General features: G+C 37.9%; 1 protein-coding gene across 5 annotated transcripts; it reads right to left on the minus strand.

Annotated features, from left to right (window-relative positions):
* Window positions 1–4,020: 4,020 nt before the first annotated feature.
* On the minus strand, window positions 4,021–109,695 carry LOC149813342 (mitogen-activated protein kinase kinase kinase YODA-like). Of its 5 annotated transcripts, XM_089991874.1 has the most exons (14): window positions 109,305–109,695; window positions 103,765–103,863; window positions 102,642–103,549; window positions 101,735–102,478; window positions 96,040–96,127; window positions 95,820–95,882; window positions 80,549–80,709; window positions 80,365–80,440; window positions 45,674–45,733; window positions 45,483–45,590; window positions 44,858–45,097; window positions 40,766–40,857; window positions 39,622–40,472; window positions 39,077–39,509 (listed from the first exon to the last, which is right to left on the minus strand). In XM_089991874.1, exons 3-13 carry the CDS (start codon window positions 103,220–103,222, stop codon window positions 39,947–39,949), a joined length of 2,739 nt encoding a protein of 912 aa, XP_089848000.1. In that variant the 5' UTR covers window positions 103,223–103,549; window positions 103,765–103,863; window positions 109,305–109,695; the 3' UTR covers window positions 39,077–39,509; window positions 39,622–39,946. The 5 variants fall into 5 exon arrangements, with proteins under 5 accessions (XP_089848002.1, XP_089848003.1, XP_089848004.1 ...); XM_089991876.1 differs by lacking the exons at window positions 39,077–39,509; window positions 39,622–40,472 and adding an exon at window positions 4,021–4,158; XM_089991877.1 differs by lacking the exons at window positions 39,077–39,509; window positions 39,622–40,472 and adding an exon at window positions 34,808–35,276.
* Window positions 109,696–114,882: the final 5,187 nt, after the last annotated feature.

Genomic DNA, 114,882 nt, shown 5'->3' on the forward strand with positions numbered 1-114,882 from the left:
ATGTGGAATTACTTCCACCAGAAATACATTGACTCTAGTCGTCCATCGACATTTCTAAAAGGGTCATGCACTTTTTCCTTGCATTATAGTTTGAATCCCGTAATAGGACAACACTTCTATGGCACTTAAGGTCAGTAATCCATGCCACATCTTCTAGGGTCATGGTGATCTCAAAAGAATTAATCTGAAATGTGTTTGTCTGATGATTCCACTTATTTACCAGGTGGGTCATGGTGTTCCAGCATGTTTCAAAATAATGTTGGTCCATAAGGCCGCCGAAGTGCATATTTTGTAATCGATCCTTCTGATATTCACTCAGTTGTCCATACCACGATAGAACTACAGGCCACTGACACCGCCCTCCGAGCTTTTCACCTGATGCTCTACTTCTCTTCTGACCTCCCTGTAACATAAAATAACATATTATTCATATCAATTATAAATTAGTCCTATTTGTACATCTACACATCGTTGTACACAGTAAATGCTATAAATAATAATCATTGCACACACGCTATCACAATAATCACTTTCATAGTATTCACTATCACAATAATCACTATGCATAGTAATACCTATCACAATAAATTGTTCACAGTAATCACTATCACATTAATCGCTATACATAGTAATCACTATCACAGTAGTACCTATCACAGTAAATTATGACAGACATGATCAATTTACGTACCTTGGTCATACTTTTCTCCTCTTTATGCCCTCCCTCTATCCTCTGCCTTTCTTATTGCTCCGCCGCCTCCCTATGCTTTTCTACTACTTCCTTTGCTCATTCACCTCCCTCCACTGCTTTTTAATTTCTTATTCCTTTCCCTTTTCTTCTCTTCCTCCTCCTGTATTTTTCTTTCCCTTTCTTTATCTTCCTCCTTCTGCTTCTTCCTTTCCCTTTCCTTCTTTTTCTCCTCCTGCTTTTCCTTTCCCTTTCCTTCTCTTCATCCTCTTACTTCTTCCTTTCTATTTCCTTATCTTTCTCGTCCTCCTTCTCCTTCCTTTGCCTTTCCTTCTCTTCCTCGTTCTCTATCTCTTTCCTTTGCCGTTCCTTCTCTTCCTCATCCTGACGCTTCTTCCTTTGCCTTGCCTCTTCCATTTTCATCATTTGCTTTTCCTTCTCTTCCTCCTCCTTCTTCTTTAATTGCCTTTCTCTCTCCTCCTCCTCCTTATTCTTTTTTTGCATTTCCCTCTCCTCTGCCTCCTTCATTTGACTTATCCTCCTTTGCTTTTCAAAATATTCATGCTTCATCATTTGCCTTTCCTTCTCTTCCTCCTCCTTCTTCTTCAATTGCCTTTCCTTCTCCTCCTCCTCCTTATTCTTTTTTTTCCTTTCCCTTTCCTCCTCCTCCTTCTTCATTTGCCTTTTCTTCCTTTGCTTTTCATTCTCCTCCTCCTTTTTCCTTTGTTTTTCCCTCTCCTTTGCCTTCTTCTTTTGCTTTTGCTTTTCATTCTCCTCCTCCTTCTTCCTTTTCTTTTCCTTCTCTTTGTCATCCTTCTTCTTCTTCATCTTTAGCTCTTCCTCATTCTTCCTTTTCTCTTCAGCCTCAATATATGATGGATAATCCTCCACATAATACAATTCCAACGCTTTGTCCCTATCTTTATCATTCTCAATCTTCATTATATTTTGGTACCTTTCATAACGCTCATATAGATGAGACTGACGGATAACTTCTCTAATAGTCATCCCATAGAACGATAAGAGGTTTCTTGTTTGATGAGCTTTAGACATTGCTAACCTGCACAACACATAAATTTAACCGCATCATTATATGTCACAACCGCCTCCCCAAGTATATAATAATATAAATTATCTCATTCGTTAAACAATCACCAACATTACAAATCATCACAATATTTGACTTCATAAGTAAACATCGTTGTAAGATTTAACAAACTTAAGTACAAATCGAGGTAACTTCGTAAATACACATCGCTAGTGCTTTAAATGTATAAATTGTTGCTGCTTCAAACTTACAAATCATTGTGTAAATTGCAACCTTCATAAGTACATATCGTTGTAACGTTTGGCTTCATACACAAACATTGTTGTACGATTTATTAAACTTAAGTACAAATTATGGTAGTTTCATTAAATCGTTATTGTTTCAAACGTATAATTCATTGCTACATCGAACGTATAAATCACTATTGATTTAAATATATAAATCATTCATGCTTCAAACATAAAAATCATTATAGAAATTTAACCTTCATAAGTACATATCGTTGAAATGTTTGGCCTTCATAAGAACAAATCATGCTAACTATTTTTTGATGCCCAAAAGGTGGATAGGTACAAATCGATTTGTTTCAGTATGAAAATAGATGTTATTTAGCATGAAAGCAATCACTAGTTGTAAGATTTAGCATTTAGATTTATAAATCGATTTATTTGTATAACAAAACCTTGGTAATCCGATAGTGGAGGAGAAACACCCAGAAGATAGATGCAGTCGATGGTGGCAACGATGCTACCACTGTGCAGACGACGACAAAGGATGCTTCGACGGCAGCAGACGATAGCAAATGGTACTTCGGTGGCAGCAGACAACGATAAAGGGTGCTCAGACGCAGACGACGACAAAGGATGCTCCGACGGCAACAGACGATGACAAAGGAGGGTCTGGTGGTAGTAGACGATGACAAAGAGTGCATCATCAAAGGGAGCTTCTGTTACAGCAGATTGTGTAAAAGTTTACTGCTTAGGGCGAAAATGGAACGTTTGGACTTTAAAGAGTTAACATCATTATCAAACCAGCGTTTCACTTTTCTAGATGGAGGAGCTCGAACCGTCATTTTCCTTTTTTGAATGGAGGACATTTTTGTCCTTTTATCGAACCATCGTTTCCTTTTTTTGAATGGAGGATAATTTTGTCCTTTTCTTGAACCGTCGTTTCATGGCAAGAATGGCTCGAACCGGCGTTTCACTTTTCTAGACGGAGGATCTCGCACCATTGTTTCAATTTTCTAGATGGAGGACATTTTTCACTATAAGAAATCTGCAGATTAGCGACGGGCGTAATCCATCGCTAATCCGTCACTAAAAAGTTTAGCGATGGACTAGCAATGAATTAACGACAGATAACTTTCATCATAATTTCCTAGTCGCTAATTAGTAATGGAACATATCTGTCGCTAGGGGTGGCAATTTCTGACACGACCCGCCAACCCGCCTCTTAGGCGGGTTCGGGTTGGGCTTAACCCAACCCGTTTAATAAACGGGTCGACCCGCGTAACCCGTTTATTAAACAGGTCGGGTTCGGGTTGGGGGTATGCCAACCCGCCAACCGGGCTGACCCGTTTAATAAACGGGTTAGGCGGGTGGGTCAACCCGCCAACCTGACCCGCCAACCTGAAAACCCGTTTACCCGACCCAACCCATTTATTAAATGGGTTGGCGGGTCGTGTCGGGTTACCCGTTTATTAAACGGGTCGGGTTCGTGTTTGCCACAGCTGACCCGTTTAATAAACGGGTCGGGTTCGGGTTGAGGTATGCTGACACGCCAACCCGACCCGCCAACCCGACCCGATTGCCACCCCTATCTGTCGCTACTTCCATCGCTAATTTGCGATGAATTAGCGACTGCCATGATCTGTCGTGAGGCCGTCACTAATCCGCAGAGATTTGGTTTTACGACAGATACATATCCATCGCTAATTCTGTCGCTATTATAGCGACGTATTACAATCCGTCCTAAAACATCGGCCGATTCAGTTTTGCGCTGAATAAATATCTATCCCTAATTTGTCGCTAAATTGGAGGCCAATACTAATTAGCGACGGATATTATCCATCGTTAATCTATCACAAAAAATAAAAAAAATTTGTTTGAAATATAAATATAGAGAAAATTTTTCTCGTTATACAATTTATATACCCTGTGTATAAAAAATAAAGTACACACAAAAAATACATATACAAAATAGCTGAAACAATTTATCGATCCACTATAATCCTCGCCAAGTTCTAATTATTTATATATGAACATTTACAAAGAGTTTCTTTTAAAACAACAAGAAGGTACAATAAATTCAACACATGAATCTAATCATCGCCAAGATTTTGAGCATCATCTTTTTCATTGTCTCGATCTGCCCCTTCATCTATGACTCTATCAACTTCTTTACGCTAATTAGCTCCAGCATCCTACAAGAGAAAAGAAAGGTTAGTATTGATAAACAAAATATAATGAAATAATTTATATGCAATGCACCTAATATAAGGCAATCAAAGTAACATGAATGAATTACACATAGACTAGCTAGCAATAAAGTGAATGGCGTTAACAAAATTCAGATATGTGTTCTAAGGCTGACAAAAAAAAAATCACAGTGACTCAATCATGCAGATATGTGTTCTAAGGTTGTCAAAAAAATATCATAGTGATTCAAGCATGCACATATGTGTTATAAGGCTGTCAAATAAATGTCTTCTGTATCACAATCATGCTTATATGTGTTCTAATATTGTCAAAAAACTCTCATAGTGATTCAATTATGCATATATGTGTTCTAAGGTTGGCAAAAACTTTCATAGTGATTCAAGCATGCATATATGTATTCTAAGGCAGTCAAATAATTTCATAGTGATGAAATCATGCTTATATATGTGTTATAAGGCAGTCAAAAAACTTTCATAGTGATGGAATCATGCTTATATGTGTTCTAATGTAGTAAAAAAACTTTAATAGTGATTCAATCATGCATATATGTGTTATAAGGCAGTCAAAAACTTTCATAGTAATGAAATCATGCTTATATGTGTTCTAATGTTGTCAAAAAACTCTCAGAGTGCTTCAAGCATGCATATTTGTGTTCTAAGGTTGTCAAAAACTTTCATAGTGATGAAATCATGCTTATATGTGTTCTAATGTTGTCAAAAAGCTCTCATAATGCTTCAAGCATGCATATATGTGTTCAAAGGTTGTCAAAACTTTCATAGTGATGGAATCATGTATATATGTGTTATAAGGTAGTCAAAAAACTTTCATAGTGATGAAATTATGCTTATATGTATTCTAATGTTATGAAAAAACTTTCATAGTGATTCAATCATACCTGACAGGCAGTTGTAGACGAAGTTTCCCTGTCCCCCCCAAAAAATACATAACTCATTATGGGCAACATCGAAAATTGCTTCATGTAAATAGTCACGCATTGTGTCCTTAACAAGCTGACGGATACCATCCCAAGAATTAGCCTGGTCAATTGAACACTTGGAGTTGATGCTGACGGAAGAACTCTGAGAGCCCTGGTTGGAGGAGGCAACGACTGGTGTGGTGTTCATATTACTCTCAAACTCGAACACACGACCCTTTTTGGGTTCACCGGTTGTAGTCACCCATGTTGCAGAATCAAAAGGCGGATGCTGAGTGGAGTCATCGCCATATCGCTCAATCATCTGTTGCTCGTATGACTCCTACAAAGTAATGATTATGGTATGGATTAATAATTAAGAATTATAATGTTCATGGTAACTTGTATATTACAATGTTTATTAATATAATAAATACATACTGTTATTGTTCTCACCATCTCTGATACAAACTCTCCTGTGCGCTTACGTTTATGTGTTTCAACAAACACATCCTTGTAAGGCACAATGCCTCCCTTTTCTGCTTCTTCTGAGGTTAAATGATAAAAAAATATTTAAAATAGGGTCAAGGATGGAAGAGTATGCAAAGTGGAGCAAAAGTGTTGATCAAGGGAGCCAAATGGAGTGGGAGGAGGGTCCGAGTCATTGAGGCATGATTTTGACCCATGGGCCTCCCACCAGCCTCTCGTCTCCTTTTTACCTGCATCACTCTCGTATGCGGTTGTATAAAAGCCGGAGGCACATCCCATTGTGTGATGTAGTCCGTAAATCCATTCAACCCCAAATTTCCTTCTCCAAATCTTTGGTTCAGATTCCAAGACATGTGCACACCTTGATTGAACAACATCAATGGAATCCCAACCGGCCAGATGAATTTAGACGGGAAGCTTCCTCGAATTTATGCTCAAAATCAGGTAGAACTCAACATCCAAAATGGGATTTTGCTAAGTTGGTTATGGTGTGCAGGCTATGTTCCTCGCGCCGCTCTAACCTTTGTTCTTCGCTGTGCAAGGCAAGCTCCTCACACATGACAAACTCAAGAGGCTAGGTCTGCTCATTACTAGCAGATGTATTTTCTGTCGGGAAAAGGAAGAATCAGCTAACCACATTTCCATTACTTGTAGCACCCCAAAGAGAGTATGGTCTCATGCAATGCGCCCTTTTTGCCAGAAACGCGCTCCATCAGTGGACATCCAAACAAGTTTGAGGAAATGGAGTCAACATAGTTTTAGCAGCAGGAAAATTTATGGTTGTTGGATGGTTGCCTTCCAGGTAGCCATATAGATACCAAACCTGCTTACCTAAAATTGTAAAGGAATGCTTGGAGGGTGGGAGAACAGGTTCTCAAAAAATTGAACCAGATGCAACACCCAATTGCACAGATTTGGACCCATATAAATCGCTCTGAAGCCCCCCCAAAGAATGGGAACCCTGTTTTTGTGACACGTGTCAGAGTTTCATGTTTGGTAAAACATGGGTTTTGGATTCGAGAAAGTTGAACAGATTTGGCACTTCATAAAGTCGCTTTGACGCTTATAGTCTTGCACGATTGGTGAGGAAACCAAGGACAGTATGGTTTTGACCTATCATGGGATTGGGTTCTCCCGCACCCATTATCCCAATGCCCAACACAAATGGGAGGGTGTTGCGTGTTCTCCCCCGAAGACGCAAGGCTTGCTACAGTGCATGTTCAAGGGTCTGAATGAGCACCACGTATATAAGCACATGGGGATCATATCCTCGTGTGTGTCGACATCACTTAGTGTCAGAGTTCTATGTGGTTGCAAAGACTTAGATACCCTTTCCTGCCATTCTTGCCATGAAACGACGGTTCGAGAAAAAGAAAAAAATGTCCTCCATCCAGAAAAGGGAGGATGATCTTAACTCTTCAAAAAGTCCAAACGTTATGTTTTCGTCCTAAGCAGTAAACTCCTATGCTGCCCGCGGATCACCCTTTGATGACGCACTATCTGTTGTAATAGGATTTCCCTTTGACGATGTAGCCTTTATCATCATTTGTTGCCGCCAAAGCACCCTTTGTCGTCGTCTGTTGCCGCCTGAGCACCCTTTGCCGTCGTCTTGAGTCCAGGTTCTCGCCTTGGTTTTTAGCTTGTGTTACAATACATTGCCGCATTCTCATTCCAGTCTCGTGTTACAAAACATACCCGAGTTTGTTCCTACCTCATGCAGATAACTATAAATCGATCGACTGGTTCAATCATTGGTGGGCGTCATAGGGGCATTTGTCGGCCATCTCTTTTTACAGTCTTCTTTTCTTCTTCGTTTTCATTAGGCAATATGAAAAAAAACGATGACACACAAACATTCCAACAAGTGCCATTAAGGCATCATGAGTATCTTTCCATGTCATCTTGCTATTGTTGAAGAACATATATCATTGTGAGTGTCATTAAGACATTGTTTTGTTATTGCAGGTGGATGTTGGCTTTTCGACAATTGGAAAATTAAAGATATTTGTAAGATGCTAGGACCTGCTGACAAGAATGCTTGTTTACAGATGCGAGAAAGGGCCTCTACCCCATTTGGTATTGTCCATTCACTCAATATATGCAATGTAGCACAAATTGAGGTTGTAATAACAAACTACCAATTTGTGAGATATTGTTTTATTCGTTAATATCGATTTATAAGCTATTATGTTGAATTTTTGTATCGATTTATAATATATTATGCGATATGTATATCGATTTGTAAGATATTATGTGTTTTGTAGTATCGATTTTTAAGCTATTATGCTGAATTGTCGTATCAATTTATAATATAGTATGCAATATGTATATTGATTTGTAAGACATTATGTGTTTTCAAGTATCCATTTGTAAGATATTTGTAGTATGATTTTAAAACATGTGTGTGTGGAGATACATTGTTGCACGCTTGTCTTGGTGATTTGCGTATTCAAATCGCTGCTCATTTATCGATTTTTATTAAAATCGCTTCACAGCGTCGTAGATATAATTAAATCGCGATCATGTTAATCTTTATCGTCAACACACAATTACGATAAATTATTTCTTTTATTGGCATGATAAATAACAACTCAATGCATAGTATAAGCAAATAATAAATCATTGTTGCTTCTATACTGTGATTCATTCGATCATTTCTTTGACTTGCTTAATTAATCGATATCCATTGTTATATGCATCTTGAGTAAATCGTAGTAAACGTATGCACTAGCTAACTCAAATTAATATCTTGCTTATGATAGTGGTGGGCTTATCATCTGGTTGCAGTAAAGATGATGTATTTCAATCATTGAAAAGTTATGGGAAAGTGAACATTTGTACTAATGATGCACCTGAAGAAGTAAACATGTGCACTAATGATGCACATGATAAGAAGGGTGCAGACATTGGATTCACTCTTGACTTGAATGTTCCAACAGAAGAAATGCAATTCGATAATGAGGTAGACGATCATGACAACACACTTGACAAAGATGCAGGCACTGAGAATGTACATGATAGTACACTTGACTCTATTCCCGTAGAAGGAATGCAGTTTAATAATGAGGATGCTGCATATAAATTTTACAATGATTATGCCTTAAAACTTGGCTTCAGTGTTAGAAGGTATTCTTGGTCAAAAAATGCACAGGGTGTCGTGGTGAGAAAGACATATGTTTGTTCTAAGGAAGGTTGAAAGAAGTCAAGTGAAAATCCAACAAGGAGCAAGCCAGATTCAAGATCTGGTTGTCCAGCGAGAATGGTGTTAAGAAGACTTCCGAATAGAAAATATGTAGTTCATACTTTAATCAGTGATCATAACCATGAATTAGTAGCTTCATTTATGACTCTTATGTTAAGGTCACGTCGTAAAGTAACTGAAACACATGCTGTAATTGTTGAAATAGCTTATAGCGTCGATATTGTACCAAGGAAGACATAAAATTTATGCACGCACATAGATGGTGGTCGCAAGAATGTGCCATTCACACCTATGGATCTAAGAAACCACTTGAGAAGCAAGATGACAAATAACATGAAGAATAGAGGAATATATTGTTTGGTTGATTACCTACAGAAGAAATTAAGCAATGACGCTGGTTTCTTTAGCTCAATACAACTGAATGAAGATGGATATGTTGTGAATATGTTTTGGGCAAATTCAAAGTCAAGAGTAGATTATGAATGCATCAATGATGTGTTTATTTTTTATACGATTATGAAGATTAATACTGAACAATGGCCATTTGCGTAGTTTGTCAGAGTAAACCATCACTCACAGAGTTGCATATTATGTTGTGCTTTTTTGTATGACCAGACCAAGGAAAGCTTTGAGTGGTTGTTCAAAGTATTTACACGGGCAATGAATGGGAAGTACCCTAAAGTTGTACTTATAGATGGTGATCACGCAATTGCAGCTGCAGTGTCTCATGTATGGCGAGATGCACATCATCGCCTATGCTTGTGGCATATCTTTCAAAATGCAACAAAGAACATAGGTCACGTATTTAATCAGAAGACAGAGTTTGACAAAAAGTTTACAAGGTGTGTACTTGACAGCGTAGACAAGGTCACCTTTATGTCTGATTGAGAGGAAATGATTCAGATGTACGACCTTGAAGACTGTTTGTGGTTACAAAATTTATATGAAAAAAGAAGTGGGCATTGACATATGGAGGACAATACAAAGAGCTGAATCTATGCATGTCACACTGAAGAAAACCATGTATTCATGTTTAACAATGTTTCGCTTCATGGAATAATATAAATTATTTGTAGACGGTCTTAGAGAGAATGAGCTTGAACAAGATGAAAAATGCTTCACTACATGCCCTATAACTTTAGGCATAAAAATATTGATGCGACTTGTAGATATGTATACACTAACTGTATTTGAATAAATTAAGGGGGAGGTTATATAGGTCATGAATTGCAACATAGAAGGATGTATGCAAACTGAGAATATGTACAAATACCATATTGTATGAAAGGGCGAAGAGCATCTGAAAAGGCAAGAAATGTATGTTACGTACAATATTAACAATAAAACAGTTGAATGTACGTGCAAAATGTATTAATTCAAATGTATTTTATGTCGTCATGCATTAAAGGCACTTAATCAAGAGAAAATACAAAAAATACTTGAGTCATATTTAATACGAAGATGGATGAGACAAGCAAAAATTGAACTGCTGGATACATATAATATCAGTTCATCTGGTGTTGATGAGAAGTGCCACATAGCCTCCCGTTACCAACAACCATGTAGGTCACTTATGCATGTTGTAGATTTGACATCGAAAAGTGAAGAAGCCTATGTATGTATGAGAAAAGTGTCAAGGGAGTTACTTGAAAATGTGCATTTAATTCACCATCAGTCTGTTGTAGCTCATGAAGACCAATCCAAGAAAATGAGAGCGAACAACAAAGGTAAAAATCATTCTTCCCTTGACCCGCATGAAAAGTTGCGTTGAAGCGTATATATCATCTTCAACAAGTGAGGAGTTAACGATGTAGATTATGATGAAAAAATTTACCTAGCGAAGGGTATCAAAAGGAAACCTTCCTCTGATCACAGTCGTCATAGGACAAAGGGTGCACTAGAATTGGTTGGCAAGAAAAGGTATAAGAAACAACCAACCCCTAAGCAAAAGCAACCAAGCCCTTCGTATGAACACGTATATAATACATTATATTGCTTCTCATATAAATTGCATTACGTGCAGCTTATCAATATCTAACCTGTGTAATTTTCAACATGCACCTTCTGCATCTGTACCTCTTGCTTACTGAAAACATTCGGTGATCCTAAAGGCTGAGAAAATGGGGCTTTATATGATGAAAATGTATGCTGTGAGTAAGGCCCCTTCTGTTGAGGTATCATGGAGATCGACTCGTCAGTAGAAATGATATGAGGTTCATGAGTCGATTCCTGAGTAGAGTGACACGCCTTCCCATACTGAAGGGATGTAACAGATTTGACTGGCTCATGATGTGAAGTAGGTTGCAAGTCAAATGACATGAAATTCTCTCCCTTTGAGATAACAGAATTACTAGATGGGTTCCCCTCGTTTTGCCTACTGAAGGTCTCAACCAACTGTCCCATTTGAGTCTCTAGCTTGGCTATTGACTGCGTATGGGAACTCAAAACTTGTAATATCCTATCTTGGAAGGATTGACTAGATGAAGGCTCATGAGGATGGGGTTGAGTATAAGCATGTTGGGTTGGGGGATGAACCTGTGGAAAAATGGGATGCGAGTAACCTTGTGAAGGGTTACTGGGTCTATACTGTGTCTGGGAGGGCTGATGGGATGAAAAAATAGATTGGTTTCGCCAACCTGGGTTATATGATGATGTAAACGAATCAGGCATGGGTCTAGCGAAACCTTGGGCAGCATTCACCTGCTCCTGAACGAATTCAGGATATAATGGCGCTGTCGGACAATCTGAAACACAGTGTGCAGGGCTAGCACATAGCTCACACACTCTTTCTACTGGACTTCTCGAAGAATTGGCTAGGAATTGATCTAACTTCCTAGTCAACTGGTCAACCTTGGTACGCAATTCTAATTCAGACCCAACTTCGGAAATCCCAACTTTCCTAGGACCACTAGACAGAGATGTAGTCCTATCGAGCCGTGAAGACAAGGTATGATGCATCGTGTTTTCACTTAAGGCCTCGAATAGAGACCATGCCTCGTCCTCACTCTTGAGCATAAAAGTGCCCCCACAAGACGAATCAACCATTTGACGGTGCTTTTCAGTAAGCCCGTCATAAAAATACTGCACCAACTGCCAACGAGGCACCTGGTGATGGGGACACTTGCGGAGAAGATCTTTTAATCTCTCCCAAGACTCGTGAAATTGTTCTCCCTCAATTTGAGAAAAACTGGTTATAGCTTTACGAAACTGGTTCGTCTTACCAATTGAGAAATATTTTTTTAAAAATTCTTTTTGCAATCCTTCCCAAGTAGTAATACAAACCGTCTCAAGAGATTTTAACCAGTGCTTGGCTTTATCTTTGAGAGAGAATGGAAACAAAGTTAACCGCATAGCATCATCTCCAAAGTTATTGATTCGCACAGTCGAGCAAATCTCAAGGAATTCGTCGAGATGACAATATGGGTCCTCATTGCTAAGGCCATAAAACGAAGGTAACATTTGAATCACACTGGCCTTAATCTCAAAATGGCTCGCTCCTACATCAGGTATCGTGATGCAGGAGGTGGGAGTATACGTATTTGGCATGAAGTACTCCCTCAAAGGACGGATCAAATGATGATCGTCAGTCATTGCGTACACCTTGGAGTAGACCGGTGTAGCACACGTCCTAACTTTGGGTTTTCTACCTAACTAACGCACTAAGCGGCCAAACCACGCAAACCACAAAGCGAGTGAACTAAAAACAACAAAAACTAAACAAACACCACGCAGTGACACATAACAGAGATTATGCAAAGAATTATGAAATCTATGTGTACGGTACCAATCGTACACAGTCACCTCTAAGGGGTTCCTAGTAGATGGGCTGTGCAGAAAAGTAAGCTCGTCTCTAAGATATGCACATACGTGGTTCTAAACCTAAATGCAAACAAACACTAGGCAATAAAGCGAATACTAATATTACGCTGTTCCCCGGCAACGGCGCCAAAAATTTGATGTCTTCTTTTAAATCGTTGTAATTTTGAAAAGATTTTTATATGAAAAACATGTGAAAACCAGACATCAAATAATAAAAACCGGTTCTCACTAGTGGATGAGACCGGGTCGAACTCAGAGAACGGGAATATTTTGTATTCAAGTACACAAATCTAAACTATTCTTTATTGCCGAATTATTGAAATGTAAAATGTTTAAGAAAAGTAAAAACAACTAGCTATTATAACAAATGAATACCCTTCGCAGAGGGCGTAAAGTGCAATATTTACAAACCCAATTAAATTCCTAATTATAAACTGAAAAGTAAAAATTCTTCTATTCTTGCACTTCGTGTGTCGTGTAATCACTTTCACTCCACTTCGGTGCGATCCTGCACAAGTCAAAATGACACGAGCAGTACAAGAGAAAGAAATAGAAAATATACTAAACAGAACATACTGATTAAATGCTAAAAAATATGAAAGAATTTTAAATGACAAGTAAAACTCTATTAATTTTGAATTATTTCAAGTCAATTAAGTAGTCTAATTGCAAGATGTTAAATCAAGCACATGCTAACAAATCAAATGCTACTAAACTAAATTGCCAAAACTAATATAATGATCTAATACTAAACACCTAAGTAACTATATGCTAACTATTTACAACTCACTAAGTTGATGGTAATTATTTCAAGTAACTAACAGCTTAACTAGTTACCTAACTAACATCTAAAATTATCACTCAAAACAATACAAATCAGTAAAAATCAGTAACCGTAGTAGTTAAAGATCAACAATCAATGAATTGCATTGACTCAATCAACTGAAAATCACACCAGAAATCCAATTTATTCCAGAAAATATTAACATTGATAGAAATATTAGCTCAGCACTTAACTGGATCCATGTATCTGGTTTAACTGATCCACAACATAATCGATAACCGAATGATCAAATTCTTTCCAAAAACTGATGAAAATCAATCAAATGCAATGATAATCCTTCACACAACCAACTTCTGTTGTGTAACACACCAGAATGCCATTACACTGTGACTATGAGGTGACGAACAACTTTGAGGTGCTACTCCGGCAGATTGGAGCAGATTCGGACCTCAATCACATGAATTTCGGCGGATGAAAAGTCATCTTCTGTGAACCAAATCAGACATTGTCTTTCACAGAAATGAATAGCCCGATGTTACCGATAATCAATCGATTGAAATCATCTATTCAATCCAGAAATCAAACAATCCAACCATTCCACGGTGAAACAGATTTTTACAGTGAAGAGAAAAAAATTCTGGCAATAGCAGAGTGGATTCCGGCAAGAAGAAGAGAACGATCAACTAGATCTGAACTCTCTTGATTAAGATATGATCAATTCTATTCCAATGGATGTACAGATATTGGGCCAAATGCTATTCTTATGAACATCTTCACGGTGGATTATAGGATCTTTCAGATGAAGAGGGATTTGAAGAGCGATTTTTATCAGCTAAAGGTGATTCCGGCGACTGTATTGATGCCAGCAATTGCAATGTGATTTACGGCAGGAGGACATCAGTGAGCATGATCTGCATTCCTATTCAGATTTGGATCCGCTAGATGCTATGCAGATCACGTAGCTTGAAGAACAACAAAAGCTAAAAAAATTTAAAATGCTAATGCTACAGAAAAATTGTTAATGAAATGAAACAAACAGAAACAAGAAACACAGTCCGATCAAATTCTGATTTAGAAACTATCATCAGATCGAATATTTATTCAAACAATGCATTGATGTTCTACAAAATTAATCAGACATGAATTCAAAATGCCTATCTATAAGCAGATTAAAGAAATTAGATGTAAATCAAACAACCAGAGAAAAGATTAAAAGAAGAAGAAAAGAAGAAGAAGAAGAAGAAGAAGAAGAAGAAGAAGAGGATAAGAAAAAGAAGAACTTAATACGTAACCTGGAAGGGTTAGAAGAGAGGTGGAATCCTCTCTCTTGCTTCAGCCTTTGTTGGAATTTCTCCACCGGAAAGAAGATGAGAAAAAGAAGGGAAAATAGGGAGATGAAGAAGAAGAGGTAAGAAGAGGTGGAGAGGAAGGGGAAGAAGAGAGGGCTTGGGCAAAAGAGAGAAGACAAGCCTCTCTTCCCCCTACGTATGATATTTATAATTTTGAACTTTTCTCCATAAGTCCCTCTTCTTTGTAAAATTACATTTCAAAAACCTCTCTTCAAAAAGTTATTTACAAAACAACTCAAAATAACTATGTTTTAGAAAATACAAAACTAAGTCTATTTTAACTCTAATTTTTTATGATTTTCAAAAACTAAACTACTACAATTATGTCAAATACTAAAATAGGCATTAAAATGTAAAATAAAACTATTTTTCATGCATTTTCTATTTTTAAATTATTTTAGCACATTTACTCGAAACTAACATAAAATTGGGTTTTTAAATCATTTTCTCATGAAATCATGCATATTTTTATATGAAAAATCCCTAAAATATATGCATGATCAGTTGTCTCATGTAGCCTTCACCTGTACAAATCGTTGTAGATACAAAACATTTTTTTCCTTTCAGTGCAATTTTTATTTATCAATGCTAAACATGTTATGACAATTTATAATAACGGGTTCTTACTAATATAGCATTTACCGACTTCCCCCATTTGGCAAATCGATAGTATTAAATCGCTAACGCTAATACGTTTGTGGTTGTAAACCACGCTGATGAGTTATATTTACTCCCTGTGCATGATCGCTTTTAAATTGCTTTAGCTTAATTTTTATACCATTAGTAAATCGCCTTTAGGGTGATTTATTTGGTAGATAAATCGTGGTACCATGTAGTGATCTATCACGATTTACCCAATGATGTCTATGTCGGCCAAAATTAGATGAAAATCACACTGTACATTATTACAATTTGTGGTAAAAGTTTAAGTATAAATCATTGTCTCATCTAGCCTTCACATATACACATCATTGTACATATACTATATTTGAATCATTGCGTAAAAAGTTCTGTAAATAAGCTGTATTAAAAGTAAAATTTGTTCTCTCATCTAGCATTCACATATTGTTTGTAAATGAATGTTGTTGTAAATCATGTCGATTTGTATTTATGAAGTTACTGCGACAATGATATGTCTTTATTTATCTTTGTGAACAATAGCGATATGTAATATCACGATTTACACATATCGGTTTGCAACTGTTACTAAAATATTGTGAACAAAATAGTGAAATCGATTTGCGACTGTTACTTAAATCGGTATCAAGTTGTAAATCGATTTGTATTTATGAAGTTGCCTCAATTTTTACTTTACTAAGTCTAAACATCATGTCGATTTATATACATGCACGTAAAACTCTAATATAGATCTGTGTAAAACACTATTCTATGTAAAACCCTACCCGACCTGTTGTCCAGGTCTAAAACCCTAATCTATTTAACCTCTCTTCCTCTTTTCTACGATAGTGCAACTCCTTCTTCTTCTTCTTTTTCCTCTGCATTCTTCTTCTTCTCTTTCTTCTTCCTCCTTGCATTTTTCTTTTTTCTTTGTTCTTCTGTGTTTCTTCTACCTGTGCTTGATAGATAGGGTTTGATGTTGATAACCTTGTTGTTTCACGTCGTGAGGAATGATCTGGATAATCTTTGATGATGATTATGGTGGTTATCTTCTGTGTATACATCAATATATTCATGACACATATGACTCTTGCGTATTTATTGTGAAGTATATCAAAGTTTACGCAAAATATAACGACCATAATCAACCTCAATTGTTGTCGCCATATCGTAGCAAGCACAAATATTCTGCATGATAGACAAGGGGTGTTGCTGATGACCATCTATTTGATCTCTATATGTTGGACCCTCTATCGTTCATAAACCGTCCTTCGTAGTTGGAAAAATATCTACCTAATCTTCGATATACTTCATGATAAATATGCTACAGCCATGCAAGCTCCATCCTGTCTGCCTGTAGAAATATATCGATGATGATGGGATCCCATACATTATGCAGCTCCATCTTCTCCGCCTGTTATGCCTTCGAAGCACATCATTATTTGGACGTGGGGATGATGTTGATGATGATGTCTATTTTCTTTGATGATGATGGTCATGTATTGTATCTAAAGCAAACCATTGGTCATGAAGTATTGTAACTAAATACTCATATTTTTTGTAAATAAATGTGGTTGTAAATCACGTTGATTTGTAGGTATGAAGTTATCACGACAACAATATGTCTTTGTGAATGAAATTGATTTGTATTTATGAAGTTACCTCGATTTGTATCTTTGAAGTTACCCTAATATAGATCTGTGTAAAACCCTAATATAGATCTGTGTAAAACCCTATTGTATGTAAAACCCTACCCGACCCTTTTATGAATTAGCATTGTATAAATCGTGATAGGACATATCGTTCATATTGACAAAGCTCGTAAAAGCAAATCGCGATAGGACAAATATTATTATATTATAAAACTTAACGAATTTTGGTTATAAGTCGATTTGTATTTATCAAGTTACCTCGATTTGTATAATTGAAGTTACCCTAATATAGATCTGTGTAAAACCCTAATATAGATATGTGTAAAACCCTAATATAGATCTGTGTAAAACCCTATTCTATGTAAAGCCCTAGCCGACCCTTTTATGAATCAACACTGTATAAATTGTGATAGGACATATCGTTCATATTGACAAAGCTCGTAAAAGCAAATCATGATAGGACAAATATTATTATATTATAAAACTTAACGAATTTTGGTTATAAGTCGATTTGTATTTATCAAGTTACCTAGATTTGTAGTTTACCAATAAACATCATGTCGATTTATTTTTTCTTTCTCTTTTTCGCCTTTTATCAGTCATTGTGTAAATCGCGATAAGACAAATCATTGTACATATATTATATTTGAATTGTTATACCACATAGTGTCCTATAACGATTTACACAATAACGTCTATGTCGTAGACAACGATTTGCCTTTGCTACAAATAACAGTCCAACTTATTGATGTGTTTAGTAAAATTGAATTTTTATTTCAACCCACAGTGTAAAACCCAAAAAAAAAACTTGGATTCGGGTCGAATCCAGACTTGACCCGGACCCAACCTGAGGCCACCGCCTCCCTCATGCCTTCTAAAGACAATGAGGCAGATGAGGGGTTTCAAATAGAAACCCCCTTTCCCCTCTCGCTCTCTCGTTTCTCTTTGTACTCCCTCTCCTCTTTCACTTCGCGCTGGCAACGTCACTGCCACCGACGACCTCCTCCGACAGCCCCAGGTAACCCTAACCCCTTTGTCTCCTCTTCTCTCTTCCCCCAACCCACTCTCCTCATGTTTGCCGAGTAGCGGCCATCGGCGAGACTCGCACGCTCGCGACCCTCCCTCCGGCAAGCTCCTCTCTGATGAGCTTCTTTTGGCAATCTACAGGTAGGCACCATCTTCTTATCTTGTCTTCTTCCCTTTTTTTCTCATTGAGTCAGCAGGGGAGGGGTCGAGCCCCCTCCTTGCTCCCTTTGATGGCAGGGGAGGGGTCAAGCCCCCTCCCTATGTTTCCTTTTGGCAGGGAAGGGGTCGAGCTCTCCCTGTGCTTCCTGCGGCAAAGGGAGGGGTCGAACCCCCCTCCATGCACCACCTTTAGCAAGGGAGGGGCCCAGCCTCCTCCTTGCTCCCTTTGACGGCAGAGAATGGTCGTCCGGTAGAGGTAAAACCCCCGCTGCCTATGAGAAGGGTCTTGGCAGGGGGTTTTGGGGCCCCTGCCTGCCCTTTTGTTTTCACCAAGGAGGATCAAGACCCCTCCTTGTCTCCTTTTTTATTGTGCAAGGGAGGGTTCGACCCTCCCTGCCTTTGTTTGTTTCAGGGAGAGGCTTGAGGGGTCGAGCCCCTCCCTTCTTGTTTATTGTGTCGGGAAGGGGTCGGCTCCCTCCCTGCTCTCCTGTTTCGCTGGAGAGTGGTTGAGACCCATTTCCTCCCTTGGTTTGGGAAGGGGAGGGATTGAGCCTCCTCTATGCACCCTCTTCTTTAGGGCAGGGGCATCGCCTCTGCCACCGTCAGTTTTCGATAGGTAGGAGTGAAGCTCTCTACCTTTGTACTGTCAGACAGGCAAGGGCAAAGCCCTTGCCTTTGTCAGGCAGAGGCACAATCCCTGCCTCTGTCCGAACAATCGATAGGCAAGGGTGCAACACCCTGCCTCCCTGTTCTTGTTGACAGCGGGTCAGTAGGAGCTCGCAGCCCCTGCCCCTGTTTCTTGCTCGTAAATAAGGTTCGTCGGGGGCACGTTGCTCTGCCTCTGCTTCTTTCACGTCAAGACAGCGACAATGCCCTTGTCTTCTCTACCTTTCTGATTGAGATAGCATGTTGATGTCTCACTTTTGCAGCTCGTACGATGGATCCCGCTCGTGTCCTACGACCAGAGTCGTCCATCGTTTACACCCGCAAACTCCAGTAATCTCACAACTCCCCAAGGTAGGGGAAGATTGCATGAAAGACTTGGATAATTGAATTGAGTTCAATTAATTAAAAATAACAACTGAATAAATATATATGCACATATATATTTATACGAGTACGTATTTAACTCGAGGATGTGGTTTCACGATCTTTTTCCTTTACTTTTTGTCATGTCTTTACTTTGCCATCGCGCTTTGTGCCCAGGCTTTTGCTTTTGCAAATGTTTCGTTATTGCCTTGCCATTGCAGATGACGCTCAAGTTTTCGCTCATTGCATGTTCTATAAAAGGCATCCTCATGGAGGATGCAAGAGGCATTTACCACTGTACCTCTTGCGACAAGAATTAGTCGGAAGCTTAACGATACATCTTCATCTAAGGAGAGAGATCCCTAGCAGGGATCCTGGCTTTTCGAGTGAGCACTCCTGCAAAGTAGACTTGAGAATTTAGGGAGCTGCGCAAAAGCATCAAAGACTACTCAAATCAAAGTATTTGGAAGGATATGATTGGCTGGTTTTGTTTATCTATTTGACATATCTCGGGTAACCCCAAATTGGGGCTTGAGCAAACTTCTTAGAGGGGGTTCTGTTGAGAAACCCGTATCCCGTTCATCAAGGCTGGTATTGAGTCATGCGAGGCATGTAGATACCACAATAGCTGATGAGATTCTAGAAAATCGCATGCCAAATGTTTGCACAAGTTGTTGGTTGATTCAAAAGATAAATAATATCAAAAGTAAAGTTTGAGAAACATTACATCTTTATGAAATGCTTTTGTTGAGGCTCCTATTGAGGAACTATACCCCTTTTATCCTAGAGTACTTGTGGTCATGCGTGCACTACACGCTAGTACTACGATGATCGAATAAGACAGTCGTGAACCTCGAACAGTGCTAAATGCACAATGCTGTAAACACATAAGAATGGGATCGCCTTCATAGGCAAGATGCTCGAGTGGATGAAAGACCAGAGCATATAGAATGGGTCATTAGTTAAGCAACGCCTAATGCACCCATTCACCCTTTGGTTTCTGTCAAGGGAGATGATGGATTTGTACAAAAACTCCAATGGATAGGTTGTTAACAACCACCCCATGGGCAAAGATCTGGCCTTCTCAGTCATTGGAGTTAGAGGAAGGGACTGTCAGACATCATCCTAGGTGGTATATTCCATGGACTTTTGCAGAAGTTGGATGTATCCGTTGCCAAGTAACTGCCTTTGGGAAATCCTCTCTCGGCTGAAAGTCGTCCTCTTAGGAGCGGACTCAACTAGCTATTCGGGTTATTGAAGATACATAGAATAACAGACGCCCGAACTAGTCTCAGTTGTTTCTACGATTCGTCTGTGCGTACCTGCAGGCCAATAATATCAAAACATAAGTTTGTTCACACTGGTTGATGGGTCATAAGACTTTCGTGTGTTTTGGGTACATATTTTTTGTCAAGTAAAAGTTTATTGATGAAATTATGTATGACTTTGGTGTCTTCGAGATTCTTATGATTATGATGCTTATGCAGGTAAATGACACGTCACGCCTACATAGTTGTATTGCAGAAGATTACATTATGATTGTTTGTGTGAATATATCATACATGTATAACATGATTGATAAGTAACATGAATATTTGATTAAAATGTCTTGAAGATATGTGCATGAGTTACACGCTAGAAAGGTCGAATGCGCTGTGCTTTGAGATAAGAATTGTGAATGCATATGATGATGCAATGATCTGAATATTTGCACATATAACTTGAATCCTATGTGAATTTATTGAACTACGTAGGAGTTACGTATGTTGAAGTTTAGTTGATTCATAATATATTATGTGTGTGCTCTCATGTGTATAGAACTCATGCTTTGTTTATGCAAGCTTTGAGGTCCTATTTGAGGAATTGTGGCAATAATGTGATGCGTGGTGTAATATGCTTCTGTAGGATGTGATTGAAATGTCACATGATAAGAAATGTTGAAAGCATGCGATAAATGTTCATGGTTCATGAAACCTTATTGAAGGAATGTGTGATCTTGTGATTTGATTTACCATGTAAAGTGATACGATGCATATTGCTAGTATACATGCTTGTACCCATATTGGTGGCTATTGACCCCAAGAGCGGTCAATTGTCTGGAGCAATCAATTGTATTGATGCATGTATCACTGAGTATGATATCTATTGAGGACCTGATCTCTAAAGGATTATCTGTGAGGGTGTATATGATCAAGATCAGGTGATCCGGCTAGAGTGGTAGATCTTTGTGAGGATGTACACTTTCAAAGAGTGGGTAGCCGCAAAGATGGCAAACTCCTATGAGGAAGTGTATGGTCCAAGACCAGGTATACTATCTAGGGCGGTAATTCCTTGTGAGGTTTTATATTTCCCAGACCAGGTGATCCGGCATTGATCTTGTTAATTATAATAGTGGCTATCGACCCTGAGAGCGATCATTTGTGTTGATGCGTGTATCACAATTTTTTTATTGAATATGGCATTTATTGAGGATTGGGTTCCCAAAGGATTCTCTGTGAGGGTATGTATGATCAAGATCTGGTAATCGGCTAGAGCGATAGAATCTCCGTGAGGAAGTACACTGTCCAAGAGTGGTAGCTGCAAAGACGGTGAAATTCTATGAGGAAGTGTATTGTCCAAGACCAGGTATACCATCTAGAGCGGTAATTCCTTGTGAGGTCGTACATTTCCCAAACCAGGCGATGTATTGTCCAAGACCAGGTATACCATCTAGAGCGGTAATTCCTTGTGAGGTCGTATATTTCCCAGACCAGGCGATCCGACGTGGAACTTGTGAATTTTGATTACCATAAAAAGTTATGATGAGCTGTGATGATCTTCTGAGATTGATCGAAATAGCCAGTTATGAATTTATAGATTTGGCTTTCTGTTTTAGCATGATTATATGTTGAACCCAGATGTGAGAATCATATCTTTATTGATTTTAGATCATGTTTTGGACCTTCTATGAAAGGGTGGGTTTTTCTGAGAAAGTATGATGCCTTAAGTGAGTCATAACAGGTGACAGTTGGCCACATAAGGCCTTGAGAGATGAGAATAAATTAAGGTTGTTCAGGATAAATAGTTTGTTAGAAATAGTGAGAGTGACAAACGATGACCTGATAATGATTAAATACAGAGACTCCATTCAAGGAACGAAAACAAGCTAGAGCAATGTTTCATTATGTCTCTCCATCCGTGTCGAATAAAGTAGAAGCTAGCATTCTTATAGTTTTCTGCTAAACCCTTTTTATGGCTCTGTATAAACTCTTATGAAGACAAAAGTTTAATCACACATATGTTTTGTTCAATCGAGTTTTGAACTGCTTACTTGCTTTAAACTGCTTACTTGCTTTGAACTGCTTACCTGTTTTGAACTGCTTACCTATTTAATTGTTGATCTGCTTTAAACTGCTTAGTATGCTGAATTAAATGCTCTTAATTCAGTTTCCCGTAGTCTTTCTTGTGCACCTACTAGTTTTTTGCGAAATTAACCCATTTTATGGGTACAGGTGATGATTAGGTACACCACGAGCGATGGCACGATGGCAAGATGACTTCAAGATTTCCTTTTCTTGCTCTTAGCTCGCATCCTGAACATTTTTGGGTTTTGTCTTGGATTTTCCTTTGGATATCCAAATTTTGTACTATTTGGAAACTTCTTTAAATGAAACTGACTTTTCCAAGTGTTTTGCAAGTATCATATGTAGTGAGTTTTGGTTCTTTTAGCTAATGTGCCCAAAGTTGTCAGCTTGCCTTTCTAAATTCAATAAAAGAATTATCTTTCGCTGATTACATAAACAAACTCTGAAAGGAAAGAAATTTTCTTCAAGTCTCTTGCCTGTTTTCTGAAAGATTCGCAAGTTTGAAATTTTGGGGCGTTACACAGAGAGATTTACATAATTTGTATACACAATCTTACAAAATTTGTATACAAAATTTGTATACAAAATTTGTATAAACAGTTTACAAAATCCAATGGCGTATGACAGTCGGCGGACAAAACTCTATTGAACAAAACAATGATAATATTAAGGTTAAAACATGAAGCAACAAGAGTAAATCAAAAAAGAAAATAAACATATAAGAGAACCAATATACCATGAAATAAGGGGTGACGATGCGTCTAGTATTGGTTGTTGTGTTGCTTTGAATATACATGACGAAATCATATATAGTTTGTTTGCAACAAATATGAACGTGTTAATATACAGACCCATGGCATACGTAAATATATAACTGATAGTGGTTTCATACGTACAAAATTACTGATAATGTTTTCTTCTGCAAATTCATCTTGCATCTGGTTGATGTTATCTTGGAACTCTTTGCTGAGTTTTCGGGCACCTTTTTTTGTTGATGTTCCACTGACATTAGCAGAATATTCAATAAATGATTTGTTGCATTATATTGCAATTCCTTTTTACAGTACACAAAACAAATTGAATATACGACATAAAAGATATAATTTTTGAAGAAACTCGTCATAAGGTTTAGAAAATATATTCATGATTTGCAATCGCTGGCCGTGTAGCTGTCGTCATCTCCTTCCTCGCCATCGATACCCCCTTTGTGATGAAGCATGTTATATGTTCGACCCACGAACAGGTCGTTTATAAAGAAAATATTGGTTCATCTATTCCTTACTGCCAAAGCAAAGCAAAGTGCCATCCTCCTCAACTTGTGCGACGTGTCATTCATTTATAAAGGAAACGTCGTTTCACATACTGCTCATTTTCAAAAATCGTGCGCAAATAAATTACATTACGTATTAATTAAAAGATGTTTCATTTGCCTTTTACAAAAAAGAATTATAACTGGTTGCAAGCCAATCGATATCAAGCAAAGATATGTCTTTGTTTGTCTTTGTGAATGAAATCGATTTGTATTTATGAAGTTACCTTGATTTGTATTGTTGAAGTTACCTCAATTTGTACTTTACTAACTTTAAACATTATGTCAATTTGTTTATTATTTTTCCTTTTCATCTTTTATGAATCAATCATTGTGTAATTCACGATAGGACATAGTGTTCACATAGACAAAGCTCGTAAAAGCAAATCGTGATAGGACAAATCTTTTCTGTTTTATATTCGTGGTTGTACAAATAATGATAGAACACTTCCTCTATAAAAAACAAATTGTTTTCTGTTATAGAAAGAATTATATAATTATAGAATATTACGTTACAACAAAGAATTATAATTGGTTGCAAGCCAATCGATATCAAGCAAATCGCGATAGCACGTATCATTATAGTGAAATTGATTTGCAGTTGTTACTTAAATCAGTATCAAGTTGTAAATCTATTTATATTTATGAAGTTACCTTGATTTGTACTTTACCTAGTCTAAACATCGTGTCGATGTTTATACACGTGCATAAAACCCTATTATATGTAAAACCCTAATATAGATATGTATAAAACCCTATTCTATTTAAAACCCTACCCGACCCGACCCTACTCGTTGTCCAAGTCTAAAACCCTAATCTATTTAACCACTCTTCTTCTTTAATGCGACATCGCAACTTCTTCCTCTTCTTCTTTTTTCTCCTTCGCCTTGATATTCCTTCTTCTTCTTCTTTGTATACTGAAGCAAGCACAAATATTCTGTATGATGGACAGAGGGTGATGCTGATGACCATCTATTTGACCTATTCCTACTCCCGGACCCTCAATCATTCGCAAACCATCCTTCGTAGTGAAAAAAATATATGTCTAATCTTTGATATACTTCATGACAAATATGCTACAGTCGTGCGAGCTTCATCTTATCTAGTTGTTGGGATCCATACCTTGTGCAGCTTTGTCAGCTTTGCCTTGAAGCTTTTTGCCCTAGCAAGTTTGATTTCATGCGCACCTGGATTGCATTCAAAGCACATCACTATTTGGACCTGGATTACATTCAAATACTCATTTTTTGTAAATGAATGTGGTTGTAAATCACGTCGATTTGTAGTTATGAAGTTACTGCAACAATGATATGTCTTTGTTTGTCTTTGTGAACGATGTCGATTTGTATTTATCAAGTTACCTTGATTTGTATTTATGAAGTTATTTTGATTTATAGTTTACTAAGTCTAAACATTGTGTTGATTTGTTTATTGTTTTTCTTTTTCACCTTTTATGAATCAGTCATTGTGTAAATCGTGATAGGACATATTGTTCACATAGACAAAGCACGTAAAAACAAATTATGATATGACAAATATTGTTATAGTATGAAACTCAAATCGATGTGGTTGTAAGTCGATTTGTATTTATCAAGTTACCTAGATTTGTACTTTAACAAATCGTTGTACATATACTATATTTGAATCGTTATACCAGATAGTGTACTTGAGCCATTTACACAATGATGTCTATGTCGGAGATAATAATTTGCCTTTGCTACAAATAACAGTCTAACTTATTGACATATTTATTAAAATTGAATTTTTATTTGAACTTAGAGAGATTTACATAATTTTCATGTTATATGTTCGACCCACGAACACATTATTTATAAAGGAAACAGTGGTTCGTCTGTTCCTTACTGACGAAGTGAAGCGACACTCTTCTAAACTTGTGCGACATGTCATTCATTTATAAAGAAAATGTCGTTTCACATACCGCTCATTTTTAAAAATCATGCGCAAACAAATTGCATTGCACATTAATTAAAAAACGTCATTTTATTTTCCTTTTACAAAAAAGAATTATAACTGGTAGCAAGCCAATCGGTATCAAGCAACAATATGTCTTTGCTTGTCTTTCTGAACGAAATTGATTTGTATTTATGAAGTTACATCAATTTGTATCGTTGAAGTTACCTCGATTTATACTTTACTAAATCTAAAGATTGTGTCAATTTGTTTATTATTTTTCTTTTTTGCCTTTTATGAATCAGTCATTTTATAAATTGTGATAGGACGTATCGTTCACATATACAAAGCTCATAAAGGTAAATCGCAATAGGATATTCAAATGGATTTGGTGTGATGGGATGTATTCGATTGTCAGGTGGGTTTAGGTGGGGGAGTGATTGGATTGGGTTGGTTGTGAGACTCATTTAGCTCTCATCAAATTCAAACTCAATCTAAATTGTTATATATATATGGATATATATATATACATATTTACATATATATATATATATATTAATTAAATTTATTTGGGTCTCAAATGAACCCAAAAGTTATTATATTTAAGTAGGATCCATTTGAAATTTAGATAGATCGAAAACTTATTATATTCTAGTGAAATTCACAGTACACTAAAAAGATTCATTTAGATCATAAGTGAATCCAAATCTTTTTTTCTTAAGTAGGATCCATTTGGGCCTCGAATTGAATTCAGATCCAAACAAATTCATTTTACCTTCATGAGAACCATTTAGGTCTCAGGTAGATCCAAACGCCTTATTTACTTATTGGAATCCAATTGGATCTCCAAATGGGTCCAAATGTTAATTTACATAATGGGATCTAATTGATTCTTCAAGTAGATTCAATATCTTATTTTCTTAGTAAGATCCAATTTGGTCTCTAAATGGATGTAAAATACTTTTTACATTAGATTAGATTTATTTGGGTCTTAAATGGATTCAAATCTCTTATAGGTCCAATCCAGACCCTGTTTTGAGTCTAAACTCTTTCCATATCTATGATGGTCATGTATTGTATCTAAGTCAAACCATTGGTTATGATGTATTGAAACTAAATACTCATATTTTTTGTAAATGAATGTGGTTGTAAATCACATCAATTTTGAAGTTACCGCGACAATGATATGTCTTTGTAAACGAAATCGATTTATATTTATGAAGTTACCTCGATTTGTATCGTTGAAGTTAACTCGATTTATACTTTACTAAGTCTAAACATCATCTTGAATTATTTATTATTTTTCTTTTCTGCCTTTTATAAATCAGTCATTGTGTAAATCGCGATAAAACATATCGTTCACTTAGGCAAAGCTCTTAAAGGCAAATCACAATAGGATATTCAAGCGTATTTGGTGGGATGGAATGTATTCGATTGTTGGATGAGTTTAGGTGGGGAGTGATTGGATTGGGTTGGTTGTGAGACCCATTTAGCTCTCATCAAATCCAAATACAATCCAAAATATTATATATATATAATATACACACATTTACATATATATTTTTTAATTAAATTTATTTGGATGTCAAATGAACCCAAATTCTAGTTATTTAAGAGGATCCATTTGGAATTTAGATAGATCCAAAACTTAAATCCTAAATCCCAAACCATAAACCATTAACCATTAACCATAAACCATAAACCATAAACCATAAACCATAAACCATAAACCATAAACCCCTAAAACCCTAAACACCAAACCCTAAACCCTAGACCCTAAATCCTAAACCCTAAATCCTAAATCCTAAATTCTAAAACCCTAGACTCTAGACCCTTAAAACTGTAAACCCTAAAACCCTAAAACCTAAACCCTAATCGTGATAGGACTTATTGTTCACATAGACAAAGCTCGTTAATGCAAATTGTAATAGGACAAATCATTTATGCTTTATATCTGTGATTGTACATATCGTGATAGAACACTTCTTATATAAAAAATAAATTTTGATCTCTTATAGAATTGGTTGCAAGCCAATCAGTATCAAGCAAATCGAGATAGCACGTAGCCTTTATATTATAAATCATTTCAGCCTTTTATCAAATTTTATGTAAATCGCGATAGGAAGACGGCTCGTAAAAGCAAATCATAATTTTTGCAGTACACAATGCTAAATGCTTCTTCGATTTTTTTATGAAGGCCAAACATTACAACGATTTGTTCAGTGGCACTTGTGTGTTACACTTATTAAAAAAGAATTATACATTTATAGAATGTCACGTTACAAAAAAGAATTATAGAATTGCAATAAATAATTATCATGATATAAAAATCACATAATTTTTATTCAGTGGCACTTGAAGACTCAGATGGACTATGACATACAAATCGTCTATTTCTTTTCCTCGGTGGACTCCCTTTCCTCGGTAGCCTCTTGGTTCCCTCGATCTTATTAAAATCACTGGTAATCATCTCTACCAGTGTACCATATTGTAACCGTATTTGTCTCTCCAAATTTTGCACCTGCTTCCATAACTCCTTATTCTCCCTCTCCAATATCTCTAACCTTATGGCGGAGACTACCTTCTTTTTTGTGAGTTGTTTTCGCTCCTCATCGTGTACTGCAACTGAAAGAATCGTTGTTATAGCCGGAGGGACACGATGGATATTTTTTCTATGCTGGGAGATGACATGCTGGGGGACGGGAGGGACGCATGGGTTCCCAATATTTCCACATTGTTTCTTCTCAATTTTCAGATTTTGACGCATGGGTTCCTAATATTTTTTGAAATAGTTGGGGTCATATTATCATTCTTTATAATCATATGCTATGGCACGAACATCTCATTTGTTTTAGCTATCCAATTGTTTCCTGAAGTGTTCGTGCCAATTTACGTTACTGGCCCTACTATTATTCATCTTCCTTCTCACTTTCACAGGCTGCTTTGAGGTAGACTGTCCTAAGCGAGCTTGTAGGAGAACTCGACTACCATGTTGTAACTTGGCTTCAGATTTGCTAAACAGCCAGAAAGTCTCGCAGCCTCAGGAACAACCTCTTGGTCCTCGTCCTCCCCATCTTCATATGGTCTCCATACAACCTGTACATTGGAGATTATGGTTTAGGAATAGACATAATTATTTATGCTAATGAATGCTAAATATTAAAATAATTTATAATAATAAGTGCTAAATATTTTACAACGATTGTTACTAATGAGTGCTTTGTATTAAAATGATTTACACTAATGAATGTTACATATTACAACGATTTACAATAATGAATGTCAAATGCTAAAATGACAACACTTTATACTAACAAAGAATAAATCACGCAACGATCATTACTTAAGAATGCTAAAGATTACAATGATTTACACTAATGAAAGTTAAATGCTAAAATGATAACGATTTGTTCTAAGGAATATAAAATTCTGCAACGATCATTACTTAAGAATGTTAAACATTAGAATGATTTATATTAATGAATGTTAAATATTAATGTGATAACAATTTGTAATAACGAAGATAAAATCTTGTAGCGATGATTACTTAAGAATGCTAAACATTTCAAAGATTTACACTAATGAAAGTTAAATGCTAAAAGGATAACGATTTGTACTAAAGAATACAAAATCCTACAACAAACATTACTTTAAAATGTTAAATATTAGAACGATTTACACTAATGAATGCTAAATGCTAATGTGATAATGATTTGTACTAACGAAGATAAAATCTTGCTTGACATTTATACTAATGAATGATAAATGTTGAAATGATTTTAAACGATTTTAAACCATTTACCTCATTTAATTGCAGATCATCTAAAATAAACTTAGCATTATCCTTATTGACATTTATTGTAGCCCACCGGCGGATCTTGGGAAAACCACAAATTGCAAAGCCACACTGAGGATGCAAGGCGACAATATGCTCTCACGCTCAGGCCTTAAAAAACAATATATTAGTAAGACTATAACCTTCAATGATCTTAGTCTACAACTACCAAATATGTAATAAACAATTATCTGGACAAATGGCCAAAACCCTCTGACGGTTTTTGTACCCTTACTCGCACAATAAAGTTGATTGTACAAGTGTGAAAGCATAGCAGCATCCCATGCATAGTTGTCAACTTCATCTAAGTCTTCCAAGAACTGCAGCCACACATAACTTAAACTCGAACCAAAGAAATCTGGCAATAGAGTAAGTCCAAAAAAATAAAGAAGGAAGTCGTGCAACTCTTGGTCAGCTCTTTCAGATGCACATGTAACAGACCGGCCTTCCCATTTATTATAAAAAGAAGAAACTTTCATCGATGTGGAATTGCTTTCACCAAAAATACATTTACCCCAGTCCTCCATTGACATTCCTAGAAGGGTCGTACACTTATCCCTTGCGTTATGGTTTGAATCCCGTGCTAGGACAACAATTCCATGGCACTTAAGACCCATAATTTGCACCACATCTTCTCGGGTCATAGTGATCTTAAAAGAATCAAACTAGAATGTATTTGTCTTATGATTCTACTTATTGACCAGGTGGGTCATGGTGTTCCAGCACGTTTCAAAATAATGCTGGTCCAGAAGGCCACCAAAGTGCATATTTCATAATCGATCCTTCTGATATTCACTCAGTTGTCCATACCACGACAAAACTATAAGTCACTGACACCGCCCTCTAAGCTTTTCACCTGGTGCTCTACTTCTCTTCTGACCTCCCTGTAATACAAAATAGCATAATATTCGTATCAAATCAAAATTAGTCCCATTTGTACTTCTACATGTCACTGTACAGAGTAATCGCTATATATAATAATCATTGCACACTCACTATCACTGTAATTGTATACATAACAATAGATATCAAAATAATCGCTATACATAGGTCAAAGTAATCGCTATACATAGGTCAAAGTAATCGCTATACATAGTAATCGCTATCACAGTAATCGCTATACATAGTAATCAATATCACATTAATCGCTATCACAGTAATCGTTATACATAATAATACCTATCACAGTAAATCATGACAGACAAGAGCGATTTATGTACCTTGGTCACACTTTTCTCCTCTTCATTCTCTCCCTCCATCCTCTGCCTTTCTTGTTGCTCCATTATTCGCTCCTCCTCTTCCCTTTTCTGTCTTTCTTATTCCTCATTCATTCTCTCATCTTCCTCTCCTCCTCTGCCTTTCTTGTTGCTCCTTCGCTCCGCCACCTCCCTCCTCTGCTTTTCTACTTCTTTCTTCCTTCGCTCCTTCGCCTCCATCCTCTGCTTTTCTACTTCTTTCTTTTTCCTTTTCTTCTCTTCCTCCTCCTGCATTTTCCTTTCTCTTTTCTTCTCTTCCTCCTACTTCTTCCTTTTTCTTTCCTTATCTTCCTCGTCTTCCTTCTCCGTCCTTTGCCTTTCCTTCTCTTCCTCATCCTCTTTCTCCTTTGCTTTTCCTTCTCTTCCTTATCCTGATGCTTCTTCTTTTTCCTTTCATCTTCCATCTTCATCATTTGCCTTTCCTTCTCTTCATCCTCTTTCTTCTTCTTTAATTGCCTTTCATTCTCTTTCTCCTCCTTATTCTTCCTTTGTCTTTCTCTCTCCTCCTCCTCCTTCATCATTTGCCTTTTTTTCCTTTGCTTTTCATTCTCCTCCTCCTTCTTCCTTTGCCTTTCCCTCTCCTCTTCCTCCTCCTTCTTCATTTGCCTTTTCTTCCTTTGCTTTTCATTCTCCTCTTCCTTCATTTGCTTTTCCTTCTCTTCGTCATCCTTCTTCTTTTTCTTCATCTTTAGTTCTTCCTCATTCTTCTTCCTTTGCTCTTCAGCCTCAATATCTGATGGATAATGCTCTGCATTATACAATTCCAACACTTTGCTCCTGTCTTTATCATTCTCAATCTTCATTATATTTTGGTACCTTTCATAACGCTCATATATATGGGACTGGGGGATAATTTCTTCAATAGTCATCCCATCGAATGGCGGGGGCTTTTTTGTCTTACGAACTTTAGTCATTGCTAACCTGCACAACACATAAAATTAACCGCATCATTATATATTACAACCGCCTCCCCAAGTATATATTATTACAAATTATTACATTCGTTAAACAATCACCAACATTATAAATTGTCGCAATATTTGGCTTCATAAGTAAACATCGTTGTAAGATTTAACAAACTTAAGTACAAATCGAGGTAACTTCATAAATACACATCGCTACTGTTTTAAATGTATAAATCGTTGTTGCTTCAAACTTATAAATCATTATAGAAATTGCAACCTTCATAAGTATGTATCGTTATAACGTTTGGGCTTCATAAGTGAACATTGTTGTACGATTTAGCAAACTTAAGTACAAATCATGGTAACTTCATAAATCATAAATACACATCGCTACTACTTCAAACGTATAAATCGTTGTTGCATCGAATGTACAAATCGCTACTGCATTAAATATATAAATCATTGTTGCATTTCAATGTACAAATCGTTGTAGAAATTTAGCCTTCATAAGTACATATCGTAGTAATGTTTGGCCTTCATAAGAACAAATTGTGCTAACTGTTTTTCGACGCCTAGAAGGTGGATAGGGACAAATCAATTTGTTTCAGTATAAAATAAGTGTTATTTAGCATGAATAATACAACCAGTTGTAAGATTTAGCATTCAGATTTACAAATCAATTTGTTTACATAACGAAACCTTAGATGAAACTCACTGAAACGCCATAAGTTTTGGTAATCCGATAGTGGAAGAGAAACACCCAGAAGGTAGATGCAGTCGATGGTGGCAACGATGCTCCCAGTGTGCAGATGAGGTCAAAGGATGCTTCGACGGCAGCAGACGATGACAAAGGGTGCTTCGATGGCAGCAGACGACGACAAAGGGTGCTTCGGTGGCAGTAGATGATGACAAAGGTTGCTCTAATGATAGCAAATGACGACAAAGGGTGCTCTGATGGCAGCAGGCGACGGAAAATGGTGTGTCGTTAGAGGGAGCTCCTATTACAGCAGATGGTGCAAACGTTAATTGCTTAGGGCAAAAATAGAATGTTTGATCTTTCAAGAGTTAACAACATCCTCCCTTTTCTGGATGGAGAATATTTTTGTTCTTTTCTCGAACTGGTGTTTCACTTTTCTAGATGGATGGCATTTTTATCCTTTTCTCGAACCATTGTTTCATGGCGAGAATGGTGGGAAAGGGTACTTAAATCTTTGCAACCGCATCGGACTCCCACGCTAAGTGATGCCAACAGACATGGGGATATGAGCCCCACATGCTTACATATGTGCCACTCATTCGGACCCCCGAACACGCACCTGCATCTTCAGGGGGGAACATATAACATGCTTCGAACACAACTACCCTAACCTAACTGTCGCAAAATTTCTACAGAGCAACTTTATTTTTCCTTTTGGCAAACCCTCATAGACGGAAGGAGGCATGATGGCCAAAATTTATCTTGCATTTCCACTTGCTATCAAGAAAGCATCACTCGTAAATTAACCATAAATTTCAAGAGTTTTTTTTTTTGAAAGGCAAGCTGGGGTTAGTCCGACCCTACCAGTTATACAATCATACCATTGGGTTTTGCAAGGTCCCAACACAAGGTAACGTGCACTAGCTTCGCCTACCAGACAAACCCCCGTTGGTATAAATTTCAAGAGTTATTTATAAGGTTTATCGATTACACCTTGGCTATTTAAAGTAGAAAAACGCCAGTTCACCTTCTTGGTGTGTGTATATATATATATATATATATATAGAGAGAGAGAGAGAGAGAGAGAGAGAGAGAGAGAGAGCCAACCAATAGGGGGGAGGGAATTCTATAGTTCAATCTGAGCAGGGGTTCAAGTTGCAGGAAAATTACAAGTGAAATATAAACTGAGAATAATAAATCACATATTGGATTCATTTAGCCATGCCCAGCCTGTGACAAACCGATCAGGCTTGAGATTAGCGAGTGGACGATATGCCTGCAAGGAAACCAGACAGACAAAACTAGTTGAGCCGCAAGCACACGAGCTGAACTCAACCACTAAAGAACAAAGCAATCAGGCCACCTTGCAGACCTTAAATCTCGTTGAATCTCCAACAGTTTGTGCAGGAAAGCTCATCTGATCATGTTGCTGCACTTATTCAACTTGGCCAACCACTGGCCTACCAAGGGTTTTTGAATGTCCATACAGACAAGAGCCAGTAGAATCTTAAAGGAGAATAAGCAACATAATGCAAGACAGAATATCCTAAGGTACATCAGAAGAGCACCAATGTGGATTTCTTGTTGGTTATGAGTTGAAAGATTGTCATATCTGAGTCACTCTCAAATAACTAAAAATGAGCCCACGAGGAAGGAAAATCGGAAAATTACGGTACTGAACAGGTAATTTGCCGTGATTTCCTAAAAACCCTATAATTTCGGATATTCTCCTAATGTCTAAAATCACAAATATCTGACATAGTTAGGACACTTTTACCCTTTACAACTGTGAATTTAAGCATTTTTTTATAAAATTGTACCGCCTATCGAATATCTCCAACACCTACTTAAATCCAGAATCGCAGGTTTTTTTACGTGAATTTAGACCTCACAAACTCGCATAAATTTATTTATGAAATCTCATTAAAACTAAAACCACCAAAATAAAAAATATCTTACACTTTTGTATATAATAAAAAAATTTGCATAAAAAATTTGTGAAACACCTCTCGCAAATAACATATTGTTTTACATATATCCTGAAACACTTACCTCTAATTTCGTATATATTGCATGCTCTCACATAAAGTTATTTGTGAGTCTCCAGATATCGCAAATATTGTGCTTAAATACTTGCAAAACTATAAAAAAATATGTGATATTTCTTATGTTTTGCGAATTTTTTGAATCATATATAAACTAGTTGTGGTCCTCAACCTGTTTATTTTCACATAATGTAGGGTTTTTTTTTTGTCTTTTCTCCCCAACCAATGGTCCACAACCAGCTTCATTTTTAGCTACTAATTCCTACAATTATTTCTAACTCATTTGCATATATCATACTTGTTCGAACATATGTTTCAAAATCTCGTGAAGTATATTTGCAAAAATCCTACTCATCAACAAAAATTGAACAATTTTGCAAAATTGTTTCTCTATGTATAGACAAGTTAATATGATTAACACATAACTAAATACAATTAGTTTACAATAAATCAGATAACTTAAAGTTTAACAATTATAAAGTTACATTGAACACATGAGCTTCATTATAAAGTTACATTCAAAGTTTAACTTGATCCATTCAATTATAAAGTTTACCTTGATCCATCAAATTACAAATGTAAGTTTAAATTGATCTATTACAAAGATGTGTAATTGTCCACGGCTCAGCTAACTAAACAGACTCTTTCGGCACCTCTTTAACAAATGTCGCTGCCTTTTCATTATATTTCATGCCTTTAGAAGCCTTTTCCTTTACATGCTCATAGAACTTGATCATATGATTCCTTATATCTGTGACATCTTGCTAAAAACAAAAATTTTATCAGCAAACAACTAACTACAACGAATATCTCAAACTAGTGAACAATTGACATATAAACACATACCTTCGTGATATTGTATGACAAATATATCATACTCGTACATGTAAAACAAGAAAATACCAAGTGAAAAATATGTACATATATGAAATGAGTTAGCAAACGAATTTCATGTAATTACTCATTTTCTTGTTAAGAAATACACTCCATTCTCTTTGCCATCCAATCTTTATAATTGTCAAACCCAAATTACGCTAAAAAAATAAACCAGCAACATATATGCACAAAAAAGCGATAACAAACATACACAACAAAGAGAGTATATTATTCAGTAAGTTATGTTATAATACTATTTATTTGAGATTTTTATCCGATAAACATGTGTTTGACATGAAATTGTACAGTCTAAAATCCTTTTTCTTCATGTTCACTTTCCAAAGAAGTCAATGCTCGTTGACCCAATTGAAAGGAATTAAGAGTTCCAGCATAAATCTAGTGTAACATTGTTGTGCACTTAAAAATTTATTTGTAGGTATACAAAGTTATGTAAAACATATATTGTCAACATCAAGGAAATGATACAAGTTGTTGCTCTCTATGTAGTCAGTTGCCTTACCTCGCTACCTTTTAGTTGACATAATTTATTGTGAACAGACAAGGTTTACCAGTTAGTTTTTATTAATCGATAGTAAACTAATATAAACATCACCTTTATAACTCAGAAAATATAGGGTAAGGTAAAGGGCCTTCGACAAGTTATATCTTTCTTTGTCCTCGTCGTGAGTCACTTGCATTATTTTTATAAATCTTGCAATATGCTACATAGTAAATTCAGTGCGGTAACAAAAGAACAAACAAAATTACGTGCAAACATAACAAAAAAACAAATAAATTAACATGCAAAATTAACACTTACGTCACTTGCTAAGAGAGTTTATTTACTAAACACATACTTTTTCGGCTATGGGGTGCTCTTCTATAGCTTTTCCTTTCTCATTAATTTTTTTTAACAACAAAATAAATTATATACAATTAATATCAAATATACACACATGATTCGGGATATTGCTTATACCTCATGTACGATCGATTGTTCTTTGCTCTTCAAAACTTGAGGCTCTTTAAATCTCTTTCTTTTGTAAGAACGTGTACGGTCATACATCTTGAACTACCTAGATATACACATAAAGAAATAATTAATTAAAAAATACTAGATATACACATAAATAAGCAATTACTTAAAAAATACTGGATATGCACACAAAGAAGTAATTTATTAAACAACATTAGATATATATACATATTGTTATTCGTGGTGCCGCTTGTTGTTGCCAACCTCACCACATACACTATACTTATATGACACAACATCCATGTATTTTATTCTCTATCAATTAACCTTAGATCACCCTACTTTGCGAACCACTTTTGGTGGATAGACAACTATAAAAGTAGGTGGAGCAATGTGGGGTACATTATCCGTCATCCGAAAGAATGGATATTAATAATATGCAACTTGATACAATTCAACTTTGAACCACTTATGCAATAATCCTCTGGTAGGTTGTCCCTCGTACAAATTGCATGTGATTGCATGTTTGCGAGGAATTTCGCTAACATGTGACTCTTCACAAGAGCACAAGCATCTTTAATGATCAACACTATAACTGTGAGATCGATCACGAGATTTGAAATATTGTCGGAGGCAGTGCACTACTTGCACACATATTTGTTATGCCTTTTTCTTCAGTTCCTCTAGCTTTTCTTTGACCTTTGGCACCACAACGTTTGTCATATGTTCTCCCGTAATCTTTCTTTTCTCAAAAAAATTTATCAGAATGAGACAAAGCTTTTCAATAAGTAGAATTAAGAGCTTATCACAAATGGCGAGAATCCATGAATTGAAGCTCTCTGTTATATTAGATGATAAGCAGCCGTATCTTTTCACTTGAAAGTGACAGCCCAATGTTTCTGATCCACATAAGTGGCAATATAATTGTATGTGTGCGTGCTTTGTTCGTTAACTTTGTCAAAAAAATAATTGCATTATTGTTTCATGGTGCACCAAGTGGTAAACCAAATTTGTTCAAAAAGTTCTTCGTCAAATGCTTCATACAAGGGTTCACATTCTCCAATGTCATTGGTACATCACTTTCACCATCTCCTATCGACATGATATATTCATCATCATCGATATCATCTAATTCTACACTATCAACATGATCGCTGTTATCACTAATTGATTGTTCTGTTGTACCAACTATATCAAAATTCATTATATCTATCGCTTCATTTGCTTTCATGCATGCATCAGTCTTGCATTTTCAACATTCAAGATTAACCATTAAAATATCACGTTCATTGTCACACCTACATTTCAAATATAATTTACATCAAAAGTACAACTTGTACCTAGCACTATGGTATGCCCAGGAAGGTTGCATGTCATTTAAATTATTGTGATTAAGATGCCACTTATTTGCCTATGTAGTTCCATATCATTTGCAGTGATATGTTCATTATGTACAACATCAATATCGTTTACTATTTGTGATAGTTGAATAATCGACAAATAATTCAGATCAATAGATGATGCCTGAGATAGATGCACATTCTCCACGGGGTTCACATCATTCCATTGTCAACTACTTTTTTAAATGCTCATTCATTAACTTTGCATACTTTCAAGTAAGCATCACCACTAAATAACATCGGTTTTGCATCATCATCTTCTTCAACATCTATCCACAAATCTTGGTTGTTTGGAAAATAATTATACCAGAGGGTCAAAGTCACATATCCAATTTTATGATACATAAAAGCCGCAAATTTCTTACAGGTAATATTTTTGGAGACCATAATAGTTTTTCAATTAGTGTAATCAAACCTACGATAGTGTACTTTCACTTTCACACGTCATCATTGAGTACCTACAACAACTATGATAGTGTACTTTAGCTTTTTTAATGCTTGTGCACAATGAACCCTAACCCTTATTACACCAATGTAAGAACAACAAATATTAACTAAAGGACAAACAAACAATCATAACTCATCTACAATAATATATATTTTTATGAAAAAAATCATAAACATAATAAACCTTCAATGAAAGTCGATCATAAGAATTATACTGCAGCCTCCTAAGAAATATGCATGTATATAATGTATGAAACTCACTTTTTGAACCTATATATGAAAAGTTAATCACAATGATGATACTACAACCTTCTTGAAATACAAGAATCACCGCAAGAATTCTACATAGAAGTTCTTTGTCGACACAAGCAAAAAGAAAAACCCTAGAACAAAAACATGTATATATATGATTCAACATAATCATAACTATTAAGAAAAATCACACTAAAAATTTTGCAAATATGTAAGTAGCATATTTACGATTTTGTTGGTTCCCTCAAGTGAAGTTTTGCACATAAATTTATGCAATTTTAAGATATATGTGAAAAATATGTTATTTGCGAGAGATGTTTCGCAAATTTTTTTATGCAAATTTTTTTATTATATGTGAAAGATAAGATAAGATTTCACAAATAAATTTATGCGAGTATGTAAAGTCTAATTCGCATAAAAAAACTTGTGATTTTGAATTTATGTGGGTGTTAGAACATATTCGATGAGCGATACAATTTTATCGCAAAGATACCTAAATTAACAATTATGAAGGATAAAAAAGTCCTAATGATATCATATATTTGCGATATTGGACATCAGAACATCGAAAATTGTAAAGTTTTTAAGAAATCGCAGCAAATTACCCAGCATTTTCCAAAGAAAAATGGTATTAGATTTTCCTTGATTCTTCAGCAAATCAGATGAAGTATACAGCAGAACTGACTACATAGTCTAGTTGAGCTAGAATTGAATGAACAGTGCAAATTCAATACATCATAGAATAGAAACGCCATCCCTTGACAACACACGGACCTCCTATCTGGTTAAAAAGCTCCCCTGTACATTGGCCTCTTAAACAGCGGCAGCAAGTTTGATCTTGCATTTACTAGTTTTACATTCTCCCCTGTACATTGGCCTCTTAAAAAGCTCCCCTGTACTTTCTGGTGCTGACCTAGAATTTACATTCTCCAACTTTTTACAATCATCTGAGATATTCCAAGTCCCCTTCCTCCCCCTCCCCCGGTGCCCCCCCCTAAAAAAAAAGCTGAATTTGAGGTGTTGTAAGCTGATTCTTCATCCACTGCAACGTCAAAACAAAATACAGAGCCCATATCAGGAACAGGGTCAAAAGCTTAAAAATTCAATTCCAGTAGACTATATATCACGTAAGAGCGGGCACAAACATTACTCACCTAGCATGGGAAAGATCAACTGCCAGGGAAACATTCACCCTCTGTAAAATTTTGAATATCCAAATCAGTAAGTTGTCAGGAAAGTTCCCGTTTGACAGTGGAGTGCTTACCACACAGAAAAGCTTCCATAGGGGGCAGATAAGAAGACTAGTCTCCCAATCTAACAACCAACAATCCAACCTTATTAACATAGTCCTAGCTTGGGTCGTTATCGTACAAATAGATTCTGTGTTAGTCACGACACTATGGCCAACCATCCTTGCAGAGTTGACCACATGGTTCTGCCTGCATGAGTTCCAATGTTTTCATGCTCCTGCACCATCATCTAACGTCTGTGACCAAGAATAGGAGATCCTGGTCTGAGATCTGGTGATAAGTTTGTGTTTGCTGGATTTCTCAAGAGCTGTGACACATGCTCGGCCAATGCTGCTTGTCCACTGTATTGCACTTGACTTTCTCCATGAGTTGACCTAGCAAATGCCTTTCCAAGAATGCTGTTCTCTGTGACCATTCTTTCCCTAAAAACAGGAGGGCATTCTGGTTGCATGCCTAGGAACAAGTCAGGTCTTGAGTTTTGAAAAGTTCCAGTATTGGAAGAATTTAGGTAGAGGCCAGCTGGTGACCTTGGCATACCACCGTAACTTTCATTATAGGTTGATAAATATTTAAGATGAAACGGGATTGCTCCATTGCCACCGGTGAGTGGCGAAGACGAGCCAGAGGTAGTGATCGGGCTTGAGATGGATGCTGGAGACATCCTTCCGCTCATCTGGTGTGGGGACCTGGACTGAAGGAGAGGACTTCCAGTAGGGGAGACAGGCAATGACATGTTTGGTGGCATATGGCTATCACTGAAAGCAGAAAATTGTAATCATATATAAATATCATGTTATTCTATCAATGCAATACAATCAGTTTCAACAGCCACCAGACATCAAAGTGAGTTCCTTTTCATGGGCAAACCAGCAACTTGGAAATTTTGGACAACTTATTAAATTTTTTTTTCAACAGAAAACAGGTCATAATCATAATAACTGGAAATCATAGTGGAGAATATAAGATATGTAGAAAATTACAATGACAACATAGAATAATGATTTACGTGTTTATGGTTCACTGCTGTAATAAAGAGAAGATAACCAACCTGGACGACTGAAAAGATTTCACCTTTCGATGCTGTTGCAATGTTATGGCTTCCATATCAAGTGAAGAAAGATGTCTTGCATGTCCAGCACCCTGAAATGGTCATAGGTGTAAATACAGAAATATGGAACATCAAAACGAGAGGTACAATGCAGACATACTGCCACTTCAAAACTACAGTTCTAGTACAAATCTATCGCCGCTTCTTGCAACTGAAGAAAAGAGTGGTGAGTAGCAATTACAAGGCAACACTTCACTACATATGATCAGAAGATGCACATGATCGTTCCAGATCAATATGCAAAATATACAACTTTGTTTGTTCTTTTATTGAGTACGCTTGGCTAACATTGGCATTGTCGGGTGGTTCAGACAAGATCAAAGACTGCACCGCTCTAGCACCTCAGTTGCAAGCAGAAAGTGAAATGGATTCTCAAAAGTTTGCCAGAGAGGGAGTTCAGGACAACAAGAATGAGATTAATCCCGCTATATATCGGTTGTTCAAAAAGATGATGGTTGAGATATTATCTGAGCAAGCTGAAGCCAGTTTCGGAAAAGCTCCCACCGAAAAAGAGGCACCTGTCACCTTCCCAATGAACAAACACAACAATAGCAGTGCAGGAAGTTCTAAAACCAGCAGGGGCAGCAACAAAGGCAACCAGGGCAATCAAGGAAGCAACCTAGGAGAGCCTAGAGGCCAGAAGGGAAAGTTTTGCGAAAGCCATGATAGACCGCTCCAATCCAGTCCTCAGTAGAAGGAGAAGAATCAAGAAGAGTCGAAGCGCAAAGACTGGAGTGTTGACCGCTTCTTCACCCCCGCACCCTCCTCCTTCTCGACGATCCCATCCTTTTCCCCTTGTTTTGTTCTCTTGTTTGAAGGAGTCGAATCCATCCGGCGTTCAGAGGAAAGACTCATCTCCTGCACAGCTTCATTGAGCCTCTCTTCTCTCGATTCCTCCCAACCAGCTGAAGGAAGTCGACCCTCCCTGCAGCTGTATCCAGAAGGGACACCTCTTTCCCCTCCCAATCCGGACCGATTCACGGTAAGCATTGGCTCTTCCCTTTGTTCGTTCTCTTTTATTGCAACTTTGTTTCCACAGTAGCATTTGTTTCCTCATCATTTTCCCTTCACTTTTAGTTCTCTCAGCAAAAGGCATACTCTGCAATGTCGAGTTGTATATAGCAACGTCGACCTGTAGATTGCAACAATATATTATTGGCTTCATTTTCATTATTATTCTAGTATGTTATTTTCTGCAATTTTACTTCCTATTCTAAGTCAATTCCATCATCATCCTGCATCTGGAAGTAACCCCTGCCGTAATCCAATCTGATCCAGTATCAAATCGGGCTTACTCAACAGCGGTCTTCCATCGATCTTGCATTTTATCTATAGTTATCATCTTGCTGGTAGTTTTCATATTTTTTAGCTTTCTCGATGCAAAGCACTGTGCACCATTTGTTCGTTGTGAATTTTCTTCATCATCGAATTACATTTTTTTTATATATATATTTATTTTGAGCCGTCTTCTTTCCCTCCATCCATCGATCGCCTTCACCCCTCCATCCTTCTATCATCTGATTTTTTTTATTACCTCCCGATATCCTCTTCTCTCCTCTCTTCTTGTTGCTTTTTTTTTATTCTCCCCTTTCTCTGGTTCTCCGCTTCTCCCATCGGTGAGTAAAATCTATCCAGCAGCTACACGCAGAGGAGTCACCTCTTCTACCTCCATCGAATCAAGGTAAGGATCATTCCCCTCTGACTTCCTTCTTTATAAAATTTCTTTTAAGTCTTGTATAAAGCCCCAATCGACACCATCTTATTTTGGAAGCAATATTATGCAGCATCGGTATGCCTATAGCAATACCGGTCTGTATATTGCAAAAGCATGTAGATGATTATCCTTTTTACTTTCTTTTTTTCTTAGATTATTTACATTTTTAGCATTTTCTTGATAATTTCCGATGATTTTTTTTACTGCTTATGCACGTTGGACATATGCTTTAGGCTACTGCATATTATACAGTATCGATCTGTATGTTGCAACATTACATCAGTTCTCCTTCTTTAATGTCTCCCCCATTTGCGTATATCCCCAGCGTTCCAGCATTTCTCATTTTGCTTGTATCGCAGCATCCTCATTTCATTTTCTGCATTACCTCATTAGACTAACTCTGTTTCAGATTTTGCGTTTCAGTATTAATATTCCACATAAATTTCTTGTTTCATCCTCATTTCCATATTTGCTTTATAGAGCATCAAGTTTTTCTTTAGCATTCACTCCAGCACATGTCCGTCCCATTTTATCATTTTATGCTCCTTCTGTTTCTTGATAATCCCCGCATCATCATTTTTTTTATTCAAGATCGATTACAATCCACCATTAATTTTCCATTTGTGTTACCCTCTGTATGCCTGAATCTCCTTTCAGCATTTTGTTTCATAATGCCTAATATCATCCATCATGCATTTAAGTATTCATTATATTCCTTCTGTGCCTTCTCCCTTTTCATTGTCATTTCTTCATCAGCCTCTCATGATTCATATATCATTTTATTTTTACCTTGTTTTCAATTTCTTACAAGTTTCTCATAGTTATCCCCTCTATCGTATGCATCTATGGGTATCCACGTGTGTGTTACAGAGGATTCACATCCAACTTTGCTTCTCACTTTCTCCACCATCCATTGATGTCATGTCTTTGTCTTCCCACAATCTGTGTATTAACCCCCTTGTATGCTTTGGCCATTGTCATCTTTGTATTATCCTCACATACCCTCATTCTCCATAGCATTACATTATTTTCTTACTTCTTATAATCTTCATCTTCCATTTCTCCTCATTTCTCACTTGCCATATTTAGTACATCTCATGAGCATCTTCCGAAGGCAACTGAGGCATTCAGTTGAATCATTTGGCACTGAAGGTAATCTGTTGATTATCCGATCGCAGAGGTTCATGCTTTCCCTTGGAACATGGATTAGCCTTGAAGATGAAAAGAGGTAACGATCCTGATGATCAATGTATGTAAGAGATGCCCAAAGTAGAGAATCTTCTTTAACATTGGTACCACGGGCATCCATAAAGCAGTTTGATCATAGGAACCACCAGCAAATGACTGAATTAGCAAGGTACAGTGGCGTCCTATAGTTGAAAGAGAATGGTCTGGCCCTGCCTCGAGGTCCAGTTACTCTAAGGTAATTAATAGTTGTGATAATCAAAAAAAATGGTGATGAAAATCTGTATGCCAGACTCACAGTAAACTCCGACCAGAGACGGAGATGCAGTTTCTTATATAGTCTCTTCTCAGCATTAGCATCCTTAGCTTCCAGAATTAACATTCGCAGATTCTCTGCATTCTTCTTTCTGTGGCCTGAATCCTATATTTCGTTTCATTGTTCTAGATATTGCTTGCATTTTCTTTTCTTTCTTTGTTTAGTTGTAATATATCAACTTTGATTCATCACGGTATTCATGTTAGTTATTTTATAATCGGCTAAAGTCTGATAAATTAACTTGGTTTCCATTACGTGTTTTCTTACATTCACATGTTTAGCTTCCCTTATAGATTATGGCAGTGGATATCAACCCCTTCCATATAGGATTAGAAAGCATGTTGCATTAAATTTACTTTTCTCACATATATCGATTATTCATGTGAGGTGCTAAATATATTAGTCTAATTACCTTAATGTGCATTTTAGATGCCTCTCTTGAGTGCCCAGTTATTTTCCTGATTCATTAAAATCGATTTTCCCTTTGTTCAGTATTCGTTCTTTCAATATATTTTCCTTTTTTTTTAGGTAGATTATGTATTATTCACTCATTACAGGGACACCTCAATTTGCTCCCTTATCGTGTCCCTCTTATCTGTTATGCTTAATGGGAAACTTGAGACATGTGACATAGACACTTGGATAACGTTTCCAAAGAATGAAGTTTATTAGATCTTGAAGCATGCTACTGATTAGCGCAGACTTGACATATAAGAAAAGTAATGATATGAGACAAATCCATGGAAGATATGTAAAGAAAAATTGTACCTATGAGAAACTAAACAGAAAAATGCTTCCAACATATACAATACCGTACCGTATGCCTCATTACACTTGTAACATTATTATCCAATTCACAAGGCTTTCCACTGAGATCAGGCCTAGCCAGTGGTGCAGCATTTTTAACAAAAGGGTGCTCCAACAGTTGAGCCGCCGTGGGACGATCTGATGGCTTTCGTTGCAAACACAGCTTCACAAAGTCCTTTCCTTCATCTGAGAGGCTGTCAGGGATTGCAGGAAGCTCCTTACTGTTCCCAATTTTAAATAGGGCAGCAACCTTTGGAAAGGGGGGAAAAAAAAGAGAAGAAATAGTATTAGTAACTAGACCAAAATAGCAGATTGTGAAACAGTAATTGATCAACTCATTACGAGGTTGGCAAAAATAAACAAGGCAGCAGGGTATGAAATTCTCAACATGTTCAGAATACATATGTGCCAAATGCAAATTGACATCAGAACTTTTTTGTCAATATAAGCTGATGCAGCTGCATTGATACCAATGGACCCAGGTAATCAAGTGCATGGCATGCACCCGGGTATGTAGACAACAGGTAATCTAGCATCTATGCATGCACACAATCACATAATATAGTTCACCTTTGAAATACATTTGTTATTACTTTGAAAAGTTTCAACTTGCATTAAACAAGAACCACACTTACCCCTTCATACTGGCTCCATGGTGGTTTCGTCGTGGCCATCTCCAACACAGTACATCCAAGGCTCCATATATCCACAGCAAGATTACAACCATTTGAATTTCTAATAACCTGGTCAGTTAATCAAATCAGACAACAAAACCACTGGCAGGTCACATGCAAGCACAAAAAGACAATGAAATTAATGGTCTGACCTCAGGGGCCATCCAGTACGGGCTCCCCTTGAATGACAATGGTAATGAATGGCCAGTAATCTGTCAAGGTTAAATGACAATGTATCAATAGACAAAAACATGATAAGCTTGGTAAACAGCTTCAGGACCTTTGAAAGCAACTTTTAAAGGTAAAATAGAATCATCAAAAATTGTGTATCATTGATGTTAAGCATGGTTCACAGACATCAACATAAACCACATAAAGCAAAGATAACTGGACGAGAATGGCTTGCAGAACTTCCACCAACACCGAATGGTAATGTCTTTTCAAGAAGAAATAAAGTTAAAAATCAAAGCTAAATTATCATAATACAGCAGCTGTGCAACTTTTTAACTTCAAACTGCTGCTAGTTGTATGTCCTGTGCACTAACAAAACTAGAGATTATGTCTATAACTAACGCTTCTGACTGGGAGGGATTTCCTGGACATTTCAATGCTTCTTCCACCTTTCCTCATCCTCCCACTTACCACTGTTCATCATTCTTCTTACACTCTTCCGCCTCGAATCCCCAAGACCTAACCCCCTTCACCATGTTTAGTCATAAGAAAAATGCTTCCAACCTAAATCTCTATATTAATAAACTCCTAGTCCTGCCACACTTTCAAGTTTCAACACCCCTACTCTGACTGTGTGACATCTATTAATTCTTGTAAGAGCTCACTGACCCTTTAAAGAATGTGAACTGGATCCTTAACATCCATCACAACCTAAGTCACACGGACTCGGCTAAAAGGTCGACGCACCCGCGTCGCCCATACCTGACACGGGTGCGGCTTCGGACATGGGACGGATACGGTCAACCAAGTGTCGGACTCGGTCAACGCACCCGGCCGAGTCCGTCCACAATTTGGAATCGGTCAACTTTGACCGAGTCTATTTTTGTCTATTTTTTACGGCAAAAAACATATAAAAACTAAAAAAAATCGATCTTTTTATATATATATATTTTTTAAAATATATATAGCCGAGTTTTATTATTGTTATATATATATATAGTCGTGTCCCCTAATGGGCACAACTTTGACCGAGTCTTTTATATATATATATATATATATATTTATTTATTTATTTATTTATTTAAATATATATATATATATTTAAATATATATATATATAGCCGTGTCCCGTGTCCAAAATTTTTGAAATTGCTCCGCACCCGTACCCGCACCCATGTGACATAGATCACAACCAACCACATGGCATCCCTGCCTCTAGCAATGAAGCTGAAAACTTTCACATGAAGAGGGAAAATAGTTTGAATTGGGCTGTGATTCCTCCTTCACTGGTAGATCTTTCATGCCATCCTATCTAAAGGCATATCTGCATATCTTATCTTTTCTATGACCAGACACCAGAGCAGGTCCATTCGCTTTTATAACCAAATAGTTGAGCAGAAAAAGGGGGAGAGCTCCCTGTTCCTAGTTTCCCTGTAGCCGGATATTCTGGAACCTCAAAAATACATAGAACGATATTCCAACCCAAAACCTCAAAAAGAGAATGATATTTCAACCCAGAACCTTTTGTTTTGGGAAGATTTTCTTTTTGGGACAACACTCCAACGAAATTTGTAATCCAAGTTCGGAGGAAGAGGAGGAGAAAGTGGGACAGGGGGTGATTGGTTATCATCTATCGTTGGCCTCCATGATCAAATCAGTTCGGGAGGCCTCTATCCAAGACACACAGAATTATTTTAGACTAGGAGTGGGCATCGGGCCAGGCCCGGGCCCGTTTAGAGCTCGGCCCACTAGGTGTTAAGTGTGGCCTGGCCCGGAGATGGCCTGGCCCGTTTACTAACGGGCCGGGTTTTGGCCCAGTTCTTAACAGGCTCGGGTTTGAAGAGCAGCCCATGGCCCGACCCAGCCCAAATCTGTTTGTAAATAGTAATAATTAACAAGTTCCCAACTTCTCATGCACCCAATTAATTATCTTTCTAGTTTTCATAAAATTAATGTAACTAATTAGGTAAATAGTAATAGTTACCAAGTTACTATGCAATAGTTTTTTTTTATATTATTAAAAAAATAATAAATAACTCAGGCCCATCGGACCGACCTGGTATCCTGCAGGCCGGCTGAGGCCCGGCACACATATATAACAGTCCGGGTTTTGGCCCAGTACCTAACGGGCCCAGGCCTAAAACCTTGGCCCAAGCCCGTCCCATAGAAGAACGGGTCAGCTTGGCGGATCGGGCTGCCCAACCCGTTGCCCACCCCTCTCTTAGACCAATTATTTTTTTTTCTGATTTCTATAGGGAACCAATATCTTCCATTATCTAAGCAAGTGGAGTATATGAAAAAATGCTTTCCATTGATGAAGAAAAAGGAGACTCCATTCCACGGCTCAGGTCTTGGCATTTCTAAGTCATAAGACTCATAGTCGATAGTCTACCCATGACAACATATATCGTATTTCACGTCATTGATGCTATTACCTCCACCAATGTTCTTCCAGGACATCCTTGGAGCAAATATATCAGCCAGATTGATTGCTCAACCGTACTTTGGCTTATGCGTAGCTGAATTAGGGTTTTCAGTATTTTCGTCAGAAAACACAAGCATGCTCCTTGCCTCTAGAACATTGACCTGAAGTTGGAGTAAAGTCCATGCGTCATTTTCTTTTCTACCATGACAAATCAATTGGTTTAGTGTAGGTGTTGCTCTCTCCTTTGTCCTTCTCCCTAAGTTTTGCCCTATGACTAAGTAGTAATTACTCTTAATTTGAAGCATCCATATTCGATTTACATAGAAATAAAAAAAGCAGGCGCCTCAACGTGTTTGAGGGAGAACCAGCTAGCTGTAGCTTCTGAATGGCTTGGCTCCCCTATCACCTCACCACAATCCACTAAGCAGTTTGCAACAACTTCCAGACCCACACCAAAGTTGTTCTCGCCAGTGACTGACTGTATGTCATTTCTCCAAAGAGCAATAAGAAATCCAAAAGAGACTCGAAAAAATAAGATGATCCCTACAGAAAAGGTAATTTGCAGTTTTGTCATTGCTTTCCTATAAGCTTCATGCACAATAGAAGCTGCTCGAAATGCATTTACCATTGTCAAATTGTGCAAGAGCATAGAATCTGAACAATATTGAAAAAATTGCTACCAGATGCGTGCCAGCCAGCGTATGATTTAACGGAAAACTCCAGGTTACACATTAATGTAATCGGGGAACCAATCTTTACTAGGTATGGTTCATTCATTCGGATGTTCTTTGGGTGACATTATACAATCTGGCAATGGTTGCCGTCAGTGTTGTGAAAAGCGTTGAGGCATAGCGAGGCGCTCCACCAAAAACCAAGGCGAGGCATAAGCCTCGAGGCGTAAAGCGTAAGCCTCAAAAAAAAAATCGAAAACTTTAAAAAAATTATAAAAAAATATCTAAAAATACAAATAAAGAAAGAAATCCTTTATTGATGAAATAACAACCAATAAGAAATAGAAAATCTCAAATAAGTACTAAAAAATATGAGAGTAACATATAAAAGTAACTAAAAACTGATTATATAACTGGAAAATATATGAGATTGACCAAAAAAAGTTAAAATATACTAAGAAACTGATTACATAACTGAAATAACTGGAAAATATATAACATTAACCTACAAAAGTTAAAATATATGAGATTATTCTAAAAAATAAGATTAACATATAAAAGTAATTAAAAAACTGATTACATAACTGAAAAATATATGAGATTAACCAACAAAAGTTAAAATATATTAAGAAACTTATTACATAACTGAAATAACTGGAAAATATATAAGATTAACCTACAAAAGTTAAAATATATGAGATTATTCTAAAAAATGTGAGATTAACATATAAAAGCAACTAAAAACTGATTACATAACTGGAAAATATATGAGATTAACCAACAAAAGTTAAAATATACTAAGAAACTGATTACATAACTGAAAAATATATGAGATTAACCTACAAAATTAAAATATATGAGATTATTCTAAAAAATATGAGATTAACATATAAAAGTAACTAAAAAACTGATTACATAACTGAAAAATATATGAGATTAACCAAAAAAGGTTAAAATATATTGAGAAACTAATTACATGACTAAAATAACTGAAAAATATACGAGATTAACCAGAAAAAGTTAAAATATAGTAATATACCAAGAAACTTATTACATAACTGAAATAACTGGAAAACATATGAGATTAACCTACAAAAACTTTGTTGATTGTCTCAGAAATCTTGTTGTAAAAAAAAAAATCGCCTTAGGCTTGCACCTTGAGGCACAAAGGGCCGTGCCTCAAGGCGAGGCGCGCCTCAAGGAGCGTTTTTTATAACACTGGTTTCCGTACTTGACCTTCCTCTAGACTGTTGGATCGATCCTTGACTTTTGTTTTGCTCTTATTTTCCAGTTATACTTCAGGCCTATGGAATTGTTATACCTTTATTGCAATTGTCAACCATGGTATTAATGAGACGTGATAATGGGTCAGGATCCAGACCCATTATCACGTCTCATTACACACACTAGAACAGTTTTTATTCCAATATCCAATTCTAGTCTTCAGTTATCTAATGTTTTTCTTGTTCCTAACATAAAAAAGAACCTTGTCTTTGTTTCTAAGTTAGTTGATGTGAAGGATCTTCACATGAAGAGAACGTTCACTGAAGGAAAGAGACGAGAATATGTATCTTTTCAAGGAAGATCCATCAGTTGAAGTCAAGAACAAGTCTACTAAGGAGTCTAAAAGCCTTTCATCTTCTTGTTTTGTCAACGAGTCTGAGTCAGATAAGTCAAATGTTTGGAATAGTCGTCTTGCACATTGTAATAAAGCTTTCATTGAAAAGCTTGTTTCTAGTCATTTAATTCCAAAGTCCGGTTCAAGTCAAGAGTCGGAGAGTCGTGTTTGTCCTAGTTGTTAGATGTCCAAGAGTCATGTATACCCTTTTCCTTTATTAATAAAAGAGCTTTCAAGTTGTTTGAAATTGTTCATTCACATGTGAGGGGACCAACTCCCAAAGCTTCTTCTTCTGGGAGTCGATTCTATATGACCTTTATTGATTATTCACGGTACACTTGATATTTTTTATGAAACATAAGCATGAAGTTTTTAATATTTTTGAAAATTTTCATGCTATGGTTTGCAATCATTTCTCCCTTTCTATCCTAAATTTCCATAGTGATGGTGGAGGTGAGTACTCTTCGAATGACTTTATTGAATATCTCAAGAAGAATGAGATCAATTGGAGAATGTCTTGTCCCCCAACACCTCAGCAAAATGGACTTACTGAGAAGAAGCATAGACACATAGTTGACAGTGTCTTAGCTATGATGAATGAGGGATGTGTCCCTTTATTCCTTTGGATAGAAGCCTTTCATAATGCAGTCCATATTATTAACATGTTGCCTATGAACTTCAAGATAAATCACCATATCATGAGTTTTTTCGAAAGCATCCTGATTATCATTCCTTAAAGGTCTATGGTTGTGTTTGTTATGTTCATATTGATGCCTCGTTAAGGAATAAATTTGATAAGGAAGTGTATCTTTGTAAATTTTTTTGATATGTTGACGATAATAAAGGGTACAAATGTTATGACATTAAGAACAGGTGCATCCGAATCTCAAGGAATGTTTTTAACAAAATGAATTTTGAGCATAAAGGCAGCAACCATGAAGTATTCCAGCCTCTATCACATGAATTTTATCGGCCATGGATGAGTGAAAGTTTGTTTCCAAGGGAATTTGATGAGTCAAGCCAAGGACACATGGAGGAAATTGGCTACGAAGGTGATGCTCATGAACAATATGAAGCAGGGCAGCAGAATAGTGATATAAATTCATCTAGGTGGAAGCAAATAACAGGAGTTGATGATTCAACCCCACAGGTTGACAGGTTCAAAGGGTTAGTATACGGTCACGGAAGTAAAGACATACATGATACTCTCTTACAACAGCCAAGTAGAGACCCTCGAGTTAATAAAATGCCTTCAACAATGAGAAGATCTGGACGGGTTTGACACCCCTGTTGAGAGATGGTCAGTTATGAGAGTTTCAGCACAGAACATAAAGCATTCTTGATTGCAGTCTCGAGGCAAGTAGAGCCCAAAAACTATAGTCAAGCATCCAAGTCTAACAAGTGGGTTGAGACCATGAATGAAGAGATGATGGCTTTATACAAATGTCAAACATGGGATGTTATACGAAGGCCTTTAGACAAAAAACAGTGTGGGATCAAAATGGGTATACAATATCAAATATAAACCAAATGGCATTATAGAAAGGTATAAAGCTTGACTTGTAGCGAAAGGCTTTACTTAAGAATATGGGTTAGATTATGAAGAGACTTTTAGTCCAGTAGTGAAGATGGGGACAATTTGTGTTGTTCTATCCCTCGCAGTTGATCATGGCTACATGTTGAGCCAATTAGATATTAAAAATGGATTCTTGCATGGAGACTTAAAGGAAGAGATCTACATAGAACAACTTCAAGGGTACAGTAAAAAAGGATCCTAGTAGATATATTTGCAAGCTAAATAGGGCGATATATGGACTAAAACAAGCCTTTAGATCATGGTTTGAAAGTTTTTCTCTTGAAATTCAAAGGCATGGGTTTTACGGATCATCTCTCGATTATTCGCTCTTCATTTATAAAGGCAAAGGATGGATAATTGCATTGTTGATTTATATAGATAATAAATTCAAAAGAACATATTATTGAGATCAAGGAAGTCTTGAGCCACAGGTTCAAGATGAAAGATTTAGGGAGGTTTAAATACCTCTTAGGAGTGGAGGTTGATAGAGGAAAGGATACTTGTAATGAAATAAGCGGAAGAAACCAAGAATGCTAAAGCATTCACTATGTCCCACACGGACAAATGCAACAAGCACAAGAGAGAAAATCCACTAAGGGATATACAAAGGGCCTTATAAAAAGGCTACACACATGAAAAATAATATCACTATTATTGAAGAGGGGCTCTAAAGAGCAATACCACATACATGGGGGGTTCCCCCTATTTATAAGAAGAGGAGACCAAAGGGGCTCCCAATAGAGTCGTTGGGAGCCCCCAACGGTCACATATGTGACCGTTGGGGGCCCCAACGACTCCATTGTGGGGCCCCTTATCGGTATCCAAAAAATACAAAAATAAAAATAAAAATAAAAATAAAAATAAAAAATAGTGAAATACGAGAAACAAAATAAGTACCCCTATGGGGTACTTTGTGAAATGACCATAATACCCCTATCGGGTATTATGGTATTATTACATATGTTTTAACACCCCCCCTCAAACTTTACGGGGGAATGACCGAAAGTTTGACAAGGAGGAACAAGAAGCGAGGAGCAGGCAAGGCTTTGGTGAAGAAATCAGCAAGTTGATATTCTGAAGTGACATATGGCAGTGTTACTGTCCCACGAAGATATTCATCACGTACATAATGACAATCCATTTCAATATGTTTCGTCCTCTCATGGAAAGTGTGGTTGCTGGCAATGTAGATAGCACTTTTGTTGTCGCAACAAAGCTTCGAAGCCCCAGTAATTTCGACTCCCATATCTTGAAGAAGACTTCGAAGCCACACCAGCTCCATTGTAGTGGTTGCCATAGCCCTGTATTCTGCTTCAGTAGAAGACAATGAGACTTTCTGTTGTTTCTTGCACCTCCAAGCAATTAGCGAATCTCCTAGGAATACACAAAAGCCAGTAGTTGAGATTCGATCATTTGGGTTTCCTCCCCAGTCAGCATCAGTATAAGCTAGTAAATCTAAGGAAGAGATTGAGGATAGGAATAGCCCTTTAGTCAAAGTATTTTTAATATATCGAATGATCCGGAGCACAGCACTCATATGCACAGATGTAGGAGCATGCTGAAATTGGCTTGCCGAGTGCACAGCATGAGCAATATCGGGCCTGGTGATAGTCAGATAGGTGAGGGAGCCTATGAGTTGCCTGTAGGGCGTAGGATCGTCCAGCAGAACTCCATCCTCCAGTCGTAGTTTAGCATTGATAACCTCGGGAGTCTCCACCTTTTTATCATCTGAAATCCCAGATTTGGAGCATATGTCTGCAGCAAGCTTCATCTGTGACAGTATATACCCTCGAGGAGAGTATGCAACTTCTATGCCAAGAAAGTACCGGAGAAAACCCAGATCAGACATATCAAAATTATGTTTTAACATATTTTTAACTTTAAGAATACCGCTTTCATCATTGCCAGTGATGATCATATCATCAACATAAAGCAGAAGGATGATGATACTATTACCTGCATTTTTAACAAAAAGAGCAGTGTCAGTATAACATGAGCGAAATCCCAATTGTAACATGATAGCACTAAATCTATCATACCAAGCCTTAGGGGCTTGTTTAAGACCATATAAGGCTTTTAATAACCGAAGGGTTTGACCTTGGTTAACATTAATTCCCGGCGGAGGATTCATATATACTTCTTCATTCAACTGACCATTAAGAAAGGCATTTTTAACATCTAATTGGAATATAGGTCATTTCTTAGATGATGCTACCGCAATTAAAGTTCTAACGCTTGTCATGCGAGCCACGGGAGCAAAAGTCTCCTCATAATCGATGCCATATTCTTGTGAGTATCCCTTAGCAACTAATCTAGCTTTATAGCGCTCTAGGGAACCATCACTTTTTGTTTTGACTTTGTAGACCCATCGACATCCTATAGCTTTCTTATTTGGAGGAAGGTAAACTATTTCCCAAGTTTTAGCTTTATTTAAAGCATCTAGTTCAACTTTCATTGCTTCAACCCAATGAGGTATACTTTTTGCTTGATTATAATGGGAGGGTTCATAGTAAGAATGCAAGGCTATTAGACAAGCTCTATATTTAGGTGAAAGAGTTTCATATGAGACAAACCTATTAGGTGGAATTGATTCTCTAGAAGAACGCCTAAGGGAGGTTTCTTCTAGGGGTTCATTAAGCCGCAAGAATTTTTCTAAAGCACTAATAGGTTGGGCTTCCTCACGCCGAGTGTATACTTGGAGATTGTCACCATTAGTTGGTGATACATCATCATCATGAGAATCATGAGTATTTTCTAAAATTTCCGGATGACTCAAAGAGTCATCATTTGAATCTTCTAAAAGATCATTGATAAACATATAATCAATTTCATTTGATTTTTCCAATATGTCAAACCCATTTTCATCTTCTAAAAAGGTTACATCTTTGGAGACAAATAACTTATTGTTTTTATGATCAAAGCATCTATAGCCTTTTTGATTTTCACCATATCCTAAAAATACACATTCTATTGCTTTAGGTGACAATTTATCTCTTTTATGTAAAAGAACAAAGCATTTACACCCAAAAATCCGAAGACGATTGTAGTCGGGTGTCATATTAAAAAGTTTTTCATAAGGAGAGATATTATTCAATTTTGAAGATGGCATCCTATTGATTAAATAGGTGGAGGTTAACACGGCTTCGGCCCAAAAATTTTTAGGAATATTTTTAGAAATGAGTAAGGATCTAGTGGTTTCCAAAATATGCCTATGTTTTCTTTCCGCTAGACCGTTTTGTTGAGGAGTTCTTGGGCAAGATTTTTGATGACAAATGCCATGTTGTTTTAGATATGCTTGAAAATCATTTGATAAGTATTCTCCACCCGAATCGGATCTAAGAATGGATATTTGACTTTGAAATTGATTTTGAATTTTTGCATGGAATTCTTTAAAGAAGTTAAAAACTTCCGATTTAAAGTTAAGAAAATAAATCCATACATATCTAGTATAATCATCAATAAAAGTAACATAATATGAATAACCACCTTTAGATAGAACCGGAGATGGCCCCCAAACATCGGAATGCACCAATTCAAAAGGTCTTGTTGTCACAAAGGATCTAATAGGAAAAGGAGTAGACTTCATTTTGCCAAAAATGCAATCTTTGCAATTGATATCTTTTTCTTTACAAAACTTGTGTCCAAAAGGAAAAAGATACATTTTAGAGTAACTTGGATGTCCAAGCCTTTTATGCCAAGTTTCAATATTTTTGTCTTGGACATAAGTACAAAATGAGGTATTTGGAAGCATTAAATTATCCATAAAATAAAGGTCTCCCTTCCTATGGCCTTGCCCAATCCGCTTCCCGGACCGGAGATCCTGCACAAAGCACCCTTGGGATGAGAAAGATATTTCACATCCATGGTCGGCTATTTGAGAAACGGAAAAGAGGTTAAGATTTAATTTTGGAACTATTCTAACTTTCGGAACAAGAAAATTTTGAACATTTTTAGAATCAAGAGTTCCAACACCATTTATTTTGAGAAAAGTTCCATCGGCCGTAGAGACACAAGACATTTTTGAATTGGTGTGCACATTGGTTAATGCATTTTCATGAGGGGTCATGTGAAAAGAAGCTCCGGAATCTAAAATCCAAGAGTACGTACCGGGAGGTGATGATGAGGCAATGGCGGCACCGGAGGTGGAAGAAGTGACCTTTAAGATTTGTTGAAGAGCCAAGGAGATTTGTCCAAGAGTGTCTTTGAGATCCCCGTTCTTGCCGTCATCTTCTTTGGTGGTGGATTCTTCAACGGAAGCCACCTTTGGCTTGAATGCCCCATTTAGCTTTGGGCAAACGGGTTTAATATGTCCCGGCTCATAACAATGGTGACATATAATCATTTTTCTTCCACCACTCCCTTGCTTACCAAAATGAGGTGGTTTGTAGGTTTTAACATGATTGTCGGGTTTAGATACGGCAAGAACTTCCTCTATGCTTTTACCCATGCTATGCCTAGTCTCTTCTTGAGTAATCTCGGCAATAGCTTCTTCTAAGGGAGGAAACGTGGATCTATGGAGAAGTGAGGATCTCACTTGTTCAAATTCGGGACGAAGCCCAAATAAAAATTGAAACAATCTATCTTGTTCCATTTGTTTTTGTCTTAGAACCACATCCTCCATAGATACCCATTTAGGCTCTAAAAGAGCCAATTCATCCCACAAAGGATTTAGAGCACTATAGTAATCTTGTATGCTCATGTCGCCTTGTTTTGTGGTTCTTACTTTTTCTTGCAAGAAATAAGCTCTTGCAAGATCCTTTTGGGTAAACATACCCTTCATAAAAAACCAAGCTTCATTTGTCCGGCGGAATTTTGCAATATTTGCACATACCTTAAGTTCGACATTATTCATAAACCATGCAAGGATTTTTGCATGGTTGCTCTCCCAATCTTCCATTTGATGATTATAATCTTCAATGGCCTTGAGACGAGCATCGCCTTCAAGTGCTTTCTCTTGATCTCCTTCCATCTTTGTGAGCTTAAGTTGGGGTTCCGGAACGGTTCCCATTACATAACCCCAAAGCTTCTTGCCTTTGAGATTATTCTCCATTGCGGATGCCCACATCATGTAATTTTTTCCATTGAGTTTGAATGATAGATCGATCTTGACTTCCATTGCTACACAAGGAAGATGTGAGAAAGAAAGGAAGTAGAGAGAGACAAGATTTTACCTTTAGAAGATCGTATGGCTGTGATACCATGTAATGAAATAAGCGGAAGAAACCAAGAATGCTAAAGCATTCACTATGTCCCACACGGACAAATGCAACAAGCACAAGAGAGAAAATCCACTAAGGGATATACAAAGGGCCTTATAAAAAGGCTACACACATGAAAAATAATATCACTATTATTGAAGAGGGGCTCTAAAGAGCAATACCACATACATGGGGGGTTCCCCCTATTTATAAGAAGAGGAGACCAAAGGGGCTCCCAATAGAGTCGTTGGGAGCCCCCAACGGTCACATATGTGACCGTTGGGGGCCCCAACGACTCCATTGTGGGGCCCCTTTTCGGTATCCAAAAAATACAAAAATAAAAATAAAAATAAAAATAAAAAATAGTGAAATACGAGAAACAAAATAAGTACCCCTATGGGGTACTTTGTGAAATGACCATAATACCCCTATCGGGTATTATGGTATTATTACATATGTTTTAACAATACTTTGGTGTTGGCTCAACAGAAGTACATCATTGATCTATTGAATAAAGTTGGAATGAGAGACTGTCAGCCCTTGCTAACTCCTAGCCCTCTACATAAAAAACTCAACTGCGATGGAGAGATATATGAAGATCCCACTAAGTACAAGAGCATTATAGGTATGTTTAAATATCTTACTTTCACTCATCCGAATGTATGCATTGTCCACGAACTAGTCATGTGGAAGTTGTTAAAATGATTCTTAGGTACCTTAAAGGTACACTCAGGGATGGGCTTTGTTATAGGAAGAGAGATGAAAATGATGATATAATTACATAATGGCCTTCTCAGATGTGATTGGGCAGGAGATCCAGGTGAAAGAAGGTTAGTTTCAGGATACTATGTCTTTGTCAGAAGAAATTTAGTTTCATGGAGCAATAAGAAGCAAAAGGCAATTGCACGTTCCAGTACAGAAGCTGAGTATCGAGCCATGGTTGCAGCCTCTTCAGAAGTAACTTGGATCAGATATTTGTTGAGCGATTTGGATAAAAAAATACCAAGTTTTATTTTGTTCTGTGACAATCAAAGCGCAATTAAGATTTTCCTTGATTCTATTCAGCATGGAAGAATGAAGCACATTTGTTAAGACAAGAAAGTTGTACATGATAATTCAAGTATGATATTTTGATGATGAACAATTGGATTTCAGCTATGGCAATAAAGAAAGAAGAAAAGAATTGAAGAAGTTTACAAGTTCTACATTGAAAAATTGATTGAAGATTTGGTGCAAGTGTAAATCTCTTTAAATTCTTATATTCTTGTAAGAGCCTTACTTTGATTGCATATCTCACTTGCATTACACCTAAAAATACTTAGGAAAACTTTCCTAAAAAAAACCTTTGCAAAAATCATTTTAGAAAGCCCTTTACCTATATTTTTAGTTTTATCAGTCGACTGATTTTCTCGCACCTTTTTCAAAGCCAAATGTCTATTTTTTGATCAATCGACTAATCTGCTCTTAGTCGACCGAGTCACCGACCCAAATGTCTGATTTCTGAAAAATTTAACAAAAGTCGATTGAAAGTTTTTTTTTTAGTCTACTAATGATTTTCATCAGTCGACTAATTTTTCTTTAGTCGATTAATTTTCAAAATCCTGAATTCAAATCTTTTCAGCTAGACACAGTAGTTGACTGATTTAACAATCAATCTGTTAATATTTGATTTCAGTCGACTGATAACTTTTTTAGTCGACTAATATAGCCATTTTCTGAACTTTTCAGAAGTTGCGTTCTTTCATTTTCCAAACATTTTGACTCTTCAAAACTGTCAGTTTGACACCCCTTCTTACCACCAACGTCTAAAATTCTTCAGCTATAAATAAGAGTAAGATCTACACTAAAAAAATGAATTAAAACATCGAATTTTGTGTTTTTCACTCCTATTTTTTCAAACACTTGTTTTCTCACTCACTAAGTATTTTCACTCAAGTTCTTCACTCTAATTTCTTTTGGGAGTCAGTGAAATCGTAAGTTGAGTATTTTTGAAGCCTTAGAAGGCCCTACAAACCTATTTCACTTCCTTTGCATTTATAAGAAAGGTTCATAGGTTGATTGTAAGTTGTTTATTTCAAATTTTCTGTAAAAGGCCAGAGTCTCCTTGGTTTAAAGGAGAAGTTTGCTTTCAGCAGGGTTGTTGCTGAAAGTGAGACCAATTTTGGTTTGTTTGATCTTGTGGTGACACAAGTTTGATAGTGGAAATCTCAAGCGGGTTTTGCTTGGAAACTGGATGTAGGTCTGGAGGACCGAACCAGGATAAAATCTTTGTGTTCTTTTTGTGTGATTGCTTTTTAGAATTCAAAATCTTTCAAATTCCAAAGACGAAGTTTAAAAGCACTATTCACCACCCCCCCCCCTCTAGTGTTGGTTGCATCGATCCTACAGTACTTTCATTTGGTATCAGAGCAAGGTTTGTTATCTTTTGATTTTACCATCATTTAGCATGGCAACAACATCGTCTTCTCAGCACAAAGAATGATGCTCCTTAGTCCGTCATCCTCTCTTTGATGGAACAAACTATGGATAATGGAAAGTAAGAATGGCAATATTCCTACAATCCATGGATCTTGAAATTTGGAGGGTCATTTCTGAAAAGTATCAAGCATCATTAACAGATTTCAGCGTATGGACCGATAAAGCAAAGAAAACCACTTCACTCAACGCCAAGGCTATGAATGTTCTATATTGTGTCGTTGACAAGGTAGAGTTCAATTGAATCTCTCAATGTTCCTCTGCAAATGAAATTTGACATACTCTTCTTGTGACTCATGAAGGTACCTCAAAAGTCAAGGAATCTAAAATTGCTTCTTTAGTTCATAAAATTGAATTATTTAAAATGAAGCAAAATAAGTCAATTTCTGAAATGATAACAAGAATGACCGACATTGCAAATACACTCAAATCCCTTGGAAAAGATTATTTACAAGTAGATTTGGTTAGAAAAGTCTTGAGGTGTTTAACTCTTGAATGGGAGAAAAAGACCACAGGCAATAGAAGAAGCCAATGATTTGAACACCCTTTTTCTTGAAGACTTGGTTGGTAATTTGATGGCATATGAAATTCAACTTCAAGATAGACAAGAAGAAAAACCAAAGAAGAAATCTCATACATTCAAAGCCACTTCAGATTCTAAAGATTCAGATGAGGATCAAGATATTGCCCTTATCACTAGGCAATTCAAAAGATTCGTCAAAAACGAGAGATTTCAAAGAAAGGTGAAGAAAACTGAACCATCAAATTCTGAAGAAGTTAAGTGTTTCAACTGCAAAAAGGTTGGACATATCAAAAGACATTGTCCTCTTCTCAAAGTCAAGCCTAAGGACCAATTCAAGAAGAAAAAGGCATTTCAAGCAAATTGGGATGAAAGTGACTCTTCTTCCGACGAAGAATCAAATGAAGAAGTCGCCAACATGTGCTTTGTAGCACAAGAAGAATCGGTAAGTCAATTTGATTATGATGAGTTATTAGAAGCTTTCAATGAATTATATGCTAAATTTAAGAGTCTAAGTTCTAAAAACAAAGAGTTGAAAACAGAAAATTTGACTCTTGACTCTAAGAACAAAGTGTTACTTCAAGAGATAGAAGATCTCAAGAAGGAAATCTTTTTTCAAGCATCTAAGATAAAAGAAATTGGCATTAGAACCAAGAAGAGATATCTAGTTTGAAAGAAAAACCAAATGATCTTCTATCTATAGTGACTAAGTTCACAAATGGTCAAGAAAATCTAAAAAAACTTTTTGGTTCTCAAAGATGCTCGGTTAACAAAACTGGATTGGGATATAGTTTCTTTGATACTCAAAATAGACCAAACTATGTGGTAAAGAATCATCAAAGTCAAAACTCAAAATCATTGGTTCAAACAACTCAGTTTTGTAGTCATGCATATCATGGTAGAAACATACCTCAGCATGGTACTTCCAATGCATATAAGCCTAGACATGTTTATCCATCTTATCATGCTTCTTTCTACAATTCTAGAAATGCTAAAACATTTTATGATAGAAAGAGTGATTATTTTCAAAGGAAACCAATATCCAAATGGATTTGGGTTCCTAAGACTAACTCTCATGGACCCGAAAATGAAAATGGCCAAATGTTTTGTCTTCCAATTTTGTTGTAGGTACACAAAATAAGAACCAAGTGGATCTTGGACAACGGTTGCTCCAAACATATGACTGAAAGGCTGGAGTTATTTCTCACCCTTCAAAGTAAAGAAGGAGGAACCGTCACCTTTGGTGAAAATAGCAAGGAAAAAGTAATCGGTATTGGTAATATTGGTAATACAAAATTTCCCTTGATAGAAAATGTTCTTTTAGTAGATGAATTAATGCATAATTTATTATCTATTAGTCAATTATGTGACAAAGGTTTTCTCGTTTCTTTTAAACATAATTTATCTTTGATTTCTGATTCTTGTTCTAAAAAGATCATCTTTAAAGGAAAGAAAATGAACAATGTGTATGAACTTTACCTTAATGAGTTACCCACCCTCAATGAAAAATGTCTTATTGCTTCAAATGAAATTCAATGGTTATGGCACAAGAGACTTGGACATGTTAACTTCAAATTAATTTCTAAGTTATCCAAGAATAATCTTGTTAGAGGCCTACCTAAAATATCATATAAAAAGAATCACTTATGTGATGTTTGCCAAATGGGTAAACAAATCAAGAGTTCTTTCAAAGCAAAAGATATAATTTCAACAAAGCATCCTCTTGAACTTTTACATTTAGATCTTTTTGGACCATCAAGAATTCAAAGTTTGAATGGTAGTAAATATGCTTTTGTCATAGTAGATGATTATTCTCGTTTTACTTGGGTGATTTTTCTGAAAAACAAAAATGATGTTTTTCTAAAGTTCTGTGATTTACATGGAATATCTCATAACTTTGCTTTTCCTATAGCGGCTCCCCAAAATGGAGTTGTTGAAAGAAAGAATACAACATTGCAAGAATGTGCTAGACCTATGCTTCAAGATAAAAATTTACCAAAAATACTTTTGGGCTGAAGAAGTAAATACATCATGTTATGTTTTAAACCGTGTTCATATTCGACCAGTTTTACATAAAACCTGTTTTGAATTGTATTATGATCGTACACCAAAGATCTCATATTTCAAAACTTTTGGTAGAAAATGCTTCTTGTTAAATACCAAAGATAATCTTGACAACTTTGATTTAAAATCAGATGAAGCAATATTTCTTGGATATTCTTCTAGAAACAAAGCTTACCGTGTTTTTAATAAAAGAACTTCTTGCATTGAAGAGTCTTTACATATTGTATTTGATGAGAATGGTGCGCAGGTTGTACCTCTAAGTGAAGAAGAAGAAGTCATACCTCAAGGAGAACCTTTGATAGAAAGCACTTTACAAGAAAATATTCCTCAAAATCTTCCACCGGTTTGGAAAGAACTTCGTAATCATCCACATGAGCATATTATTGGAGAAATAAAAAGTGGTGTCCAAACTAGAAGTCAGATGGAAGAATATATTACAAATATTGCTTTCATATCAAAATTAGAAACAAAAAGTATCAATGAAACTTGTGATGATGAATTTTGACTTTTGGTCATGTCCGAAGAACTTAACCAATTCACTCGGAATGATGTATAAGATCTAGATGATAGACCAAAGGATCATCCGGTAATTGGAACGAGATGGGTCTTCCGAAACAAGCTGGACGAGAACGACGAAGTCATTCGAAACAAAGCAAGGCTAGTAGCACAAGGCTATAACCAAGAGAAAGGCATAGATTTTGATGAAACCTTTGCTCATGTGGCTCGATTGGAGTCAATTTGAATGATGCTTGCTTTTGCTAGCTACATGAATTTTAAGTTATACCAAATTGATATTAAAAGTGCATTTTTTAATGGATACATCAATGAAGAAGTTTATGTAGAACAACCACCAAGCTTTGAAGATAAGAAATATCTAGAAAGAGTCTACAAATTAAAAAGAGCCTTGTACGGACTCAAACAAGCACCAAGAGCATGGTATGAGAGACTACGAATTTTTCTAGAAGTATCTGATTTTTCCATCGGTCGGGTAGACTCCACTCTATTTATTAAAAATCTAAATTCAAATATTCTTATTGTGCAAATTTATGTTGATATAATATTTGGTTCTACTAATAATTCTCTTTACAAAGATTTTTCTAAAGCTATGCAGAAAGAGTTTGAAATTAGCTTGATGGGCGAATTAAACTACTTCCTTAGACTTCAATTAAAGCAAACTGAAGAAGGAATCTTCATCAACCAAGCCAAGTATACAAAATAACTTCTTAAAAGATTTGACATGTACTCATCTAAATCAAGAAGAAATCCTATAAGCACAACTACCTCTCTTGACAAAGATGAAAACAGTAAAAGTGTAGATACTAAGCTCTACAGAGGTATGATCAGATCTCTATTATATTTAACTGTTAGTCGACCTGATATAATGTTTAGTGTATGTATGTGTGCTAGATTTCAAGTTAATCCGAAGGAATCACACTTAATTGTTGTAAAACAAATTCTTCGATACTTAAAAGATACTTCAGACTTTGGATTGTTTTACCCGAAGTCATCTTCCTTCGATTTAGTTTCATATAGTGATGCAGATTTTACTGGAAGCAAATCTAATCGCAAGAGTACTAGTGGAACTTGTCACTTCTTAGGACATTCCTTAGTCTCTTGGTTTAGTAAAAAGCAAAATTCGGTATCACTCTCAACAACTGAAGTAGAATATATAGCAGCTAGTCTAGCATGTACACAAGTACTATGGATGAAGCAAACCTTAGGAGATTTTGGTTTGAATTACTCCACAACAACTATTTATTGTGATAACACTAGTGCTATAAATCTTTCGAAAAATCCTGTTCAGCACTCACGAACTAAGCGAATTGAGGTGAGACATCATTTTTTACGAGATCACGTTTTAAAAGGTGATATTTCTTTGAATTTTATACCCACAAATGCATAACATGCCGACATTTTTATAAACCACTCAAAAATGAAGATTTTATGAGAATTAGAAGAGAACTTGGTATTTGCTCATTATTGGACTTATAATGTTTTTTTTTATTTTTTGTTTTACTTAGTCGATTGGTAGTTGGTTAAATTTATTTATTTTTTTAAACGGAACAACTTGTTTTAAAAAACAAAGGGCAGTCGACTTAGGCTATAAAAACCCCTGTGTTTCTCTCTCCTCTAGAGAGTAGCCGACCCTTTTCCCTCTTCTCTAAAACCCTCGGTGAATCGGCATCCCTCTTCCACTTGCCAAACGACGACAACCCCTGCAGCGCTAGACAACACCCTCTACAGAGCCGAACGACGTCACTGCAGCGCCGAACGACGACATCCATTCCATTCCTCATAGCGTCCCGTCACTCCCTGCGGCAACACCATCTTCGGCAGGTTCCATTTTCTTTGCCCCTTTCTTGACGAAGATGTCTCATCAGAAAACTGCTTCCGGGCATGCTTCCCCTTCCTCAAACACACCCATGGCCAAAGCAGAGCATGGCTTTTCCCTTAACCTTCTTCAAAATCCTCATCTTTATGATATGTTTGGGTCTATATCTGCCCTTCCAATTTTACCCGGTTGAATCGTTCTTTTTCATGCCTATGAACGATATAATCTCAAGGTATTGTTTAAAAGTATTTCACATCTATTTGACCATTCTTCTTATCGTGATTACTATCCATTATTTATTCATCTGTTTTACACAAATTTGCAAATCGATCATGATACTGGGTTTATTTCTTCTCTTGTTAGATATGTCGAAATCGAATTTGATTACAAACTTCTTGGACAGATTCTTAATGTTCTATCTTCTGGCGCTCTTTTTAATTCCATTGAACTTGAAGATGAAAAGATTTTCGACCAAATACTATTGTCAGGCGCTCCTCATTGTCCTCCTTTTCAAAATACTAATCTTCAACCTCGCGCACGAATTGCAGGAAGAATTCTTGCTCACAATGTTCTTCCAAAAACAGGTTCTTTTGATTATTTTTCCACTGATCTTTCTTGATGCAAAGCAGGACCCGATTGGGTCTATACCACGTGACCCATGCTCGACCCAGGAGCCCAATCCACTTCGAAGGATGGACGATCGGACCCAGGAGCGGGATCCGATCACAGGTAAGGTGACCCAATGCAGTGACGTGTTGCGTACCTACTCCAGACGAGCGCAGATCCGAACGCCACAGGTCCAGCAGGAAGAAGACTCGGATCACGTCTCGGGTCCATGACTGGACCCGAGACCCGAGTCCACCAGTCGTCTTTAAAAACCCTCTTCTAGGGTTTTGTGCGCAGAGAATATTGAATCTTGCAGTAGTTTTCCTTCATTTTTCCTTTCTGTCAGCAGCTTTCCTTTAGTTTGTTCTCCTTTACGTTCTCATTATTTGTTTTTTTTTCCTTCTTTTCTGTTAAGATTGTTCCCAATGTTCGATTGACTTTCATTGAAATAAAAATAAAGAACCATTATCATCGAATTCGGTGGCCTTTTCATTGATTCTTTATTGTTCATCGCACGACGTGGAAATCGTGCCCCTCGGTTCAGCACACAAGCACATGTGAAGGTCGGTACCTCACTGCACCAAAGTGGTATCAGAGCACCAGGGTTCCTCCATCATCAACAGCATGTTTGATGATGCGAAGAACGATCCAGCAAGTGGAACGAACCGGGAGGACACCGGCAACGAAGATCCAATGGCACAGATGATGGCCATGATGACCAAGGTTCAAGAGAGTATGATACGAGTAAGTAAAGATGTAGTTGGTCTGTCGAAGCGCATGGATGGGGTCGAGGCGTGGATAGGCGCTCTTGAATCAAAGGTAGATGTGCACTCAATGCAATTGAACCAGTCAGGCGAGCGTGCGATTACCCCTGTTGACACTACCGTCGTCGATCCAACCCAGTTGACGTTCCAGCACGGTGCGCGACGAGAGGGCGTTGAGGGGACCCTGCACAAGGATGCAGGTCGCGACAGCCTTCCCCATCCGGTACCCCCCTCCATCTCGAACCAGCAGCGACTGTGGCTCACCCAAATCCGGGTACCCTCCAACCGAACCATCAAAGTGGTACGCCCCATCGCTCGGGTGTACCCCAGTCGTGGCAGCGGGTCCCCGCGACTGCATCGCAGGCCGGGCCTGGTCTGCAGGAACCCAGCATCACGTTGGGTCCTACCGCAGGTCTGGGCTCGTGGCCTCGAGACATGGGGGCTGCGCCACAGAGTGGGTCGAATCTGCAGGGCCCCAGCGTCACGTTGGGCCTTGTTGCAGATCCGGGTGCATCTGTTCGACCCGGGAAGGAATTATCCTTCCCCCATGAACCCATGCATGGGAGCCATAAGGCAGCAAACCCACGAGCGGGAGCAGAGGGAGTCGTGTGGACGGGTCCGGACCCGAGAGGGTCCAAACCCGAGTTCGTGAAAACGGGACCCAAGCCCGGGTCTTGAGGACTATCCTTTGGGTCCCCGGGAGCGGGTCCAAGTCTCGAAGCCCCTTACCCGACCTACCCAATTGGGTTTGGTTCAAGGTTCGCGCCGAAGCAGGCCCAACCCTTTAGTTTTGACCCACAAAATGGATCCAATGCCGACCCAAACGTGTATCGGACCCGGACGGAGCTCCAGTTTGAATTTGAGCCAGGTCAAAACCAAACCCATCCTATTATGGATCAAGGATCGAGTTCGAACAAGGCCTCCTTACACCACAACTCGACCCATGATCCTACCTATCCCATTCTGGGTCCGACGAGTAGTTTAGGACTTGACCCGATCCCGATCGGGTCGGGTGAATCATCCCAATACTACTCAAACCAGACCCAATACCCTTACCAAAACCCAAACATGAACCAACCCATTAACCCATCCCTGACCCAGAACCCCGTATCATACACAATCCATTATCGCTACACTAATCCAACCCATAACCTAGACCCATGTTATCCAGTTCCTACCCACCTAGAGCCTGATACCCGACAAGTCTGTCCACCTTTTGTAGGACCTCCTATCATACCAGCGCCACAACGCCGGTCACAGATGGCTCCCGCCCACGAGCAAGCCAGACCGAGACAGAACCAGTAGGGATCGGCGCACCTGAGCGTCGACCATACGTCATTGGAATTCGTCAGCACCAGCATCTAGGCGAGCAGTACCGCGAAGAGGGTGATGAAGCATTCTGGAACGAGTATCCTGCAAGAATAGTGGAGACCCGTCAGCAGAGAGCGCCAGAGCACCCCTCCACCTACGGGGTGAAGCTAGACCTTCCGAAGTTCGCGGGACGATTCGATGTGGAGCAGTTCTTCGACTGGTCCTATGTCATTCAATTTTTCTTTGACTACCACATTATAGCTAAGCACCGTCGTGTTTCTCTAGCGTCCACCTGGTTGAGGGGTCTAGCACAGACATGGTGGGTTAAGTTGTAGAGGACGAGAGAGAGGCAAGGACTAGAGCGCATGCAGACATGAGAGGAGATGCAGTCCAAGTTCGTGCCGTCAGATCATGCTGAGAGAGCCTACAAGGAGTACCTGATCCTTCGTCAAGACACCCGTACCGTGGCGGAGTACACTGCTGAGTTCCATCGTCTATCCCCGCGAGTGCAGATCGAGGAGACCGCCCGCCAGCAGGTCACAAGGTATATGTCTGGTCTCCGTCCTGCTATTTCTGACAATTTTAGTTATATCACAGTCGAGTCATTAGATCAGGCAAGCAGTTATGCCATGAATGTAGATGAAAAGCTGAAAAGGAGGCAGGAATATAGGACTTCCCGTAGTGACTAGTCTAGTCGACCCAAGTCGAATTTCCCAACCAAGGGAGCTCGCTCCCCTAGGAAGGAAGATTCCAAGTTCACACCTAGAGTAGAGCCTAGCAAACCTGACCAAACCGAACCCGCGTACCATACCAGATCCAAAGCCAAGCCTAGTGAGTCTACCATTCATTATTTTAGGTGTCAAGAGTTAGGCCATATTGCGTCCAAATGCCCCACCATGAGCAAGAATACCCATTTTGTCGAGGGTATTGTTGAGTCAGTGTCAGATAGTGAAAGCGGGGGTGAGTCGTTTGTTGAAGGAGATGACGAGAGGAAAGTCGTAGAGTTCAACGGCAACGTCAAAAAATTATTATCCATCTGTCATGTTTTGACCGCATCCCGAGAGTCGACCCCTGCAAAATGGTTGCGGAACAACTTTTTTAGAACCCGGTGCAATGTGAGGGTCACGCGTGTGATGTTATTATCGACACTAATGCTTGTGAGAATATGGTGTCCGAGAGTGTTGTGTCCACCTTGAACCTAAAAACGGAGAAATTGTCCCAACCTTATAAGATGGCATGGTTAAAGAAAGGAAACGAGGTCTCTATCACCCAGCGTTGTCTAGTTCGGTTCTCCATGGGAGAGCATTACTACGATGAGGTGTGGTGTGATGTAGCCCCTATGAACACGTGTCACATCCTTTTGGGACGTCCCTGGCAGTTTGACCGCAAGACTATTCATGATGGCCGTAGGAACACGTACTCCTTTGTTTTTAAGGGCCATAAGATAGTCCTCCCCATCAAGGAGATCGGTTTTTCCACAGTGGATAAGCATGAGCGAGTTCCTCGACTCGTAGGTCTATCCTACCGATCTTTCTTGAGTCATTGTCGGGAGGATGGTTATTGTTATGCCCTGATGGCTAAGCCGTCGATAAGTACGCCCCTACCCGTTCCCGCGGACATCGCGCCCCTTATCGAGGAGTTTCGCGACATTATGTCAGACGACCTCCCAGATGGCCTACCTTCCACGCGAGTTGTGCAGCATGCGATTGATTTTGTTCCAGGGTCAAGTCTCCCTAACCTCCCCGCGTATCGCATGAACCCATCTAAGCATGCCGAGTTGTTGAAGCAGGTCCAGGAGCAAATGCAAAAGGGATTTATCCGCGAAAGTGTGAGCCCATGCGCAGTACCTGCTCTGCTCACCCCCAAGAAAGATGGGTCCATGCACATGTGCGTAGATAGTCGAGCGATCAATCGCATCACTGTCAAATACCGCTTTTCCATCCCTCATTTGGACAATATGTTTGACATGTTGGTTGGTGCCTCTATTTTCTCCAAAATTGATTTAAAAAGTGGGTACCACCAAATCCGTATTCAAGAGGGGGATGAGTGGAAGGCGGCATTCAAGACACGTGATGGGTTGTATGAGTGGTTAGTCATGCCATTTGGGTTATCTAATGCCCCAAGTACTTTCATGAATATGATGACCCAAGTGTTGCGTCCTTGTATAGGAAAGTATATCGTTGTATATTTTGATGTATAGCTCGTCTTTGTCTGATCATTTAAGTCACCTGCGTCAGGTCTTAGAGATTTTGAGAGAAAAATTGTATGTCAATGCCAAAAAGTGTGAGTTTATGATGTCTAGTGTTGTGTTCTTAGGTTTTATTGTGTCATCTGATGGAGTTAAGGCAAATCCCGCGAAGGTCCGTGCGATTGTAGATTGGCCTACCCCAAACACTATAGGAGAGATCAGTAGTTTCCATGGGTTAGCCACTTTCTACCGACGTTTCATGAGAAACTTCATCACCCACATGGCCCCTATCACGGAGTGCCTAAAGGGTACTAGTTTCCATTGGACGCCTGCTGCGGGAAAGGCCTTTACGATTATCAAAGAGAAAATGACTAGTGCCCCTGTCTTAGCCCTTCCTGATTTTAGTGCAGTCTTTGAGGTTGAGTGTGATGCCTCTAAAGTGGGGATTGGCGCAGTCTTGAGTCAGAACTGCAGACCCGTTGCTTTCTTTAGTGAGAAACTGACTCAGGTTAGGTGCCAGTATTTCACTTATGATGTTGAGTTTTATGTCGTAGTACAAGCCCTTCATTATTGGAGGCATTATCTTATTTATAAGAAGTTTGTCTTGTACACGGATCATGAGGCTTTGAAGTACCTGAATAGTCAAAAGAAGTTGAGTGCTCGTCATGCCAAGTGGGTCAGTTTCTTGCAAGAGTACACCTTCACGATTCACCATCAATCTGCTATTCTGAACAAGGTAACTAACGCTCTTAGCAAGAAGAACAGCCTTCTGATGATTATGTCAGTGCAGGTCATTGGGTTCGAGCAGTGTAAGGAGTTGTACCCGACGAACCCTGATTTCCAGCAAGTCTGGGAAAGGTGTCTCTCCTCTGATCGCACAATCGACCAGCGATTTAGTATACATAACGGTTACCTCTTTCGCGGTAACAAGTTGTGTGTGCCTGCTTTCTCTCTTAGACTTCAGTTGATTTCCGAGTTACATGAAAGGGGACTAGCTGGGCATTTTGGACATGATAAGACGTTCGCTTTGTTAGATGAACACTACTTTTGGCCCAAAATGTGCAAAGATGTTGTCAAGTTTATTCAGAGTTGTCGTGTGTGTCAAGTGTCCAAGGGTCGTCGTCAGATTGTAGTTTGTATACACTGTTGGCCATCCTAGAGCGACCCTAGGAACATGTGTCCATGGATTTTGTTGTAGGTCTCCCCAAAACCCCTCATCGTTTTGATTACATACTAGTCATTGTTGACCAATTTTTCAAAATGGCTATTTTTGTCCCATGTAAGCGAACCACCGATGCTTCATGAGTCGCTTCATACTACTTTAAGGACGTGGCCCGTTTTCATGGGTTACCTCACACGATCACATCTGATCGTGACATGCGTTTTATGAGCCATTTTTGGAAGTCGTTATGGGCTTTATTGAGAACCAAGCTCCAGTTCAGTAGTGCGTACCACCCACAAACCGATGGCCAAACCGAAGTTATGAACCGCCCGAAGATTGGCACATTTCGCCTATCTTCAACGTGTCTGATCTATATGCTTACTGTGGAGACAACAAGTCGTCAGAGTCGACTTCCCAACCAGGGGAGAATGATGCAGAGTAGGACCCGATTGGGTCTATACCATGTGACCCAAGCTCGGCCCGGGAGCCCGATCCACTTTGAAGGATGGACGATCGAACCCAGGAGCGAGATCCGATCACAGATAAGGTGACCCGATGCAGGGACGTGCTGCGTACCTACTCCAGACGAGCGCAGATCCGAACGCCACAAGTCCAGCAGGAAGAAGACTTGGATCACGTCTCGGGTCCATGACTGGACCCGAGACCCGGGTCCACCAGTCATCTTTAAAAACCCACTTCTAGGGTTTTGTGTGCAGAGAATATTGAATCTTGCAGCAGTTTTCCTTCATTTTTCCTTTATCAGCAGATTTCCCTTAGTTTGTTCTCCTTTACGTTCTCATTATTTGTTTTTTTCCTTATTTTCTGTTAAGATTGTTCCAAATGTTCGATTGACTTTCATTGAAATAAAAATAAAGAACCATTACCATCGAATTCAATGGCCTTTTCATTGATTCTTTATTGTTCATCGCACGACGTGGAAATCGTGCCCCTCGATTCAGCACATAAGCACACGTGAAGGCCGGTACCTTGCTGCATCATTTCTATTACTCTATATGCCTTATTTGAAAATATATCTGCAAACTGGGCAAACGTCTTCTTTACTACTTTATGGAAGCAAAAACCTTTTCTTCCATATGGTTGTATCCTTACTCGAATCTTTAAATATTTCAAAGTGCCTCTGAATAATGAAAAGTTTGTTTCTCAAAAGAAAATCTTTGATGAAACTATTCTTAAACGAATGAGAATTTCCCATCTAGAACCTTCATCATCTGGATCTCCTATATCTCCTGAACCATCCCCATCTCCCATATCTCCTCCATCTCAAGGCAAAAGGAAGAAATTTTCTACAAGAAAAGATGATGATGAAATCCTGAAACGACTTGAAGCTTTGGAACTTCACCAACACACATTTCATAAGGATGTTTGTCAACAACTTTCATCTATTCAGTCTGATATAGCTGAACTCAAGGCGATGTTAAAGCAACACTTTTCTTGAACTTTGATTGCTATGATAACATTTTTGGTTTGTAATCTTTTTGAACTTGTATCTGCATGTATCTTTTTGATACTATGACTCCACCTACTCCTTTTGATTATGGCAAAAGGAGAGAACAATATGCATGTGACAAGGTGTGATATATGGAGAACAATATGCATGTGTGATATATGTTATTTGATATGCTAACTTCTTATGTTTTGACAGCATATTGATAGGGGGAGTAAGTTATTCTATCTGTTTATCAATGCTCTATTTGTGACTAGTTTGTTATCATCAAAAAGGGGAAGATTGTTAAGACAAGAAAGTTGTACACGATAATTCAAGTACGATATTTTGATGATGAACTGGAACAACTAGATTTCAGCTATGGAAATAAAGAAAGAAGAAAAGAATTGAAGAAGTTTACAAGTTCTATATTGAAAAATTGATTGAAGATTTCGTGAAAGTGTAAATCTCCTTAAATTCTTAGATTCTTGTAAGAGTCTTACTTTGATTGCATATCTCACTTGCATTACACCTAAAAATACTTAGGAAAACTTTCCTAAAAAGAACCATTTGCAAAAATCATTTTAGAAAGCCCTTTACCTATATTTTTATTTTATCAATCGACCAATAGTCTTATCAGTCGACCGATTTTCTCGCACCTTTTTCAAAACCAAATGTCTATTTTTTGATCAGTCGACTAATCTCTCTTAGTGGACAGACCTGAATGTCCGATTTTTATAGCCGTTTTTTTTTACTTTTCAGAAGTTGCGTTCTTTTATTTTTCAAAAGTTCAAAACTGTCAGTTTGACACCCCTTCGTACCACCAATGTCTGAAATTCTTCAGCTATAAATAAGAGTGAGATCTACACTAAAAAAAATGAATTGAAACATCGAATTCTGTGTTTTTCACTCCTATTATTTCAAGCATTCGTTTTCTCACTCACTAAGTTTTTTCACTCAAGTTCTTCACTCAAATTTCTTTTGGGAGTCAGTGAAATCGTGAGTTGAGTATTTTTGAAGCTTTAGAAGGCTTTGCAAACTTATTACACTTTCTTTGCATTCATAAGAAAGGCTCATAGGTTGATTGTAAGTTGTTTATTTCAATTTTTCTGTAAAAGGACAGAGTCTCCTTGGTTTAAAGGAGAAGTTTGCTTTCAGCAGGGTTGTTGCTGAAAGTGAGACTAGTTTTGGTTTGTTTGATCTTGTGGTGACATAAGTTTGATAGTGGAAATCTCAAACGGGTTTTGCTTGGGGACTGGATGTAGGTCTGGAGGACCGAACCAGGATAAAATCTATGTTTTTTTATGTGTGATTGTTTTGCAGAATTCAAAATCTTTCAAATTCCAAAGACGAAGTTTAAAAGCACTATTCAACCCCACCCCTACCTCTTCTCCTCCTCTAGTGTTGGTTGCATCAATCCTACAGTACTTTCAACATTGAAATACATTGACATTTCATTCGGAGTAAGATAGAAAATGGCAAAATTGAAGAAAAAATCATTGGAACAGAGGATCAAGTGGCAGATTTGTTTACAAAGGGACTGAGCAAGCATCGGTTTTGGTACTTGAAAAGCAAGTTGTCCATGATTCTCACCATGTACAACTTGAGGGAGGCTAATGAGACGTGATAATGGGTCTGGATCCAGATCCACGTCTGGATTCATATTCATGACAATCATAGACTCATATTCTTTCATTCCTTTATAATATTTTGTATTTCCTATTTTAACCCCTACTAAGTATTATGTTGTATATTAGTGAGAGGGGTAAAGTTGTACTTGTAGCAAATCCGTTTTATTATATTGCAAAGGAAAACCTCACACACGTTACACATTGGAAGGATCTTGATGCAGTGGAGGTGCCGGGTTTTTTCTCGAGTGCTTGGATGTTGATCAAAGGGGGTACGACTCCAACGCTGTGCAATGGACAGGGAATGGAACCAGAGAAAGGCCACCGAACTCGGTGGTGTAACTTCTTTATTCTTGTTTATTCCAATAAGAATCAACTGAACAATGGAAACAACTTAATGGAAAAAAATGAAACAAATGACTAACCAATAACCTAACAAGGGAAGGACTAATGGAACGGCTGACAGGAAATAAATAAATAAAAACATAAAGAAAAGGTTGTTGCAGTATTGATATTTCTCTCTGTCTTCTGCGCACAAAACCCTAGAGGGGTTTTTAAAGGCTTTTGGCTGGATCCGGGTATCAGGTCCGGACCCGATGCCGCTCTGGTGTGCTGCTGGATCTGGAGTTGGCACGCAATGGGACCTCTTCACCATGTCTTGGAACCAATATCTGGGTTGGATCCGTTGCTTGGATCCGATCCCCAAAGTGCAGATCCAGTCCCCGGCTTGGGTCACGTTGTATGGATCTGGGTCCATTCCTGCTCTGCATCATTAGCCCCTGGTTAGGAAAAGTCGGCTCTGACGACTTGTTGTCTCCCCAGTAAGCAATTAGATCAAACATAGTAGATATAGGAGAATGGTGCCAATCTTCGGGCAGCTCAAGGAGGTAAGACCGGTCAAATAGGCCCGTGAGCCGGGAAAACCCGGTCTCCTTGGTGGAAAGAAGAACTATCTTATGATCCTTAAAGATAAATGTGTATGTGTTCTTACGGCCATCATGGATGGTCTTAAGGTCAAACTGCCAAGGACGCCCCAAAAGGATGTGACACGCACTCATAGGGGTCACATTACACCACACTTCATCAGGATAATGCTCCCCCATGGAAAACCGAACTAGACAACGCAGGGTGATGGGTACTTCGTTTCCCTTCTTGAACCATGTCATCTAATAAGGTTTGGACAGTTTTTCCGTTTTTAGGTTCAAGGTAGACACGACACTTTCAAACACCATATTCTCGCACGCCCTGGTATCAATGATAACATCACACACATGCCCCTCACAGTTGCACCGGGTTCTAAAAATATTATTCCGCAACCAATTTGTCGGTGCTGACTCTCGGGATGTGGTCAAAACATGACAAATGGTTAACAAATTCTCGAGGTTGTCATCAAACTCTACGACTTTCATCCAATCATCTCCCTCAACAGGCGACTAACTCTCACTATCAGACGCAACAATGCCCTCAGCTAGATGGGTGTTCTTACTCATGGTAGGACACTTGGACGCAACATGACCTAACTCTTGGCACCTAAAACAACGAATGGTAGACTCAGTGGGTTTACCTTTGGATCTGATGTGGTATGCGGGTCCAGACTGATCGGGTTTGCTAGGGTCGACTCCTGGAGTGGACTTTGAGTCTTCTTTCCTAGGGGGGCTCGCTCCCCTGGTTGGGAAACTCGACTTGGGTTGGCTGGACTGATCACTACGAGATGTCCTATGTTCCTGCCTCCTTTTCAGTTTCTCCTCCACATTCATGGCATAGCTACTTGCCTGATCTAATGACTCGACTGTGATACAACTGAAGTCGTCAGAAATAGCAGGACAGAGACCAGAAATATACCTCGTGACCTGTTGGCGGGCAATCTCCTCGATCTGCACTCGCAGGAATAGGCGATGGAACTCAGCAGTGTACTCTGCCACGGTACCGGTGCCTTGACGCAAGGTAAGGTATTCCTTGTAGGCTCTCTCAGCGTGATCTGATGGCACGAACTTAGACCGCATCAACCTCTGCATCTCTTCCCAAGTTTGTACGCGCTCTAGCCCTTGTCGTTCCCTCGATCTCTGCAGCTCAACCCACCATGTCTGTGCCAGGCCTCTCAACCGAGTAGAGGCTAGGAAGACACGACGGTGCTCAGCGACATCGTGGTAGTCAAAGAAGAACTGGACGTCATAAGACCAGTCGAAGAACTGCTCCACATCGAACTGACCAATCTAGAAGCTTCAGCTTCACCCCGTACGTGGAGGGGCGCTCTGGTGCTCTCTGTTGACGAACCTCCACCATGCCTGCGGGGTACTCGTTCCAAAAAGCATCATTGTCCCACACTGCTCCATCATCGCAGTTCTGCTCGCCTGGTTGTTGGTGCTGATGTACTCCGACGACGTGTGGTCGGCGCTCAGGTCGCGTCGGCCCTTGCTAAATCTGCCTCGGTCTGGCTGGCTCGTGGGCGGGAGCCAGCTGTGGCCGGCGTTAGGGCACCGGGATGATAGGAGGTCCAAGGTGAGGTGGATGGGTTTGGTGGGTCTCGGGTTCTAGGTGGGTAGGAATGGCATGATATGGGTTTGGGTTAGGATACTGGTGTTGGGTTGGATACGGTATTGAATTTTGGATCATGGTTGGGTTGATGGGTTGGTTCGAATTTGGGTACAGGGTCTGGTTGGTATATTGTTGGGTTGATTCGCCCGATGGAATGTGGATCGGGTCTATTCCTAAACTACTCGTCGGACCCAAATGTGGATAGGTTGGATCGAGGACCGAGTTGTGGGGATAAGAGACTTGGTTCGAACTCGATCCACGATCCATATGATTGTGGGTCTGGTTTTGACCCGGCTCAAATCCAAACTGGAGATCCGTCTGGGTCGGCATTGGATCTATTTTGGGGCTCAAAAATAATAGGTTAGACCTGGTTCGGGGCAGCCCGCGATCCGGACCCAACTGGGTAGGTCGGGTGAAGGGGTTCGCGACCCAGACCCGCTCCTTGAGACCCAACAGATGGTCCCAGCGAACAGGGCATGTGTCCTGCTGAGGTGAATAGTGGACCGGACCCTCTTGGGTTCGACCCAATCCAAAGAGGCCCACCTGCTCCCGCTCGCGGACGTGCCGCCACGGGGCCTCCTCGCACGGGATCAGGAGGGCAGAGAGGATCCTTATCGGGTCGGGTTGACAAACCCAGGCCTGGAATAAGACCCAGCGTGATGTTGGGGTCCTACAGAACCGACCCGGTCTGCGACACAGTCCCCATGTATCGCTACCACGAACCCAGGCCTGCGGCTGGACCCAGCGTGACGCTGGGGCCCTGCAGGCCTTGCCCAACCTGCGACACAGCCCTCATAAGTGGAAACCACGGACCCAGGCCTGCGGCAGGACCCGGCGTGACGCTGGGGTCCTGCAGGCTCAGCCCTGCCTACGGCGCAACCCCTGTGACTCGAGGCCAGGGTAGTACTGCACCCGCGACGTGGGGTTGTACTACCCTATCTTCCTGGTTCAGCTGGAGGGTACCAGCCGCGTGTGACGCCGCTGCTGTCGAACCTGGGGGGGGGAGTGCTGGTTGCGGGACGACGACACAGTTGGGTTGAAGGGGTGTCAGCTGGACAGCTCCCGTGAATACGCCATTCACACGATCACCTGCTATGACCTCCATCACCGCCCCCATCCTTTGCCTTGAGGTCGCGCATGGCTCCACCGGCGACTCAAGGGCGACGACTCATCCTTCGACCCCATCAAGTCGTCGTGATATACTTGCCACGTCCTGGCTGATACGCAGCATGTTTTCCTGCATCTTCGTCATCATTTCCATAATCCGCAGCATTGGGTCAATGTTGTCGGCATCCTCCTGCTCGATTTCCGTTGCTGGATCGCCCCTCACCTCTTAAACCATCTCGTTGACGAAGGAAGAGGCGTTGGCTCTGATACCACTTTGATGTAGTGGAGGTGCCGGTTTTTTTCTCGAGTGCTTGGATGTTGATTAGAGGGGGTACGACTCCAACGTTGTGCAATGGACAGGGAATGGAACCAAAGAAAGGCCACCGAACTCGGTGGCGTAACTTCTTTATTCTTGTTTATTCCAATAAGAATCAACTGAACAATGGAAACAACTTAATGGAAAAAAATGAAACAAATGACTAACCAATAACCTAACAAGGGAAGGACTAATGGAACGGCTGACAGGAAATAAATAAAAAAAACATAAAGGAAAAGGCTACTGCAGTATTGATATTTCTCTTTGTCTTCTGCGCACAAAACCCTAGAGGGGTTTTTAAAGGCTTTTGGCTGGATCCGGGTATCGGGTCCGGCCCCGAACCCGATGCCGCTCCGGTGTGCTGCTGGATCTGGAGTTGGCACGCAACGGGACCTCTTCCCCATGTCTTGGAACCAATATCTGGGTTGGATCCGTTGCTTGGATCCGATCCCCAGAGTGCAGATCCGGTCCCCGGCTTGGGTCACGCTGTATGGATCCGGGTCCATTCCAGCTATGCATCAGATCTGCTTTGGGAATTTCTGCAGCCTCTCTTTCCTTGCTATCTCCTTTCTTCTTTTCTCTTCTTCTTTGGTGGTGCAGCTCTGTTTCGCAGGTATTACTTATCCAAGGCATGGTCTTGTCAACAAAGAAATCTCCATTGATTTCAACTTTTATCTCAACTGTAATACTGCTACCATCTGCCTCTTTCCTTGAGCTCCAAATACCTCTCTAAGTGTCTATCACCTCCTAAGGTTTTCATTTTGAGTTCCTAATACTGCTCAATCCTCATGTTTCCTAATACTACTAGCATTTTCCTTTCCTTGCTCATAGCAGACATTAGATGTGCCTCTCTTAAAGAATTTTATTACCAGATTTGTTTTGACATAAGATTTCTTGTTCATGACTGGGAAAATAACTGACAAACAATGCAGATATGGTGGTCAGAGAAGCTTCTATAAAAACATTAAAAAGTATATATTAATGTATAATTGGACCCATCAAAAGAAGGTCTGAGATATGCATGTCCATTAATCATGTTTTGACCAATTATTGGTTTTCCTTGAAACATAGGCATGTGAATCTAGAAGGGGTGTTTTGTCTTGAGTTCTGAGACACCCATAAACCTCAATTTATCAGGAAAGGTGTTATCTTTCATCCTAGTCATTTAAGCACTTGACTTTTCATATCCCAGTCTATAGATTTTGAGATCGATTTCATTCACATTATTCACATGTGAACCACGAGACCTCATTGACACAATCACATACCCAGCAAACAGAACCCGGGACACACTCACCCAATCAAACTCGAGCCTATCTTGCAGTCCTGATAGAAGCCACTACACTACAAGATTGAGTTAGGCTCGCTGTGCTAAGATCAGTTTGCTGTTGGATAACTTGGGACTGCACAGGCTGCCAAAAGCACCCATAAACCTCAATTTATCAGGAAAGGTGATATCTTTCATCCTAGTCATTTAAGCACTTGACTTTTGATATCCCAGTCTATAGATTTTGAGATCTATTTCATTCACATTATTCACATGTGAACCACATGAGACCTCATTGACACAATCACATACCCAGCCAACAGAACCCAGGACACACTGACCCAATCAAACTCGAGCCTATCTTGCAGTCCTGATGGAAGCCACTAAAATACAAGATTGAGTTAGGCCGGCTGTGCTAAGATCAGTTTGCTGTTGGATAACTTGGGACTGCACAAGGTGCCAAAAGCACATCAAACCTAGGATGAGTCTTGAGGTACCTTCCACTAATCCCATGTGGAAACAAATGCTAGATTGAGCTACCCTAATCAAAGCCAATCTGATATCCAACTACCAAAGTTACACCACAATATGAACGCCCACCAATATCCATATTTAATAAGAAACCCCTTATCCTGGCATCTTAATACATTTTTAATTACATTCATTCTCAATCTGATTACATCAGATCTGGGTCGAGTTATGGCTTCAAGCCCCACGGTAAAACCTCAATGTTGAAGCCATTCTACTTTGATGGAGACTCCAACAACAACTGCCATTGTCCATGTAGTTTACCCTCACGCTTTATCTGAAAAAACAAATGAAAGTTCTTCCCTATCATACTTGTTGATTGGTTGATTGTACTAATTTTTTTCCTGGCCTTTGTAATATGGATCTGAAACGTACATGTTAAGAACACCTAAATATTTCGAATGAATTGCCTATGTCAAATCCCATTCGCAAATTCAAATTGAAATTCAGTTCATAAGTATCTGTCATGTCCTTGTCTAATGATGCACATACCAATATCCCTCTCATTCATTACTGAATTCCACAAATGTCAGAACTGGAATGTGTTGCCAGTGCTTCTTAAAAGGTCGAAGTATAAATCCATCCAGACAAAAATAATGGCAAGACAAATAACTTTCTACAAAGTTGAATGATACATTGGAATCAGAATTCAGGGTTATAGTTTATGCAAAGAAACCCAGACACAATCCTTCACCATTCTACATGCATAAGAAAGAAAGTGCAATAGCAACAAACTAGGAGCAGCTCCAAACCCCAGTATGAATATGATTTCATTATGTTAAAACCCAGCATTCGCTTATTCTGGACACTGATAAACAGTATGTGCCTCCAAAAATTTGATCAAAAAATCTAATACCAGAAGTCTGTAACAGCTAAAGGAGACGAGTCAATATCAAGGGAACAGGTCAGAACAAAAAGAAGAAAACCAAAAACATACATGCTTTGCCATCCCAAAATCAGCCAGTTTTACACGGCCATTTGGGTCCACAAGTATATTTGCACCTTTGATGTCCCTACACAAGACATGTAAGAATGAGACAAATTTCAAAGAGAGGATCTTAGATAAAATAGAATGTCTAAAATAAATAATAGATATAAATCTAATAAGCACTAGTACACACCTGTGTACAGTATTTTTCGTGTGCAGATATGCCAGACCGGAGAGAATTTGTTGGGTATAGCTACGAATTACAGGTTCGCTGAATGCCTCATATTCTTGGAGCAATTTGTGTATGGAACCACCAGAAACATATTCCAGGTATATATACAACTTGTCATCTACCTGCTCGAAATAAAGATTCAACACAAAATCACTCAAACATTAGAACACGTTCAGGTCAAACAATGAATTGATACTTTAAAATGGCATGAAAGATTTTTGTGAAGAGACATTAAGCATATTGATTGACCTAAAAGGTAAAAACAAGACTGTTGATTTGAATTAGCAAGATACAAAGGGAGTGCTAAATCTAAAAACCTTCAGCTAGTAACTTATGCATGTGATGACAAAAAACCATCCAAATCAGCATGCAGGCACATGAACACATGGACACAAACATACAGACAAACACTAGCACACATATTATACATGTGTGTGTGTATACATGCATGTTGTATGCATACTACATACATAATAGATACTACATAGAGGGATAATGTTTGGCCATGTTGACATGATTTCCAATCTAGAAGAAACAACCATTTTTTTTTACTTTTTTTTTGTGTGGATTCAATACATATGGAGGTGATCTACATGGTTTGTTCAGCGAAAACATGTTTCAAATCATGCTATTGCAAGGTGTAAACAGGTTTTGCAAGAGCTTCAACAATCAACAGGTGACAGTGCACCAAATTTTCAAGATTCAAAAACCTTACCTTTTTGCCAAAATAATATGATCCAAGGTGCGATCCCTAACCAAAAGGAAAAACAAGTTGAACACATCTATGGGGTCAGATTGAGCAGATAAAGCTTGAACCCATGATTTTCAGATAGATAACACGGTCATGTCGACCAAATATTATCCCTTTTCCCCTACTCATCACCACCCCCAACCCCCCGCACTCACATGTAGATACAGACATGTGCATCATAGTTACAGATATTGGCAATATTTTCAAAATATCACAATATAATCGCTGTACAGCAAACGATAATATAGGTAAAATATTGTCAATTTGATAATAGTGTGATATTATCACGAGAATATTGCGATATTCTCGTGATATCATCACAATATTATCAATTAGTTTTACTGTTTTTATTTATTTTTTACATTTTTAATATGTTTTTCTTCTTACATTTTTTACTTATTTCTTTTATTATTTATGTATTTTTTGTCTAAACATGATATTTTCTTACTTATTTTTGCTATTTTTTATATTTTTTAAGCCCCAAGATTTATCACCAAACCTATAATATTGCAAGAAATAGCCTCGCCAAGGTATAGCCGATACCAATATTTGTGACTATGATGTGCATATACATATATATACAGTTAATCTAATATGTATTCACAAATCTCAGTATCAAGATTTTTTTAACATAAGAAGAGAAATATCAGGAAAATTTCAGTGTATTTATACTTAAAAATCTAGAAAACTATCAAAATATAGAAACAGGAAAATAAAATAAAATAAAATAAACCCATTAAAATCATGATATAAGTGCAACATTTTGAAGAGGAACAAAAATGTGAGTTTATAACTTTATCATGGATTCATCATTTTGTGTATTTAGGACAATAAACTAAAAATATTTATGCTATTTGGGACACTAATCTAAACCCAATCCCTTTGAACACTAGCAATGCTAACCCAGTTAATATCATTGTTTTCTAGTCCTGGTAGGGCCATAATCTTAATAAGACTCCAACTAAAACACCCTCTAAGTTTCTTTCCATTACAATATTAAGAAGGGGCCAAAAGTCTGTTGGATTCTAATACCCAAAGGGACATGATTTAAAGGAATTTGAATTTGGAAATCCATGTGAAATTTGGCCACTTCTTAACACTGTAAATGGAATCTAACTTGGGAAATGTTCCAGTTGGAGGTTCCTCACCAAGATTGTGGCCTTACCAGCAGTAGAAAACCGATAAATTAATTAGTTCCACATTGATAGACTTCATTGACGTAATATGAATGATATGCATATCTGCATGAGAGAGAGAGAGAGTCATTTGTGCTCTTTTCCTCAAGAAATTAGGCAAACATCTACAACCAAGAGACTACCCAAGGAACCCAAAAGTCAAGTACAAATATGTCCATTTTCAAACACTTCTGAATAAAAATCTACAGCACCCACAAGAAGTAAGCCAGCTAGCTACACAAGCACCAAGCAAAAGAAAGTAAAAGACAACCCTATGGATATGAGGCAAGGCAATCAAATTAATCAATCATCTACAAGAAACCCGCAAGGCCACAAGAAAAATCATCTGCTAAGGGATTTTCCATCTGTTAAGTCCACAACAGATTGAGACTGGAAAATATATATATAGAGAGAGAATAAGAATAAAATCAAAGACTAAAATGAAAATCTTCCTTCCCTTGGATTTCTCTGTAGAATTAGACAAAAAGAAATTTGAAATTAGCAAAATATAAAATAAAGAACCTACTCGCTAGCTGTTAGGCCAAGTAAAATGGCCATAAGAATCAGAACAGAACGTCTTCATGAAACATGTTGACAAATATTAGAGCTTATAAATCAGGCCCACTTAATATTCCTTTACTAAGTCTATAAATTTCAGTCAAAAGAATAAACTTTAATAATTCAATTGACAATCATAAACAACACTGTAGGATAAAAATTCAACTCATTATATACAATATAATGCCAGATATATGAACTATCACATGATAGCTCTGCTACTTAAGGATGGAAAAGGGGTACGCTTGGCTAAACTTCTGGTTCTTTGTCAACTTTTAAGAAATTCTTTAATGTTTCTGGGAGATTTGCCCGTCTTTTTTAGAATTGTCAAAAAATTTGAGCTTTTGTGGGTGTAACGCCACGGACAAGGGTCATTTAGGTGAAGTTTGTGTCATTTTTTTTTTTTAGCAATGGCAACTCAATAATTTTGGTGGAGTTTTTGGCCTTTTGTTGTTATGGCTTTTGAGGATTTTTGAGTTGTCATTTTAGAACTGTATGATGGGCAGCAGGAGGACATCTGGCTTTCTCCTTGACGGACTGCCACTTTCCCCCATCCCCCCTTCTCTCTCTTTCTTTCTTTGTGTGTGCGCCTTGGATGTGAGGGTTTCTTCTCAAAGCTTCTCTCTCTCTCTCTCTCTCTCTCTCTCTCTCTCTCTCTCTCTCTCTCTCTCTCTCTCTCTCTCTCTCTCATGGTAGCTTTCTCTGTGGATCAGCCTTGTTCTAAGAATGCTTGTGGTTTCTGCTACTTTGAACCCAATGGCAAGGGTGGCCGGTCAACAACGTTGTTGCTCGAAGGACTGGTTTGGGATTCCCTATCTGTGTTCTCCCAGTATGTAACTAAAGAGGGACCAATCAGCCATCGCTGAATGCATTTGGACACTGCTGGTGAGAAATTTCACCAAGTATTCTTGCTGGGCCCATATTTCTCATTTCATGAGTTTGGAGGACCTGTGGACTGTCAAATTGCCAAATATTAGATGCCTTTAGGCTTTTCATATGAATCTCTATTGCCGTCTCTATTGATGGTAATGAGCTTTCCCACTCTGGTGGGGAACTTTGGGGCCCTTGTATGTCCTAATTCTCAATAAGACTCTTAGAAAACACCACTGATGAAGTTTTCTATTTTCCATTAACCCAAACAGACCAGAAACTCAAAAAAATTTATAAACAAAATTTTAACTATTTTTTATCTTTCTTGTCTGTTTTTTTTTATGCATTTTTCTGTTTTTGAAGTATTTTTTATAAAATAGAACATGATGATATTTTTAATATACCAATGGTTACACATTACTGGCATTTGTTAGACCTTATTCTTTCCCTGTATATCATCTTGCAAATACTTTTTCCCATGGTTGGCAAACTTGGCGAGTCAACTCCTGACTCGCCCGAGTTGCCTCGTATTGATGCCTAACCGAGTCAAAAAAACAATAGGATTCAGTTAGGTCTAGACTCGGCCAAACTCATACTTTGATTCGTCGGAATTAAATGAAACTGGACCGAGTTGACCGAGTTTCAAGAGACTCGGCCGAGTCAGCAGAATGCCATTTATTTATTTTTTTCAGCAACCAATTTAATTAATTGTTTTTAATATGTATAGCCACCGCCCTTACACTCAATTAGAGATATATTCTTTTAATGATTTCACTTATTCCTTTGCATGTTCACACTTTTTTAGAAATGTTGATTTTTTAATTAAATGTAATTAAGTCCATCTGATTTTAAAACGTTAGTCACTATTCCTTAGGCCCAATTAAGGATGGCTTAATGACTTCACTTTTGTGGATGCAAGAAGAGTTTTTTTTTTAATTATTGTTTTGAATAGGCATTGTCCCTATACCCAATTAAGCATGCTTCCTACAATCTCTTATTAAATATCCACCACTCCATTCGCCAATCGTAATCCTCAACTTTAACTCTCTTTTTTCTTTTTCCAATCACGATTTAATTTTCTTTTTTCTTTATCTTATTTTTTACCTATAAATATAGGTTACTCTTTTTCTATAAATGAAAAACATTAAAACTTTGAAATTGCATATGTTATATATATATATATATAAGAAATCTGTATTTAAAATTAATATACTCAGTTTTTATGTTTATAAAATGTGTTTATATAAATCATATATATATATATGTACACACACATACTTCTATAATTCTATAAAGTTATATTATTATTATATAAAAATTTTGAGAGGATTGTTAAACACACTTATATGTTAATTTTAATAATACTAAATATATTTTTTGTATTATAAATTGCACATTTATAATTTATTTTTAATAGATTATATGAAAATCATGACTCGTCCGAGTCACCGTGTTGACTCGCCCGAGCCATCGAGTTGGATGTGGCCGATCGGATACCGAGTTCCGAGAATGCCAACAATGTTTTTTCCTTTGATGTTGTTGCATTTGAGGTTTTGCCCTGATATTCTAAAATTGGGTTTCTATATTTTTCATATGGCAGTACAACGGACCTTCCTTATGTGGCTTTCAAAACAAGTGAGGATGACGTTTGATATTGTTCAATTATATGCAACAGTTTTTTACAGTCTGTGTTACTCTTGCACTGGTATGTGCAATGTGCGTAAGTTATAGATTTGTTTCATTTATGGATGTTTCACACAATGCAACTATTTCTAATTCAAACGAGGCCTACTTCAAAGATTATCCACACTGAAATTTGTATGTTTTTGCATTCATAAGATCTTTGGTGGTAACTGGTAGACCAACAGAATGTAATCTAACCCAACAAAATGAAAGGAATGACTAAGACATTTTCAAATCTGAAAACAAAATTCTAGCAAATCATCCATCGATCAACTAACCAGAAAATAAGTGTTTGTTTTATTAGTTTCCTCCAAACCAACAATCATCTCTCTCTCTCTCTCTCTCTCTCTCTCTCTCTCTCTCTCTCTCTCTCTCTCTCTCTCTCTCTCTCTCTCTCTCTCTCTCTGTGCGTGTGCCTCCCTCATGCTAGCTTGGGGTTTAAATAGTATTTTGTTTTCCTAATGTTGCAAATTTAGTTTTTGATGTTTTTGTCTCAGTGACACTGATGCAACAGACTTCTTGGAGTGGGTTCGCGAACTTACCTAGACCTTGATTTCAAATGCGGAAGCGATTTGATTTTCAAAAACAAGATATAACTTGAAAATAAATTCAGATTTTTTTGAAATATATGCAAATCAGATTTCAGATTCGAATTAACAGCAGGTTCACTCATGTAAATCAATCAATATTATCAATATGAAATCCTTTCATGAATCTTAAGCACACTTAGGAACTGTAAATGAACAGAAAACTCACAGTTACTCTGATTTCAGATTCACGCTGGATAATACGCAGTCAATAAGCAGATTCAAGAACATTCAACTCAAGTGGTTCAACAAATACATTCACTCCCAAACAGGAACGTTCCAACAGGTTGAAAACTCAGATATGCTCAAACGCTAATCTCAGAAAAACAGATTGGTAACAACATTCACGATTTTCCGAGGGATATCGAAACATAAAAAAAAACATGGCAGATATGCTATAATTTATAATCAGGTCACAACAGTCCAGCAAAAAAAAACACACACGAGATTAAACTGAAAACAGTTTAGATGAGCAAACGATGATAAAAATATTGTTGGCAGCCACTAACAATCACTTGGAAAGGATGAACAGCGCTCCAACGATCGCAGCGAGAACACATCAGCAGCAGGGTTTTCAAGGCACGGTTAATAGGCAGTCACCTGGTCATGCCCAGCAGCAAAGATCAGCAGCTCTAAGGATCGACACTCTAAAAGCTTGAGTCATAAGTTCACAACTTGTCCCAGATGCGAACCACGACTGGTCTGGTTCTCAACAGCCACCAGCCTGTTTCACGATGGGGTTCCTCAAACGCCCAGCACCAACACAGCACCCGACCTGGACTTCATGTCCAGCTGCTCCGAGATACTACTCAGGCTCTTCTCACACCAGTTCTCAAACCTTCACACGTTCTTCATAAGCTTACAAGCTTCACATGCACAGAGTTTCTCTCACCCACGAGTTTTATTAACTCTCCACGGTTTGAGCTCACCCTCGAGGTGTGTGCAGCTCCACCCTCTCATTAGGATCTAAGGAATTGTTTCCAAACAAAAAATTGAATGATCAACTCTACTCTCTACTTTGATTTTGGGCTAAATAGGAACCTTGGAAGGGAGGTCAGCCCCCATTGGCCAAGGATGGAGGTGGTTTGGGGACTTGAAAGTGCAATCAAGTCTCCTACACATTTTTCTGAATCTCATTTAACGAGGTAGCTCAAGCCATTGTGTAATATCATGTATTTTCATACTTAGTCATTTTCAGATTTTTTTTCGAAAATTTGGCTAAGTCTGGGAGAAAAATCGTTTGAGCCTCGGTTTTTTATTGATGCTTTTGAGTCTAAGTTTGGCCCAGGTCTAAACGAGCCACTTAAAACATGAGAAAAAGTTTTATTTTCAACCTTTAAATTCAAGCAAAATTCGAGCGAAAATCGGGTTATTTTCGAAAAAAAATCAGAATTTGATATTCGTGTAATATGTCTTTGGATGCGTCTCGAAATTCTTAGCGCAATGATATTTTATTTTTCCCGATTCGGGCTACGATTGGGCCGAAAATCACATTTTTTTCAAAAATTGAGTTGTTTGTCAGTTCGGATCCAGACTTGGATTGGACCGGATCTGATGGATTTGATCCAAATTAATATGGATTTGGACTCTATCCAAGACCCAGATTAATCTGGATTTGATCTAATTTAAAATACATTTGGATTTCGAAGATGGATTTGGATCTTGGATCTTGGATCTGAATCCATATCCAAATCCATGCCCCACGATTTTTTCTAACTTTAAATTCATCAAAAACCTTTAAATTAGGGTTTATTTATGTTAAGAAGCCTCCCACATTAATTTGATAATTTTTGAAGACTTTTGAAAATTTATTTGTAATTTAATATTAAATAAATAATTAATTAATTAATTTAATGAAATTTTATTTTGAAGTTTTTTTAGGACTCTTGAAAGAGCCCTTAAACACCTATGGAAGAGTTCAAGAGGATTTGAGAGACTAAGAGTTCTTTTTTAACAAAAATTTAAAAAGTCAAACTTGAAGAGTTTTAAAATTTTCGGAAAACTCATATAAAAGAGTTAATTTTTTAGAGCTCTCTCTCTCTCTCAATGGGGGGGGTCACCCTCTTTATATATAACAAAACAAACAAAAAAATAAGATAGAAGAGGGAGAAAAAGAAAGGGAAGAAAGAAGAGAGAGAGAGAGAGAGGGAAAAAAAAAGAGAAAGAGGGAAAATGAGAGAAAAAAGAGGAAGAAGGGGAAATTCAATCTTCTCCAGCCATCAAATCCACCTTCTACTATCGTTTTCTTCGTTTTAGATTCATGGTACGGGTTTCTCTTTTGATTTGAGTGAGAAAAGGGATATAGATTCGATCTCCATGCGATATTTTAGTAAAAAACCATGTGAATGAGTAAATTTAAACATTTAAGCTAAGATCCATGGATGAAATCCATGTATTTTCATCTTCTTGAATGTTATTATGGTTTAATATACTTGTGGAGGTATTTTTATGTTAAAACAAAATTTGTATCCATGAAAAATATTGTTATGCATGTGCACCATGATATTATCGATTTCTATGAAAAACTCATGGTAGAAATGGTTAGGGTATGTGAAATCTGGGTATAACCAAGCAAAAACGTGGTTGCACGTATGCTTATGATAACAAATGAGATTTATTTCATAATCGGGTTGTGTACTTCGTGAATATGAGTATATTGATCCGTACATGTGTACTTTATGCAAAATTTCATGCACATGCATACTGAGACTTGTTTTTATTCCATTAAGCATGCTGATGCATGAAATTTATTTTAGTGTTTCTGTTGGTATGATGTCATCAATATATATATATATATATATATATATATATATATATATATATCTTCTGTTGTGTGGGCCTCAGCCGACCACAGTCGGCTGAGCCATGTGCTGGCAGCCCCAGCCGACTGGGTCGGCTGGGCTAGGGTTCCGACCCGGCCAGCTGGGTGCTGGCCATATAAAAAAAAGTTTTTTTTTCTGTGTAGGCTGGCTGTCAGACCAGACGAATTCGGCTGGCCTGACAGGCCGAGCCTAGTGGGAAGCCGAGCACCGTCGAGTAGTCGGCTGGGCATGTTTGAAAAAAAAAACGAGTTTAATAAATTATCTTTTTTTTTCATGTTAGGGCCGGTTGGCTGAGCCATGGGGCAGTCAGCCCCAGCCAACTGGGTCGGCTGGGTGGGGTTTGGCTGCATGCCAGACCTAGCCAACCGCTCAAAAAAAAAAAACACTTTATGTGCATATATGTTAATCCAGATTTTTCACAAGTTTCTTTTTATGGTTCTATACATATATAGCTACTCCTGATTTATATTTGTTGCTTGACTTATCCGTACTTGCTCAATGTTCATAAATCCTGTCATGCCTCTGTACAGTGTGACTAAAATGCATATGGTCATGCAAAGCTGTTAAGCATACACCTACACCTATGTAACATTTATGAGTGCTGCCATGGTTTAGCTAAACATGTAATTGTTTTGGTAGCCATCGTCCAAACTGTTTCCAATGCTTAAACTGAATATTATATGCTGAGTTAAAAAGTGTTAACACATGGTTGTTTACTTATACATGAGCATACATGGAATTGACGTGGGATTACCTGTAAGTGACTGCATGATGTGTTCACAAGTTTGCTTAAAGTGAATTATAAGCTATGTCACATGGGTGCGGGTGCGGGTGCGGGTGCGGGTGCGGGTGCGGGTGTGGTGCAATTTAAAAAAATTTGGACACGGGGACTCGGCTATATATATATATATATATATATAATAAGACTCGGTCAAAGTTGTGCCCATTAGGGGACACGGCTATATATATATATAACAATAATAAGAATTGGCTATATATATATATATATATATATATATTATTTTTATTTTAAAATATATATATATAATCAATTTTTTTTAGTTTTTTGCGTTAAAAAATAGACTCGGTCAAAGTTGACCAGGTAAAAACAGATGTCGATGAGTCTACATATGCAGAGGATTTCAAATGAAAATGCAATGGACAGACATCTAAAATGATGATGCCAATGAACATAAAATGCATAGGTGAAGATGGATGCTGAACAGAAACTTCAACATATATGCTAGCATAAACTGAGAATCAAATCTGCCATTGCACAGGTATACAGAAATCAAGATGCGCAAATGCTATGAAAATTCATAATAGCAGATGTTGAAACCGAAATGCTGGTACCAATATGTTGTGGTGCAGTGTAAGAAATGCAATGGCCATGCAAAATGCAACAAGTGTTGAAACAAGATCAGAGATGCTGATGATGATGAGTAAGGAGATAATGCAATGAGTGGATGTATAGTTAGTTAACTAACTGATTTGAACTAACTAATGTTGTGAATTAACTAGTGGTATGTTAATATGCTAACTAATAACAAGTGGACTAACACTAATACTCAATTTTATATTATGATATGCTAGCTAATAGCAAGTGGACTAGCGGACTAATGCTAATGTTATATTATGATATGCTAGCTAATAACGAGTGGACTAACTGACTAATGCTCAATTTTATATTATGATATGTTAGCTAATAACAAGTGGACTAACTGACTAATGCTCAATTTTCTGCATTGATCAAGGCTGGTATGCCTCCTTATGCTGCAATATTTGTATCATACTATGCAATCATGTTGGGGCCAGGGAGGAGATTGAGAAAAATGGCTGCAAAGGAGATGTATCCTGCTGGCAACCAAGTTTTTCAAGGGTTGAGGGAAATAGCAGTAGTCACATTTATGTCAATGCTCCCGGCATATGGAGGTGTGAGAGTGCTTGATCCTCTAGTCTTGAGTGATACAGCGGATTATGATCCAGCGGCTGAGATGATCAAGGACATTGAGACCAAACACTTGGTTGACCGTGTCCACCCTGTGTCCGAAGCCGCACCCGTGTCGGGACGTGTCGACGCGGGTGCGTCGACCCCCTAGCCGAGTCTGTGTGACATAGATTGTAAGTGAAAGCATGTTGTTGACATGAATCCAGGTATTAAATGAAATTATGCGTTGGACATGAACTTTTGTACTAAAGGAAAGCATGCAATAGACTTGAACATGTGCATTACATGAAAATGTGCACGTGTCACTATCATATGAACTAAATATAAACATGTTTCTAAATATTCTTGTTTCCTGCGTATAGTTGATGTTTGCATACATGAATGTGCGTTGAAAAGCATGTGAAAGTAATGCTCAGTGGCATGCAATTGATGATTTTTGCATAAGAATGCATTGATGATGACGAATCATCATAGGTTGTGTGAGCCTTAGGCATGTGTTACTCTTTGTTTTGTTGATTTATGCATTGCAAAAATCAAATGTGATATTATTGTTTTTATTGCACTATTTCATGATGCCACGGGTTGTGGTCTCGTGAAGAGCTTGGCATGTTGATTTGCAAACTTAGGTTATTAATTTTGTATGTTGATTTGCAAATGTAAATGAGATGAATTAATAATAAGATAAAAGAAAGTAAAAAACAGTGTAATTTATGTTTTTGATGTCCTTTCTTTAGTGTGAGAATCTTGGATATTGCGATTTTGGAAAAACTGTGAGGAAACTAAAACTCTTTGTGCGTTGTTGTTGCCCCTGAACCCGATATTGAGGTTTTCTCCTTATCACGATTTTAGGGAGAGTCAGTCACTTTGCCTGGGGGTGGTGTGTATACACAATTATTGTTTTAGTATACCAAGAAAGTGACACTTGTGGATGCCGATGTCCTTGGTGTCTCGGCATTAGATGCTGATTTCTAATGTTTCGATGAATGATGTTGTTTCTTGATATCAGTCGAGGGCTAAGTTTGAAAACCAGTAATAAAATACAATTTGTGTGCTAAGTTACCCTAAGGACCCTACTTAACCTCGAGAATTTTTACCCGTTTTGAGTATCCGCGGACAATGATAATTAAAAAGAAGAACTTAAATTGTGTGCATTTAATAGGGACATGCATATGAAAAGAAAACTCTAATAAAAGATAATAATAATTTATTCATGCATTGCATTGAATCATGCATATTTCTGCTATGCATTAGATCATGCATATATGTTAGTGAATGCATGATGTTGTTCATTAATGCATGTTAAATGTCTTTAATACTTAAATTGTGATCTCTGTTGTTATTAAATGTTCTCTTATGCTTAATAATTGTTCCATATTGCATGAATGATTAGTTAAATTATGAATGTGTTATAATTATGTCTCTCTAAAATATTACATGAATCTTATTTATGTTCTTTTTACTTATTTGATTCATTAGAGGAATTCGTACGTAGAATTCTTTGGATTCTAACACCTTACTTTTTGTATTTTTCGCAACCTCAGTTGCCTAGTGGGGAAGACTTGCTTTTGAGAAGAGTCACGAGAGGACTACACGGCTGCAGGGCAGATTCTTGGGATGGTGTGGCTCTTTTTGCTTTCTTTACTTTTATTTACTTATGTCTGAGACTCTTTACATTTGAATAAATAAAGTTTTGTTTGATTTGGTTTGGTATGAAAGAAGAGTACAAGATCCCTTGTGGTGGTGGTTGTGTTTAACCGTAAAGGCCCCGGGTCTCTGGGATTGTGTCCGCATTTGTTTTAAAAAAAAAATAATTACCATTTTTTCATGGGTACGAGTTGGAGTCGTTACACATTGTGTCTCATTGGTCCCTTAAGTGGCTACCAAGCTTGAGACCAATGAGTTACAATATTTTGACAATATTTGTTTTACTCTCCTCTTGGTTAGCCAATTGAGAGCCACCGAGTGAGAGGATAGTCCCCCTTGGGCGGCACCTCCAAGAGACCCAACGAGGATAGGCGGTGAGGTGGCTAAATTTGATTGGTCTCTAAAGTTGCCACCTCACACTTTGGCCAATGACACTATAAAAGAGTTGGCCAATAGGAGGGCTTCAACCTAAATGGACTGGACCTCCAATATACAAGACAAAATTGGATCCAATATTTGAATCCATGGCTGGAACAAAAAATAAAACTACCTTCTTACCCCTTACACCCTCTAGTGCCGACTAGAACTATCTGAATATGTAGAATCCGGCTCCTACCAAAAAATAAAATAAAAATACAACTTTAAAAATTCAAATACATCATAAAAACATTTTCTAAGATGTGTGATAAAAAATCTCACAAAATTCAAAATGTAAATGACAAAATTTCCCTTGGACCCCCTTTTTGGATCCAAATGGATCGATTTGGCTTAGAGGGTCACGGGGATGCCTTCTGGATCGGATCCCACTCCTCACGTGCGTCCACATTGATCCAAATGCGCTGCATCAGACCCGTCCATCAGGACGAGCAGTTTAGCTAGTTTCATAATATATCAATATTAATATACCAGAGTTTTAAATAGTTTGCATAGTAGCACAATAGAGACAATGCACCATTTTATGTCATAAATGATCCATGAAATCAATGTCTATTTGCCTACTACAACGGTTTGTTTGGATGTACTTGTGTTTACTGCTTACAAAAATAAATAGAAAACAGATTTATAAATATTTATAAAAATAGCAGATTTTTGTTGTTTGGATGACAAACTGTTTAAAAAGGTTTTTAAATACACATTTAAGTTGGACCCAATGAGGTTAAACAAGTTTAGTAAATCAATTTGACTTATAAACATTTACAACAAATAGCATATTATTTTTGTTTCGATGAACCCATAAAATATTTTGAAAAAGCAGCAGATTGTTGAGGTTTGGATGACAAACTGTTTGAAATGGTTTATAAATATAATGTGTTTCAATTCAACATACATGATTACATTTAAGCTGGTCCAAATGGACTAAATGAGTTTACTAAGTCCAAAATTGACACTATAAATATAATATATGTCTGCATCATGATTCATGAAGATGCAAACTGAGAGTAGGTGGTACCAGCGTTTTAAAGGGCATTTGTAGAGGCTATACAAGAAATAAGGTTTGGAGGCTTGGGTCTCTCTAATGGGAATAGAGGCCCATGCCTCTTTCTGAAGAAGCTTAAGCCTCTATCGTAAGAAAGGTGTGGACCTCTCTTGAAGTTAGTTTTGATGTAGGCAGACTTGTTTTCTTGGGCTACCTTTTTTAATCATAACCAATTGATAGTTTTAAAAAAGTAAATATAAAGTTGATGAATATAATCATTTTGGGATTGCACATATATTAAGGGTTGCCTAAAAGATATTGAAAGGTAAAAACCCAAAGACAATAATTCCTACTTGCCAAGAAAGAAGACAAAAATAAATAAAAGAGGGTCATTAAAAAATAAATTGAAAGTAATCATTTTTATTTTAAAAATTTTATTCTTCTTTGGAAGGAAAGGCATCTCTTTGTATTAATTATGTATGTACAGTCACCCAGAGAGCTACCACAAGCAGATAGAGAAACAGCAAGCAAAATATATAAGAACAAAGCAATTCCCAATAACAGACAAGAAAAAATCAGTATACCATGAAACAAATCAAATATTCTTTAACGATCCAATTCTCAACAACTCGGTCCAGCTTAAACCCTGTCCTGGCAATAGCTCAAACATTCTTAGGGACCGTTTGTTTCATGTTCTTTCCTATGAAACATACCCTCTTTCATACAAAATAGGACCGCTTTTCTAGGAGTGAAACAAATATCTTCATGAGAAATATGAGGTGGGGCCCACATAATAAATGCCAAAAACCAACTTTCTATCATAATGGATTCACCTCTCCCCCCCCCCCCCCGGTGAGTTCCATCCTAGATGTCCTTTTCAAGGGAAAGTAGCTTCCCTTGTGTGGGAGTAACAAACGCCCCCTTCGTGATTACTGAATGCTAAAACAAGAATTGGTTCATCTTCTGCCAAATAAAAGTAAGCTAAGAATTTCCTCCATACCTTATACCCACTTTTTTTAAGACCCATCAAGTGCTTTCTTGAGAAAAAACATCAGAAAGTGATTGCTCTAAGAAAGCGTATTATTATCTTTTGAAGGAAAATGGTGGGGGTGTAGAGTATGGTCACACCATTAAGTAGATCATGGACTTAGAGATGAAGGTGGACAACCCTCTGAGATGTTAGTAGGCATTTCCAAAATCAGAACATAACACTCATCTTGTTATTTTGAGCCTTAGAAACAAGAGTCCATGAAGATGAAGTAGCATTAGTTGCACAAAATAGCAGAAATTACACAATACCATCATATGGTATTAGGCAATACAAATAGCTTGAAAGAGATCCAAAAAGTTTCTAAAGCTAAGGATCTTCTGCATACATTATACCCGGTTCTTTTGAGACACCTCAGGTCCTTTCTTGGGATCAAAGTGGCAACTCTAAGAATGCATGTTATTGATCTTTTGGAAGAAACTGGGATGGTGGGGTGTACAGTATGGTCACACCATTAAGTAAAGCATGGCCTCAGAGATGAAGGTGGCCGGCCAACTCTCTGAGATGTTAGTAGGCATTTCCAAAACAGAACATAACATTTATTTTGCTATTTTGAACCTTCAAAGTATGAGCCCATGCAGTGAAGTAGCATCAGTTGCACAAAAATAGCAGAAATTACACAATACTATCATATAATATTAGGCAGTACAAATAGCTTGAAAGAGACCCAAAAGGTTATAAAGCCACAATAAATGCAACAAAGAAAATGATGATTAGAATGAGGCTTACTATTTCGGATCCATAGTACTGTACTATGTTTTGATGCCGCAAGCGACTGAGAAGAGCAATTTCCTGTCAAAGCATGTGGTCTTAGAAACTCACAAAATTCTGACTGGCCAATCAAGAGACATTAAAGTAAACAACTGCAAGATTTAGACAGCAGATATAAAAAAATAAACCCTTCAGACAGGAAGCAGAACATGTTGCAGATAGAAGAAAAGGTACTTGCCTGTCCCAGTTGCTTTGCACATTCTTTTGATTTTGCATCATCAGCAAACAAAGTGACCTCTTTCATTGCACACATCTCACCACTCTCACTGAAGATAAGAAAAAACGAAAAATGACCACAAAGTCAGGTCATGGAATAAAAGTAGAAGAGGAAAAGAATTTAGAGCGTGAATGTGTAACAACAGATATTTAACAGCAATGATCAACAATCTCAAAATCATGAGTAATATAATGCTTGAATGTATGTCAGAAGAAATTTAATTCATTAGCAAATAATCTTAAATCCATGAATTCCTTATTACATGATTCACGAGTAAGTACAACTAAGATGTTTGAACAAAGTACAAATAATCTTTCAGAGGTTTGCACAAAGGAAAGCCATGAACAAAAATAACATGACACAAATCTCAAGTATGTGAAACCAGCAAGATGTTAAAATGTATATATATATATACCCGATAGGGGTATTTTTGTAATTTCACATAGTTGTTTTTAGAAAACAACTATTTTTATTTTTTGTTAAAATGTAATTTCTTTTTTTATTTTTTAGTTTTCTTTTTTGTGTTTTTTAGGAACCAAAAGGGGCTCCAACCATAGAGTCGTTGGAGCCCCCAACGGTCACAAATACCGTTGGGGGCTCCCAACGACTCCATGGGAGCCCCCCTTTGGGCTCTCCCTTTGAGGCCCTTGGCCCTCCTTTTCTCTCCACTCCCTCTTGTATAAATAGGGGTGAACCCCTTGTATATTTGTATTCTTGAGAGCTCTCTCTCTTTTCAATAAGAGGTTTTTTATATTGTTGGCTTCTTAAAGGCTTGTGCTTGCTTTGTCCCTTAGTGGACTTGTGATATTGGCTCTTTTATTCATTGTTGTAAGTGCTTATGAGCACTCTTTATATTTCTGCAATATCTTATTACATGGTATCAGAGTCACTCGATTCTTGAAGAAAAAGTGTGATTCATGTATTTCATATTTTGTGAATCTCTTCTCACTTCTTGGAAATATCATGGAGGCAAAGATCGACCTATCCTTCAAGCTCAATGGAAAGAATTACATGATGTGGGCATCGACAATGGAAAACAACCTCAAAGAAAAGAAACTTTGGGGTTTTGTCATGGGTACCGTTCCGGAACCTAAGCTTATGCTCACGAAGAACGAAGGAGGTCAAGAAAAGGCCCTTGAAGGAGATGCTCGCCTCAAGGCCATTGAAAATCATCAAAAAGAAGTGGAAGATTGGGAAAGCAATCACGCGAAAATCCTTGCGTGGTTTATGAACAATGTTGAGTTTAAGGTATGTGCTAATATAGCTAAATTTCGTCGGGCCAATGAGGCTTGGTCCTTTATGAAGGGTATGTATACCCAAAAGGATCTTGCAAGAGAATATTTTTTGCAAGAAAAGATTAGAACCACCAAACAAGGTGATTCTAGCATTCAAGACTATTATAGTGCCCTAAACCCACTATGGGATGAATCCGCTCTTTTAAAGCCAAAATGGGTTTCTATGGAAGATATTGAATTAAGACAAAAACAAATGGAACAAGAACGATTGTTTTAATTTCTTTTGGGGGTTATGTCCCGAATTTGAGCAAGTGAAATCCTCACTTCTCCATAGATCTATATTTCCTCCAAATGAGGATGTCATTGTCGAAATCACTCAAGAGGAGACAAGGCTTGGCATGAGTAAACATGTTGATGAAGTGATTGCCGTATCAAAACCCGGTAACAATGTAAGAACCTATAAACCTCCTCATTTTGGGAAACAAGAAAACTATAATGGAGGAAGAAAAATGATTGTTTGTCATCATTGCTATGAGCCGGGTCATATCAAACCTGCTTGACCAAAGCTTAATGGAACCTTCAAGCCTAAGGTGGCCTCTCTTGAAGAAACTACCACCAAAGAATATGAAGGCAAGAATAATGACCTCAAAGAGACTCCTGGGCAAATATCTATGGCTCTCCAACAAATTCTAAAAGTTTCTTCCTCCACATCGGGTGCGGCTATTGCTTCTACATCATCACCCGGTACGTATTCTTGGATCCTTGATTCCGGAGCCTCTTTTCATATGACCCCCCATGAAAATGCACTTGTTGATGTTTGCACCAATTCAAAGGATTCTTGTGTCTCTACGGCCGATGGAACCTTTTTAAAAATTTCAAGTATTGGCTCTTTTAAAGATTCTCAAAAATTTTGTGTTCCAAAAGTCAGAATTGTTCCCAAACTAAATTTAAACATTTTTTCGGTCTCCCAAATTGTTGACCATGGATGTGAAATATCTTTTTCATCTACTGATTGCTTTGTGCAGGATCTCCGGTCCGGGAAACGGATTGGGCAAGGCCATAGGAAGGGAGACCTCTACTATATGGACCATCTTGATCTTCCTACAAATTATTTTTGTTCTTATGTCCAAGAAAAAAATATGGAAACTTGGCATAAAAGACTTGGTCATCCAAGTTATTCCAAAATGTATCTTTTTCCCTTTAGAAACAAAATTTGTAAGGAAAAAGAAATTAGTTGCAAAGATTGTATTTTTGAAAAAATGAAGTCTATTTAATTTCCAACTAGAACTTTTCTTTCGTCAAGACCTTTTGAATTTGTGCATTCGGATGTTTGGGGGCCTTCTCCGGTTATGTCTAAAGGGGGTTATTCTTATTATGTTACTTTTATTGATGACTTTACTCGGTATGTTTGGATTTATTTTCTTAGTCATAAGTCGGAAGTATTTACTTTCTTTAAAGATTTTCATAGAAAAATTCAAAATCAATTCCAAAGTAACATATCTACTTTGAGAACCGATTCCGATGATGAATATTTATCTCACGAATTTCAAAACTATTTAACCCAAAATGGAATTTGTCATCAAAAATCATGTCCTAGGACCCCTCAACAAAATGGCCTAGCGGAAAGGAAACATAGGCACATTGTAGAAACCGCTAAAACATTACTTGTTTCTAGAAATATTCCAAAGAAGTTTTGGGCTAAAGTCGTTCTAACCGCAACTTATCTAATCAATAGAATGCCCTCTTCTAAATTAAAAAATGTTTCTCCCTATAAAAAGCTCCTTAAACTTTCACCTGATTTCAATCGTCTTCATATTTTTTGTTGCAAATGCTTTGTCCTATTGCATAAAAGAGATAAGTTGTCTCCAAAAGCAATTGAATGTGTTTTTCTAGGATATAGTGAAAATCAAAATGGGTATAGATGTTATGATTTTAAAAATGATAAACTATATGTTTCAAAAGATGTAACATTTCTAGAAGAAGAGAATGGTTTTGATAAAATAGAAGAAACAAATGAAATTAATTACATATTTCTATATGATCTTATTGATGACATACAAAAAGATTCCCTTGAAAGCATAGAAGATACATGTGAGGCATCCAATCTTGATATAATACCCCAAAATGATAATAATTAAAATATGAATGTTTACTCAAGAAGAAATCAAGAAAACCCTATTAGTGCCCTCGAAAAATACTCTCAAATTTCTGAGTCTACTGAGGAACCACAAGTTAGACATTCTTCTAAAATATCAATACCCCCAAATAGGTTTGTATCCTATGATTCCTTAACGCCCAACTATCGAGCATGTTTAATAACCCTACATTCTTATTTTGAACCTGCTCACTATAATCAAGCTAAATCTATACCACATTGGGTTGAAGCAATGCAAGTTTAACTAAATGCACTAAAAAGGGCTAATACTTGGAAAATAGTTAATCTACCCCCACACAAAAAACCTATTGGGTGTCGCTGGGTCTTCAAAGTCAAAACTAAAGGTGATGGCTCTTTAGAACGATATAAAGCTAGGTTAGTCGCTAAGGGATACTCACAAGAATATGGAATTGATTATGAATAAACATTCGCTCCCGTAGCTCGAATGACCAGTGTCAGGACTTTAATAGTTGTCGCATCAACCAAGAAATGGCCTATTATCAACTTGATGTAAAAAATGCCTTTTTAAATGGAAGTTTAAGTGAAGAAGTTTACATGGATCCACCACCCGGAATTAATATTGAGCAAGGACAAACTCTTCGGCTTTTAAAAGCATTGTATGGCCTTAAACAAGCCCCTAAGGCTTGGTATGATTGTTTCAGTGATATCATGATAAAATTAGGATTTCACTCTTGTTATACTGACACTGCTCTTTTTGTTAAAAATGCAGGTACGAGTATCGTAATATTGTTACTTTATGTTGATGATATGATTATCACTGGGAATGATCAAAATAGTATTATTGATATTAAAAATATGTTAAAAAATAATTTTGATATGTCTGATTTAGTTTTCTTAGATACTTTCTTGGAATTGAAGTTGCATATTCTTCTCGAGGATATATTTTGTCACAGATGAAGCTTGTTGCAGATATATGTTCTAAGTCTGGGATTTCTGATGATAAAAAAGTAGAGACTCTCGGGGTTATAAATGTCAAATTACGGTTGGAGGATGGGGTTCTTCTGGAAGATCCCGCACCCTACAGACAACTCATTGGATCTCTCACCTACTTAACCATCACCAGACCAGATATCACCCATGTGGTTCACTCAGTTAGTCAATTTCAGCATGCTCCTACAAATGTGCATATGAGTGTTGTTCTCCAGATCATTCGTTACATTCGGAACACCATCAATAAAGGGTTATTTCTATCATCCTCTTCTTCCTTGAATCTTCTTGCTTATACTGATGCAGATTGAGGAGGTAATCCTAATGATCGAGTCTCAACTACTGGTTTTTGTGTCTTTTTAGAGGACTCTTTGATTGTTTGGCGATGCAAGAAGCAGCAAAAAGTTTCTCTATCATCTACTGAAGTTGAGTATCGGGCTATGGCAACCACAACAATGAAACTTGTATGGCTTCGCAGTCTGCTTAAAGACATGGGGGTTGATATTACCGAAGCTTCTAAATTATGTTGTGACAACAAGAGTGTCATCTATATTGCAAGCAATCATACCTTCCATGAGTGTACCAAACATATCGAAATGGATTGCCACTATGTTCGTAACGAATACTTACGAGGAACAATTGTTCTACCATATGTCACTTCAGAATATCAGTTGGCGGACTTCTTTACTAAAGCTCTTCCGGCTCCCCGCTTCATGTTTCTTCTTGGCAAACTTTTCGTCATTCCCCCGTAAAGTTTGAGGGGGGGTGTTAAAATGTATATATATATATATACCCGATAGGGGTATTTTTGTAATTTCACATAGTTGTTTTTTAGAAAACAACTTTTTTTTTGTTAAAATGTAATTTCTTTTTTTATTTTTTAGTTTTCTTTTTTGTATTTTTTAGGAACCAAAAGGGGCTCCAACCATAGAGTGGTTGGAGCCCCCAACGGTCACAAATGTGACCGTTGGGGGCTCCCAACGACTCCATGGGAGCCCCCTTTTGGGCTCTCTTTTTGAGGCCCTTGGCCCTCCTTTTCTCTCCACTCCTTCTTGTATAAATAGGGGTGAACCCCTTGTATATTTGTATTCTTGAGAGCTCTCGCTTTTCAATAAGAGGCTTTTTATATTGTTGCCTTCTTAAAGGCTTGTGCTTGCTTTGTCCCTTAGTGGACTTGTGATATTGGCTCTTTTATTCATTGTTGTAAGTGCTTATGAGCACTCTTTATATTTCCGCAATATCTCATTACACAAGATACCTTAACTGAAAAGCCAATAAATGTAAATCACATTAGCACGATGTCTGAGAATATACATACTTGCTAAATCCAAGATAAACATGTCCAAATGTGCCGTGACCCAAAAGCTTTCCTTTTTTCCAAAGTGAACCAGGACCGAGGGGATTCTCTGCCCTGCCAGGGCTCCGTGGGACAGAGGAGTTGGTTGCTGATGTGTTTGATGAACAAAAGGGATTAGAATTAGATATTACCAATGGAGGCAGAGGTAACTTGTGACATTGTTGTTTTCCTTCTTCTTGCCAGCTAGTTGGTGATTCTGGGCCTGTGCCTCCAGCACGTGGATGCAATGGTGTAACAGCACCACTGTGTATTCTAGAGCTAGGGCCAGGACTTGTCATTCTGGGGCTGGGTATTGGAGAACACTCTGGGCTACCTTTACTAGGTTGCCAGAATAGTTGTCCTGACATATCTCCACCCATAGAATTATGTCCAGAATTGTATCCTGAACCTGGGCTGGAACAGTGGCCAGACCCAAAGGGTGCAACCTCAGGGTATGCTTTTGCTGCCCAAAAACAACCATTTTGTTGCTCAGAACCAAAGACCTGCAATGGACTTCTAGAAGGGCTTGACATTGAACTATCAGGAGCACTTCCAAAAGCATGATACTGAAGAATCTGTAAGCTGGGTTGGGGCTCAATGGTGCTTAAGGGTCCACGTATCTTTGAAGTATGAGGAATCTGGTAGCTTTGGGGTAAATTCGCTGGTTTGAGTGTCTCTCTTGAATTCTTTCGGCTGAGAATAGGAGAATGACCTGGATGTATCGCACTTCAGCCACAGAACCAAAAAAAAGTCAGCCCACTTTAAAATAAAATAAGATGAAGTTAATCAAAGGTATCTGATGGCAGCATAAAATAGTCACTGTTGCAAATGAACTTTATTAACAATTGTTTGTCGAACACATAATAAATAAATTCAGACGCAAACCAACCTGGAAGGGCTGTTAGCAACACTTTTATTAGAATGTTCATTGCCCCTTGGACTAAGACGCCCATATCCAATGGCCTGGCGTGGTTCAGTTGGATCATCACTATCAATCGAACATTCACTAGAAACAGAGGCAGTCCCAGTCCCCAAACCTCCATCAGCATCAGTAACATCAGGCTTGCTTAATGTCCTCTCGGGAGCAGGAAGAGGAAGAGGAAGAAAGGATGATGGTTTTCTATGCTTGTTCAATTTTGATTGGTGTTCGCTATTTCCTGGCTTTCTGAGGCCTGCGCATGAAAGCTGTGCACCTGGAAGCGGCAGTGGTTGGGCATGTGACCTATCAGCAAAACTTTGACAACGTGAAACATGGTTAGATGGTGATGGTGATCTAGACTCTGCTCTGAACCCAGAACCCTTTTCTGAAACTGTGTCAATGTTATGTCTTCTAGAGCCTGCTTTAGATCGAAAGCTGTTTTTTTCTTCAGACAAGATCTTCAATTTTCGAAAATGCAAATTTTCAAATATGCTATCCTTTCCTGTCTTCTTTGCTTCCTTGGAGGAAGATTTCCCCCACCATGAAGGCATACCGACAATGGTACAGCTTGCAGCAAATGTTCAACAGTTTCCTTTTCACTTTGGCTTGCACTCCACTAATCCCAATGGATTACAGTGATACAACAGATTCTTTACAAATAAGAGCACCACATTGGCATTAGATCAACACAAAAATGAAGCCCCCTATGATGAAAAGTTCTGAACATTATAAAATACATTGATCCAACTAAAGACGAGAAGACCCAATAATAACTTCTCACATATATGGGTGCTTCTAGCTTGACCTACTAAACACAGAACATCCTTCAAACACAATATATCTGTGGATCAAAATAGTAGAACTCCCAGGAGGATAACCTGCACAGAGAACCCGTGTTATACATCTCTTGGGACAGTTGGACCAACAAACAATGGCTTGTTAAGTTGAATATAGAAGAATCGTACATCTAAATAAAAACGCCACATTGGCATTAAATCAACACAAAATTGAAGCCCCATATGATGAGAAGTTCTGAACATTATAAAATATACTGATCCAACTAAAGACAGAAAACCCAATAATAACTTCTTACATATATGGGTGCCTCTAGCTTGACCTACTGAATGCAGAACATGCTCTTCAACCACAATATATCCGTGGATCAAACTAGTAGAACTGCTGGGAGGATAACCTACACAGAAAAAACGTGTTATACATCTCTTGGGACAGTTGGACCAACAAATAATGGCTTGTTCAGTTGAATATAGAAGAATCCTACATCTAAGGCATGTCTTAAGGTACCCCCTCCAAACAGAAAACACTGAAGATAGCAGAGATAAAAAAGGAAAACCTCTAAGAACCATCCAAAACCAAGCGCAAATATTTGTCTACCTATGACAGTACTAAAACATGCATACATTACTTCATTCCGTGAAAACCCCACTAGTAACTTGTTCATCATATTGACCAAGTTAGAGTCCAATATAAAAAGTTATTGCAATTCTGATCATACTTTCACTGTGATACTCTGTTCTTTATTGCTCCAACAATTCCTACATCTCTTTGCCCAACCTAATGTAGCTAATAAGTACATCATATGCAAAGAATATAGTATATTATATCTCAGCTATGTTACATGGATACTTCACCAAAGCTGAAGTGTTGATGTCGGACACTTCCCAACAACGACACTCCTGGACACAGCACCGACGCGCTAAAATTTTGAACATGCGTATCAGGTGTCCGACACCTTAAATTGTGTTTGGACACACCATGTCCAAGGAGTGTCCAGTTTCTTGCATAAAGGACAGGGGTGTCCAGCTTTATGGACACTATTCTAGGGTGTGGAAGATACTTACCTCAGAAGTATCCATCACACATTGACACTCCCATTAGTCTTGATGATTTGTTTTGGATTTTTGTACTTACAATCTTACATGTTCATAAAACTGTAAATTATCAAGGATCAAATTACAAATGAGAAAGGAATGTGCATTTTATATTTTAGTCTTGATGATTTTGTTTGCAAAGTTCTTTGAATCTCTCTTTTATCTCTTATATATATATATATATATATATATATATATATATATATATATATATATATATATATTGTCATGTCCAAGTATCTAGTTTTTAAGACCCACCGTGATGTAGCACAAGAAGACTCACCCATGCCTCAGGCATGAGCCGCCCCCTCACACGGTTCAAATTGGGCGCCTAGGCCAATATGCCTTTCCTTTTGGCTTTATTGTCTTTTTAATTTATGGCATTCCAGATTTGGGTATGCTTGAATAAGATTTGAGGCCCAACATGTGGTGACCTGGATCCATTAAGGCAACCCTCTCTATATAATCACCTTATGAGAGAGGACCCCAACTTATGAATGAATTGAATTATGGAGGTTTTTTAGCCTCTCTCTTCTAGGGAAGTTAGTGAGGGTTGTGGGGAATTACGAAGGTTGCCATAAGCCTTTAGAGGCTCTACTACCCACATTGAGCATACCGTAGTTGATTCTTGGCCACCGCAGCCCCTGTTCGTGTTTCGCAAGACCAGATTTGTCTCAAGCGGCATGTGGGAGTCTTCCACACCTCGTATCAACCATCCAAAGGTGGATCTGAAGGCCTAGAAGCCCCTCTCGAGCATACTTGGATCGTTGGAGGTCTCATCACTCTATCAGGGAATCGGTAAGCCTCCTGGGGGTTTTTTGCATGCGTTAAACGTACCAGAAGCATGTTCCCCCTTGTTGTTCCTGTTAAAATATATGTATTCATGTATATATATACTAATTGATATCCCATCATACCCGATAAAGGGTATTCATATAATTCTGCCCAATAGGGGCATTTTAGTCTTTTTCTTTTATCTTCTTTTTTCTTTTTCCTATTTTTATTTTTTTTATTGTAAATGCATTAAATGCATAATGCATTGGGGGTCCCAACTAAGAGTCGTAAAATTAATGTAACTAATTAAGTAAATAATAATAGTTACCAATTTACTATACAATTATTATTTTATATTACTAAAAATTAATAAATAACTCAGGCCCGTCGAGCCGACCCGATAGCCCGCGGGCCGACCCGGCCCCGACCCACATATATAACGGGTCGAGTTTTAGTCTAGTAGCTAATGGGCCCGGGCCTAAAACCTTGACTCAAACCTGGCCCATGGTGGGTCGGGTCAGCTTGGCCCATCAGGCCGCTCGGCTTGTTCCCCACCCCTACTCCCAATGGTGTCAGGAGTCCTCCTAGACCCCGAATTTTGGGGCAGTCCCACATGGCCTTGCTAGGGCTTTTCAAGGAAGGTCAGATATCCCCACAATGCATGGGTACACTGATATACCCTTTTGTCAAGCTGAGACACACTTTAGAGGCCATGACATACTCGATTGCCGCCCATTCTGTGAAACCACACAAGACCGCTTCACCCTGGAGCATACTTATGCAGGTGGTCCTACCCAAATTCATGGGCAGAGGTATGATTTACCTAAACTCAGTGTTGTGGATGTTTATGATTGGTTGTTTAAGGCCCAAAACTTTTTCATGAGTCAATCGGTGCTCGAAGAGTATCGGATGGAGTGGGTGATTATGAACGTCGAAAGTGGTGGTGTTGGCAAATTCAAGAATGTATATATATATATAGGAGTGTATATATTTGTCTACGAGTGTATATGTATATATTATATAATTTTAAACTGTTTTTCTTGTCTTTGTAATAGGTAATACCCTTTAGGGATATTGTAGTAATTCTGTACATGAAATAAGCTCTGCCCATTAAGGGCAGAATGGTAATTCTATACATGTAATAGGCTCTGCCCTTTAGAGGCAGAACTATTCTTTTCTTTTATTTTATTTGTATTCTGTCCTTTACACTTTTGTAAAGGGCAGTTTTGTCTTTTAGTCAATATAGCTGTTGGGAATCTCCAACAGCTATATTCAGTTTTGTCTTAATGAATATAGTTGAAAATCTCCAACAGCTATATTTATAGTTGTTAGAGCCTTTCCCAACAGTTATATGGGTCCTCTCTTGGCCCTCTTGTTTGTATATAAATAGGGACATCTTGTCCCATTAGATGTAATACTTTCCTAAGCATCCTATCTCAACAAAGATTTTTTTTTATGTTTTTTGTGTTCTTTTGTGTATGCTCTTTGGTGTCTCTTATGATCTCATGCATTTGTTATTGATTGGCTTGTGTATTATCCATTTGTGGACTTGTAATTGTGCACATTTAGGCTCTTTGTAGCCATTGTAAGCACTTAGGTGCTTTTGCATTGTCCCTTGTAGGACTTGTTCTTGTTCTTATGCACATTATGGTTTGTTTTCTACTTGATTTCATTACAACGAGTTCATGGAGCTTGGTTGTGAGGAGGTTTAGTCTAACTCCTAATGACAACTTTGATGTAAAGTTGAAGCAATTGAGGCATTAAGGATCTGTGCAAAAAATCCAAGTGGAATTTAAAGATTTGACGAGTATGGTGCACGGTTAGCCGGAGCATGCACTCATGGGTGCATATGTGGGTGCGCTTAAGGTAGAGATATGGGTTGAGTTCTTGTTCCACAACCCCCATACATTTAGTGAGTGCTTCACCCTCTCTCGATGCATCGAGGAGAGGAATAAGCAATTCACAATTTTACAGAAGCCTACTAGACCCTTTGACAATAGTGGTAGAGTCTTTTCCTCTTATGGGTGGCCTCCCAACACGGGGAAGAGCTCCATGGCTCCAAGGGTGGAGCGTTTGAGCCGAGCTGCCATGGAGGAAAAGAGGAAAAAGGCTTTTTGTTTCACATGTGACAAGAAGTGGGAGTCGGGGCACAAGTGCAAGACCATGTGTATGTTCATGGTCGTTGATGAGGAGAGGAGACCAAATTCGGGGAGCTTGAAGACCCGAATTTGGGGATCTCCTACAACGCCTTATCTTGAGTGACAGCCCCATATTCCATGAGGTTTGTCAGGTAAAGGAGCACCCAATTTTTTATGTGATGATGGGTGATGGTACTAATTTGAAGTGTGGTGAGGTGTGCCATGATATCATGTTGAGGCTCCAAGGGGATGAATTCAAAGTGGGCTTGTATGTACTTCCGATGCCAGGAGCCAGGCTCTGTGTGTGTGTGTGTGTGTGTGTGTGTGTGTGTGAGTTGAGTTGAGGCCCTTCTCTCTCTCTCTCTCTCTCTCTCTCTCTCTCTCTCTCTCTCTCGTTGAAGCAAGGCCCTCACTCTTTCTTTGCCTTGTCTCTGTTGTGGCCTTGGGGGCCATAGTTTTCTTTTTCTTTTTCTTTTCTTTTTTTTTCTTTTTCTTTTCTTTTTTTTTTTTTTTTGGGGGGGGGGGGGGGGCACTTTCCCTGTATCACAGTGTGCACGATGAACACCATCGGGGTTTATTTTGTTGTCCACAATCCCACACTACACACAAACATGGTACACAAAATGGTGAAAAAAACCCAACAGTGTGTGCAATGTGGGGTTTCCTTGTTCATTTTTTACTTGTTTCATTTTCATTGTTGTTCTTATGTATGTGCAAGTGTGCAACTATGAAGTTTTTTTATGCAAATATTTTGCATTTTCTATTCTTTGATGCTTGGAGTTTGATTATTTGCATTCACATTGTAGAAAACATAGTGTTATATTCAATATTTAAAAAATTAAAGTATAATTAAAAAAACATTAAAAATATTAGGTCCTAACCCATCCTAGTTACCGAGTATACCAGCTGACCCACAAGTCAGGGGTGGGACGATCTGAGTTCGAGTCACGGGTTTGCCAACTATGGACTAAGGACGATGGAAGACGTAGCATACTCAATCCGGAGGTCTTTAATCTGTGTATTCTAGCCTGATTCATATGATAACCTGACCAACTACCTGGAGTACATTGAACAGGCTTTCCTCCTCTACAGCATAGAAGTGCAGTACTCCAGTCTAAACAAAAGGAAAAAATCCTAAGGTCTAACCAAAACTTGAGCAGCCCATGCCTAGAGTAATCAATTTGACAGAAACAAATATTTCATGCAATCAAATGTGCAATATCCAAGCATCTGATGCCAAATTTCTTTCATTATCCTTCCTTGAACATCACTACCAAATACCAATTGCTCAATCCAACCACCAGACAGAAATCGAATCAAACTTAGCAAAGAATACAAAGTAGCCATCTTCCCCAGCTGTAAAAAGAGAGTCTAAACTGCACAAGAACGCCGAAAAAACAGCCTCGTTAGGTAAAGCAACTAGCTATCTGCACGGAAATCACAAACCCGAGTCCAGAACCACTGAAGTCGGTCAATTCACCCACAAAAAAACCACTATCAATCACAAACACAAATATATCTCTCCCTATACGCCATCTAACGCCATTCGTTCCATGATCCATGAATCAGTCCTGATAACGAATCATAAATTTCGCAATTGGAATGGATAAATCAAGACCACACTAGAAACCGAGCCATCCTTCCCAGTTCCAACACTCCCTAGGGCTTCCCACTTGCACCACATACCCTAATTCTTAAAAAAATACCCACACCAGTACATCCCCCGCCGATCCACGTAACCTTAAACCCTAATACCCAAAAACAACACGGCACCCACCACGCAGAGACCCCGTAAAAATAACAGGAAGAAGAAACCAACCACAAATCTGTACCTTGCGTTCGAAACCCGCATCTGCGCCGACTCCGCCGGGGGCGAATTTCACGGCCGCCGAGATTGGTCGCCTGGGACTGGGAATTGGAGAGACCGGGGATACCGGAGAACCACGGAAGGCCGGATCGGGGAAGCTGAGCTTCCTCTGTGGTGGTGGGGAATGGGAAGGCAACTCACAACCGGCGAGAATTCCCTGGAAAAGAGTGTCTGTGAGTGCGAACAACCAAACGTGGGAAAAAGAGAGAATTAGGATAACAGAGAGGAGGAGGAAAGAGAGAAAGTAAAAACCCTAAATTTTGGGTTGAATCTCAGAAGGAAAATGATTTCTCAGAGGAATTAGGATGCCCCTCTCTCTCTCTCTCTGGCTGAGAGAGAATGAGACGGGCAAAAGTAGCCGCTACGGTCTGAAAGAATGGACTAAAGAACGGAAAAGAAGCGCGTGTGCAGCAGCACGTGTGGGCTGCCATTGAGCTCGTGGGTCCCACATGACCTCTCTCTTTCTTCATGGTGTGATGTGCATGGGGCATCATGCGTAGATGATGACGTTTGGAAGTGACATGGCTCCATGCGTGTTTCGTGGGCCCACATGGGCGGTGGGGGAGCATGAGGGTATGATGATGGCTCGAGATGACATGGCTCCGTGTGTGGCTGTGGGACCCACTTCAGGTTATCCATATTTGGGGGAGGTGGGGTTTGGTGTAGCTTGTGAGTGGGTCAAATGCAAATATATGGTGTACACTTGATTGACATGGATCCAATCGTTGTAAAAAAACCTGTATAGATTCAATCTCTTTAACCAAAAACTAACTTTTTAAATCATGTTTAGCCTGTTTTATTTATTATTTTTATGTATTAAAGTTTATTCTAATATCATGTTTTGTCATTTTTAAACCACGTGTTTTTATGAATTGCGAGCTGTTCAATCTTCACTACTTCAAGTTTCGAATGTTGTGTTGTATTGAGCATGATAAAGTCTCCCTATTATAGTAAATAAACCATGTTAAACACACCAACGGAGGCTTTGCTTGTCTGGCAGGAGCAGTTAGTGCACGTCACCATGTGCTTGAAAGTTGCAAGATTCGGTCGTTAGATGTATGCAAATAAGAGTGTACCTTTATTAACAGTAATTTTTATAAAAGACACTTATATAATTCTTTTAGATGGAAAACTTTAACAATGTTGAAAAAACTTTCATTTTTTATATTAGAAGAAACCCTAAGTTTTGGTTAAATCTGAGAGAAGCAAAGGGATTTATGAGGAATTGGGAGGTCTCTCTCCCTCTCTCTATCTCTCTGGCTGAGAGAGACCTGGGCAAAAGTAGGTGCTAAGGTCTGAAAATTTTGACTAAAGAAAGGGGGTGGGGTTTGGAGTTGGAGAGGAAACGATGCACGTGTGGTTGGATGGGGCTTCTGGGTGGGACCTGAGCCCATCAGCTCATGGGACCCACACGACCTCTCTCTCTCTCATGAGTGATGTGCATATTGGGCATCTCGTGGATGCTGATGTTTGTAGGAGGTGACATGGCCCATGTATGTTTCGTGGGCCCACTTCAGCTCTGAAGGCGGGGGAATGACAACTCGAGGTGACATGGTTCCATGTGTGACTGTGGGAACCACTTCTGGTCATCTTTATTTGGAAAGGGATTTTTGGTGTGAGTTGAATGTTGAGGGGGCAAATGCAAACATATGGTTGTGTACACTTGATTTACATGGACCCAATCTTTATAGCAAAAAAAACTATAGATTTTAGTTTTTTTTTTACCAAAAACTAACTTTTCAATCATATATAACATGTTTTATTTATTATTTTTATGTGTTAAATTCTACTCCAAAATTATATTTTATGTTAGTTTTAAACCATTTGCATTCTCATGAACTCTAAGTGGATGAACTTTCATTATTTCAAATATTGAATTTTGTGTTGGATTGAACATGATAAAATCTCTTGGTATAGAAAATAAACCATGTTAAACAAGTCTATGTGATTAGATCTAACATTTGGTGGTTAGAACCATGCAAATAAGAGTGTTTATCATGGTTTAGAACCGCCATATATTTTATCTTAAAATAAATTTCAAGTACCTTTATCAACAATGTTTATCATATATAAAGGAAATATATAGGTTTTTACTTTAAAAAAAAATTTGTAGCATAACAAAATATTCATTTTTCATATTGGAAGAAATAATTGTTTTGTTTTCTTACAAGTGAGTTTATAAAAACATTTTAAATGCATGAAAAAAAATGTGGTTTTCACGCATATAGAGGGGAGCTTTTGAGATTTTAAGACAGTTTATGTAGCTATGATCAAATGAGTTATTGATTGGTTTCTTACATTAAAGAGATGTTAGAATTAGTCAAACCTGACACATTCAAATTAAGTCTAAACTTTAGTCATGTACATTTAATTTATATTTGGAGAACATAAACACAAGTCAATAAGAGCACTTGAAATGGGTAAATTGAGCTAACTTTGAACTTTAATACAATATGTTTTTCTTTTTTTACATTTATAATTCATGCTTATTTAGTCTTTATTTATATTGGAATTTCAGTATCAAGTGAAAATATTTGAAAATGTTTATGGACTATAGTTCTATTCAATCTTCTCTTTGTCACATAACCATAACAACATTTATCTTGACACCATACTTCAAGTAATATGCCACTCACAAGAATTGTTTTAATTTTAAAACCATTCGAATGAAAATGACATCAATCAAAATATTTAACTTTTAGAACCATCATGCAACAAATATCAAATTTGTCTATTTTTGTAAGATGATATACATCATAATAACTAAAATGATTTCAAATGATTCATCAACACTAATTTTTTCAAATTTTGGAATTACAGTGTAATTTGCACATGCACTGACAGTAAAATTTGGAAGCTAGTGGCGCTAGATTCTAATGTTATATGTCATAACAACCTATTTTAATTTGTGAGAAGGTTGAACTGCTAAATTAAGTTTCAGCAAAATTAGTGGGGAATAGGAAAGTGATGTATATAGACAAAACAATAACCATGTTATAGTAATTACAGAAAAAATGACACCAAGCAACAAAAATAGCAGAAAAAAAAATTGTATGGATATTTTATTTATAGGTAATCTCTCTCTCTCTTTCTGCGTGCGTGTGTGTATGTGTGTATATATATATATATATATATATATATATATATATATATATATATATTGGGTTAACTGAAATATGTTTACCAGCAAAATATGTTTATTGGTATGAATAGTCATATGTTATTTTTGCTTTTTTCTAAAATTTCACCCTATGGATGTGATCTAGATACTTAGTTTTATATAAACAAATTCTTGGAACATCCAATTATGAAGTATAAGAAGGTTCTTTTAAGGCTCAAAAACCAATGGCTCATTATTTTTGTAAATATTCAAGCATACAAAATCATATTTCTTGATCTTATTATGCTGATCCAACAATTCATTCCTAGCAAATGGACCACATTTAATGGTTTTGCAGGGTTATATTTGCAAAATAAACTATGAAAATCTCAATTTGTAATATTGTTGATAATCATGTTTGAGTCTCTCTCTGTATATATAGAGATGGAAACGTGTTAGATGAAATGTGCTAAATAGTTTTTTCTGCTCTTTTTTTTTTTTGCAGTTTTGACCCCATAAATGTGTTGGGCATGGTCAATTTACAAGGAATCCATACCTGGATCATGTGTTTTAGATGAAAAAAATGATATTTGGATCCTAAAAAAATTACAAAGATTTTGGACCGTTGATTTTTTAGACGTTATAAAAATCCGCCTATGTGTTGGAATCGAGCACTTCAAGAGTTGATCCCTATATAATCAAGTACATAGATCACATCTATGCGGCCATAGTTTAAAAATAAAATAAACACTTAAAAACTCATTTAGCATGTACTCATTACTCTCTCTGTCTCTTTATATATATATATATATATATATATATATATATATATATATATATATATATATATATATATATATATGATAACAAAAATATGTTTACTAACCAAATATGTTTATTGGTATGAACCAAGATTTTCTCAAGTTTCTTTTTTTAAATTCGTCATATGGATGTGATCTAGACACTTGGTTTTATATAAATAGACTCCTGGATCATCCAATTACGATGTATAAGAAGGATCTTTAAGGGTTAAAATTCGACGGTTTAGAATTTTAATAAATATTTAAGCATAAAAAATTGCATTTCTTGATCAAATTATGATGATCCAATAGTCGATTCCTAGCAAATGGACCACGTCGAATGCATTCGCAAGGTTGGATTTGCAAAAAAAAATTATTAAAATCTTTATTCAAACCGGCAAACATATTTGACTAGTAAACATATTAGAGTTTTTCTATATATATTGTGTGTGCATCGGGGCCATTCAAATATGAGAAGTAGAAGGTGAATTGAGCATTAATATATATATATATATATATATATATATATATATATATATATATATATATATATATATATATATATTGTTGCAAATTCATATGAATCCTTGTTTTTAAAAAATATAAAAAATGAATATTTGAAATGGCTAGGTGAGATTCAACATGCCATGGCTGCCATTTTTGCAAAGACATGAGACATAGCATGACGCCATGCCCCAATGCATTTCTTGCATGCATAAAAGCTGGGTGGACTCAGACCCTTGTGTTTCTTCCTTCTTCTTTACTTGTCTACACGACATGCACACACACGAACTCAATCCTTTTGATAATTTTCAAGCATGGCAATGGCATTAATCTCTTTCCCTTGTAATGCATTATGTTTTCCCTTTTGCCTTCTCCATGCTTTGAGCAGCCCATGAGGTATTTTTGAATATAGGCACGACTGGGTGTGTTCGGCTAACTCCTTGCAACGTTGAGTGCAAGGAGTGTTGTTTCCAGTACCTCATGTTCTCAACCGAGGCGTATGGCAAATTTTGGCTTAAACGAGTCAGGTTTTTGGGTCACGTGATATCTAGTGATGAAGTGTCAGTTGATCCAACAAAAGTTGAAGTCGTGCTAGATTGGAAGAAGCCTCAAAATGTCTCAGACATCCAAAGTTTTCTTAGATTAGATAAGTATTACCAGCATTTCATTCAGGATTTATCCATAATCGCACTACCAATGATGAATCTTTTGCGTAAAAGAGTCAAGTTCAAGTGGACTGACTCATTCGAAGAGAGTTTCCAGATCTTTAAGTCGAAGCTAACGACATTGCATGTCTTGGCATTGCCTTCTGGCAAAGGTGGTTTTGTGGTGTACACAGATGCCTCATGAACAGATTTGGGTTGCATGCTAATACAACACGGTAAAGTTATCGTATATGCATCAAGGTAGTTGAAAGTTTATGAGCAAAACTATCCAACTCTTGACCTGGAGTTAGCACCAATGGTATTCGTATTGAAGTCTTGGCGGCACTACTTGTATGGAGATACGTTCGAGGTATTTTCTGACCACAAAAGTCTCAAGTATTTATTTTCTCAAAAGAAATTAAATATGAGACAACGTCGTTGGCTCGAGTTTATTATAGATTATGAGATCACGTTGTCTTACTACCCTGGTAGGGC

This window comes from Nuphar pumila, chromosome 16, assembly GCF_984573655.1.
Source record: "Nuphar pumila chromosome 16, dmNupPumi1.hap1.1, whole genome shotgun sequence".
Taxonomy (NCBI): domain Eukaryota; kingdom Viridiplantae; phylum Streptophyta; class Magnoliopsida; order Nymphaeales; family Nymphaeaceae; genus Nuphar; species Nuphar pumila.

Coding starts and splice junctions, on each gene's coding strand:
- LOC149813342 (XM_089991874.1), bottom strand. CDS start 103,222: ATGCCTTCATGGTGGGGGAAATCTTCCTCCAAGGAAGCAAAGAAGACA. Junction 96,128..101,734: donor GTTTATCTTGGATTTAGCAA/GTATGTATATTC, acceptor TCTTATCTTCAG/TGAGAGTGGTGAGATGTGTG. Junction 80,710..95,819: donor AGTACTATGGATCCGAAATA/GTAAGCCTCATT, acceptor TATTTCGAGCAG/GTAGATGACAAGTTGTATAT.